The sequence below is a fragment of the Vombatus ursinus genome, unplaced genomic scaffold (genome assembly GCF_900497805.2).
Source record: "Vombatus ursinus unplaced genomic scaffold, bare-nosed wombat genome assembly UNPS02014225.1, whole genome shotgun sequence".
Lineage (NCBI taxonomy): Eukaryota > Metazoa > Chordata > Mammalia > Diprotodontia > Vombatidae > Vombatus > Vombatus ursinus.
In genome coordinates this window covers 695,427-821,020 of record NW_020954003.1, presented here as the reverse complement: position 1 = coordinate 821,020, position 125,594 = coordinate 695,427, and the positions used below count along the sequence as shown (strand labels likewise).

General features: G+C 42.8%; 4 protein-coding genes and 2 long non-coding RNA genes across 20 annotated transcripts; 4 read left to right on the top strand and 2 right to left on the bottom strand.

Annotated features, from left to right (window-relative positions):
- Window positions 1–19,119: 19,119 nt before the first annotated feature.
- CCDC51 (coiled-coil domain containing 51) lies at window positions 19,120–30,709 on the bottom strand. Of its 3 annotated transcripts, none has more exons than XM_027860633.1 (4): window positions 30,538–30,709; window positions 25,433–25,746; window positions 23,979–24,143; window positions 19,120–21,860 (listed from the first exon to the last, which is right to left on the bottom strand). In XM_027860633.1, the coding sequence occupies exons 1-4, from the start codon at window positions 30,635–30,637 to the stop codon at window positions 21,072–21,074; spliced, it is 1,368 nt and encodes a 455-aa protein (XP_027716434.1). In that variant the 5' UTR covers window positions 30,638–30,709; the 3' UTR covers window positions 19,120–21,071. The 3 variants fall into 3 exon arrangements, with proteins under 3 accessions (XP_027716434.1, XP_027716435.1, XP_027716436.1); XM_027860634.1 differs by having other exon boundaries at window positions 25,433–25,716; XM_027860635.1 differs by lacking the exon at window positions 25,433–25,746 and having other exon boundaries at window positions 30,538–30,610.
- LOC114041945 lies at window positions 30,672–38,393 on the top strand. Its single transcript, XR_003568955.1, has 4 exons — window positions 30,672–30,758; window positions 31,218–31,273; window positions 31,698–31,785; window positions 38,201–38,393. It is a non-coding gene; the product is annotated as an uncharacterized LOC114041945 (long non-coding RNA).
- Window positions 38,394–40,847: 2,454 nt separating this feature from the next.
- Window positions 40,848–57,441, top strand: ATRIP (ATR interacting protein). Of its 4 annotated transcripts, none has more exons than XM_027860628.1 (14): window positions 40,848–40,937; window positions 41,320–41,763; window positions 42,636–42,772; window positions 44,044–44,214; window positions 46,219–46,340; window positions 47,626–47,795; window positions 49,189–49,284; window positions 49,761–49,887; window positions 50,197–50,940; window positions 53,377–53,519; window positions 54,111–54,202; window positions 54,879–54,962; window positions 56,475–56,727; window positions 57,272–57,441. In XM_027860628.1, the coding sequence occupies exons 2-14, from the start codon at window positions 41,385–41,387 to the stop codon at window positions 57,337–57,339; spliced, it is 2,586 nt and encodes an 861-aa protein (XP_027716429.1). In that variant the 5' UTR covers window positions 40,848–40,937; window positions 41,320–41,384; the 3' UTR covers window positions 57,340–57,441. The 4 variants fall into 4 exon arrangements, with proteins under 4 accessions (XP_027716429.1, XP_027716432.1, XP_027716433.1 ...); XM_027860629.1 differs by lacking the exon at window positions 40,848–40,937 and adding an exon at window positions 41,008–41,061; XM_027860631.1 differs by lacking the exon at window positions 57,272–57,441 and having other exon boundaries at window positions 54,883–54,962; window positions 56,475–56,562.
- A 1,076-nt stretch (window positions 57,442–58,517) lies between these two features.
- TREX1 (three prime repair exonuclease 1) lies at window positions 58,518–60,703 on the top strand. Its single transcript, XM_027860627.1, has 2 exons — window positions 58,518–58,652; window positions 59,532–60,703. Exon 2 carries the CDS (start codon window positions 59,536–59,538, stop codon window positions 60,511–60,513), a length of 978 nt encoding a protein of 325 aa, XP_027716428.1. The 5' UTR covers window positions 58,518–58,652; window positions 59,532–59,535; the 3' UTR covers window positions 60,514–60,703.
- A 462-nt stretch (window positions 60,704–61,165) lies between these two features.
- Window positions 61,166–103,981, bottom strand: SHISA5 (shisa family member 5). Of its 9 annotated transcripts, none has more exons than XM_027860652.1 (6): window positions 103,897–103,981; window positions 92,687–92,813; window positions 85,753–85,818; window positions 65,341–65,456; window positions 63,290–63,499; window positions 61,166–62,813 (listed from the first exon to the last, which is right to left on the bottom strand). In XM_027860652.1, exons 3-6 carry the CDS (start codon window positions 85,785–85,787, stop codon window positions 62,734–62,736), a joined length of 441 nt encoding a protein of 146 aa, XP_027716453.1. In that variant the 5' UTR covers window positions 85,788–85,818; window positions 92,687–92,813; window positions 103,897–103,981; the 3' UTR covers window positions 61,166–62,733. The 9 variants fall into 9 exon arrangements, with proteins under 9 accessions (XP_027716453.1, XP_027716452.1, XP_027716450.1 ...); XM_027860651.1 differs by lacking the exon at window positions 103,897–103,981 and adding an exon at window positions 103,632–103,793; XM_027860649.1 differs by lacking the exon at window positions 103,897–103,981 and adding an exon at window positions 103,513–103,602 and having other exon boundaries at window positions 61,166–62,810.
- Window positions 103,982–103,983: 2 nt separating this feature from the next.
- Window positions 103,984–122,273, top strand: LOC114041954. Of its 2 annotated transcripts, XR_003568960.1 has the most exons (5): window positions 104,083–104,305; window positions 114,964–115,071; window positions 118,593–118,653; window positions 120,913–120,990; window positions 121,510–122,273. It is a non-coding gene; the product is annotated as an uncharacterized LOC114041954 (long non-coding RNA). The 2 variants fall into 2 exon arrangements; XR_003568959.1 differs by lacking the exons at window positions 118,593–118,653; window positions 120,913–120,990 and having other exon boundaries at window positions 103,984–104,305.
- The last annotated feature ends 3,321 nt before the right edge of the window (window positions 122,274–125,594 follow it).

The window sequence follows — 125,594 nt, the reverse complement described above, 5'->3', positions numbered from 1 at the left end:
CACCCAGGTCCAATCGGCTAACAAGTCTATCTTGATTTCCTTCTCCACAACACCAATTGCATCTATCCCCTTCACTCCATTCATGCCACATCCACACTAGTTCAGGCACTCATCAACTCTCTTATATGAAGACTATTGCAACAGTCTCCCAACTGGTCTTTCTACAACCAGTCTCTCCCCTCTCCAATCCATCCTCCACACAGCTGACAAATTGATAATCTTAAAACACAGGCCCAGCCAGGTCACTCCTCAGCTCAAGAAGCTTAAGTGACTCCCCATTACCTTTCGAATAAAGTAGAAACCTTCTCTGCTGGACATTTAAAGCCTTTCGTAAGCTGGTTGCAACCTATGTTTTCTAGGCTAATTACATACTACTTCCCCAAATGCACACTACGCTCCATCCAAATTGGTCTATTTTATGCCCCTCTTCAGGACATTCCATCTTGCCCCTCCTTGCCCACGAACAGGCTGTTTCCCACATTTGGAATGCTCATTTTCCTCACCCTCACCTCTCAGAATCCCTAACTCCCTTCAAAAGTTCAGCAGCTCTTACACAAGGTCTTTCAGCTGTTAGTGTCTCTTCCCCTCACCCCCCCCAAAAAAATTTGTTTTTATTTTGTATATATCTTATGTTAACTTATCTGTAAACACATTGTTTCTCTCAGTAGGATATAAATTCCTTTTGCTTTTTTTCTCTGTATCATTAGCATCTGGCTCCGGTTCTGGCCCCTAGAAATCACTCAAAATGTTTGTTGAATTGTCTATCAAACAGAAGCAAGGGCCCAGCTGGGGTTATGTGCCATCAATTTGTAGTAGGTGAAATTAGCTTAATTTGACTACTGCCCCTCAGCCCTAAAAGCAGCAGAGAAAATAGACAGTAGGGGTTACCCAGTGATGAGGATTAACAGGTTCAAGACATCAAGGCATGCTACTATAATAAATAGTGAAATATTAAAGGCAGTCCATGGTATGATCTGGGTCTAGAGAAAAATGAAACCAGGATGGTGGAAACAGAACGGGAGAACAGGGATGGGTCAGAAGTACTGGAGGTCATACGTGAAGAAAAATGTTGAGTAATAGGAAAGGAGGTTATTTACTGTCTGGTACTGATCTCTAGTCATCTCCTCAACTGAGGACACATCTTTGTGTCTACTCCAGGGCACTCTGCACAGGATTGCCTATAGAATAGGGGTTCTTATTTATGATGTGGACCCTTTTGGCAGACTGGTAGAACCTTTCTCAGAATCATGTTTTTAAATGTATAAAATAAGACACGGAAGAAACAAATTGTGCTGAAATAGTTATTAAAATATTTTTAAAACAAGTTTAAAGACCCCAGGTTAAGAATCTCTGCCACAGAGGGAGTCTCAATAAAGTTGTGACTAAGGTATTAAGGAACTGAGCTCTGAGGGGGTTGGGGACGTTGCAGGGATTTGGGAGCTGAGTAGAAAAGGAGTGGGGGATGAGGGAGATAATTAGGGGCCTGAGTAAGGGGTGGAGTGCCTGAATCTTCTCAGTCTTCAACTTCCCACTGTTCTGTCTGGCCCCAACAGGTTCATCTCGTGAGTGACTTGGGGTTGGGGAATCTCCCCTGTATGCTGTTGGTGGGCTAGGGGGTCAGTCTGTCTCAGATAGTAAGAATCCAAAGGACCAGCTGCCAAGCCAAAGAGGTTTGTCTGGTGTCCTGGGGAAACCTATTTAGAAAAATTCTTCTGTGTACTCAGACATCTCTGTCTCCCGTATGAGAAAAGGCAAGAGGGCACAGCTCCTGAGACCCCCAGACCGGCTGCCAGTATTAGGAACAATCAGGAGGCAGTGATGACCTTGGCACTCCAGTCTGCGCCCCACTAACCAATCCTCCCTGCCCCCTGACCCAATCAAGTCAGAGAATAGCATTGCAGGGAAGGGTCAGTACACAGAAGAGGCCAGAGGGGAGGGGCTCAGAGCTGGACCCTTAGCCTAGGCCCCAGAAGGAAGGAGCTGGGAAAGAGGGGGTGGGGACCAAGCTGGGTGGGAATGGGGAGGCAGTAGGCCACGGCCCGGCCTGGGCACTGCTCCCAAAATAGCTCGGGGGTTTCCATTTTTAGTGTGAAGAGAACAGGGCAGCTCTGTGGGAGCGGGAACAACACTGCCTTTGTTTATCCGCCCCAGGCGGGTGGGGGGAAGGATGAAGTTGTGGGGGGGAGAATGAGTGGCATGGAAGAGAGGATGTGGGGGTGAGAACTGAGAAGGGAGGATGGAGAGTAGGAGGGCTGGAAAAGGGTGAGTAGGGGCTGCTTGAAACCTTCCCTCTACCCCATACATCTCACTGTGGGAGAATAAGGGAATTTCCTGTGGCCCATGCCACTGACTTGGGTCATTTTCAGAACCAGACGGAGGAAAAGGCAAAGAAGGGATGTCTTCTCTCCCAGGATCCCACAGGCTCCAAAAACTACTCCAAGACACCACTGGCCAGAGAGAACCTAGAGGTCTAAAGTTCCTAGTTTGAAAGGAAGGAAGTCTATGTCTGGATGCGGTGCTTGCTTCTGACTTTCTTTTAAGCCAAAGCACCAGATTCCAGCAGCCTTTATTACAATCTCGGAGGGCAGCAGCCTTAGGAGAGAGATCTTGGCAGAGCCCCACCCCCACACCCTACACCCCCACAGACTTCGGGGATATGCCTACAGCACAGACCTGGTAACAGACAAGCTCAGAAGGTACCTCAAGCTCAAGTGCACCTCTCCCTAACAAAAGGCATGGATGGGGCTTTCCCCAAAGAATGTTAGAATTGGTTCTCTGACTAGTTAATGGGGCCAGAACCTAGGGAAGGGTATTAGATGAACCTAAAGTCATAGAATCCCTTGGGGTGAGATTTCCATTGCCCCCCCAACTAATTTGCTCTTCTGCTCTCTTTAGCACCTTCTTCTCCCACCCTGTGGTCTCCCATTCTGCTCTTGCCCCCCACCTCCCCAGCAGGAAGCAGATAAGAACTCAAGAAGGCTGATCAAATAGATATCACAGGCATCTGGAGCAGATAGGGAGCGTGTTTGTTGGAGGGAGTGGAGGCAGATGCCCACATAAACCATAATAATATAACACAACAGAAGATAATCACCCTGCATCCAGAAATGTTATGAGGGTGCCGGCTGCCATAGCTGCCCAGTTCAAGGAACGGGCAGGAGCTTCCTCAAAGAACTCGCGTCGTGTGCCACAGTGAAAGGCCTGAACTATTACTTCTCTCACTCAGCAGCACTGGGGGGAGAGGGGGCCAGAGGGCCAATGGAAAGGGAATAATTGGGAACCAAAAAGGGTTCCTGAGCAGGGCAGATCCAAAGATCCCATCATCTATGTTCCTCCCTCCTTTCCTCTATTGACCCTGGAAAGCCAATCAGTTCTGTTTTCCCCTCCCAAGGGATTCCCAGGAGCTGTCTGCATGGATGGAGTGACTCTAGGGGAAGAGGGCTGGAGAGGACAGACCAGGCCCGGTCTGTTCTCTATCATCAGCTTCCTCCCAGGACTCATGGCTTGCTTACCCTATATTCCTCTCCCCACTAAAGACAAAAACCAGAATCAGGCAAGAAGAGTCATGGAGACAGAGTGTTGCAGACAAAGAGGGAAAGACTGAAAGAGAAAGAAAATAATATGGAGAGGGTCAGGGAAGAATGAATGAGAATGAAGAGGCATTTATTTAGTGCTTAGTGTGTGCCAAGCACAATAACAGAGAAGAAAGAGGGGAGGACAACACAGGGGTCAAGGGAAGAGACAGAGAGAAGGGCGAAGATCAAGTGGAGGATCTGGGTGACTTCAGAAACAGTTTTACTAATTAGTGACCATGTACTAGAGTCTGTTAATGTGATCTGTACACAAATTAGACTTGGGAGCAGTGCAAGTCCTTCAGTCTCCCCAAACTTTCTTCAAAGCCCCTATTGCCTCCTAATTGACCTACTTATCCCTTGCATCCTAACATTCCAGTTGGGCCCACTAGTATACCATTCCTCCTCCCCAACATACCAGCTAGGAAATCCCTCCTCCAACAATGTCAAAATTGGTACCAGATTATGCCACTCTAGGGCTCCCCACTTCTTCCAGGCCATCTCTCCATCTCATCCACCAGGGGGAGTATGATTTCTTCACCCACCAGTTAGGGAGATATCCAAGAGCTACATCGCCCAGATAGCCGCCCCCCCTCCCCTGGGAGCGCAGGCTTAGCCCTCCTCCTCTCCATTCCCAGGAGACAAGAGGTGAAAGGCTGAGACAGCGGTGCAGAGAGGCTTCCTCTTAGCAAGGGAACTCCCCTCCCCTTCCTCAGAGGCCCAGACCCTGGGTTGGTCCCTGCCCCTCCAGCCCCTCCCTCCCCCAGCCTGTACCCAAGGAGGTGCCCACCACCTGGCTGGCTCCCTGGGTGCCATAATCAAGAGAAACCAGCTTTCACTGGAATGGCCAGGGAAATTGCTTCCTCCCCTTGTCTCTGAGCTGACCAGTTACTCATTAACAGCAGAATGTGAGAGGGCTACACTCTGGTCCGAGCATTTAGAGGCTTGGAGACAGGGAGGTCTCAATTCAGATTATGTATAGGGGGAAAAGAGAGGATCCTAACCCAGGATATGTGTTTTGGTGTTATAGGTGACACAATCCAGTTTGTTGACCGAAGAGTGTCACTCTGCAGGGTGTGTATACTGAAGGCGGAGGGGGAATTGGGAAGGGTGGTCACGTTAGGAATGTCCATATCAGAGGAGTGTCAAAATCAAATCTACTGTATAAGTATTGAAGGAGGAGTCACAATCTAGGGTATGTTCTGAAGGAGGGATGAGGGTCACAATTAAGCTGTATTTTTTTGGGGGGGGGGGTCACAATCCAGAGAGCGTTTGAATTTAGTGGGGTGGAAAAGGCAGAGTTACGATGCAGTCTCCTTAGCCCTCCTCCGACCTAGGCAGGGTGCAGGAGCCCTGAACTTGCTCTCCTGCACATTCCACCCTCCGAGGTGTGGTATACCTCCAGTGTTCCTCAGTACAAGCATCCCGCTCCAACTCCAAGAGGTAAAGACTCTATCTGGTCCTAGAGGGGAGGGAAAGGCTGTTGGCTGGTAAGGATGGAGGTGGGGGAGAGGAGGGGCTGCCCGGGGGCGGAGGGAGGGGGCACTCAGCTCCAGTTCAGGGGGAGTCGATCCCGCCTTCCGCCTCTCCCAATCAAAACTACCCTGAAGTTTTCTTCCACCAGAGAAGTTCGGTCCAAAATCCCCCCAATAAAATAGCCCCCTGCCCAACCGCCAGTCCTCAGATCAAGAGCTCTCCCCTTCCAGGTGGGAGATCCACACAACAGAAAGCCCAAAGCGGCCCAAGTAGTCTGTTCCCCAAGCTATCCTTAGGGATACCGGCTCCCCACCTCAGGAGCCTCGGGGAGTCTTGTCGGGGTGCTTCGATTCCCCGCCTCCCCCCGAGACGCATGGACACACCACTCGAGCCCCAGCTGCAGAAAGAAACAGAGAGAGAGGGAGGCACTCACACCGTTGCACTGCACCCCGTTGGACTGCGCTCGAATCCTCTGCTGCGCGGGGCTGCGAGGGGCTGCGCGGCGCGGGACTGAGCGGAGCTCCGCCGAGCCGAGTGGCGCGGCGCGGAGCTGAGCTGGGCTGAGCCGAGCCCCAGAGCATCGCGGGCCTCCCCTACCCCCGCCCCCGGAGGTGGATCCGGCGAAGCCACAGCTGTTACCCGGAGACCAACGGGCGGAAAACTGCGCCCGCCCATCCCCCACGGCCCGGCGCATTCACCTCCAGGAACAATGGAGACAAAGCCGCGTCCTCCCCCGGGCCCTGCGCCTTCCTTTCCTCCCTCCCTCCAGACCCCGGCTGCCCAGGAACAGAGACACCCTCACCCCCACCCCCACCCCCAAGTCCCTTCCCCAGCCAGCCACCAGGCCGAAAAGTGCTGCAGAATAAAGCATGATGGGCAGCAAAAAGAGGCACCGCGTTTTCTCCGCCAGAGCCTCACCTGCTTGTCCTTTGCCTTCCCACTTCTTCTACCTTTCCTTCCTCTCTCCACTTTCTCCGCCAAACTAGGAAGGAAGGAAGGAAGGACGGAAGGAAAGAGAGAAAAAAGAAAGGAAGGATGGAAGGAAGGAAGAAAGAAAAGCATCCGTAGGGATTGCTCCCATTCTCTTGGGGGACTACTCACACGTGGATATATCAGTAAATATTAAGGAAGCTAGACTAGGGAGTTGGAAGTGGATGTAACACCCGAACTCTTGACTTAAAAAAAAGCGTAGGGTCCTATGAGGTGGAGGTTAAGGAAGGAATACATTCCAGAAATTGGGGGCGGACAGCCTGTGCAAACCGAACAGAGTGGTCAAGTGAAAAGGGATCGGAAGATAAAAGTTCAAAGCCCGGCTCTACTGTGTGACCTCGGACAAGTCATTTAACACCTCCCGACATGTACCAGATCTCAAAAGACCCTTCCTGAATCTAAATGTATGAGAAGAGAAAAGAGATAGCAGAAACAGTTCCTGGAACAGCAAGAAAGCCAATTTTACTCATGTGGAAGGGAGCAAGGTGTAATATCTGGAAATGCAGGTGGAAGCCAAGTTAGTGGATGGCTTTAAATACCAGACTGAAGAGTCTGCATTTTATCCAATAGGCAATAGAAAAGCATTGAAGATTTTTGAATAGAGGATTGACGTGTTCCGACCTGGGGCTGCCCTTCCTTCTCTACCATTTTTCCCAACCACTGCCTTTCCTCTCTTCCCCCCTCACCCCCAACTTCCTCCTCCCCCATGAAGCTTCCCTCCCTCTCTCCTCCTACAATTAAACATAAAGCCCTGGGAAAACATTGGACTGACTAGGCTCTGGGAGAGAGAACATTTAGTTTAAATAAGTCACAGCTCATGTGCTCATAGTTCACTATATAATGGAGGATATGACACAAAGTCACACCAAACCAAATAACATAAGAGTCCATGACAGAGTGCACCCAGGAATATGTGAAATCTGACTGTGATCGCTACCAACTGGGTTATGATAGGGAGTCAGGGAAGCCTTCCAGCAAGTGTGACATTTGAGTTGGAGAACAACATTGTCCAATTCAACTGGAGCTCAGAGAACATGAAAGGGGAGAATTAGTGTGAAATGGAAAGGTGAGAGTGGTACCAGATGTGAAAGCCCTAAATGTTGAACCAAGAACAATAAGAAGTAACCAAAAATTTCTGAGCAAGAAGTAATAGGACAAGATTTATTTATTAGAAAAATTAATCTGGCAATGGTGTCAAGGTTGGGCTGGAGGGGGAAAGACCTGTTAGGCTCTTGAAATAGCTTGGAGGTGGGGGAATGGGTAATGAGAGTTTGTGCTGTGGGGGAGTCATTTGGGACAGAAGGGTATAGATGTGAGAGATGTTACTGAAGTGGAATCAACAGAACTAGATAAGGATTTGGATATGGTAACAGTCCAAGATAACTGTACATTTTCAGACATTGGATACAAGATGAATACATGTAGTACCAGTCACAGAAAGAGTGGAGTCAGAAAGAGGTTTAAAGGTTTAAGACAGTAAGTGAAACCTCCAAATTGCAGATGTTATATGCCCCATAGGTAGTTGGAGATGCAGGTCTGGAGCTCAGAAGAATCAGGGCTAGCAATCTGAGGGCCAATCATAGAATCACTCATTGCAACCATGGGGGTAAATGAGAATGCCAAGTGACTGGATGTAGAGAGGACAGAAGAGAACCAAGAATAAATCCTGATGGTGGGCTCAATTTAAGGGGGTGGGAAATGGATGAAGAGATGGTGAAGAAACAATTAGGTTAAAGAGCCCCTTTCTCCATTTAGGTCTTTTCCAGTCATAAATCTATAATCCTTTGATTTCCATTTTCTTACCATCCCCACCAAAAGGTTCTTGTCAACGTCTGGAATTTTCTGGAGTCTGTGAAGTCTTCCTTTTAGGGTTGGGGGGGACAAAAGATGGCTCAGTAAGAGGAAGTAGTTTGGGGAGGGGACAGGGAGAGATCATAAGATAATAGAGACATTATTTTCCCAAGGTACACAGGGGATGATAAGTAGCAGAACTAGCATTTGAAAACAGGTCCTCTGACTTCAAAGCCAAGATCTTTCCACTAATTTATGCAGCCGTATGGGGAATGAGTGGGGGGGGGGGGCCGGGGGGAATGATGAACGGGACAGTTGAGGTAGGGGAAGTAAAGGGAGAAGTGGAAAGAGCAAAGGCATTCATTAATGTTGGGAGGGCAGTGAGGACTTAGCTGCCAAGCGTAGCCTACATGTTGTCCAGGCAAGGGGAATTTGAGAGGCAGGCCCCAGGAACACACTCTGCCCCTGTTTGGGCCCCTTCCCAGGCAAGAACAGGGATTTACCTTCAAAGCTGGCCTGCCCCACCCTTCCCTAACTCTCCCTGCTTCGTTGGCACCGCCCATGCTCCCCAGAGCCAACCCTCACCCCAGCTCTCTGAACTACTCAATAGTGTCTTTTCTCTTAAGCCCCACCTACCAGGCAAAGCTGGGTAGGACCTCAGGTGTCAGGCAGATGGGGGTCTGGGCTGTGCCTACATCACAGTCCCTCCTCCTCTGCCTTTAGTTTGCACTGACCTAATGAATTTCCCTGGGTCTATCTGGCCAAAGGTGGACAAAAAACTAAAGGCCTAGGTTCAGAAAACCAAAAGGCACCACTGTTCCCCATCCTGGAAAAGAGGGAAAGCATGTGTGGGCATCAGCCATTCTAACAACCAGCCTCAATACTTCACTGCACTGTGATGCTCTGGAATGAATCTCATCTAGAGGTAAAAGATATGGACCTTAGTCTTTGTCCCTCAGTCTAACCAATGCCTGCCTCCTGCCATCCCCACCCTGTCAGGGTCCATTCCAGTCCCCTTGAGAGACCGATAGATTCATCAAACGCATCGACTATTCCCAAGCTCCCAATTGTCAATCAGTTAGCAAACATTTATTAAGTTTCTGCAGTGTGCTAGGCACTGTGCTAATTGCTGAGATACAAGTTGTGTTTGAATCTCAGGATTCAGATTCACAACTATTCAAATTTTCCCTTTCCCTTTCCTTGCTCCATACAGAGTTACCAAGTCTTGTTTCTCCTCCACATCTCTAGAATTCATTCCCTTCTCTCATTATCCTAGCTCAAGCCTTTATCATGGTTTCTTTCGAATTGGTTTCCCTGCCTTCATCCTCTCCCCCTTCTCCAATCCTCCACACAACTGCAAACTGCTAATCAATCATTAAGTATTTCTTAAATGCCTTCTATGTGCCAGGCAGTATTCAAGGCACAAGGGGTACAAATATCTTGCTTGCAGGGTTTCAAGAGGTGGAAGTGAGGAAGGAGTGCATTCCAGTCATGTGCAAAAAACACAAAGGTGAGAGATGAAATGCCAGCCAGTTTGGCTGAAAGGTAGCACGTGAAGGGGGTAATGCATCCTACTTAATAGAATACATTCACATCCTTGCATGGTACTGGATGTCCTCTATTGCGTTAAAAAAGAAGTCCTGTTCCACACTCACAAAATAACCCTAGCTTCATTTCCTCCAATTAAGGTAAGCCAATCTGTGTTTGTCATCCATGACCTAGGGCCCAAGGACTCTGATCTCACATGGATGGCACCTTGACACCATGAGAGTCATTTTCTCTCTTTAGCTCACTGCTTCTACCTGGAGTTCTCCAGGAATATCTTACAATGTAATAATGGTATGGCTCAAGTCTAGGTTTCAGTAAAAGTAGGTAGAAAAGTCCTCAATTCTTATACAGGTACTTAGTGTATAATATGGATATTGGGTATGGGACAGTCTTTATTTCACACACCATAGAAAATGTATAAGCTAGGAAGGGCTCACAGGAGCCCATGAACAAACACAAAAATATAAAACACTCTTACACTCCCACACTAAAGAAACTTTGGAAAGTTGTTTAACAAACACTCCCCATTCACTTTCCACCAGCATTCCTTTCTTCAAGATGCTTTAATGGGTCCCTATTGCCTGGAGGGTAAAATACAAACTCTTCTATTTAGCATTTAAAGCATTTCACAGGCTGACTCCCATCTATCTTTCTAAACTAATTTGACATTTCTCCCTCTCAGAAAATTTGCAATTCTGCCAAACTGTGTGAACTCTAAAATCCTTTCCAGGTCTAAATCTATGATCCTATGATGCTCATAGAAGATATTTCATTCAACCTCTGCATTTGAAAAGTCTACCTCTGTTCCTGGAAGCCTTTCCAATCCCTTTTAATTCTAGTGTCTTCCCTCTCTTAATTATTTCCTATTTATCCTGTATATAGCTTGTTGGTATGTATTTGCTTACTTATTGTCTCCCCCACTGGATTATGAGCTCCACGAGGGCAGGGGCTGTGTTTTGCCTCTTGGCACTTAATAAATGTTTATTGACTTATTGACTGGAATGTTCTCTGAACTTTACTTCTGCCTTGTAGATTTCCTAGCTACTTTAAAGCTCAGCTCTGTCTTCATTCTCTCTATCACCCTCTGTTAAAAGTTCTCCCCAGGGGGCAGCTAGGTGGCACAGTAGGTAGAGCTCTGGCCTTGGAGTCAAGAGGACGTGAGTTCAAATGTGAACTCAGACACATGACACTTACTAGCTGTGTGACCTTGGGCAAGTCACTTAACCTCGATTGCCTCACCAAAAAGAAAAAAAAAGTTCTCCCGAACACCCCACCAGAAATTACTTTGTGTACAATTCATGTTTATTTATCTGGGTACCTGTCATTTCCCCCCAATAAAACATAAGCTGCTTGAGGGCAGGGACTTCCATTTTTGTCATTGTGTCCCTAGTGCCTAGCACTATTTTTTAACCAGATATATTATTTTATCTGTATAGGAAGCTCTTGGTGAAGACCTTCCATCAACGTAGATATGTTCCTTGGCAGCAATTTGCCTGGAGCACCAACAGGTGAGGGGACTTGCTCAGTGTCACAGCCATAGTATGGTGATAGAAGCAGGACATGAAATCAGGTCTTCCAGCCTCCAAGGCCAGCTCTTTATTTTGATGCTTCTCACCTAGGACATCGTGTAATCGAGTTATATACTTATTGAATTTAATTAAATTTTCAATCACTAGTGTCACAGAATTAAAGAATCTGAGAGTTGGAAAGGACCTCAGTGGCCATCTCTCTAGAGGCAGCTGAATAGTGCAGTGAATAGAGCACTGGGCCTAGGGTCAGAAAGACCTGAATTCAAATCCAGCCTCTATGTGACCTTGGGCAAGGTACTTAACTTCTGCCTCTGTTTCCTCAACTGTGAATTGCAAATAATAATAATACTTCCAAGGATGGTTGTTAAGGATCTAACAAATTAATATTTGTAAAGCACTTAGCACAGTGCCTGGCATATAAAAATAGTAGATGTTATTATTATTATTATTTTATTTGAACCTATATAAAAAGGAATACCATCCAGTCTCTGCCTGAAGGCCTTCAAGAAGGGGGAATCCACCACCTCTGGAGGCAAACTATTCCATTTTTGGACAACTCTAATTTTTAGCAAGTTTTTCCTTGTATCAAGTTTAAATTGTTCCTAGTTTTACCAAGTTTTTCCTTATATCAAGTTTAAATTGTTCCTGGTTTTACCAAACAGAACAAGCTTAATCCCCCCTTTTAGATATAACAGCACTTCAAATACTTGATCCCAGCTATCATGTTCCTGCAGAGTCTTCTTTTCTCCAGTCTAAATCTGCCAGATTCTTTCAACTGATCCTCATGAGTCATGACCTCAAGATCCTTCACCATCACCTCATCTGAACATTCTCCAGTTTATTAATGTCCTTCTTCAACTGTGGTGCTCAGAGCTGAACACAACACTGCAGATGAGGTCTGACAAAGGAGTATCAGTAGGCTTATTATCCCCTGTTCTGGGAGCTCTTCCCCTCCTAACACAGCCTAAGATTGCATTGGCTTTTTTTTTTAGCTGCTTTATCAATACCACTTACTCACAATGAGCTTTCAGTCCACTAAAACCACCAGATCCTTCTCAAAATGACTGTTGCCTACCCATGCTCCCCTATATTTTATTTGTGAAGGTGAGGCTTTGTACCCAAGTGTATTGAATTTCATCTCATTAGATTCAGCCCAAAGCTCTAGCCTGACTTTTCAGGCTAATCCCGTCATTCATTGGAGTAGCTACCCCTCCCACTTTTGTGTCACCTGCAAATCTTATGAGCATACCTACCATCAATCAGTCCTCTATCCCAAGGTTATTTGTCTCTTGTCCCTATTGCTTTAACACCCTGCAACTCCTCAGCTCAGGCTCTTATCTGAAAGAATCACTTTTCTATTTAGAATCTTGCCACTCCTTATTCCTCCCCACCCCCCCCACCCCCCCCACCCCCGCCCCGTGCTTCCCTTAACAACCTGAAATTTAACAAATATTTCTAAGAATTTAGGCACCACCTTTTATCTGTCCACCACCTGGTCAACCTACAAAGTCCTTTCCCACCAGCACCCCCAAACTCTCCCTCCCCCCTAATTCCTCTTCTTTGCCTAGGAGGTCCCTTTGAGTGAAACCCCATGAATTTCAGGACTGGCAAACTACAGGTTAGAGAATGAGCTGTGTCTCATTTGCCAGGGCCAAAGCAGTGAATGTGTCTTTGCCTCTGAACTAGATTTTTCTTCTAGAAAACTTGAAAGAGCAAGACTGAACAACACCTCCCCTCCACTGCCATGCATGAGTATCTTAGTCTGTTCAGGAGAATTTCAAAGCCTGGAGCTTGGGAAGGATCCAAATGAGCTCACTTTCTTGGATGGGATTCTGCACAATAGGGGACCAATATATGGGGCTCCCGGATTGGGAAAGCAGCTTAGGGAGTTTTGGGGTTAGGTTCTTTTGTTTTTACCTAGAAAAGTGACATAATTGAAGGAGGAAGAATCCCCTGCTTTGACTTGCTCCTCACATCTCATCAATTATTAATTCCCTGTCAATTTTCCCTATCTCTCTAGATCACCGCAATATCCACCTACGGGTAGGAACTTTCAACATTAAAAAAAAAAAGTCCTAATAATCACCACTGTCAAACAATGGAACAATCTACTTTGAGAGATAGTGAGCTTCTTATCATGAGAAGTGTTCAAATGTAGTCTGGGATATTGTAGAAGGGATTACTGAAAGGTCTGCCTGGCCAGGGGTGGGGAACCTGTGCCTCAAGGCCACATGTGGCCTTCTAGGTCCTCAAGTGTGGCCCTTTGACTGAATCCAAACTTCACAGAACAAATCCCCTTAATAAAAGGATTTGTTCTGTAAAACTTGGACTCAGTCAAAAGGCCGTACCCAAGGACCTAAAAGGCCACATATGGCTTCAAGGCTACAGGTTCCCCACTCATGATCTACTTTCTATATTTCCTCCACCCATAGCACCAGATTAATCTTCCTAAAAGATTTGGGGGACTCACTTCCATGCTAAAAAAAAACCCAAAAAACAAAAAACCTATTGTTTTTCCATTGACTACAAGATAATTTAAGGCCCTCCACCATTTGACTGCCCAATCTACCTTTCTAAGCTGATCTAGCCATATTGATTTGATCATTAACCCCCCCAAAAAAACATTCCCTCATTTTTCTCTTTGCCTTTATTTTTGTTGTTCCTCCTACTTGGAACACTCACCCCCTATCTCTAGCTATCAGAATCCTACTCATTCTTATATGGGTTTATATGGGTCTTTTTTTTTTTTTTTTTTTTTTTGCTTTTTGGTGAGGCAGTCAAAGTTAAATGACTTACTCAGGGTCTCACAGCTAGTAAATATCAACTATCTGAGGCCGGATTTGAACTCAGGTCCTCCTGACTCCAGGCTTGCAGCTCTATCTGCTGTGCCACCTAACTGTCCCTAAGCAATCTCTCTCTTACGTGAATAATTATACCACTTGTTGTCTACAGTTCTTATGCAGAACAAGTTTACATGACTCGGATGAAATAGAAGTCAACAACTCTATTCCTCTGGTGACCTGAAGGACCACCAGGCCTTACCATATGCCCTGTCTTAATGTCCGGAAGTCTCCTGGCACTGTTATCCTATGTAACCTAAGGATCCCTGGGTGTTTCCATTTGCCTTGCAACTGAACTTTTATTTGTCGTCTCCCCCAATTAAAGTGTGAATACCTATAGAACAGGCCCTGTCTCAGTTTTTCTATGGTGCAGTGGATAGCGTAGGGCCTGGAGTCAGGAAGACCTGAGTTCAAATTTGATCTGAGACACATACTAGCTGTGTGACCCTGGGAAAATCACTTAACCTCTGTTTGCCTCAGTTTCCTCATTTGTAAAATAGGGATAATAATAGCACCTGCCTCCCAGGGTTTTTGTGAGGGTCGAATGAGAAAAAAATTTTAAAGCGCTCAGCACAGTGCCTGGCACATAGTAAATACAACAGAAATGTGAGCTATTATTATTATTTATATTCTTATCACTTAATACTTTACTTTGCACATAATAAGCACTTGATAAATACTTTTTTTCATATATTCATATCACTTACATCATATGCACAATTATTTGTGTACCTATCTTCTAATCTGGATTGTAGATTCCTAAAGTTCAGGGATGATGTCATCCATGGGACAGCAGAGGCATTAAACATGCAGCCCACAAAATTGCAACCAGATTAAAATGTAATTGGGAAATGCTAAACAGAATAAATAAAAATAAAAGTCAATATGATGTTAATTTCAGTTTTCTAATGTTTCTATATGAGTTTGACCCACTTGAATAGAGTGCTATACTTGAAGTCTGGAAGATACAGGATCAAATGCTGCCCTTGTCTGATGCTTACCTGATGTATATATAGCCCTGGACAAGTCACTTAACCTCTCTGTGCCTCAGTTTGCTCATCTGCAAAATGGGGATAATATCTGTAAGCACCTACATCAAAAGGCTGTGAAGATCAAATGAGATGATTATAAAGCGCTTTGTAAATATTTCAGTTCTCTGTAAACGCTGGCTTTTATTATATAAACGATGCATCCTCTGCAGAGCCTAAAGTACCCCCTATGCACATGGTACATACATCAAATACTTGTCCAAAGCCAAACTCCATGTTTCCTCCAAAACTTGCAAACTCTCCCCACTATTCTCCCAGTTACCTGGGTTGAATGAAATCATCTTTTGACTTCTCCCAGTAGTCCCATGTCTAGTTAGCCACCAAATCCTGCCAACTCTACCTTTGTTATTATCTCTCACTCTTTTCCCTTCCCACCCTTTCTCTGGGCCCTCATTACCTCTCACATGAACTATTACAAGGACTTCCAGTCTTCCTGCCTCTGGTTTCTTCCCCCTCCAATTCACTGGATGACCATTCAGTGCTTGCTATTTACAATGCACTATGCTGGGCATAAGGGAAAATATTAAGAGAAATAAATAAGATTTATTAAGATACATAAGATTCTTTCCCTCCATCTTATAGTCTAGTAGAGAAATTGAGTCACATATACTACAAAAATAAATATGGGCATAAGAGGTACAATTATACATTCTTACCAACAGCACTTAATATGTATCAGCATTATGTTAGATAATGCAGATAGAAATATAAAAACAAATATGTTCCTGCCCTAAGAAATTTACAAGGGAAAGTAACATAATAACACATAAAGAAATATAAAATATACATAATTTCCTTGTGAGGAGGGCACTAGCAACTTAGGTAGATGAGGACAGACCTTGTGTAGGAGATAGCATTTGAATTTAACCATTAAAGAAGCTAGGGATTCTTTGTGGAAGCTGAAGAGGGAAAGCATTCCAAGTCAGAGCAAGCAGGAAGGAGATGAACTATCCAACACGGAGAGTATGAAGTATGCTAGGCTGGAGTGTTAAGTCCATGAGGTGGAGCGATACGTGACTAATCGGGAAAAATTGGTTGGAGCCAGATTATGAACAACTTCAAACGCTCAGCAGAGGAGATTGTATTTTACCCTAGAGGTAAGAGCGACATGGTCAGACCTGTGCTTTAGGACTATCAATTTGGTAGATGTATGGAAGATGAATCAGAAAGAGGAGAGACAAGGCAGGAAGACCAATTAAGAGGTTGTTGCAATAGTCCAAGCAAGAAACGATGAGCTTGAACTAAGGTGGTGGCCATATGAGTAGAGAGGGGATGGGTACAAGAGATGCTTTGGTAACAGAATCAACAAGACTAGGCAATCGATTGGATATGAGAGGTGAAGGAAAATGAAGAGTCAGAGGGTAACGAGAAGGATGATGGTGGCCTCAAAAGATATCGGGAAGTTAGGTAGAGAAAAGGGTTTGGGGAAAATATAATAATGGTAAGCTAACATTTATAAAGTGCTTACTATATGCCAGGCACTATGCTAAGCACTTGACAAAAAGACTGTTTTGAACATGTTAAATTTGAGCTGCTTAGTGGATATTCAATTATACAATAGATACAATATATAATAGACTATTGGTGATGTGGGCCTTAAGTTATATTCGCAGAGATGTTGAACCTACGGGAGCTGAGATCACCAAGGAAGTAGAGAAGAAAGCCTGGGGTATATAAACACATCATGGCAAATTACAGATGATTAGCTAGCAAAGGACACTGAGAGCAGTCAGACAAGTAGAAAGAGAATCAGGAGAGAGGAAGGGCACAAAAACCCAGAGAAGAGAGAGGATCCAAGAGGAGGTGGGCAAGAATAGCAGATGCTGCAAAGGTCAAGAGGAATGAAGATTGAGGACACACTATTTGAAATAGCAGCATCTGATACTCCTGGAGAGAAGTTTCAGCCGAGTGATGAAGTCGGAAACCAGAATATAAGAGAATGAGAAGTGAGAGGTCAGGAAATGGGAAGAATGAGTATAGATAGGTTTTTGTAGGAGTTCTGTTCTGAAAGCAAGGAGAGATTATAGGGTGATAGTTTGGGGAGATAGATCAAGTGAAGGTTTTATAAGGATGAGGGAAAGAGACACATTTGTAGGACATTTTAATGATGTTGAGATCAAGGGTTTAAATCATATGCGTATGTAACAGATATCGAGTAAAGGTCTTGGTTATGGGACGCAAGGTTGATAACTTGGAGGCCAGTATGTTGAGGGGACATCAACATGTTTTACTGATGTTTCCAAGTATAAGGGCAGGGGCTAGAGTGGAGAAGACTGTAAGTAGAGACAAAGCACATATCCAGGATCTGGATAAGATGCTATTTCTGGATGGTGAAAACCTCAAAGGAGAGGCTAACTGATGGTGGCTGAGAAAGGGTGCCTGGAAGTGGCAGTGGGGAGCAAGGAATCTGCCCCTCTTCCTGGTCCATCATGTCAGAGAGCACAAGAGAAGGTGTATCTGCTACTAGAGATTCCCCTTCGTGGGGAAACCAGGTTTTCTTGAGTGCTGGAACATGAAATGGGTGCAGTAGAAAAAGGTACTAGATGAAGGGAAGTGTGTGTAAACAATGGAAGGGTTCCACAGGGCACAATGATAGGGGAAGGAAAGGGTTGAGGAATATGGGATTGAGAACAGCAGTGGCAACAAGGGAGTGACAGATTTTTCATTTGGCAGCTAGCAGTCCAATATCACTGGGATTAGGATGGAAATCAACTTATTGTGTCTATGGGGATGGATCTTCCTAATATATAGCTGTCACCTGACCCACCCTACCCCGACTCCGCCTCGAAAATCTTTTAATGGTTTCCCATTGCCGGAATAAAGTCTAGACTCCTTAGCCCAGCATTCAAGGCGCTCATCTGCTCCTAACCTACTTATTTAACTTCATTTCACATCACTTGCCCCTTTACTAAACAAATCATATTCCTCAAACATGTTCTAAACTTTCCCAACTGTTGTAACTTTCCTTAACTTAGTTCCTTGTTCTCAGAGTGTCCTTTCCATGTCTGTCTGATCAAAATCTTAATTGTGGTTTAGGGCTCAGCTCAAATGGCAGCTCCTCCATGAAATCTTCCCTTATACTCACAGCCATAAATGACGTCTCCCTCTCATGAATGCCCAGAGTTGCACTTCTCTCATGCAATTAACATTCCACTGTAATCATTTGTGTTCTTATCTCCTCTACTAGACTTAAGCCATCCTCTTGGCCTAGTTCTATTCAACTCTTTTATCAGTGACTTGGATGATGGAGGCATGCTTATCAAATGTGCTTACGATATGAAGCTGGGATAACATTTTGGATAATTGGATCAGGATCCAAAGTGATCTTCTGGATCCCTCATGGGAGCCAGAATGGTGGTCAAACCTAGTAAGAGAGAAATGTGAAGTTGTGTACTTGAGTTAAAAAAAATCAACTATAAGCTGTGTGACCCTGGGTGAGTCACTTAACCCCAATTACCTAAATTAAAAAAAAAAAATTCAACTATACAAATACAGAATGGGAAAGACAGGGAGACGTTCATATAAAAAATATCTGTGAGATCAGTAAACTATAAGATCAGTGTATCAACAGTGAGACAGGGCTCCCCCAAAAGCTAATGCAACCTAAGAGCGTAGTAATAAAAACAGAGCGTCCAGAATGAAAGGTTACAGAATGCTCTGGTCAGACCACATAGGGACTATTAGTTCTGCATTTAGGAGGGCATTTTCAAGCCAGAGTGTGACCAAGATGGTGAAAGAACTAGAGAGCTTTCTATTCAAGGATGATCTGAAACAATCCATGTTTAGCTGAAAATAGTCATCTTCAGGTATTTGAAGGGCTATAATGTGTAAGAGGAACTAGACTTCCTTAGCTTTGCCCAACGGGGCAAAATTAAGAGCAAGGGGAATAGGAGTAATGTTTCTGGGTCAAGATTACAGGAAAACTGACAATTAAGAGTTATCCAACAATGGAATTACCTCAAGAAGTAATGATTCTAAATTACTCGATGTCTTCAAATAAATGCTGGATTGACCACTTGTCAGGGACATTTTAGAACAGTGATGTCAAACTCAAAAAGAAATGGCAGCCATTAATCCACACATAAAGATACCTGTGAGCGCATATTGACAAATTTTAAAACATAATGTTACACTTTATTGCATTTTTATTTTGTTAAATATTTCCCAATTACATCTTAATCTGATTCAGGTAGCACTCAGGAGTGTTGTGAAGGTCAAGTATTTGACACCTGTGTTGGAGAAGGTATTTTTTTTTTTTTTTTTTTTGCTGGGCAATGGGATTAAGTGACTTGCCCAGGGTCACACAACTAGTAAGTGTAATGTGTCCAAGGCCGGATTTGAACTCAGGTCCTCCTGACTCCAGGGCTGGTGCTCTATCCACTGTGCCACCGAGCTGCCCTGGGAGAAGGTATTCTTGCTCAGGTATGTAAGGCTACAAGACATCTAAATGTCCTTCCTCTGAGATTCTGATTTTATGCTAAGGGCAGGAATTCTTCCTCAATTAGTTACATCTTCAGTGCCTAACATACTACATTGTATAGAGGAGGTACTTATTAAACATTTGTTGAACTAATGTGCCTTTAGCCCTTTAGAAAGCTGCCATCCCCCTAGGGACATTCAAATGTACGGTGAGTGTCAGACTCCACTGTAGGGAGAGAACCTATCCAAGAGCTAAGATGCTATGCTGGGAGGAATCTTCCCAGGTTCCAGTTCCAGCTCAACTAATGCACAACTACAATAGGTACATAATTGGAATGAGCCACTGATGGTGCTATCCCTCAATTTTGTTCCCAAGTAGTGGACAATACAGTTTTCTACAAACTTTTCTAAATAAAAAATGATGATAACAATGATAAATGGCCGTAACAGTTGTTATCTTTTATTCAACTGTGAGTTCTTACCTAGCAACACAAAGGAAATGCTGAAATAGAGCAAGCCCATGGTCTGAGGCTTGATAGGGCAAGAAGGGTTTGAAGGAATAGCAGGCAGCCCTCCTGTACTGGAGTAGGCATGTCAGGGTGGGGTTCACTCAGAACTGAATCTGCCACCATCCAACCTGCCTGCCCCCCCTCTCCCCAACCCCTGTCTGACTAGCATGGTGACTTCCACTTCTGGAATTCACCCCACCCAGCTCACTGCTTTTCAGTTCACACTATCAATGGGATACACTTTGCCAGCTCTCCTCCCATCCTGCTTTAGGCAAAATGAGATACTTGCAGAGAGCATCTCCAGGCTGTAGAGAAGGAAAGTTTACACACCCTTTGGTAGTGTCCAAACCTATTTCCCTACAGGCAAATTGTTTGTTTAGCAAGCTCCTTTCTCTATGCTGCCAATCCAACATAATCCATTATCATCAGCCCCACTCCCCCACCTCCACCTTGAAAAATTCTGTTTCAAGTATCAGACATCAATTCTTCCTCCTGCCTGGAGGGAAGGTGAAAAGGGAAAAAAAAAAAGGCAAGGGGAGCTCTTCTCACCTGACAGATGGCACAGAACAGCTAAATCATAAAGGGAAGTAGATTCCCTGGTCAGCCAGTAGACAAGCACCTATCCTGACTCCCAGATTCTAATGACCAGACACCCCATAAATACTTATACACAAGAAGGTCTAGGAAATACAAGTTAGGTCAGGAAAATGAAAACCAAGGTTAGAAATGCAGATAGATAAACACCAAAAATAATTACTCCCAACACAAAGTGACTTGATACTAAAAATGTCATAGAATGCACACAACAGTAGAGAAGAACACTGGGGAGAACCTAGAGAGAAAACAGGGACTATGAAGGTAATAGAACTTCATGGTTTTAAATCCATACTGCTGAACTGCTGTCCCAATCTCTTCAACCAAATTGGCTTGGACTTTCATTACTACATCACATTGTTGTGAGGATCAACTGATAGTGTATATAAAGTGCTCTGTTAACTGTAAAATGTCATGTAAATTTTGGCAGTTACCATAATTTGAAGTTTTAAAATTGTTTTCAATAACATAATTTCAAATATAATCCTTTTCCTTCTGTGGAAAAAATCATGTAAGTGCAAAGCTGGTAAATGAATATAAAATGTGAGCTGGAATTTTAAAAAGGTATATCTTGAAAAAGAAAACCATGTTGCCTAGCTAATTCCCCTTTAAGGAGCCAGGCTCACAAGTTCTGGGTGGCTTCACAACCAGTAACCTCCAAGTGACTTAAACAGACAAAGCAGTAAGGTGCCTGCCAGTTCATTACTAAATGCAACAACTCCTCTTCCTCGCTGAAGCTTCCCTCCAGAGACAGCTAGTTGGTTCTGAAGAAAATGTACAGCACTGGCAGCATAGCAGCAAACATGGTACAAGTTAGCACAGTGCTGTACATAGAGTTCCTGTTGACTTGGGCCTCCAACCTCTGCTCCATGTCTGACAGTTCTAGAATCATGCCCTGGGCAACCAGGGACTGCCTGGGGTCCAGTGAAGAGTCTAGCAAAGCTTGGTTTGCTTGCTCTACAAGCTGAGAACGGGCTGTAGCCTTTACAAGCTGAACCTCTGCAACCATTTGACTGAATTTTTTGTCCAGGTCAGTAAGCTGCTCTTGTAAACTCTGCAGACATGAACGAACCTGCTGAGATTGGCTGAGCTGTTCTTTCAAAGAGGCTGAAAGTACATATGTATCTTTATGAGATATGAGACTCTCTCCAGAAGAAGTGGCATCTTCTTGAGCTCCAGAAGACACCCTGATTCCAGTGTGCACTAAACTCCTAAATTCTTCAATAAGGTCACTAAGATCCTTGCTCTGCATGTTGTGGCTGGAAGTTTGTTCTTTGACGGCCTCCTGCAGACTCACCGGTCCAGTCTGCGATTCTAGAAGCAATGACTTGAGTTCCTGCAACCGTACCCGATTCACATAGGTGGAGCCAGCAACACCAATCAAGGCCCCGAGAACCGAACCAATGAGTGACCAGTTCTTCGTTTTTTCAGCTCTTGTCCGCTCTTTCTCGTGACTTTCCCTCACGGCTGCAGAGAAGAGGGAAAACTTCTCTCGTTCTGACTCTTCTGAGTTAGCGTGGGCTGTTCGGAGTCTCTTCTCTTCCTGCAGAAACAACAAACAATTAAAGCTATAAAGTTTCTGTCAATGGAAACCCAAAGAAGTAGGATATGAATACAGAACTTCATCCCTCACCCCTCCATCAAAGACATAGATGGGGAGGGGGTAGGGAAGACATATGCCCTGATTGTGAACCATGAAGGACTAAGATGGGAGATGCAAATTACCTCATCAAAAATCTGTGAAGTATCTACTATGGGACTAGGCATGGAGAATACAATAATGAAAAACAACACAATTCCAGCCCTCACAAAGTTTATGTTACAGGGGCACAGGCACAACCTTTTGCGCTGTGGGAAAACATGGGTAGTGATCACTTTTGGCAGGAATAGGATCTGGGAAGATTTCATAGACAAAGCGGCACTTGAGTTAGTTTTTAGAAAGGAGGAATGAATACATTGCCAACATGAGAGGTCTTTACAAATATACAGAGGTGGGAAAATCAGGATCAGGATCATCTAATCACAGCTGCAGGCTAAAACGCCTAGAGTACCTGTCTTCCTCATTTCATAAATGGGGTCAGTTAATAGTTTGAATGGAAAATAAAGTACATGAGTGGCACTGTATGAAATAAGACTGAAAAGACAACATGGAGCTGTGTGATGGAGGGCCTTCCATGCCAGGGTAAAGCAATCTGTTTTTTATCCTAAAGGAAGTAAGAACCTCCTCAGTTTTTGAGTTCTTAGGAAGATGATCAGATCAATGCATTAGGAATGTCAGTTCAGCAGCTGTGTGATGGACAGATTTGTGAGGATTAAGCCTTGAAATAGAACAGCAAGGCTACTACAACTGTCCATACCACCACAAATGAAGGCCTGAACTGGGATAGTGGCAATGTGGGTAAAGAAGACAGGACATATATGAACAATACTGTCTAAGTAAAAAATGGCAGGACTTAGCAGCTGACTGGATATGAGAAGTGAGACAAAGGGAAGAATCAAAGATGACCCCAAGATTTGGAATGGGAGAGAATGGGGGAATGGTGGTGCCCCACCAAAAGAAAAAATGAGAAAGTAAGAAGACAGAGACAAGTTTTAGGGGAAAATGATGAGTTCAGTTGTGATCATCTTGAATTTGAGGTGTCAGCAGTATACACGTACTTTATTACCAGGCAGCTAAAGACATAAGATTGGAATTTAGGTGAAAGACTGAGATTGATATATAGATTTAGGAGTTACCTGCAGAAAGATGATAATTGAAGCCATAAAAGTAAATGAGATTGCTAAGGAAAAGATGGCATATGCTACAGAAAAGTCAAGGAAGATTAGGACTGAAAAGCTATAGAGTGCACAATTAGGAAGTCACCAATAACCCTGAAGAGAGCTGTTTCAATGGAGTGGTAGGGATGAAAGTCAGACTACAGAGACAGGTGACAAGAAAGTACAAACTGCAAGTATAGGTTCTTTTTCAGAGTTTAGCAAAGAAGGAGAAGAGCAGGGGTGGGGAATCCTCGGCCTCAAGGCCACATGTGGCCTTCTAGGTCCTTGGGTGTGGCCTTTTGACTGAGTCTAAGTTTTATAAAACAAATCCTTTTATGAAGATAATTTATTCTGTAAAGTTTGGAGTCAAAGGGCCACAGAAGAGTAATATAGCTTGAGGGGTTGACAAGATCAAGACTTGGGTGGGTTGGTTGTTTTTTTGGGGAGATAAGACTAAGTTATGTTTTTAGGCAATTGGGAATGAGCCAGTAGAGGAGAGCAAATAATATTTGAATTTAGCTGGTTAATAAGGAAGTGTTCAAAGCTACCCATCAATATTATTTTATCAACGTTAATATATTAGTGAATGACAATAGGATACTAATAGAGTACTTATTATAACAGTGATTCCTTTCCTGTTCTTCTCTAAGTTCTATCAGTGCTCTTTGAAGACATTAATGACCAAGTCACAAAATAAATTGCTTTTGCAAAGTTTAACCATTCAAACCTAATTTATTTCCAGAAGCAAACACATCTACCATTTCTCCTGAGTGTATAATAACACAGACTTGTTAGGGGATCTGGACTTATATCCCTCACAGGAAGCTCCAGCCTGCACTTCTGTTGGTAAAGAAGTATAATTTCAGTAGCTCCAGCTACCCAGTTACCTCCAGATTCATCCTACCTGCAACAATCTGTGCTCCAGAGTTGCAAGTTCCAAGTACTGCGTATCTTCCCGGGAAACTCGATCCAAACGATCTCGAATCTCTTTGAGTCTGGCCTGGTGAACTTCCAGGTCATCTCTAGCCTTTCGGACAATTCCTCGAGCCACCATGAACTCTTTCTCTGCCTGAAAGAAAAACAGAAATGAAGTCTGTCCCCCTTTCTAAGGTGAACTACTTTCCTAAAATAAGTGAAGTACTGGGAATGGGGGAGGACATAGTTACACACAGGTGGTACATACTAGCACTCTAGCTGCCCTAGTGTAATTCTGCTTTCCTTCTATTTTTATTTTATTCTGGTAGAAGACAGATGTAAAAAAGGACAAAATGTCAAACCTGTTTTTCTTACACTACTATAAGGGAAGGGAATAAGGAAAGGAATAAGCAATTATTAAGTGCCTACTGCATGTCAGGTACTGTGCTAAATGCTTTATAAATTATTATCTTATTTGATCCTCACAACTTTGGAAGGCAGGTGCTGTTATGATCTCCATTTTAGAGAGGAGGAAACTGAGCACACAGAGATTAAGTGACTTGCCCATGGTCACACAGCTAGTAAGTGTCTGAGACTGGATTTGAATTCAGGTCTTCCTGACTCCAGGCTCAGCACTCTGTTGTCAATGTGGACAGAATTATGTCCACAAAAGAGGGAACCTAGGGCTCAGTCTATCCCTAGATCTACCATTTACTCTACTCTCTCCCTATTCCTTATAAGAGGGGAAGGGAAACTTTCTATTTAAAATTTTAATAACTAAGTAACAAAGGTTAAATGAGACTTAAAGATAAAACACTGATGTGGTGTGTGTATACACACACACACATGATATACAATGAAAAGTAGAATATTTACCCAATTCTCCATCTGTGCAGAAAATGCCACAAATTCTAGTGTTTTTGTAAATAAACTATTTTCACTGTTATTGTGGAAAGAGCTGAAACGTGATTACACTGAAGCTATGATGGATTTGACTTTTGTCAGTACAGTTTTAAGCTCTTAAAGCTTAATTGGCATGAAGATTTTTTGGGACACCCTGTATAGGTAGAATGTTTCTCAATTTTTTTCCCTTCACAAATGCTCTTTAATTACAATGCTATAAAATCATTATGAATGCAAACAAACACTACCAATTCAACATCAACAAAGGAATCAGCTATTGGACTTAACTGTATAAAAGGTTATGACCAGAGACTTAGGAGGGGAAAATGGCAGTGGTTTGGTTAAGTGACATGCTAAAACCACATTCAGTATCTCCAACCCAGTGGCACTAAAGAACTGAAGCTTGCTAGTCAGGAAAGAAAAGGCTGGATATGGTTTAAAAAACATTGTTGGGGATGGCATGAGCCAGAAATAACGTATCAGAGCAGGACCCACTACAAAAAGTGATAAGAGCTCTAGATTCTCATCTGTAGTATTTACCTCAGTCACATTCCCCTGGGCCTCTCGAACTTCATTTAGACCAACGAATTCCTCATAACTGTCCCACCAAGTTTTGGCCACAGAAGATATTCTCTGTTGGAAATTCTGTCCCAGGGTTCGACCCATCTCAGTGAGTCTGTGATATAGTCTGATGGCAGTTTTTGCAGAAGTTTTCCCCTTGCGCTGGATAGGACCTGGGCTGTAGAAGGACCTCACACTGAGGAGTTTCATTCTTTGGCTTCTCAGCTCCAATTTCTGGGGTGAACTCATGATGCGCTGCATCGCTAAAATGGTAGTATGCCCCATCATTAGGCCTGAGAATTCATGCAAGGCAGTGAGGAACGTTGGAAAAGGGACACAAAAGACATCTACTCAGAACCAAGAAAAGCATAAAACCAAGCTCAAGCATTTATAACTCTTGAGACAGAACAATGTCTGAACAAAATATTTTCATCTAAATAAGTATTAACTGAACATTTCTTAAGTATGATGGTCTATAGACTATTATTCTCCCTCTACTTGAAGAATGGTTCTCCTCAAAGCTTTCAAGTAAACTGGTTCAATGGAAAGATTTTGTACATTTCTTGAGTTTGATTTTTCCAGACCTATGATTTCACCAATGTGGAAACCCTCCACCTACCCAGACCTGCAACTCACAGTAACTCTTTCTCTTACAGAGTTGCCTGGGACATTGAGGAGATAAATGATTTGCCCATGGTCACACATCTGCCCATGAGTTGGAGGCAGAAATTGAACTCTGTCTTTCTTCCTCTCTCCACAGCCAGCCCAGTAGGCAGTAGGCCAAGTTGCCTCTGTTTGTTTAAAATTTTTATTAATGCCTTTTGTTTTAATCACATGAAGTCCTAAATATATCCCTCCTCCTCTCTTCCCTTCTCAGCAAGCTTTCCCTTGTAACAAAGATTTTAAAAGGGAAAAAGACTAAAAAAAAAATTAACATTTTGATCACTTTGGACAGTATAGATAATAAACCCCACAACTTCTCACTTCTGAAGAAGGATGGTACATTTAATTTTCTAAAAAATGTATTAATGTATTTTGTCTTTTTATCACTACCTGTATTTAATTAGACACAGACAGCAAATAGTATACACTGTCCTCACTTCCACAGCCTATACCTTCCTACAAAAGCTTTGGCTACTCTTCAAGAACAGGTACATCTCTGTTAATGAACTGGATGATTTTTGTGCCTGAGGAAAAGGATACCCAGGCCTGCTCAGACTATAACTCCTATAAAAAAAGATGACAAACTGGAGGGAAACATGGGGACAACAGCTCAGCCAGAGGGAGGCCTAAAAATCCCCTGGGGAAACCTGAGACAGGATTTCAGGAAACATCTAGGATTCAGTCTCATTTCCAAAAAAGCCCAATCAACTACCTCCCTGCCAGAATCCAACCTTCCTTCAAAAAAATCAGGCAGATATTCCATAAGAAACTTCTATGACTACTTAAGTATATAGTTTCAAGGAAAGCAGCTTCTGCCTTTCCCTGAAGGGAGACAATTGTATAAGAAAATCAGGTCTTCACAGAAAATATTTTGTATTTTGTCCCATTTTTTCCTCTTAATTTCATTTAATCACAGGACTCCCAGGCTATTTGATTTCTGCATCTCACATTTCAGTCCTCTAATCTCTCCCTTCCCCCACTACTTCTCTTAGTCAGTGCTCAGTCAGGCTCAACAGATTGATTTTTCCTTAATCTTTCCTTTTTTTTCAGTCTTTTGGATGTTTGTCCTAAGCAAATGGAGAGAAGTTGACGGCTATTCAAACACAGAATCTCCCTCATTATCCAACTCGTAGAGCTCCTTCTTCTACCCCTACCTATCTGGTCCTGTCTTTTCATGTCTATTACAAATCTGCCAAAAGACAGAATTGCTGTTTTGTGTTGGTCAAATTACTGCCCAAATAGAAAATCTGATCACTAAGACAGACTGTTATAGTGACATCTGGTGGCAATCAAAAATAACGGAAGGCCAAAAAGGCAAGAAAGAATACAGTACTGATGAAAAAGGAATAATAGCAGTGATTCACATTTATACACATGCATACACATACAAAATATCCTCCTAGATCCTTTCTCTTTTCAAGAGAAGTGCACGTGGTATTAATTTCCAAATGTCTGATTATCATTCACTTATCTGCAAAGAAGATCATTCTGATTTCCCCACATTTCTACCTATCTTAAGAAATATGCCCTACACCAGCCAAAATACTATTGAGCTACAAGCCTGAGGGAAAAAATATTCCAGAGCACAGCCAGACCTGCAAATGGATGGAGCATTAGTTTTACACTGCCTGATACTCAAAACAGGTGTCCAGAGACCATGGAATGTCTTCGAAGCAAGCTTAAAAGAAATTCATTTGCTAACCTGCACAGTATCACCCATATCCTTTAATCTCCATTCACAATGCCACCATTCTTGTTCAGACCCACCACCTCTAGCCTAGACCATTTTAACAGACCCTTAATTGGGCTCCCTGCTTCCACTCTCTATTCCACCCTGCCAAAATAACCTTCCTAATGTACAGATTTGATCTTGTCACTCCTCTGTTCAAAACCTTTCAGTGACTCCCTATTACCCATACAATAAAATATAAACTCCTACACCCAATAAAATCTGGCTCCAACTTACTTTCCACTCTTATTTCACGATATTTTCTCTTCATGTTCTCTGCTCCAGTCAAATGGACTACCAGGTATTCCCTAAACATGCTATCCTACATGGCTGGTATGAATTCTCTTATCTCTTTCAGAATCTTTCTCTTCAAGCCTGATTCAGGTGTCACTTTCTCCATGAAGTTTTCTCTAATTCCCCCAATTAAGAGTGCTTTTCCCCTCCCCCAGTTTTCCTGTCAATAAATCAACAAGGCTCTATTAAGTATCTACACAGCATCTAGTTTAATTTGTTCTTTCCTTTGCCCTCCTCAAATCCTCCCCTGTATCATACCTGTCTACGTAATCATACCTTTCCCCCCAGTACAATACAGGCTCATTAAATTCAAGCATTGTCATTTCTGGGGAAGCTAAGTGGTACAGCGGATAGAGTGCTGGACCTGGAGTCAGGAAAACTCATCTTCCTGAGTTCAAACGTGGCCTCAGACACTTAACAGCTGTCTGAACTTGGATAAGTCACTTAACCCTGTTTCCCTCAGTTTCCTCATTTCTAAAATGAGCTGAAGAAAATGGCAAACCACTCCAGTAACATTGCCAAGAAAACCTCAAATGGGGTCACAAAGAAGTGGACACGAGAGAAGAACAATTGTCATATTTTATTATTTTGGATCTTTATCTGCCCAACAGTCAGTCAGTTAGCATTTCTAAAGTGCCTGCTATGTACCATGTACTGTGCTAAACACCAGGGATACAAAGAAAGGAAAAAAATAGTCCCTGCCCTCAAGGGAGACAACATGCAAACTATGTACAAAGATACATACAGGATAAATTGGGGGAAGTCTAAGAGGGAAGATACTAAGATTAAAGCGACCAATGAAAAGCTTCTTGCAGAAGGTGGGACTTTAGCTTAGATTTGAAACCAGAAAGTAGAAATGAGAGAGCTCCTGGCATGGGGGCATAGCTAGTGAAAATGCTTGGATCCGGGAGATGGAGTGTCTGGCTCAATGAGGCCAATGTCATTGGACTGAAGAATATGTGGAGAATAAGGTGTAAGGAGACTGGAGAGGTAGGAAGGGACAAAATTATGAAGGGCTTTAAAAGCCAAACAGAAGATTTTACATTTGATCCTGGAGGTGACAGGGAGCTCCTGGAACTTCAAGTAATAGTCAGACATATGCTTTTAGGAAGATCAGTTTGACAGCTTAAGGGAGGATGGACTGGAGTGGGAATATACTTAAGGGCAAGGAGATCAACCAGCAGGCCTACTACTTCAAGAGTCTAGGCCTCAGGTGATGACAGCCTTCACTAGGGTGGACATATATACAAGAGATGCTATGAAGGTAGAAATGACAGAACTTGACAAGTGATTGAATGTGGTGGGTGAAAGTGAGGAGACAATTTCCAGCATGGGCGACTGGATGGTAGCATCCTCTAGAATAGGGAATTTAGGAAGAGAGGAAGGTTTTGGGGAAAAAGATAATGAGTTCAGTTTTGGACATGTTGAGTTTAACAGGACATCCAGTTTGAGATGTCTATTAGACAGTTAAGCACAGAGTAAGTACTTAAACTTTATCAAGCATGTATTGCCACCCTTTTTTGGGGGGGGCAGTGCGGGACAGCTTTGTCTGGACAGAGAACATGAAAAGATAACTCAATTTTATAAAAGTTGCCTGCAGCACTGAGAAGCCAATTACCCATGGTCACACAGGCAAGTATGTTTCAGGGAAAAGAGTTTCGAATCCTGCCGCTGACAATAGGTAATCTTCTAAGTCATTTAAACCTCTTTAGACTTGTTTTCTCATCTACGAGAGTTGCAGAAAATACTATAAAAGATAAAAAATGCGAGCGGGTTAGGCCCTCCACCTGGGTTCAAAAAAGGGTCTGCAGATTCAGGGATGAGGAATAATTAACGCTGGATCCCCTTGTCTCACAAGTTTGCACAGGCTAGACCCTAGTCCAGGCACCGAATCCTTAAGAAAAAGCTCATTCCAAGGGCGAGAGACTCCCCCTCCCCACCTTCTGCTCTTCTTGGGTCGCCCCCCTTCCCCGCCACCGGCCTCAATAGACCTTTCCTGGCCTCCCCCTACTCCCCTCTACCAAGTCCAGAGGGAGGCCCCCTCCCTCCAGGGTCCTGACCGCCCCTCCTCCCGCCCTCTTCCTGGTTTCCTGACCGCCAAGGCCCTCAGGTGGCTTCCCCCACGACAGCCTGGCAGGAGCATAGGAAGGAGGGGGCCTGCCTGGGGCACTCCGGACCCGCCAGGGTGGGAGCCCCCCTGGCCAAGCCTCCGAGCAGGGCCAAGGGCGCTAGCAGCAAACCGGCCGGACAGAGAGTCTCCCTCCCAGCGTGCCCTACCTGACCTTTCAGACCAGCCCGAGGGCCCCCAGACCCTATTCCCCTCTCCGGGGAGCCCTGAGAAGGCGCGTGGGCCGAGCCCCGGGGCTCGGCTGCCCCCGCCTAGCGCCTGCCCCCTCACCTGGCGCGCGCGGGAATCGAACCGGTAACCGCCGCCTCAGAACCACCAGGTCTCCAGCCGGCCACGACCTCTGACCCCAACGCGGAAGTCGTGGCTCCATTTCCAAGCTAGGAACCAATCAGCCTGACGATGGAGGCGGAAGGGGCGATCCGAAGGTTCCGCTTCCGGCAGCGAAGGGGCTCGGGGAAGCTGAGCAGCAGGCACGATGTCCGGTCGCGAGGGTGAGTGACCCAAAGAGCGGGGGGTGGGGGTGGCGTCTGGGTTCTGTATGGCCTGGCCATTCCCGAGAGGGGACGCCGAGACCGCGGGACTACAGGAGGGGGAGCCCAGGGGCCGAGCTCTGCCCCCCAAGTAAGAGGGGCTGATATGGCCGGACCCTTCGGCCTGGACTAGGAGAGGAGAATCCCCTGACCCCTAGATCTCTCCTCAAGGCCGAGGCACGGAGGAGCACAAGAGGAGGCTGAGTCCCAATCCACCTTCCACTGGCCCAAGGGAGGGGCAGACTCCCAGGAAGAAAAGCTTGAGATCTCTGGGTTCCCCCAGGCCTGGGACAGAAGATGGGAAGGAGCCCATAGTCCTCAGTTATCAGCCTTCCATCTCAAGAGGCAGGAAACTCCCCCAGAGTTTTCAGCTCCTGTCTCCCAAATCTTAACAACAGGGCTTCCTAAATCCTTTGACAGGTGGTAAGAAGAAGCCTCTGAAGCAGCCCAAGAAACAAACCAAGGAAATGGATGAGGTGAGGTATCTGGGCTGAGGTGAAAGGGTACCATGTAGGCGAAAATGGGGTATTTGAGGTTTTATATTATATACTTGATCCTGCTCAGACCCCAGTGGGAGGTAAGAGGCAAGGGAATTGTGGTAGTCTTCTTACCTCTGGCTCCATGTAAGATTACACTGTCCCTCAAATATTGGGGCAAGAGAGTGGACTTTACTGGCTTAGGCATAGAAAAGGGGGAGACCTTAGTTGGGAATGAGCACTGAGGGCAGACCCCCCCCTTCCCCCATAGGCCAGGCCTTCCTAGTGCTTATCCAGTATATGACCCAAATCTTTTCAACTCCAACTATCAGCATTCTCAGGGACAAACACCAGCAACTGCTGGTTACAGTCACCCAGCTCAGCTCAGCTGGGGCCTCAATAGTATGTTCCACATTTTCTTTAGGAAGATATAGCTTTCAAACAAAAACAAAAAGAAGAACAGAAAAAACTGGAAGAGTTAAAAGCAAAAGCTGCTGGGAAGGGACCACTTGGTAAGTTTTGTTAAAAAGCCTAGTCCTTTGAATTTCTATAGAAAGTACTCATTAGCAAAGATAAAAAGCACTTTCAGAAATTAAAATTGCTATTCCCATTGCAAAAAAACAACCATAGCACCTCTAAATCTTTATTTTTCTTTTTTAGCTTTAACTAAATTTTAACATGTTGGTTGAAGCACATAATGATAATAGCTGGTAGTGTTACAGTGCTTTTAAGCATTTATCTCCTTTTAATTGTCACAACCAACAACTGTCTGGTAATTAGTGCAAATAGTATGCACAATTTACAAATTAGGAAACCAAAATTCAGAAAAATGAAATGACCTGCCTGGGGACACAACTAGTAAGTGGCAGACCCAGACTTGAAACCCAGATGAATACAAGGACAAAAAAAGCCCATCCTCAAGACCTTGCATTCTACTAGAGAGATACCAAATGTACAAAGAAATTTCAGAAGAAGAAAACCATAAACACATAAAAGACTTCATGTAAGTAGGAACTGAGCTGAGCCTAGAAGAAAGCTAGGGATTCTAAGAGGCAGAAATAAGGAGTGATCATATTTTGGGGGGAGAGCCATTCAAAGATGGAATGTTATGTTTGGAGCACAGTGATTAAACCAGTTTGGCTAAAGTATAATGTTTATGAGGAGGAGTAATCAACCTAGAAAGATAAGCTGGAGCCAGAGTGTGAAGGCCTTTATATGCCACAAAGATGAGTTTGTATTTTGCCCTCGCGGCAATAAAAAGCCACTGAAGATTCTTGAGCATAGAGTGCTTTAGTGAGAATTGTGCTTTAGGAAAATTTTGCCTGATACGTGGAGGATAGATCAGAGAGAAGAATTGGTAGGGACATCACTTAGGAGGCTAATACATTTTGGTGGGGTTGTCCAGTTGGAAGTTCTACATCTTTAAAATAGAGGAATGGAGCACAGGAAATACAGGGCTGGATATGTAGATTTGGGAGTCATCTGCAAAGAAATGATTATTGAATCCATGGGAACTGATAAAATCATGAAGAAAGGGTTTAAAAAAAGAAGAGAAGGCTGCCCAAGACATGAATGATGAAGAGAAGCTATGTCACCAAAAAACTGAGGGAGGCAAGAAGGCCGTCAGCAGTGTTAAAAGCAACAAAGGTCAGGAAGCCCAATAAATGAAAAGCCTATTGGATTTAGCAATTGACAGATTATTGGTGACCAAGGAAAGAGCAGTTCTAGTTGAATAATAGAGTGGAAGTCAGATTACAAGGGTTTGAAACGGGTCAAAGAGGGAAGGAGTGAGAAGTGAAGAAATGAAAAAGTGAAGAAACAAATATAAATCACTGGGTGGGGGTAGTGGGGAGTTTGGCTTTGGAAGGAATGAGTAATATCAGCACATAGCTTGAGGGGACAGCAGGGTCAAGTGAAGGTTTTTTTAAAGATGGCAGAGACCTGAGCATATATGTCAGACACAGAAAAGCCAGTAAGTAGAGAAAATGAGGACAAGAGATTGGGTGGTCAAAGAAGTAAGATCCAAAAGAAGACTTGAGAATGAGATCAAGAGTGCAAATAGAGGGGTGGGCCTTGACAAGAAGAAGGGCTGCCTCTTGTTAGGGACTGGAGCAAATGAGAGAATGGGGAAAGATGAAGAGTATGAGGTATAAAATAAGAATGAAAAAGGAGTTCATTAATATTTCTCATATTCTCATAAAAAATAAATAAAATAATAATTATTCTCAAAAGGAAGAGAGCTCTGCTAAGAGGGAGGGAGCAAAGTTACACATGAGGTCAGAAAAGAAAAGGGAGTGGAAGAGACTGTTGGAAGAATAAAAAGATTGCCATGTAGCAGTACGGATCCAGTTGAGAATAGATGAATGAATGCACATTAAACACTATGAGCCAGACACTGTGTTAAGTGCTTGGGATACAAGTACAAGCAAGCCAGATGGTCCTTGGTCTCAAGGAACTTACATTCTAATAGAGAAAGACAAGAAAACACATATAAAGGAGTAGTAGCCAGGGAGGAGTGTTTTGGAAAAGTGGTAATTAGAATCAAGGGCAAGTGATTGACACTCCTTTTCAACAATGGGGGTGTTGAGTTGATTACTATTCTTAGAGTTAGCACTGGAGTGTAGGAGGAATAGAAACGAAGGAAGTGGGGTAATCCCAAAGTGCCTTGAGATGAAGATGAATGGCAAGTGATGAGGATGGGTCTAGGTCTTGGCTAGACAGTGGTGAATATTCACCAAGGTGAGAGCTTGAGTTGGAGGTGGAGGCTGGAGTGCAGAAGTGTGGCTGAGGAATGGTATGATTTGTCTGGATCTGGGCTAACTACATCAGTTCTCACCATATAGTAAATTTGTAGTTGATTTATTTGCCAGAATTCTGCAACATCCTCCACTTGAGCTCTGTAGCAATGAAGTGGGAATGGAGAAAGTAGTTCATGATGATGCCCCAGAGCTAGAGTTTGGCAAGACATGAGCAACAATAGGGCAAGAGAGGAAGGGAATCAAGGACAGAGGGCAATATAGGTGGACTCCTTAACCATAAGGTCAAGAGCAAAGGGAGAACAGTAAGGCCTGAGAAGGAGACAGAGACTGGGAAAGCAGAGGACATTGGAGTGATTGGAGATGTTAGTGAGGTTTAAGAGAACTGAGGCAAAGGGAAAGATTGAAGAATAAGAGTTTACGGTCAGAGAGAATTTCAGTGTTGTAGACCATAGAGGTAGAACAGTGTGGGTTAACAGTGAGGTCAAGTGAATGGCCATTTCTGTGGCTGAAAGAGTGAAGTTACAGTTAGATTAATGGGAGTAGATTGGGACACCAGGGTGCTTGAGGGGACATCCAAGTTTATATTGAAACTCTCAAGTTTGAGGGCAGGTATTGGCATGGAGAGGAAACCTACAGCTTCTAAACTTCTTGAGAAGAGATGGAGAATTATCTAGAGGACTAATAAATCTGCAACCCAGATCTAGAGGGGGAGATACAGACAGTGGAATAAACCTAAAAGGAAGAGAGGTTGCCAAATGATTGGGGAGGCAGTGCAGAGCCTAAAACAGGCTTGCACAGAGGCCTGAGGGCCAAAGGTTGTGCAGGCCTGGTCTAAAAGTATCATTGAGAAGCAAGGAGTGTGTTTTTCCCAGCTCGTTGTGGTGAGAGGTTATAAAAGAAGGAGCAACCCCAAATTGGATAATGTGGTCAGGGATGTAGAAATGTGGTATATTCTTGGGGGACCAGGTTAATAAAAGTGTTCAAAGATGGAAAGAACATGAAGATATGAGATTTAGGACAGAGGGAAGTTTAACAATAGAACTAGGGGAGTGAGCACATTGGAATTAGAGAGCAGAACAGGATAGGAGCACGGGAAATGTAGAGCTGAGGTAGACAGGATGAGACTAACTGCAATCCTATTGATCTCTGCAGTAAATCACATTTCTTCTCAACATATCTAGATGTTAGCCACTTATTCTTCTTGGCTGGCAATGCATGCAATTTGTAGGTTGCTTTTGTGGCATTTTTTAGCTCAGATTTTCAGAAACTGTTAAGCTGGAGGGGCAATTTAACTGGCACCTGCAATAGTCTGCATTTTGTCAATTGAAAATCCTGATTGTCAGAGGGCATTGTCAAGGGTCCAGAGTCAGAAAGACTTGGTTTTGAAATTTACTTGCTTTGTGACCAGGGGAAGGTCACAAAGAGTCAGATAATTCACTAACACTATAAGTTATATATATATGCAAGTTTTAATAGTGGTTGGAGTTTGCATATGAGTAAATCCTAAATCCTTGGTATGTTAACTTGGCATTGGGGGGGGAGTTAATCAGGGTTAAGTGACTTTCCCAGGGTCATACAGAGTGTATGAGGCTAGATTTGAACTCAGGTCCTCCTTACTCCAGGGCCAGTGTTCTATTCACTTCACCACCTAGTTGCCCAATAACACATTAACTGTTAATCTTGATTTAACAGAAATCTGCCCCTCAGTCTTAATCATTCTACCACCCTTCCTTTAGCCTTTCCCTTGATCTCTAATCTTTAAGGTCATATCCCAAACCAATCTTTGACCATCTCTTGTTTTAAAAAATGCTTTATTTATACACTTTTCTTTCTTTCATATATATATTCTATATATGATTGGTCACTTCTCAATGACTCCCTCCCCTTTAGAACCTTTCCTTGTAACATATAAGTACAGTAAAAGAGAACACATCCACACATAGCTATCCCCTTTTTAACACTTGATAGCTGAGATGGAGAATTTTGCACTGTTTCATTTGATCCTCACAACTAGGTTAGGTGATTTGCCTAAGGTAACACAGCTAGTAGGTGTCTAAGCCTGCATTTGAATCCAGGTCTTCCAACCAAATCCACCACTATTCAGTACATCACACTTCCTTTATAATGCTCTTTCTGTTTTCAACATGTTATTTCTTCTACAATATTAACAATGTTTTTAAAATATAAATCTATATATACTGCAATGGATGTCAGTGTTTCCATTCTCCTATATATTTTTACCCTAAAGTCCACGTCTCACCATTCTGCCTAATTGTTGGCTTAACATTTTGAGTGTGTAAATAAAACTTGTCATGTGAAAAAAATTAAATGATACTTTTCCTAATAAAGATTCATTTTCTTCCTAAATCCTTTTGCCTTTGAGCTTACAGTGCTAACTGTTTATAAGTAATAAATTTTATTTGCCCAAACTCTGTAGCCTAACTTTCAAGTATCCCTCTAGAATATGTCCTAAACCTACTTTCCAAACCTAATTTCCCACTGTTTTTCCATTTAAACCTTCTGTTCTTCAAGTCCCCTCACTGCTCTCTCCACATCCTTGCTTATATTATTCCTTCCATCAAGCCATATCTGAACACCTTAGCCAACAGGGTTCTTACTTACTGCCAGCTCTTAAACCACCTGTGTTCTGTACCACTTATTTGGCATTGCCAGATATGGTCTTCTATTAACTTTTTGTGTGCCTTTTCAAACAAACTGTAAATTTCTTTCAGGAATGGACTAGATCTTACACATCCAGATATTAGACTTGGAGTCTGAGCAAGCTGGGTTCAAATATCATCTGACATTTACTAACTAACTGGGTGGCTCTGAATAAGTCATTTAACTTCCATGAGCCTGTTTCCTTATTAATGTGGGGATGATAGTACATGAACTACATTTTTCATGGATTACTGTGAGGAAAGCATTTTATAAATTGTAAAGTGCTATGTAAATGTGAGCTATTAGATTTCTTTTGTTAAAGGAGATAAATTAAAAGTGATCACATTTCAGAAAGATTCTGTAGGTCAAAGAATCCCAGTAACTAGCCTTTCCTCGTAAGATGTTTTTCCACAATTTTAAATAATTTTTCAGGCCTTTTGTTATCTCCATTTTCCTTTTAAAGTACATTGACTAAAACTAAACTTATGCCAGTATGTAAGATAGTTATTAAAAACATTACAAAACCCTATTAGTGTTGTAAGTGATGTTGTTTAAAAGGTTTAACTTATATTCAGCTTACAAAAGTAAAAGAACACTTTTTAAGGTACCTACTATGTACCTCATACTGAGGATACAAAGTGAGATAGTCCCAGCCTTAGAGCTTATGAATGAACTACCAGTGTGATAACAGTGTTTACAGAGAAGTATAGAATATGTATAAAATAAATACACAGAAACTGGGGGAAGGGGACTCCACTAAGAATTAAGGAAAACAAGAAAGGCCTCTTGATGGCATTGGAACTAAGCCCTGAAGAAGCTGGAGATTTCAAAAAGTGGAATTGAGGAATTACATCATCTCAGTATGGCAAAAGCAAGGAGGCAGGAAGTGGAATGTTCTAAAGAGGAAATATCAAGTTGGCCAATTTGTCAGTAGTGATAGTAATAGAAATAGGGATAGAGTAGGGATAATAATCAGCCTGGAAAGAAAGAAAGGCAGAAACCACAGAGAAGTTTGTACTTTGTCCCAAAAATTAATGGAGAGTTGCTGAATTCTTGTGCAGAGGAGTAACATGGTCATACTGGACTTCAGAGAGATTAATTTGGCAACAGGGTGGCCCAGGGGTGGGGAACCTGCCCCCTTGGCAAAGTTCTGTAAAGTTTGGATTCAAAGGGCTGAACTTGAGGACCTAGAAGGCCACATGTGGCCTGGAGGCCAAAGATTCCCCACCCCTGGATAGCTTATGGAGGAGGGAGGGGAGAGGCTGGGTACAGGGAGACCAAGTAAGCTATAACAATAATCCAGGGAAAGGTTTTGAAGGTCATGTAGTATGAGTAGAGAGAAGGGAGTGGAAGTGAGAACTATTGATTTTTCCTACTTAGTGAGTGGAACATGTAGGATAGAATTGCAATTCTGGCTAAAATCAAGATAAATCTTCAGGGTGTAGTGGCCAGAGATGAGCCCCCAGCATTCTTCCCCTCTCTAGAATAATATTTTCTTCTCTTACAGCCAGTGGTGGGATTAAGAAATCTGGCAAAAAGTAGAAGTTCCTGTGTAGATAAGATGGTGATTCCTGTTGGTTTCTTTCTTGCTTTGTGACATCTGCATTTCCTACTTCAACATCTGTAGCAGCCTGCAGCCAAGATTAAGTATTATCTTAATGAGTCCATTGTACATTGTAATAAACTTTTTTTAAAAATCATGATGGCTCATGTTCTCTTTTCTTTTTCCATGTCAGCTCTTCCTAGTTCAGCTGGGATGAGCTGACCCAGTGTAGAAACTGCCCTCTACCTTACTCTGCTTGAAATGCCTCTGGTTTGAAGAGCAGTGTTTACAAAATTAAACCAGGTGGTTGAATGTACTCTTTTTTCTTTGGTGTTATGTTCATTCTGATCAATTCAACAAATAGGTGCCTAGTATGTAAAAGATACTATGGGCATAGACATAAAAAATGGCTGTTAGGGCCAAAATCTGAAGCTTAGCTAAACCAGCTTTAATGTTTGAAAGTCTCTGGATCCTGAAGAGGGGAAACCAGGGTAGTCTGGGAAGAAGGCCTAGCTGAAACTTTAATGCATTTTGTCCTGAGGTCATTTTACAGTGTTTTAAATTGAACTCAGTTCAAGAAATCTTGGCCTTGATAGTCATTGGGTCAACAAGCATTTATGAAGGAGCCTACTACGAAGAGCCTGGCATTTTGCTAAGCACTAGGAATACAAAGAAAGGCAAAAAGCAGTCACCGCTTTCAAGGAGCTCATAGTCTAACGTGGGAGACAATATACAAACAACTATGTGCAAACAAGGTACAGGATAAATTGGGGCTAGTTTCAGAGGGAAGGCACTTGGGGAGGACTGGAAAAGACATTTTGCAGAACATGGAACTTTATCTGAGACTTCAGGGAAGCCAAGAAATAGAGATGAGGAGGGAGAGAGTTCCCTTATAGGGGAGGGCAAGTGAAAATGCCCTGGAATTAAAGAACTTCAAGGAGGCCAGCATCATTGAAGAGTAAAAAGACTGGAAAGGTACCATCTATGGGTCAGGTCATGAAGGTATTTAAAAGCAAAACAATTTTATATTTGATCCTGGAGGTAATCAGCAAGGAATCTTGGCATTTTTTTGGTGTCATGGATCCCTTTGGCAGTCTGGTGAAACTGATGGACCCCTTCTCAATAAAGATTTTAAATGCATAAAATAAGTCAATAAGCACTTATTAAGTGCTTAATATATGCCAGGCTTTCAGCTAAGTAAAACTAGTTCTTGTCAAGAGCTTGTGTTCTGATGGGGAGAATATGCAAAGAACCATGTGCATGCCAGATAAACATAGTATAGTACATACATGGGCAGTCATCTCAGGGGTGAAGGTATTGGGTGTTGGGGAGGAGACCTGGAAAGACCTACAGAAGATGGGAATTAAAAAAATTTTTTTAAAAAATTCACAGACTGTCTTCTTCCACAACATGACTAATAAGGGGAATGTTTTGCATGATTGCACATGTATAACCTATATCAAATTGCTTACCCTTTAGGGAGGAGTAGGGAAAGGAAGACAGAATTTGTAACTCAATATCTTAAAAAATAAATGTTAAAAATGTTTTTGCATGTAATCGAGAAAAATATTTTTCAAAAAAAAAGTTCACCTACCTCAAGAAATCTTGGTATACTGTTTTATATTATTTGTCATTTATCTCCAACTAGATATAAAGTTCCATATGGGCAAGGGCCTGTCACACCCAGAGACCACCACAGGCAGACATTCAGTATTTGACTTTTTTGGGAAGGGATGAGAGGAAGTTGGGATTTGTAAATCCATCTACTGTATACTGTGGGGAGCTGCCAAAGACTACTCCCTCCTCCGCTGTTCATTCTAGAGTTGCTCTGGGGGCGCTGAAAGGTTAAGTAACTAGATCAGCTAGTGCGGGGGAAGCTGGACTGGAGCTCTGGAGTCTTACGGATGGCCAAAATAGGCCCCTCCCTCCCTCCCTCGGGAGGACAACATCCCAAGAGATCAAAAGCTTTCCTGGAGGACCACGGTCCACGGTGCTTTTCCTCCTATATTAGTCCTCAGTAGGAACTACGAAAGCGTGAATGAATGAATGAATGAATGCAGTTACGGAACTAGTGCTGGCACGCTGGGGACAGTGCCCGAGGCGCCCGGCCCGCTCTCGGAGGCCCTCCCTCGGGCCGCAGTCCCACTCTCCGTACTTGGCGTGGGGATGAGGCTACGTCCAAACGAATGAGGAGGGGCCTTATGGATTTGGAGTCCCCTGGGGGAGATGACGTTTCTGGGAGCACAGCCAGCTCTGTCCTCCACCCCCGCCCTCCACTCCCCGCTGGGTCTCTGGAGACGCTCAAGGACCCGGAAAGAGCAGCATTTGCACCGACTCCACAGTGCTCCGTCGGACTCAGCACCGCCCACCTCTCCCCTCCCCCCGACCCCTAATCCCTTCTATTTCCCACAATCCTTCCCGCCACGGCTTTCGCCGCCATAGCTCCCAAGCTTCCTTCTCCTAGGCACCTCAGGCCAGCCCCGACGCTGCACCCCCTCTCTCAACATTCTTACGTCATCATCGCGCGCTCAGCACACGGCCGCCGGGGACGCTGTTTCGTCAATCGGAGGCGCCTGATCCCCAGGCCTGCCGGGAGCTCAACCTCGCGCCCGGAGCCCGGGGCCTGATTGGTCGATGTGGTTGGGAGGCGGGTCGTGCGCAATGATTGACAAGGGGTGGTAGCGGCGGCTGCAGAACAGAGGTGAGTGGCCGGCTCGAGTCCGAGAGCGGTCTCGTGTACTGGGGTGGGGAGAGGGGTAGGGGAGGAGTGGCCGGAAGGGAGGGATGAGGAGACTACAGGTGGAGAAGGACTGGAGAGAGGGCAGGTGAGGGAAGGGGTGCCTGGGGAGATGGTGAGAGGACTGGTGGGGGAGGGGTGAAGAGAGGACCTGTCGGGGGGAGGAATGGGGGAGGGGAGGTAACGATGGGAGGGCATAGAAAGGTGATGACTGGAAGAATGAGTGACTCTTGTTGAGATGTGACAGAAGGTGGGGTGGCTCCTCTCTTTCCTAAGCCCTAAGATGATCCAACCTCTCTTCTTCCTTTATCTCAACCCATCACATTTATACCACTTTTCCCTCCAGTCAGCCCCACATCTTCCCACCCAGGAATCTTCTGGGTGTCAAGCCATTTCTTCAGAAGAACAACAATGGCAGGGAACTCAGGGACCCGCTTCCTGGGGGGCAAGAAGAGGACCACTGTGCAGTTTCATGGTCTGCACCCACACCATGGCAGAGATAACAGGGAGGACCCTCCAGGGGTTTCTCCACCTAATAAACGGTCCAAGAGCTTTGACGTTACTGATTTCAAGGAGACAGAAGATTGCTTTGGATACAATGAAGAGTTTACAGCAGATGATCTGGAGGAAATTGATATCATTGCATCCCAAGCTTTGACTCAAGATTTAGACTGCAAGGTCCCACTGAACACAAATTCTGCCTCGAGGTCCTCTTCTCCCTCAGCTGCTAGAAAAAGTGTGGGGCATTTGGAGCTCTCCAAAAATGACAGCACAGCGAAATACTCCCTTGGTATGTACATGGAATTTGATGTTGGGGATTGGAAAATCAATAATTCTAATAATAGCTCATTTCTATATAGTTTTTTAAGTTTTCAAGGTGCTATGCATTCATTATATCATTTGGTCCTTTGCAACCCTGTTAGGTAGGTACTACAGGTATTATTCCCATTTCACAGGTGAAGAAGCCTAAGTCCAGAGTGTTTAATTGACTTGCCAGTGGTAACACAGCTAGTAAGTATATCAGAATCTGGATATGAACACAAGTCTCTCTGACTGCTAGTCCACTCTACCTCACTCTCTTTCTGGGACTAGATATGCTTCAATGATATCAGTATTAATGGACAAGCTGAAATGATTCATCCTTTTTCTGATGTGAAAACACTCTTAAATCAGAGTATGGAAAATAGGCAGCACAATAAGTTTGACTTTGGAATAAAGTTAAGCATGTTTCTACAGGTTTACTCACCTTCCTGACCCCCCTCATCTCACACAGGCAGTTTGCAAGTTGGGAATGGGTTGTATTTCAAAAGCTTGTGTTTCAAGTAATCAACAGCTTGCCTCTAAACACTGTCTTAGGTTCTAGGGAGGTGATTAGGTACCACGTCATCTCACCAAAGCCTAATACGTAATAATAATGGTACCATAAAATCAAACCACCATTTGGTTTTATTGGAGCTGGAGCTTCAATGGCACAGACTCCTTGAGACAGCAAAGTGGGAGCTCAGGAAAATAGATGTGGGGTAGGGGAACTTAACATATGGGATCATTTGTAAATTGAATGTTCTCTTAAGCTGGGGGTTGCTGCAGGTTATTCATAGTGACAAATGATTCTCTTCAGCAAATCTGGATTCAGACATAATATAAGTAAATTGTTACTGGCAGGAATCCCTAAGTTTCCTGAACAAGATGGATTGTCCAGAAGTAAAAATCTTTCAGAGAAAAGCAGAGAAAAGATTCCAGCTAAAGATATTTCTGAATTTGAAAAACTGAAAGCACAACATGAAAAACTAAAGGAAAAGGTAAGTGATGCACAATGTTCTTTGCTTCTTAGTAGTGAAGATTGGACCACTCATTCCCCCAACCCCACTCAATAAAATCTAGTGGCTTCTTTAGCCTCTAGGATCAAATATATACACTCATCCATTTAACATGTAAAGCACTTCTCAACCTGGCCCCTTTTTATCTTTTTAGTCTTCATATTTCTCTGACTCTTCAGTCCAGTCTTACTAGCCTGCTTACTGTTCCCCTCCTTGTTCCTTTGACTAGAGTGTATTCTCTACTCACTTCCATACCTTAAAATCCCTGGCTTTCCTTGAGACTCACTTCAACTGCCCCCCCTCGCTTTTTTTTTTGGCTAGGCAGTGGGGTTAAGTGACTTGCCCAGGGTCAGACAGCTAGTAAGTGTCAGAGGCTAGATTTTAACTCAGGTCCTCTTTACTCTAGGGCCGGTACTTTATCCACTGCACCACCTAGCTGCCCCCAAAATGCCACTTCTACAGGAGAGTTTTCCTGGTCCTCTTTGCTGTTAGTGTCTCCCATCTAAATGTACCTCGTAATATGTTTTATATATACCTGTCTATGGACATGCTGTCTCCTCAGTAGAATATAAATTCCTTGAGGAACTGTTTTTGCCATTTCTTTGTATCCCCAGTGTTCAACATAGTACTTGGCACACAGTAAACACAAAAATGCTTTTTGATTTATTTTCTGCCCTGTTCCTGTGAAGCCAATTCAGTAACAATATTAGCTCACATTTGTATATGGTCTTAAGGTTTACAAAATTCTCTCTTCACAAAGACCCTATAGAATAGGTAATGGAAGGATTCTTAATCCCATTTTACAGATGAGGGAACTGAAGCTCTGAAAGATAAAATGATTTGCTTGAGAGCGTATAGTAGACCCTGAGTCTTTTAGCTTCAATTCCAGTACTCTTTTCCATCATGTTATCTTTCTTTGATTTGACTGATGAAAATGGACACAGGCTTATCTGTTAAGCCTGTTCAGAACTTTGTCTTCGTTAAGGGATAAAGTAGACTGAACAATTCACACAGCTAGTGAGTGTCTGAGGCTGAATTTGAACTCAGGTCTTCCTGACTCCAAGCCTACCACTCTCTCCACTGAGCCATCTAGCTGCCTCCTTAGTTTGTGCTAGAATATATATGTAGTTGTATTTTTATATGTTCAACTTCTCTCTCCTTAACCTGAGATCATAATTACATGTAGCTTTTAAGTATATATGTCTCTTTTCCTCTGATGATATTTTCTCATAAGATTAATTTGGGATTTACAGATGAAAGCAATGCAAGAGGAAATCCTCATTAAAAATGGAGAAATTAAAATCTTACGAGACTCATTGCATCACACAGAGTCCAATCTAGAAGAAAAGAAACGGTCACATTTCCTTCTGGAACAGGAAAAAATTCAGGCCCTCAATGACAAAGAAAAAGAATTCTCCAAAAAGGTAATTTGCTGTCTATTACCTTTGTTTCTGACATCAGCTTTACTGTATCAAAACGGCCCTTTTGCTTAAAGTCCTCCCAGAGTTCCGTCATTTTATTGAAGGAGAGAGAGTATTAACATTAAGATCAAGTATGTGTTGTCTTCCCCAATTAGATTGTAAGCTTTTTGAGGGTAGGAACTGTCTTTCTTTTTCTTATTTGTGTCTCCAGAACTTAACATAGTACCAGGCACATAGAGGACACTTAAAAATGTTTACTGAATTAAATTGATGAGAAATTGTTATTCAACAATGGATTTGTTGAATGAAACTGAGACTAGTTTACATCCACATGGAGCCAATGAAATGACTTAGACACACAAGTAGAATCCAAAGGCCTTCTACAGGCATCATCCACATGAACTCAATAATATTTTGACCAAGAAACATCAAACAAATGGCTAAGTCATCCATATTTGTTTATAGAAACAGAGGAGTTTGTGATAGCACTTCAGGATCAGATCATTGCTTACAGAAGTTACAAAAAGAAACCCAGACTTATTATTGATTCAGGTATTACAAGGAGATTGTAGAAACAGTATGACATATCATTGCAGTTTTCAAAAATTTGGTACCTACTGAATACCTGGAAAAATATGACCAAGTGGCCAAAATAATACACCAGAAACTCACTATCACTAACACAACAAATCTTATTACAAACACCAAAATATCCTTGATTATTTAACAAATAAAGTATACTAGGCCCAGAGCATCATTACAGAAAAAACATTGGCCACAAACTCCTGGATGTTACACTAATCCATAAAAATTTAAGAACAATGTTCATTTTTTTCCCTACTATATTAATTAACAAGCATTTATTATTTGCCTTCCTCTCTCCCTCCTTTCTCTCCTCCCTACCCCATCCCCATTAAATAACAACAAAATAAACTTTTGTAGCAAATATGTAGTCACATAAAGCTAATTCATTCACTGACCAAATCCAAAGTATGTCTCATTCTGCATTTTGAGTCTATCATCTCTCCATCGTTATGTCTATTTTACAGATGAGGTTCAGGGAAGCTAAGAGACTTGCCCATGATCACATAGCTAATAAATGTCAGAACCCATATCTCCTGGATCCAAATCTAATATTATTTCCATTCCATGACAGTGCCCTGCTGAACTCGGTTTAAAATCTCTGGTTGCATTCTTGTGGCTGTTTCTGGTCTTCTGTTAAAATCACATTGAGCATATAAAATTTCCGGTTTAGGGCTTCCTGAAGGGGACTTCACACCAGTAAAGTTAACACAGAGGGCTTCCTGATGGAATGATTTCCTACATTTTAGTTGTCCTCTGTACACAGAACTTAGCTGATACACAGACCCTTAGTTTTATCAACAGTTTAAAACTCCTACAATTGCAGTTGAGCTACCCCATTTCATTTAAGCCATCTACAGAACGGACCCATAGCTCTATGCACTGCATGTAGACTCTAGATATTTGGGCTGTACATATCAAGGAGACTTTGGAAATCACTTTTTTATATAAATGAGGTGATCTATAATGTATTAATTCTTGCCCAGATTAAGAAACAAGACTACAATTTGAGATCATTAGATATGGTTAGTTGCCTTACAGCAATTTCTTGTCCTTGTTTGTTTGTTTGTTTGTTTGTTTTTTTGGTTAGGCAATTGAGGTTAAGTGACTTGCCCAGCGTCACACAGCTAGTAAGTGTCAAGTGTTTGGTCTGAGGCCATATTTGAACTCAGGTCCTCCTGATTTCAGGGCTGGTACTCTATCCACTGCGCCACCTAGCTGCCCCCTGTCCTTGTTTTTTATTGGTTTCCCTTTTCTAGTTCAAGATGTGAAATCTTTAGGTTGGTATTAAAAATGGTCTAGACACACGAACCTACTCATCCACAACATGTTTTCATTTATGTCTTTGTGTTCCCTAACATACTGTATTGTACCTAATAGGTGTTTAAAGAATATTTGTTGAATAGAGTGTCTCTTGCCTTCTAGCTCCAGTCGCTGCAGTCAGAACTTCAGTTTAAAGACGCTGAGATGAATGAATTGAGGACCAAACTGCAGAACAGCGGAAAAGCCAGTAAAGCCAACACCACCCTGTCCATCTCCCATGTCAGGTACAGTATGTCCTGCAGAGAGAAAGAAGGTGCCTCTGGCCTTATTTAGGAAAAATCAGCAGGAGAGTCCTAAGTGAAGGTCATTAACAGTCCTTTTTTGGTAAAGACACAGACTTTGGGAAGATTTCCAAACCCCAGGTCATAACTCCTAGTCAGGAGCCTTGATTTCACATTGGAAGGACCTAGCACCTCAGAGGTGTTCAGGTTTCGCCATACTTTGAGTTAGGCATAAAAATTAAATTTGCTTAAAATAAAATGATTTGTTCTTCAAGCATTTTTTGACTGTTTAAACATTTTTTAAATAATAGAAATTCAAGTCTAAGCCAGCAACTCAGACCTAGCTAGTCAGAATATCTATTCTCCATCTGTTGTCTTGTCACTCACTTCTTTCTGACAACCTCCTCCTTTCCTTTTGGTTGTAAGTGCCTGTTTTTCTTTCTTTCTTATTTTCTTATTTTCTTTCTTTATTTTCTAAATTAACCCTGTGTATATAAAAAACTAGGAACTTATCCTGAAAAAATGGGACTCTGTCATCCTTGGAATTTGAATACCACTGCTAAAAGTATTTTTCTGGCATTGGACTTATTGTCCCTGAAGGACATACGTTTGCTCAAATGAGCAAGGTATGAGCACCTTTCTCAATTTGCATCTGAGGAGCACATGGGTAGTTCAAGTGAGAAAGCTGAAAGGCTCAGGGCTTTGTCTCTGCAGCAGGTTCATAACCCTCCTTCCACAAGTTCCTGAAGAGTTGTCATAATCCCTCATTTTCTGACCTAGGAGCTGAAGCTCAGGTTTCTGTGCATTGGGGAAAACAAAGCAAAACTATTCTTGGCCTTAAATTGAGATCTGCAGAAAAACTTCCTAAATTTCCCTTATGCTTCAGGGTAGCAGACACTGTACACATCCTCTCCACATTATCTTTACCTCCTTTTTCTTGAGTCTTGTGTCTCAGTCCTTAAATACTTAAGGTAATGACTTCTCTACAAAGAAAAGATGCTTTGATGAAACTAAGTAATAAATGTGGCTAACATTCTTAATTAACTAGAAGGGCCCAGTCTACTTTCATTTCCAGGTGAATAGGAGATGTCTTGCACTTTGCAAGTGCAAAATTTCAGCTGAAAAGTGGTACAAATATAATAATCAAAACCTTATCCTGAATTTAGCAAAGAGAAAAACATCTTACCATGAAATTTTCTAGCATGACTTTTGAAAATTTTTGTTACTTAATATTTTTAACGGATTTCAGTAGAATCATTATTACTAAATTTGATTTAACTTTTTCTAGTCCTAGGAAAAGTCCTTCCAGAGTTATAAAGCCAGAAGCTTGCTCTCCACAAATGGAAAAATCATCTTTTCCTACAAAGGAATCCTTCAGTGCCAACACATCCCCTTCCCAACACATCCCCTGTCAACCATCAACACAGCCCTGTGTCTTGGCTCTATCCTACAGAGAGGGTAAGCACCCACCAAACATTCTGGAAACACAATTGGTTTTCATTCAATAACCAGTTATTAAGTGCCTACTAGGTTCCAGCTTCTGGAAGAAATATACAAAGATTATTAAAATAGGATCACTGACCTCATGTAGTCTGCATTCCTCATAGGAGGCTACAATATATACACACAATACTGTGCAATAAATGCAAAATAACTAGTACAGAAGTGGATATAGAAGGGTACATGATGCTGTGTGAGGTCAGAGGAAGGAAAAATTTCAGGCTTGAATCTGGAGATGGCTTCTAGAAGTAAGTGACATTTGAACTAGACATTGAAGAATGGCTAAGATTTCAAAAGACAGAGACTGAGAGAAGAGAGGAACAGGGTAAGCAAAGACATGGAGATGAGGCTATGTGTGAGGAAAAAATCCAGTTAAAATTGTAGCATGCATGGAAGAGAGTATTGTGAGATAAGATTAGAAAGGTGTCTCGTTGTGGAATCGTTGAAGGGTTTTAAGTAAAGGAATAATAGTGGATTTGTACATAAGGAAGACTAATTTGACACTCATATAAAGAATGGATTTAAAGGAGGAAGAGTAGAGGTGGGAAGATCTGTTAGCAGACTAGTGCAGTATTCCAGGTGGGTGGTAATGAGGGGCTGTTTTGGGTGGTGGCAGTGGGAGAGGAGAAGTGGGACCAGGTAGCATCAACAGGACTTGGTGACTCATAGGCCATGGCCTGTAAGGGAGAGGGATGATATGCAGCATTTGTTCTGATTCACAAAAGCCACCCTTGTGTTTTGGTTCTCTCAGTCAAGATTTGAAGGGATGCTGCTTTTTTCTTCTGTGGAAACAAACTGGCAGCGTAGGGTTTCATTTTGAGACCACCATCTAGGCTATTTCCTATCAACTCTTTGTGACCAGGAGATGAAGAACTGTGGATTAAATGAAATTTAAGTACATTTTAAAATGTCTTTCTTTCCATTCTCTTAACTTAGTTATGATACAGAATCTTTGTTTTCCTTCTCTACAACATCTTTATCTCTGAAAAGCTTCCTGTGTCCTCATACTTTTGGCACCTAACTCACAAAAAGCAGTTAGCTGCAATTTAGTGTTTATCTATAGTTCAGTTAAAAAGAAAAGACAAATTTTATTTTCTTCTCCATTACATGCAGTGATTTTTCTTTTTTTAATTCTGGAGCTGAAGATATTAAAGTTTTTCTGGAAGGCTTAGTTCTTGTTTCATTCTGGCTTTGGGTTTGCCTACAATGGGATGTCCAGAGTTTAATGGGACTGATTGATTAAGTTGCTTACTCCCTTTCTCCAAGGCAATCACACATGTACATTGAGCCAAGAGTTTCTGGGCTGTCATGTCTTTTGTAAACAGCTTACAACTTGTGCTTCTCGTTTCAGACAATAAAAACCACAATTTGGGAAATGAATCTGTAAAACAGGAGGAGACACAAAGAGATCTTACTTCCAGTTGTATTCAGCGACCAAACACTCAAGGTACTGAAGTTAGTAGTCCCAGACGCTGGACACCTTAGCTAAGACTGCTTTTCGCAGCCCCACAGAAAATTCCATGATGTGCAAAGGGACAGTTCCCTTTTGGTGGAGTAGGGGAAAGGTTGGTGGGGAGGAAGGGCAGCTCACAACAAGATTTTCTTCCTTCTCCAACTTGCCTGGAAACTGAGGTTCAATAGGAAGTGATGATGAGCCACTTAAGGCCGACACTGATCAGTCCTTTAAACCTACTTTATAAAATGAGAAATGAACAGCAAGAGGAGAGGCCTTTTTGGTTAAATATCTCCAAGCAGATGTATACAGGAACCTCGGACATCTAACATACAAGAAACACAGGGCTTTTCAATGTGGGCTTGGTTCACATGGTTGGGGAGTATCTCAAGTGAACTTCAAAGTTTCCTTTGGATGCCCTGGAAAAAGCTTCACATCAAGATCAATTCAACCTCCTTTATCTCCTGCAGGTTCTGTTTTAATAAACTTGCTTCTGAAGCAGCCTCTGACCCCAGGGGCATCCCTAGGTCTCTGTCATCTTCTGAGCAGTCATCCTGAAGCCCCTGCTGGCTTTTTCCAGCCTCAAAGATTGGGCAGGTAAGGGTACAGCTTCTGAGCAATTCTTCTCAGGAAAGGACTGGTGAACATTCTTTCTGGGCAGCTAGAGCTGGCCCTGTCCTTACTGGCCCATGTGTTTTCTGGGTGGGTGGATATGAAAAGTTCGTTAGAGAAAAGTGCTTGGGGCCTCTTGGCTATAGTTTGGCCTGCTTGCAGCACACACTGCCTCCTCCCGGGTTGGGATCATGATGCAGTGCAGTGTCATACACTACTATAGAACAAACACTTACCAAGTGGCAGCTTTATACAGAGCATTAATGGACTGCCCTCTTTTGTGCTTTTCCTTAGTGCTTCATCAGGAACGTCAAGCATCCAGACCACGTGTTCCAGAGAAGGCTCATTCTCTGCCTCATCCCTGAGAGAAGCACAGAGCCTGGCCATCACGGGACTAAACCTAATTGCCAGGGATGAAGGTTCATCTGATGAAGGCCTCACTGAGGGGAAGAGGAGACCCTCTCAGGACACTCAGCTCTGCCAGCTCCCTGGGGCTGTGCACCTTCTCCCCCTTGTGAGGCATTACATTGACCTCTACTGCCAGACTCTGCAGGTTTTGGCCACAGTGAAAAGGAACAGTTCTGCAGACTCATCAGCCTGCTCCTCTCGAGTGAGCACCAGCGTGGAGGCCAACACGGAGGATTCCTTGTCAGCTCTGGAAGGGTTCACTGTGGTGGCACTCGGCATTCTTCAGCACCTGGTGTGTTACAGTGGGGCTGTTGTTCAGACATTACTGTCAGTAGGAGGGAGAAGAGATGCCGCTGATGGAGAGGATCCTACCTTAGGAGAGAACAAGAACGCTGTGTGCAGAAGGAGTCATGGGAAGCCATCAGAAAACCCTATGGTGGAAGAACAACCGGCAGAAGGCCCAGAGGAGACTGTGAATAGCCAGAACCAACATCCATTGTTGAAGATGCTCCTTCACTTGTTGTCTTTCTCCTCTGCTTCAACAGGTCACCTACAAGTTAGAGTCCTGAACCAGTGCCTTAAGGTTTTGGTGAAATTAGCTGAAAACTGTGCATTTGATTTATTGCCCAGGTAAAAAGCAGACAGGAATCAAGTTTCTCTTCAGCCTTCTCCCTGAACTTTTAGCAAATAGTACATACTATCCTTAATTTAATCCATACTTGCTTAGTTATGAAGCATAGTTTTGGAAGTCACAAAGCATTTATGGCATATCATTTGATCCTTGGATCCTACCTGGAGGCTGGTACATGGTGTGATTATTATTATCCCTTTTGCAGATGAGAAAATTGAGCGTCAGAGAAGGAAAGTGGTATGTGATGTGCCCATGGTCACACAGGTATTGAGTGGTAGAATCTGGACTCCAACCTAGCTCTTCTGACTTCAAGGCTAGTGTTCTATTACACTTCCTTATAGGGAATATTCTTATCTGTGAGAGAGTTGGATTAGGTTTGGAGAAGGGAAAGGGGATACCTTTTGTTTAATTCTACCTTTATATGACAGGTAAGATGGGGGCTATACGCCACAGTACACAAAGAGTTGTAGAGGAAAAATCCAATTTGAGACACGAATGTCCATTTCCAGTGTCTTGGCAAAGAGTAACAGTATTTGATACCCTGCATCCATCATAGTATATGAGTCTATGTCTAGATGTAGTTGGTAGGTTGCTGATCCCTAAGCTAGATCATATAAGTTAGTTTACCAGAAGTCCATGTCAAGTTATTGATCCTTGTTCTGTCTGTCCTTCTGGGCACGGTACTGTGTTATGATGAGATTGTGTAATATTTTCCTTTCCAGAACATCTTTATGTATAAAATCTCAGTACAGTTGAATCCAGCTAAAACAAAATATTATTTTACCCATCTGGATTAGTTATAGGTCAGATTATTGTGTGATCTTTGGCAAATGTTAGGATCTCTAGGTTTGAGTTGCCTCATCTGTGAAATGAGGGATTGGATTAGTGATCCTTTGGGTTAGCTATAGCATTTTGAGTTCATATGAGTCTGAGGCACCTCAGTTTAATAGCAATTCAGTAAAGGCTAATGAGAATGTATTGTCACTGGTAGTTTCCTTCCTGTATAATAGTGGTTAGTTCAGTCTCACAGGACCCACTGCAATTCCAGACTTCCAGCAACACAAACTGATCTGTTATGTAAAAGGGAATTGTTCTAACTTACATTCTTTGGGATATAGTTGAATGATTAACAGCCCACTTATGTCTCATTGAAGGTCTCTAAAAACCACTTTCCAAAATCTGTAAGAAAAAGATCTAAAGTAGTACCAGTATTCAGTATAGCAAATTTCACCCTGTCCTACAATGTCAAAGTTGCAAGAGACCTTAGAGATCATCTAGTCAGAGTAAGGGGTTTGTCCTGTGATTTCTATTAACCTAAAATGCCCTAGTCATGAAACTAAAACATTTGTAAGTTGCCACATTGTGACTGCTTAATAAGAAATATCCTGTTATACCACATTCTCTATATTAAAACATACAGTGTATATTCTTATACCACATAAATACTGGAAAGCTCACTACTCCTCTGCCTGCCATGTAGAAGCAGAGATTTGTGCTTGGAGTGAACCTGTTGTCACCACATAGCCTTTGGCCTCACAGGTGCTTTCCTTCCTCATTGAAGCAGCTAAATTCCACCAGCCCACTTTGGACTCATTCTTTTTTCGGCCTGTAGGAAAGCAGAGCTACATATTCAGAACTTAAAACCAAGGAACCCTCCCCCGTGGCTACTTTGGTACCAGGGCCCAGTGGATCTAGAAGTGGACCATCCAAAGTTCTTCCTTAGCTTTGTTTTAACCACTGTGACCTGTACCACACCAGTAATCCCCAAGTCGGCACACTGTCTTTGGGCATGAACCAGGGTGCAGACTCACGTTACTCTTGTTACGAGGAAGAAAAGTCTCTTATACGTGGTTCCTCAAGGGCCTCAATCTGTTGTTAGGTCCACACCTTTCACATGCCTGTGGTCTGGAAGTGGGTCAGGGCATAGGCTAACAATGTTTTGTACAAGCAGGGAAAAAACATCAGGGGGCCCAGGATGGCTAAGGCTGCATCTTTGTGTGCCTGTGCTCATTTCCACAGACAGTCTGGCTTGTCCTTTATTTCACCCTGACCTACAATGTCAAAGTTGCAAGAGACCTTAGAGATCATCTAGTCCAACATTATTTTTAGAGGAGACAGGCCTAGAGAGGGGTTATAGTGACAGAAGTAGGACAAAAACTCCCAAATCCCAGGCTAAAGCTTTTTGTGTTACACCTTGCATCAGGGGATGTGTTCCCCCTCACTGTGGGAATGGAGAGCACAAAGGGCATGGAAACATTTCATTTGCTCTCTAATTTGCACCCTCTGGGTGCTGGAAGGCTGCTGGGGAATAGGCCCTGAGCTGCCTGCATCCTGAGAATCCAGCTGCTCTTTTATTCTCTAGTGAGGAGACTATGGCATGTCCTATAGCACAGAGGTTTTGATTGGTGCAGCATCCTTGGTTGTCTGTTTTCTAGGTTCCAGTGTGTACTGAGCAGCCACGGGTTGCTCCAGTGCCTTTCCTCAACAGCCCATCTGTCAGCTGTCCTCCTGACTGTTCATCTTCTGTCTCTGCTTGGTGACCATGAGAAGTTAGCTCCTCAGCTCTGCTCCCAATCAGGTAAAAATGCAGTTCTGGAAACCAAGGGGCTATCGTGGCAGAAGCAGAGTACTGTGTACTCACGAAGCTGGTAGTTCAGTGTATAGAGCCCTGTACCCGGAGTCAAGAAACTTAAGTTCAAATCTAGCCTCAGACATTTACTGGCTGTGTAGCCCTGGGCAAGTATCTGTTTAACCTCTGTGTGCATTAGTTTCCTCAGCTATCAAATGGGGACAATAATAGCTCTTGTCTGGTAGGGGTGTTGAGAAAGTAATTGTAAAAAGTGCTTAGTACAGTGCCTAGAACATAGCAGGTGTTATATAAATGTTTATTCTTTCCCTCCTTTGTCCCTCCTCTCCTGTCTATCAGAACTACTCTATTCTGTCATTAGAAGGCCCTGAACACCTCAGTGATGAGACTAGGTAGAGTTAGAAAGTTTGTTATCCTCAGGATGAGTGCTGCCTGTCTTAGTAGGAAAGAAGGGGTGCACAAGATGCCAAATTTCACCTGCAGAACTGTCTGAAATCTTCAGCCGTACCTGCGCTGAGCCTGGTCAGGTGAACAAAGGGGTGATTACTTAGTGAAAGAAATGGAAACTTTTTTTTTTTCCAGAAACCTGTCTTCTCCTCTTGCTGTATATGTACATCACGTCAAGGCCAGATAAAGCAGCTGTGGACTCACAATGGTTTCAGCTGGAACAAGAGGTAAACACCAGAACTTGTTGGTTTTTCAGAAGCCACTCAAGAACTTGCTGAAGAGTTCCTAGGGGAGAAAGTCTTTCATTTCAGTCTCAGGGGAAGGAGGCTTTCATTTGTTCAGCCACAAGTGCCCAGCCCTGTTCTAAGCATTGTTGGGGAGTAATCCCTGTCAGAGAGGTCACAGTCTGGTTGGGAGACAGAATCCATTTGCATAAAGCAGTTAAGTAGCAGCCTGAGCCCATACATTCTCAAATGCAGAGCAGACTTTGTTTTGAGTGCTAGTGATGGTCTTTACCTTGGTGGGTATCTCTAAAAGTGGGGTTCCGGAGCAGCTAGGTGGCGCAGTGGATAGAGCACCAGCCCTGAAGTCAGGAGGACCTGAGTTCAAATCCGGCCTCAGACCAAACACTTGACACTACTAGCTATGTGACCCTGGGCAAGTCACTTAACCCCAATTGCCTAAAAGAAAAAAAAAGTGGGGTTCCTTTCTGCTTGGATTGGCTGTACTTCTGAGTACCTACTAGTACTCAGGGAATACCTCCTTTTGTCCAGGTAAGCAGTTGCTGAGTTAGCTGAATCAAAGTGGAGGGCAGTCCAAGAAGCCTGGTTACTCTAGAAGGGTTCTACTCCTGCCTGCAGAGTTTGTGGTAGGACCTTGCGTCCTTGTGCTCTCTTGTCCTAGACAGTGTGGTTCCTGGCCAAGATCATGCAGAGCCCTGACTCTCCTATCTCCATTATAGGATCTGACTGCCAGTGCAACCTGGAGGTAAGTGGCCAGGGAATGAGAGGATGGGTAGGGCAGTATTGGGGCATGTCAGTTCTGCCCCTTGTTTACCATAGCAATCAAAAACCACACTTTGTTCATTGCCCTTCCTAAGCCCTTATTCCTCCTCCAGACCTTGAATAATGCATACTAAATGTTCTGCTGAACCAGCAGCAAGTACTTGTTATGAAGGAAGAAGGCCATCTGAGCCTTCTTCCTCTATGTGCCCGAAAATGGTTTCTTCTACTTTACAGTACAATTCATGTTTGGCTACACTTCAAAGAAGCCCTGCCACCCCTGTAGCAGTTACACAGTGATCTGAATCATGCTATCAACATCGTGACCTCTCCCAAGCAGTGATGCAGTGACCCTCGCCACACATGTGTGTATACATACATACCTCTGGAACTGTGGTTCTCCAAGTGTGGCCCAGGGCCCCTAAGGGGTCCCCAATATACTTTCACGGGATCTGTGAGGTCAAAACTATTTCCATAATAATACTGTGATGCTTTAAATTCTAATATGGTAAATATTGGCTGCTATAACACACATAAACAAAATGTCTTTTGGGGGAAGGGGTTATCAGTGATTCTTAAAAGTATAACAGGGTCCTGAGACCAAAAAGTTTTGAGAACCACTGATACAGAGAAAAATGTTTTTCAGTTTTTCAGATTTTTGCCTTTTTGTGGCCTCAATTCTGAATCTTCATTAACCTCCAGCAAGTAAGAACTTGCCTATTCAGTGTGGCTTAGACCAGGCAGCTGGGTTGAACCATATCCATAAACAGAAGCACCATTCTAACTACCATTGCCATACTCAGTAAACTCCAGTGGCTTCTTATTGCTTCAAGGATCCAATGGAAACTCCTCTGTGGGGCATTTAAAACCTTCACAACTTGACTGCAGCTTACTTTTCTGGCTTTATCATACATTAGTCCCCATCCTGCACCCTTCAGTTGAGCCATACTGCCCTTTTTGCTGTTCTTTGCAGGACACTCCCATCTTCCATTTCTGAGCCTTTATATTGGTTATTCCCATTCCTGGGATGTTCTCCCTCCTCCCCTCGACCTCTTAGAATTTCTTGTTTCCTTTAAAACACTGCTCAAGCACCAACTTTTTCATGAAACCTTTCCTGTGCCCCCTTCAAAAACCAAAAAAATTACCTTATATTTGTATATATTCTGTATCTACATTTTATTTATACATATGTGTATGTGTAATAGTGTTCATATACACATATACATATACATGCATTTCTATGTGTATATCATCCCTCAGAAACTATAAGCTTTTTGAGGTATGAACTGTTTCTTTTTGGTCTTTTGTTTACCTGTCACAGGCGTATGGTACATAGTATCTGTTTAATAAATGCTTGTTGATTGATTCATTTGTTGAAACAGTATTTAAAATGAAATCAGTTACAGGAAGCATTCTCTTCCCCTTCAAAACCAACCCCTAAATAAAAGTCCTCCATTATCCTATACTACTAATGCCTGTTCTTCATTTTGTTTCCCAGGTAGTCAAAGCACTCATAGTGATGTTACACAGACAGTGGCTGACCATTCGAAGGTTGGAAGGCCATATACAGATGGGTCAGAGAAAGCAGATGGTCCGGTGTCTCCGGGACACCTTGTTGTTATTGCACAGTTTGTCCCAGAGAGACACCCTATTCCATGTGCACTGCATGGATGTTCTACACCAATATGACCAGGTGATTCCTGGTATCCAAGCCCTCCTTCGAGGCCTCCCTGACAGGACAAACTATGAAGGTGAGAGAGTGAAGCTGGGTACTGGTCACTTCTGAGAGAGGTTCTCAGTCCTTGGGAGGCCAAAGGAAGGAAAACAGTGACCATATCACCAGCTAGGAAGCTGGGAGACCTCTAGGACAAGAACCTCACTTTTGTGCCCCCAGTAGCAACCCAAGATATGATCTATTATCTCAGTGGCCCTGCAGGTTCCAATCTGTCTTTTGTAAAATGTTGCTTAGCAGCCCAGCCCCTCCTATACCCAAACACTGAGGCCTGTGGGGTTTTCATCCATGTCTACAAATTCCTGAGCCAGCTATCTGGCACTCACATCTGCTGCCTGCCTTCACACCTCGTTCTGACTCAGCACCAAAGCCTGGGGCCAAATATGACCAGATGCTAGGGGTGTTGGGGAAGGGAGGGGAGGAGAATAGAAGGGTCAGTGGGCAGGCAGGCAGTCCCTGAGGTACTGCTGCAGGGGGCAAAACAACTGGCTGGCATCATCAGTTCTCAATCTGATGCTTTGGATCAAGCCAATCACAACTTAATCTTTTTGTTTCTGGTTTAGAAACAGCTCTAGAAGACCTGTGCCGAACAGAACCAGACGTGGATGACCCTGACACAGACCCTAGCTAAACCACAAGGTGGTACTTAGACTACCAGTTTTTCAACTGTAGACATGAATTTTACAGAGTTTTAAAAATTACACCAACTGATTAAAGGTGAATGTCATTGACACATCAAAGAATGTTACTGATCACTATATTTTATCACTTTTAGCTCCTGGGTCCTTCCTAATTCTGCAGTTGGAAGAACCTCTTAAGCTAGATTTATAAATTTTAGAATTGTAAGGAGCTTCAGAGGTAATCTGATCCAACCTCTTTATTCAGAGATCAGGAAACTGTTGTTAGGTCACTTGCTCAAGGTGATACTCCAGCAGTAGCAGAGCTGGGCCCTGAACCTAGGTCTCCTGCCTCCTCACTTATTTCTTCCCATCAAGGCTCACGGTGCTGCAGAAATCTCATCTGATATGTACACATTAAACACAAGGAGCCCCTCCCCCCACAGACACTTAGTGCCCACCTGTTTGCAACTGAGGAGCATCTCCAGGAGACCAAGTTGAGGTTTCCATTTATATTGAAAGTAAAGCAATACCTCCTCCCAGTGTAACCTGCCTCCACTTTGCCCATCCCTGTTTAGAAAGAGCACGCCAGGGCCCCAGAAAAGTTGATGTGCCAGTAAGACACCTGTGTACTCCATGAGTATGTGGAATCACCTTCTTCCTGTGTCCACCACAACCATTCCCCTCCCACCCTACACCCCACATATAAATGCACTGCTCTTTAGAGCTCTGGTAGGAAACTACGTAACTCCCAAGTGGGTCCCACCTTAATTTCCTGGAATCCCCAAGGGGAGCCAGCACTAGGCTGGATGCCATTACTCTGGTGCCCTGGACAGATGCTGGGAACGCTACCAGTTATCACGGTGAGGCACTGCACCAATCTTCTTTCCCCAAGAGAACAACGCTGTGCCTGAGACATCCTGGGGGGTGGGGCTCTTGGCAGGTTCGGGCAGTCAAAGGACCCAGAAGGACCGTCTCATTCTGCCAGGCTCTGGGCCCCAGGGCCTCTGGACAGATCCTGCCATCCCCGAGCCCCCACCTTCTTTCTAAATCGGAGGAAGGCGGCTGACGGAGAAGACCCTGCCGGCCCGGGGCCGCTCTCGCTCTCCCGCTGCCGTGCAGATGACAGACAGCCGTGGATGGGAGGGGGGGCAGGGAGCGTGTCTGCGCCCCTCCCTGGGCGCTGGAAGGCGGAGCGGGGGCGGGGCTCGGTCCTAGCTGGAGGGTGAGCTTTCGTTTCCCCAAAGTCGAGCCTGGAGAACTAGGAGAACTTCCCCGAAGTCCCGACCCTGCCCGTAGCGCCCAACCCGCTCCTCCGATCCGGCCGGTAAGTAGAGCACATCCCGGGGAGGGAAGGGGAACACATTGAGATTGCAGGACTGAAACCTTGCCCACGCCGGCGTGGGGAGGAGGAGCCGGAGCCCGTGCAGACGCTACCGCGACTCTGCTGCACAATCCTGCTATCAGGGAGGGCACGAGCTATCTCCAGAAGGCCCTTCCAGCCCTAGAGCCCCCGGGATGGCTTACCCGGCTTCAGATCCCTGCCCCCCCAAGCTGGCCTCCGGCCCGGCTTGGAGCCGAAACCACACCCAACAATCCGGGCCTTGGGCTGAGTCAGCCTCCCACCCCCGCCCTGGCTCAGGGGCTCCACTGACCCCCTGAGCCCCCGCCCCCCCCGCCCCCGCCCCTGCTCCCCTCTTTTCCGCCCCAGGCCCCCCCCCCCCCCAATCTTCTGCGAAGTCCTCAGACGTAGATTGCTCGGCCTCCTCACCTACACTATGTCGTCCCCCTACCCTCTCCTAAGTCCATGAGCTTCAGGCCCCACAGCCTCCCTCCGCCTGCACTATGTCCCCCTCTCCAAACCCGTGAGCCTTAAACCGTTCTATCTCCACCACCCCCCATGCTAGATCCATGAATTTCAGACCCCAGTGTGGCTCTCCACCTACACTTACTGTTGTAGTGAGTAACCCCCACTCAAAGTCAATGAGCTTCAGACCCCACTGCCTCCCACCACATTCACCATGTTTCTCAAATTCAGGTCTATGTGCTTCATACCGCGCAGCTCCTCGCCCCCCTCTTCCCAGATCCATGAGGAGCATACATATACCTCCATGCCTGCCTCCACCTTTACTCCCCGTGTCCCACGACCCCAGCTCCCTGTTCAAGCCTCTCTATCCCTGTTTCCCTTCACTCACTATCTTCCCAGGTCCATGGGTTTGGAAGCTGCCTCCTCTAGACCCATGGAGACACTTGTCTTCATGGACCTAGAAGCCACAGGACTGCCATTCTCTCAGCCAAAGGTCACGGAGCTGTGCCTGGTGGCCGTCCACAGACACGCCCTGGAGGGGCCCCAACCTGCACCTCCAACAGGGAACCCTTCCCAGGTGCCGCTGCCACCCCGGGTGGCCGACAAGCTCTGCGTGTGTGTGGCACCAGGAAAGGCTTGTAGCTCCGCAGCCAGCAATCTCACTGGCCTGAACACAGCCATGCTGACTGCCTACCGAAGGCGAGGTTTTGACTCTGGTCTTGTTGACCTACTCCAGGCCTTCCTTCAGCGGCAGCCACCCCCTGTCTGTCTTGTGGCCCACAATGGAGACCGCTTTGACTTCCCCCTGTTGCAAGCTGAGCTGAGCTGTGCTGGGCTAGGCACAGATGCCCTAAGTGGTGTTTTCTGTGTGGACAGCATCTCAGCCCTGAGAGCCCTGGACCACTCCAGCCCACCCCGGGAATCTAGCCAAAGGAAGAGCTACAGTTTGGGTAATGTCTACACCCGCCTATATGGCCAAGCCCCACCAGACACCCACACAGCTGAGGGTGATGTCCTTGCTCTGGTCAGCATCTGCCAGGCAAGACCCCAGCCACTGCTACACTGGGTTGACACTCATGCCAGACCCTTCAGTAGCGTGAAACCCATGTATGAAGCAGGAGCTATGACTAAACAGGGAACTGCCTATGATACAAAGACAAAGAGTGAACGCCAGAAGCTACGAGCAGCCACCAACTTGGCCATGTCAGGGGATACCAACCCAGCTGGCAGGAGGAGAAGAGGTAGACCAGAAGCTCCCTCCCACTCTGGGAGCATTCCTAGGACCTCGATTTTGAACACATCCCACCTGCTGGCAGTGTTGGGCCCCCTGGTCATCTTAACTGTGGCAGTAGCTCTGTACTGGGTACCTTGGTCATTCTAACCATGTCATTCACGTTGTCCTGGGTACCCTTGATCTCATCCAGACTTTGGATGGGGGGGTCAGCTGGTATTGTCAGGTCTTCCAAGGGAGGGTCTCTCTCATGGATGTGTTGTAAAACAAACTTATAAATAAAAATTCTAACACTTGGCCTAGACTCCCACCATGGGAACCTAAGGGGCCTGATCCAACAGCTCTTCTGGCCTCTTTGTTGTACCCCCACCTTCAAAAGCCTTTTAGGAGGGGATCACTTCCAGAGTAGGTAGACTTGGAGAATTGTTTTTAGTAAATCTAAAGGGGGAAGTGAGAAGGATCTGGTTACCTACCTTGGGCCAAGACCAAAGCCCTCCCACCACTTGTCATACATAGGGGTCAACATGGGAGACATCAGACAAAGTGGGGAGAAAACCTCTACAACTTAGCCCTAGTCTGAGGGGAGGACATCTGGCTTCAGAGCCCCCAATCTGAAGACAGAAAGAAACTGGCTTTCGAGACCCCCCAGATCTAATCTGACCACAGAGCTACAGTCTGGAAATCCAGAATTATCCCTGAGAGGCCCCCCAATCTAAGCTGACCAACCTAATACCATTCCCAATAACTGGGACCCAGAAGCTCCTTTAAATCCACCACCACCTCCAGAGTTACTGAAGAACAATCATTTTCAAATCCATAGGTTTATTACAAATAAGAGCTTGGCCCAAACAGGAACAGGCCCCTTCACAGAACACACAGAGGCAACTGGTTACAAATGAGAGAGTGAGAGTGACCCAAGGATGAAACCAGAAAAGTCTGTGCTCTGAAACCAAATGCCCATCCCCCTTCTAGACAGGACCCAGCCAACCCACAATCAGCCTTCAGTGCCATTCCACCTAACCCCCTTCCTTTTGGGTTTTGGGAGACGAAGGACAGGATTAACTGAAGAGGAGACCCAAGCTAGGTTATAGGATTCTGAAGCTGGGAGGGACCCTTATCTCAATCCATTTCCCTCCAATTACAGAAGAACAAAGAGGGAATTTGGTTGGCCCCCTCTCCTCTGGGGCATAGTCCCCTCTCCTTTTCTTCCCTATCCATCCTGCACCCCACCCACCATGGGCAAGCCTGAGCATATGCTACTTGCAGCTTAAATGTCATCAAAATCTCTTGCCCCAGGAGACAAACAGGTCCCAATAGCTACCAACCCTGGGATAAGTTTAAAAAAAAATTAAGAGAGAACAAGGGTTGACAAACCTGAGTCTGGATGTCCTTCCTGACAAGGGAATGAATGGGAGAGAGCAGCTCAGCAAACAGAACTGAGACAAGCCTAGCACCCATCTTATCTCCCTTCTCTGACAGAGGAAGGGACAAGATTTCTATCTACCTTCTTCAGCCAAGTGCTGGCCAGATCTGTTTAATGACTACAACAAACAATTCAGACCTCAGATCCAAGAGGATCCTTCCCAAATCCCAGAACACACAGATGCACCCTTCTGGCTGGCTCCAAGTTCCTCTCAGCAGCCAGGAGGGTGAAGTCCCCACCTAATCCTCTTTCCACATGGAGACTGGATGGAGAGGGAGAGCTGGGGCCCTGGCAGGGACCCCGAGACGGGAAGGAGCTGAGGGCCCTAGAAGCAGAGAGTGAATTATGCTGTGGCATCTGACAATGTCTCTTGGCCAGTACAGAGCTGATAAGAATTTTAAAGAAGTACCCTAAAGCTGACATGGTCAGAGAGCCAAAGCCACTGACCACCTGATGTTGCTGCTGTCCTCTCTCTGATCAGCAGGGCACTGTGGAGGACGTGGGTTCTGTGAGGCCTTCAGGAACCAGCACCAGGATGGAGGGCCTCTTCTGGTCTTCAGGTCAAGGTTGGCAACTCATGGCATGGTGAAAAGCCATGTGCTGACATGGGTATTTTCATCTATTCCTTTAACTACCCTTCAAACACTGCCCTAACTAATGCTGGTTTCACAAGCCTCTTCCTTTTTTCCTGTGACTTGGCAAAAATCACACCAACTCATTTTCCAGAATGATCTGAGGAAAGTTTTAGGAAATGTCATTTCACTGTCTCTCATCCCAGCCCATATATTGTGGGGAAACAGAATGTTACAAGTACAACATACAGCTTGCATTTACTTGGGAGAAGAGAAGATGACACAGACACTCATTCCCACACGCTCAAACACACACTGACAGGAAGAGGAGGAAAAGAGAGAGGGGGGTCTTCAGGGGCAGAGCACAGAAGCAACTCAATAGGCAGTCTTTGGAGGCTCCATGTATGCAGGGTTGTATGGAGGTTGGCTGATAGGGTACGGTGCTCCAGCACCTGCTGAGGAATAAACAGACACACCCCCCCCCAGATTAGTCACAATCACATCCCCCAAGTCCAGATTCCTCCATCAGAGCCAGTCTGAATTTTTAAAAAATCAGATATGTCTCTTAAGAAATATTGGTTTATTATTTCCCATTACCCATGTGCAATTAGCAAAGGGCTAATTAGTACAGGTGTGTCAGGGACCAGAGGGACAGTGACACTGATCAGGGTCTTGGAATAAAAGGGGAAGTAATGCCAAGGTAGTGTCCCCAAACAAAGCCCCTGAACTTCAAAGGGAACAACGCTTAAAAAAGAAAAAAAGGCAGGGGGAATAGAGTGGGGTAGTAGAGAATGATTCCTATAAATAGGATCCCAGAGGTCAAAAAATGCCACTTGAGAAAGTCACTGTGGCTAAAAGGGTCCGGGCTCCGAAATGGAGGGGAGGGAAAATGTGGAAGGATAAGGTGCACCCTTATCCTGGCTGTACTCACCAGACGGAGTCTCATGGTAGGCAGGAGGTCCAGTAGGCTGGGCAGGGTAGGGTGGCGGGTACTGGGTTGGATAAGGCGCAACTGGCATCCCAGGCTGGACAGGCATAGGTTGGTAGCCTTGATACATGGCCCCAGGGTAACCAGGTGGCACACCTTGCTGCTGTGGGTATGCAGAGTGGACCACAGTAGTCGAAGTGGTTGTCACCACAGCTGCAAAGAGAACACAGAGTAAGGCTCCTTCTCTCTTGGATCAGCAAAAGCCTAAGTCTCCCAAGACCTTCCCTATCTGTTTTAAGGTCTTCTTGAAAGAGCCCATTTTTTTTAGGGCAGGGCCTTAGCCTGACTCTTATACATTCCCCCAACACACACACACTCCCCCAACACACACACACACACACACACACACACACACACACACACACACCAGTCTCAAATATGCATACAAACTGTTATCCCTGGGATGAACAAGAAACTATATGCAGAGATAAACAAACCCACATACAAACCCGGGCCCACAGACACCCGACGTCCTCATGGGACATACAGAATTGCTCCTCTCTTTCAACCCTATCCCGGGGCTGCTGGAAAAACTGAGTGATTCCCAGTGATTCTTGAAAGTCAAGCTACAGGCCTCAGAAAATGTCAAGCTTCCTAGTTCTGTTCCACAACCAGATGCTGAAAAGGCTAATGTTGTTTGTCATAAATTAAATCATGGGGTGGAGTAAGAAAGCACTGTAAGAAAGAGTGGGAGGCAGAAGAGGACACAGTGGGGCCCTGAACAGAGGACAGGGACAGGCACCAGCCCAGAGATGGGCAAGGAAATACTGATGAGCACAGAATGCCTCAGAGGAGGCCAAAGCTCAGGACAAAGAACTGGGCACAAGAAGGGAACAGAGCAAGGCAAAGAGATAGGCCAACAGATGGACACAGAGGTGGGTAGAACACAACAGAGAGTGACATAAGACATAGAAGGGAATACAGAAACAGATAAGCACGGGGTAGGGCATACACAGGTATACACAGTGTACTAATCTAAGTCATCCAGGGGTATGAGAAGTCTGGGTAGCTAGATGCTGAAGTGGATAGACGGCTGGGCCTGGAATCAGAAAGGACCTGAGTTCAAATCTGGCCTCAAACACTCACTACCTGTGTGACCCAGGGCAAGTCACCTAACCCTGTTTGCCTCAGTTTCCTCATCTGTAAAATGAGAAGGAAATGACAAACCACTCCAGTATCTTTGCCAAGAAAACTCCAAATGCAGTCATGAAGAGTCAAGACACCACATGGCCATAACCAGGTATCAGAGTGCCCAATAGGCTATCTAACATACACACGAGCACGCATGCAACACACACACCCAATGAATCTTTTGGCTAATGTTAGGCCACAGGGTAAAGGAAAGAGGAATGTTGAATGGAAATAGGGAAAGGAAAATAAAGAAAGGAATGGATCCAGGAAAACAGATAATGAAACTAGTTTGCCTATTCTTAACAGATGCCTAGATCATAATGCTGTACACACAGTCAGATGTGGTTCCTGTATAAGGACTGTGTTATTATTTAACTGTTTTTTTTGTTATTATCATTGTAAACAGGAAAGGGTTCAGTTTGATTGGAGAAACACATTTACACAAATAATTATAATGTAAAAACAAAAAAACTTTTTTTTTTTTTAAGAGGAAGGGATGGGGAAATGAGATGGAGTTAGGAGTAGAGAGAATTGATGCAGTGGGGAAGAGGTAGGCAGGTAGAAATGGTAAAAGGTAGAAAGAGGTAAGGGAGAAATTAAAGTATGGGGGACATGAATGGAGTTGGAGGTAGGGAAAATGGTTGGGGTGGAAAACATAATGGTCTGGTGGAAAGTATACGGGACAAGGACATGAATGGGAAAAGAGAATGGATGATAGAAATAGAGGTTGGACAAGGGATAGGAATCAGGACTGGGAAGGGACACACTGGGGGATGGGGAAGGAATGGAATTCCGAAAGAGTGAATCTATAGGGATAAGAAGAAGGTGAAAGAAAAGGGATGAGGGACTAAGGCTAAACTCACGTCTGGGCCTTCGGCACATCTTGTACAAACAGCAGCAGGAACACGTTAAACAGAGGATGATGGTGACCACAATGAGCACAAAGATGGTTGCTCCAATGCCCACGAATGTCCCGAAACTGGGGGGGAAAATCAAAAGGAAGACTAGCTTATGCACTTAATCTCTTAGGACTTGAAATTACCCTATGCATAGGTACCCCCAAACATCCGATCATGACCCAATGATACCCAGTACAGAGAATATTTACAATATTGGGGTCCACAAGATTTATTAGGTAGCAAGTATACCCACACTGCAGTAACCAGCTATGCCTCTTCCCTCCATTCGTTCCACCATTTCTGACCCACGGAAACCTGTTTTCTCTGCTTTCCAACAGCCTTTACAATAGGTACCACTAATCTAATACCTGCACAAATTGCTCCACCTTCTCCTACAGACTGTTAGCTCCCTGAAGGCAGGGACTGGGGCTGATCCTCCCATAGAGGGAGGGGTGAGCGCTATATTTAGTCCAGAGAAAAAAGTTCAGGAGGGTTAAGTCCAGAATAAAATTATTTTAGCCTGTGGAATGTCATAAATGAAAGTAGAGTTGGAGGTGGGGTTTCCCCAAATAACAGGGCTAAAGAAAGCATTTTACCCAGATGTCAAAAATGTAAGAGGCTAAGGGAGGAAAGACAAGAACACAAATAACTGATACAAGGAAGAATGTGATAAGGGCAAAAAGGATATTCAGGTCAAATGCTCTAAGAAATCTGTAGAAGATACTGTTCAGCTGGGAGCTAGGACTCAGGAAGGCTCCCCCCAAATTATGATATGTATATTATATCTTTCAAAACAATATAGGCTTGAGGGCATGGGCTTTTCTTTTTTTTCTTTTCAGCACCAAGCAAAGTCCTGGCATATAATAGGTGCTTAATAAGTGCTAATTGAGGGATAGAATCTGTCCCACTCCCTCCCAAGGTGGAGTTAAGTGTCTCAGTCTCTGTGTCTCTGTCTGTCTCTGTCTCTCTGGCCCCCCCACCCCCACTCTATCAAGGCTTCAGACTCCAAATCCAGGACAGGCCATGTTAATGGCCCATTTCTTCAATTTGACACCATGGTACTAGACCTTCGAGGTGCTAGCAGAGCTGAGCCTTGGAGAAGGGGTGGAGACTCAACAGGTGATGGGAGAAGGGAGCAGCAGCCATTGTAGGCATCCGAATGAGCCAACACACTGAGATTAAAAAAAAAAAATTATCCACTGAGCCATCTAGCTGCCCTTGAGTCAGAAGGAAGACCTGAGTTCAAATGTAGCCTCAGACACTAGCTGTGTAACCCTGGGCAATTCTCAGTCTGCCTCAGTTTCTTCAAATGAAAAACAGGCATCAGAACAGCATCTACCTCACAGCATTTTAAAATAATTTTTTTTCCAATATTCATTTTTATAAGATTTTGAGTTCCAAATTGTTCTCCCTCCCTCCCCCTGTCCCCAAGACTGCAAGCAATCTGATACAGATTATACATGTGCAATCATGTTAAACATATTTCCACATTAGTCATGTTGTGAAAGAAACAGAATAAAAGGGGGAAAACCATGAGAAAGAAAAAAAAAGTAAAAATAGTATGCTTCGGTCTGCATTCAGACTCCATAGTTCTTTCTCTGGATGTACATATCATTTTCCATCATAAGCCTTTTGGAATTGTCCAGGGTCACACAGCTAGTTAAGTGTCCAAGGCTGGGATTGAACTCAGGTCCTCCTGACTCCAGGTCCAGTGCTCTAGCCACTGAGCCACCTGTCTCTGGGTGGCCTGGCAGCTAGTAGGTGTTTAATAAATGTTTATTCCCTTTGCTTCCCCTTTCCCTAGAATGAAAATGGACAATTTGGCTGGGCTGCGGCCAAACCAGTGAGGAGCTTTGAAAACCAAAATGAGAAGTTTGTATTTTAACAAGAAGGAGCCTCTGAAAGTTTCTGATTATGTTAGGAAAATGACTTGGGTAAGTGACATGCAGGGCAAGTCATCTGGAAAGGAGGGAAGATGAAGTCAGGGAGACCAATTAGGAGGCTAGTATAATAGTCCAGGGGAGAGGTTAAGAGGTCCTCAACCAGGGGGTGGCAATGTGAGAAGAAAAAGGACCTGTTTCCAGAGATAATGTGGAGATAGAATTGACAGGACTTGGCGACAGACTGGATGGGGGAGGAGGGCTGTTAAAGGAGAAAGTGATTCCAAGATTAGGAGACAAAGTGACCGCAAAGGCATTAGCACCATTAACAGAGACAGAGAAGTCAGGGGCCAGGGAATAAAGAAACACCAGGAGTGAAAAAGAACCGTACTATAGATTCCTATTATAAGAAGAGTGAAGATCAAGACAGAAATTCTGAAGAGGACAACACTGTCATCAAACCCACATCTGCAACATCAAAAGGGAATATGAATTGGTCTGAAGCCCAAAAGCCTTCTTAGAAGAACTCAAGAAGGATTTTAGAAGTCAAATGAGAGAGGTAGAGGAGCCCTTTAAAAGTTCAATTGGCCAAGTACACTGGAGAAGTCAGGGGGAAGATGAGTTCACTTTGAGGAATGTTGGACTTGAGGTTGCTGGTGGAGCCAGGATCAGGACCAGGGACAAGCACTAAGAATAGAGGAGAGGATATAACTCAACAGATAGGGAATTTTCTGCATAAAAGTGACTACAAAAACCACAGGGGTGGACACTATCAACAAGGGAAAAGAGTGCAGCAAAAGAGGATGTGCTTGCTAAAGGCCTTGAGAATGGTCTCCAAAGTGGGGTGTGCAAGGCAATCAATCCATCAGGTTATGGGATGAAAAATTAAAACTTGTTTACATTTATTTTCATTCTAAAAACAAGAAACGAATTAAGCTTTACTAAAATTGAATATGTGAGCTGATGCTGGCATCATCATTAGGCGCTCTCTCTCTCTCTCACACACACACACACACACACACACACACACACAAAACCACCTGCCCCGCAGAGTCTGCAGGACATCCTAAGGAAACCACAGACTGTGGCATGCTCATTCATCCCACTCATTCATCCAGTGGAAGCTCATACTAATACTGTGAGCACACACTGACAAAAGGGAACACAGCAAAGCGGACACATCTTACCAGCCTCTTATCAGCCACAAGGACGATCTAATCATCTCCCACAAGATCAGCCAAAAGAAATTTCTAAGTATCAAGAAGCTTATTTGAAAGATGGATTTCTATACACTATCATTAATGATGAACCCCCCCCAAGTATATGTTGTACCATGAGACATTCGTTTATGATAGCATGAAGGCACTGACCTAACAAGACATTTAAAGTCAGCTTTTACTGCAGAAAACAGTATCTGTGTCCCCTAGAAAAACTCCTATGTCCCTACTTAGAAAACTTAAGTTTTCTTAGGGGAACATAATTTTCTAATCTGTTTAACAATCTTCAGCGTTTCAATAGGTTTTGAACCCATTTATTAAAAATCTAAAAATGCAACACTTTCTATCAGTTTGCAAGAACTGATCGATACTTATGCCCACAACCTTTAAAACATAGCTTTCTCCATATGTTTACTCTGTTAATATAACCTCTTTTGCCCTCCCACTTGATGCAGAACCTCTAGATACACTCCCTTAAACTCTTAAGACATACATCCTATTCTATATATTCTTCCCAACCCTTTCCTGGCCCAACTGTTAAAAAAGCTGTCTCAGGGGCAACTAGGTGGCGCAGTGGATAGAGCACCGGCCCTGAAGTAAGGAGGACCTGAGTTCAAATCCGACCTCAGACCAAACACTTGACACTTACTAGCTGTGTGACCCTGGACAAGTCACTTAACCCCAATTGCCTTTACCAAAAAAAAAAAAGCCATCTCAACCTGTTGGCCTCTTTTTCCTCGCCTCTCACTCATTTCTCAAGCCTCTGCAATCTTGCCTTATGACCTCATAACTCAAAAACCAGTTTTTACACTTGGCAATTATTAGACTGTTCTCTCCAATGTTACCAATCATCTTTCGGTGGCCAAATCCACAAACCAGTTTCTCAGTTGGTCTTACTCTTGACCTCTCTGCAGCATTTGATACTGTGGACCACTGCCTCACTCCCAGAAATCCTCCCCTTTCTCTGGGTTTTCGTGACATTGCTTTCTCCTAATTCTCCTCCTTCCTAGAAGACTCCTCTGCAGGATAATCATCCTTATAAGAGGTTTAACTGTGAACCTACTGTAGGTTCAACTATTATAATAATAATGATAGCATTATTATTACATAGCACACTAACATTTATAAAGGCACTGTGCTATGTGCTTTACAATTATTAGCTCATTTGATCTTCAGAACAACCCTAGGAGGTAGGTGCTATTATTAATCCTATTCTACAGTTGAGGAAACTGAGGTAAACAGGTAAAATGACTTGCTCAGGGTCATCCAGTTGGAAAGTGCCCCAGGCTGGATTTGAACTTGGGTCTTCCCAATTCTAGACCTAGCACTCTATCCACTGTGGCACCTAGCCACCCCCACATTTCCAGCTCCAAGTGTGTCTCTTGAACTCTAGTCCCACACATCATTGATGGGGTACTTGTGCTTGACCCCCAATTTCTCCCTAGCCTCAGAAACCCTGTCTCTGGAAGTTTTACTCCCAGCCCAAGGACAGTGTGCCTAGCTTCGTAAGTGGGCCCCAGCAAGACACTACACTTATCTCTTTCCCCGGTGCAGTTACAAACAGCACCTGAAGGAATTCTCAGTTTGAACTGGCTTTGCACTGGGTCATAAAGATATTCTTATCCACTGGACTATCTATACTACTGCCCTACTTCGTTATCTACTTCCTGAACTACTCATTATCTGTATTCTAGACCTAAAATATACGTATACTCCCTATATCTAGCTTGTCAAACGAGACATTGACTGGTGGCAGACTGGACAACTCTCAGTTACCCCTGACCTCTAGTTAACTTAGTGACACAGTAGGCCTAAAATCACACCTCCACGTGGCCCACCCAGTAGGCTTTTCCCAGTGAACTCTGGGTAAAACACCTGGGCAGTAGAGACAAAAAGTGCATGTTCCTTTAAGAATTGACCACTCCTTAACCACTCCCTAATCCCGCCCTGAATCACCTAGTTAGCATATTTGGCACCTGTTTTATTATATTTTATCCTATATAAACTGTAACTGAACCCCTCTGAGGTCACAGATTCCTTAAGAATCCTTGCCCGCTATATAGCGTAACAATAAATCTTCGCCAACTTGATTCAAAGAATGCTTAAGTCTGTGAATTTATTCCAGAGGACCCCATCCTGTACTCCAGTCTTTGAGGGGTCTCAACATCACCAACTACCTACTGTACAATTTCTACCCGGATACCCCATAGTCATCTCAAACTCAAACATGTCCAAATCAGAACTCATCATCTTTCCCCCCCAAGTATCTGTTACCAGTGTCACCATCCTCCCAGGCACCTACGAGCACAATTTCACAATCATCCTTCACCCCTCAGTCTCTCCCTCCCATATCCAATCAGGTGAAAAATCTTGTCAATTCCACCTCCAAAGCACCTCCTGCACCTGTTCCCTCCTTCCTCCTCATGCCAGAACCATGTTGGTGGAAGCCCTCATTGCAATACCCTCCTAACTTGTCTCTTTGCCTCCAGCCTTTCCCCTGTCCAATCATCCTCAGCAGAGCTGCCAAAAATAATCTAATGAACAGGTCTGACCATGTTCAGTCCTCTACTCTAAAACCTTCAGTGGCTCCCTCTTGTCTCTAAGATAAAATGTAAACTCGTTTGGTCCTCCACAATCTGGCACTGGTCTGCCTCTGCAGGCTTATGGCACAGCAATGGCTTTGCACAGAGTAAATTCTTCAATTCTTGCTGACTTGACCTCATTCTCCTTCATGAGATCTTCCTGCCAACCAACCTCCCAACCAGACCTGCTCTATCCCTGAGGCTGTGCCGATTGGTGAGAGCTTGCTAGCTCTGGCCAATCCTAGCCACCCCACCAGATCTCCCTCCCACCTTCCATGCTGCTGCCCCTCCCCACCTCCCCAGGGGAAATCCATGAACACAGTCCACATCCTCCCAGAACCCTGCTTCCCTAGCCATAGCCCATATCCCATACAAGGATCCTTCAGATGCAGCCTATGATACACTATCTGTCTACCTAGCATCCTGCAGCTGCAATAGGCCTGTCCCAGACTCCAGCTAGGAATGTTGGGGTCCTCAAAGTGAGGGTCCAGTCCATCAACTTATTTCACAAGTCCTGCCCTGCAGAGCTTCTGCTCTTCTGTTTACTACCTGGTGACCTACAGCATAACAGGGCTAGAGGATATGGGTATGGGTATGGGAGAATTTATGGGGTTAAGATGGGATGCCTTCTAATCAAGTTCTTTTCTTTCTGAAAAAATTTTAAATAAAATGAAACAAAATTAATTTTAAAAAATTAACCCCAATCTGCCTTTTCTCTCTATTTCTTTCCTCTCCCCACTGAAAAAGAAAGAAAAACAAAAGCCCTTGTAACAAATAAATATAGTCAAGCAAAAGTAACTCCTACACTGGTCATGGCCTAATATAATATAATGTAGCATACACATGTGTATATGTATATATATGTAATATGTGTATTCTTAAAAATTATTTCTCTTGATAATCTGTCCTGGAGACTCAAGAGTTCCACCCTGCCAGCCTTCTGTCCAAAGTTGTTCAGAAGGACATCTCTGGATAATGAGATAGCATCGAATCTTCTTATTTTGGTCAAACTCCAACCCAGGACTGAATTGATTTTATCCTATTAAGGTTTGGGTGGAGATAGACTTCCAAGACTGGGGGTGGTATTTCAGCCATATTGGCCCCTGTGGACTGTGATCTAAGGCAGATACTCAAGACCTTCCTTCTTTCCAGGGTGGAAATATAAACTTCTTCAGAATAGAGATTATCTCATTCTGGCCTACATATTCCCAGGGCCTAATAGAGTACTTGGCATATAACAGGTGCTAAATAAGTGCTAGTTGAATGGCCAATCCAGAAATATTTTGCAGGACTTCATGGCTACTGGGTATTGTATTTCTTGCCTTCTCAATGGGTGGGGGAGGGGTGGAGAGGAAAGAATTCAGAAATAAAACTAAAATAAACAAATAAGTGCTCCAACTGGTGAATTGTGCCTGAATACGACTGACTCTATACTAGAAAGAGGTTTATTTCCAAAGAATCATAATTTTCTTAGTTTTGACTTTACCTACTTCCCCATCCCAATCTCTACCCTATCAGTGCTTTTCTCAGATTTGTGTTTACCCAGAATCATGAGGTCATCCCAGTTTTATTAATTGTGGGAAGCTCTCCCTCAGAGAACTCATAAACATAAACAGAACAGAACAGAACAAAACAAAAATTCTGACCGCCCTAGGCTTAGCCATCATTAGGATTTGGAGTTTTGAGGACCTAGATTGAAATCCTAGCTCCATTGCCCTGGACACATCCTCTCCCCGGTGCCTCAGCTGCCACATCTGTAACGTGGAGGAAGAGCAGTCTATCTAGATGACATTCTATGTCTCTGTTTTCTCAACTTTAAAATGAGGAGGTTTGATTAGAACATCTCTAAATCTATGATGCTCTTATGTTTCATTTTTCCATCTCTTGATACTATGAACTCAGAATCCCTTAGTTGCTTATGAACTTAGAATACCTGCCATTTCTGCATTTCTCTTTTGTAAAATAATAAATTTTATAGATAGCTTGGGTTTTTACATTACTTTAATTTCCGCTTCCCCAGCAATGGAAGCGAGAACCCAAAATACCACTGTGGGTCCCCTTGGTTTGTGTCAGGCACAGGAAGGCCCAAAGGAACTACGTACTGCTTTAAAAAAAAAGCATGTGAACAGGCTGAATTTGGGGGGTGGCGGTTTCAACCTGCAGCTGATAAGGTGAAAGGTAGGACTAGCTGGTGCAATCCTCTCTTTTGTGGTTTGAAGTTTTGCTGTTATAAAATCTGGATTAAAGAAAAACAAACTCCGAACTGGCTTTGTCTTTAGTTTTGGGGGGTACTGAGTGGGATAATTTGTTGTCAATCCCTTTTAGGATTGGTTTTTATTGATCTTTTTCAATTGGTTTGTTGCTAAGAAGTAAGATAGAAAGATCATTGGCTTTGGAATCAGAGTTCCTGAGTTCAAATCCTGACTCTCTCACTTACTACCAGCATAGCCTTGGGCAAATCACTTAATCCTCAATTTGCTCATCTTTAAAATGAGGGTGTAACACCAGAAGGCCTTTAAGGTCCCTTTCAGCTTTAAATCTATGATCCTATAATCAATCCCCTGTAGCAAAGAATAAAAAAGAGGAAAAGCTCAGGAAAACTAATCATTATGTTAAAATCCTGATTTAAACAGAGGGCTCTACACCGCTAGTCCCCTACCTCTGCAAAGAAGCAGGGCAGTGGGGGGAGGGTGGTCCCCTCCCGTATATACCTCTTCTTTGGGGCCAAGCCCTTCCGCTGCTGCTAGTCATCTCATCTGAGCTTACTCCTTTCTCCATGTTATGAAACATATAGTCTCCTCTTCATTCTTAACAGTGAAAAGACCTAAGTTTGAGACCCACCCATGGGCCTCCAGCATCTGTCTTCACAGGCCCATGGGAACACGGGGTCCCAAGACTGAACTTGCCTACCTCAACTCATTCGGATTCTGTTCCAGTTGGTACTTAAGAAAAATGCCTTTTATACTCAGTGCAAACCTCAAACGTCAGCCTCAGAAAGGGCGGGCCTGAGCTTGAAGTCGAGTCTAAATCACCAAAAGAACAAAACTGAGGTTTCCAGTTAGCCCTGCCTCTGAGAAGCCAGGCCAAGATGCTGGGCTCCACTTGGCCTCCAACTCTATTTCAGCCGCGGTACCGGAGCTCACACTTTCCCTGGGGTTAGAGAATCAGGGAAGGCCTTTTCCCTCCACCCTTTCCCAAGGCCTCTTCTCCAAACTGCTTAGAACCAAACAGAGCAGGCTCCTATCACCTCCGGCTAGATGGGTACCAGCGATCTCTAGGGTAAAACAGAATCCAGGGGGCAGCTAGGTGGTGCAGTCGATAGAGACCCGAGTTCAAGTTTGACCTCAGACACTTAGTAGCCGTGTGACCACGAGCAAGTTATTTAACTCCATTGCCTAGCAAAAAACAAAAAAACGAAAAACCAGAATCCAACCTTGAAGCCCAGCCTCCAACATCCTCATCCCCACAGGTCCTGAGGGACCCTTTAGAGCTGAGACATACCTGCTCATGACTTTCCACACTGTGGTCCTCACAGGCCCTGAAGAATCCCGTCAGTGGCTTTGTTCAGTTTCCAAAGCTCTGTAAACAACTCCAACCCCAACTTTGACTGTTCCACTCCCTGTCTGGCCCCTCCGGGTTAGTCACTACAGTCTGCTGATTGTCAATGGCCCCCCTTCTACCACATCCTTTCTCACTTCCTCACCATTCAGCAAAGCCCAGCAGTGACTACCTGCTTACCACAAGAGACCTGTCCTAATAAAGGTGGGTCTGTGATATGTTACTGGGGCAGTATGATTTTTTTTCTCTGTTTTCTCCTCCTGCTAACCCTTCCTAAAGGGTCAGGGTCCAGTCAGGAAGTGTCCAGTCACTGAAACAAGTTTGGCACTGGACCTGTCTGTCACTGGGACACTCGTCTGGGACACTGGGGCACTCTTCTCACTGAACAGATGCCTCCCGGCTGGATTGTTCCTCAACAAAAACGACTGGGGGAACACTTTCAGAAACCCCAAATCTCTTCTTCATGCTTTTAGCTTCCCTGTCTTTACCTCTCCCATTGTAAAAAATGAAGTATTAGACTAGGTGGCCTCCAAGATACCTTCCAGATAGATGAATGCTCTATGAGCCTGAGTTCCAGGCTTTCCCTAGCTGCCCCAATTCAACCAAATCCAACCTTTTTTTTTTTAACCACACTGATAGAATAAGGTTCTAGGCCTCTCCTGAGTGACCTACCTTCCCTTAGCAGAACCTCCTCTGGAGCTAGAAACCTGGATTGCTCAGAACCTCATTCACATCCCACCCAGCTCCATTAGGGAAGGGGAAGGTATTTTCTTCCCTCTCCTTCTTTCCACACTCAAAGACCAGCCTCAATCTGGCCTAGTCCACAGGACACACATGGAACGATACCTTTGGTAGACAGAGGCCCTGGTTACGCTTTCAATCTTAAGATAAAAGATTCCTCTAGTCACCTCACAATATATTCCTGTTTCCCTACAGAAGGAACCGATCTGTTTCTTTTTTAAATTTACATTTGTTTAAATGGGAAAAAAAATCCATTTTCTCTCTCCCAACTCACCTTGAATAAAAGGGGGGGGGGGTGATGAGGAGAATGTGGTCTATTTAAAAGAAGCTTCAAACTAAAAGATTTTTGACCCTGAACAGAATAATCAAAATCCAAGGGAATTAGGTAGATAGAGGGTTATTCTACACCTTGCAAAATCTCCCTCTCCCTACCATTATCCCTAAGACACCCCCCCCAACTCCCCATCCCTGGGTGTGTCAGTAGCAGACTGTGCTATCTCTCCCACAGTGCCATACCAGAGTATCTATCCTGCGCCCTTTCTCCCCAGGCGGTAAGTACCAGAAAAAAGCAGTTACTTTTAGAGGGAAGCAGCGCTAATTCACCAATGTCTCTCCACTTATTTATATGGAAAGCAACATTTGCCCAGGCCATTGCCACCATAACAACACTCTGATTCAAAGGGATGGTCCTTTAAATGAAGCAGGGAGAAATTAACCCTTGGGCACGGGGGGGGGGGGGGGGGGGGCTCTTCCACTGACAATTTTAAGCTGAGCATTCCAGCCAAGGGTGTGGGGAGATTTTGTTTGCTTAATTATTCCTGCATGTCTCAGTCCATTGAACAGAGCTAAAGGACACCCTGAGGGGCACTATCAGCTACATTCCTATACACGCCCAGGGTGAGACATCCCAAGAAACACGCATAAACACTGAGACATACAAGGACAGCCAGAGGCAAGGCACACCAAGACACTCCGCTGGGAATACACGCACACAGAACACAGATACCCATGCTCCCCAAACTTACCCCATCTTTGTCCCCACTACATGCTGAAGCACTTCCTATAATCCTCCCCTTGACCAGCTGGCACCGTGTCCCCTCTCCTCCCCTTTTGGGGAAAACGAAAGTAAACACGTGCGCCCGCAGTTCCTAAAGCTGCCTCAATTTAGCCCTCTGACGGAAGCCGGAGGAAAATACCCAGAGTGAGTCTCAGCTCTCAGCACACCTGGGCATGCTCGAGGAGCCCCAAACTGGCACATGCGCCTTCCTTTCCTCCCCCAGGAAGGCAGCGCAGAAGGACAATGCATTCATTAAGTCCCCTTTCCAGGAAAAGCCATCGTTTCTGACGCGGGCTGTGTTCTAACTTACCCCAAAGCACTATCTCAACCTTTCCTTGTAAGACTCTGCTCCCTGGCTCCTTGTAGTTATGGGGATCCCGGTCTCCACCTAGCCTAGCCCTGTTTTGGCCCAGGGGCCAGAGCCTAGAGCCCTGGCTTAGTCCAAAGCCTAAAGCCTAAAGCCCAGATACAGCCCCAATCCTGGGCTCAGAACCCAGCCCTAAAAAAGTGCCTAGGGTCCAACCCAAATCCCAGAACCCCCAACCCAATGCCTATAAGTCTAGAACCCAGACAAGGTCCCAAAATCCAGCCCAAGACCCAGATCCAAGCTCAGAACCTCAGCCTAGATCATAAAAGCCAGAGCCTAGACCTGGCCAGCAAGACAAACCCTAAACCCCAAAATCCAGCCCAGCCAGAGAATTTTTTACATAGGCATATCTTATTTCCCTAATTAGTGAGGTCTCCCCTGTGAAGGCCTTGATCCAAATATTTCTCTATCTCCTTCAAGAAGGTAAACTCAACCGTGGATCTTAGTGCCCCAATATTCGGGGTTAGGTGGGATGTCGGAGATTATATAAATCTACTGCCTAATTTTACAGATGAGAAAACTGAGGCCCAGAGAGAGGAAAGCACTAATAATATGATAATCATATTAATAATGATATATCATTACATATAACAATATAAAATATATAAGGATTACTCTCAATTTCCAATTCTTTGCTAAAGGAGCTGCTATAAATATTTTTGTACAAATAGGTCCTTTTCCCTTTTCTTTGCTCTCTTTAGCATACAGACCTAGTAGTTCACTTGTTAGGTCAAAGGGTATGCAGTTTTATAGACCTTTGGGCATAGGTTCAAATCATTCCCCAGAGTAGTTGGACCAGTTCACAGTTCCACAGACAGGGCACTAGTGTACCTATTTTTCCACATCCCCTCCAGCATTTGTCATTTTCCTTTTCTGTCATGTTAGTTAATCTAATAAGTATGAGGTAGTAGTATTTCAGAGTCGTTTTAATTTGCATTTCTCTAATCAATGGTGATTTAGAGCAATTTTTCTTGTGACTATTAATAGTTTTGATTTTTTTCTTCTGAAAATGGCCTGTTCGTATCCTTTGTTTATCAATTGGGGAATAGCTTGTATTTTTATAAATTTAGCTCAGCTCCTTATATATTTATTTATTTTTTTTGGTGAGGTAATTGGTATTAAGTGACTTTCCCAGAGTCACATTGCTAGTAAGTGTTATGTGTCTGGAGCCGCATTTGAACTCAGGTCCTCCTGACTCCAGGGCTGGTGCTCCATCCACTGTGCCACCTAGCTGCCCCACTCCTTACATATTTGAAAAATGAGGCCTTTATCAAAGAAACTTGCTGTAAATTGTTTTCCCCAGTTTCCTGCTTTCCTTCTAATTTTGACTTCATTAGTTTTGTTTGTGCAAAAGTTTTTTTTTTTAATTTTACGTAATCAAAATTATCCATTTTACCACTCATGATCCTCTCTATCTCTTGTTTGGTCATAAACTCTTCCCTTATCTATACGGATCTGACAGACAAATTTTTCCATACCCCTCTCCCCAGTTTACTGATGATATTACCCCTTATGTCTAAATCATCTATGCACTCTGACCACATCTTGGTACATAGTGTGAGATGCTGGTCTATGCTTAATTTCTGCCAAACTGCTTTCTGGTTTTCCCAGCAATTTTTGCCTTCTCAGGGGGTGGGAAGAGAGGCAGGGGGGAGGAAGAGAATTTGGAACTCAAAAATTGTTTAAAAATGAATATTAAAAAATTTTAAACATAATTGGGAAATACTTAATATAATAAAATATATTAAAAATAAAAATAAATGAAAGCCATATAGGATGCAGATTCGTAATTTTATATATAATCCTCAGGTTCTTCTCTGTATGGAAATTATTGATTTTTTAAAAAATTTAAATCAGAATAAAATTTTTAAAATAAATATTGAAAAAAAAAGAGGAACTGCTTGTTCTTACAAACACAATTTATGCCAATAACCAGAAATATGGGGTGATGGCTAGAGACTGGTAATTTTAATAGGATATGCAAAAGATAGGAGGAACGTAAAGCTATAGAACAAATACATAAGTTTAGCATAGACTAAAGTGAGGCTAAAACCCAAAATGAGCTGATGCTTAGGCAACATTTTAGGATAACAAAAAAGGATACAGGCTTTTTGCATGCTTTTTTTTTTTTCCCCTCAAAGCTTTGGAGGAAGTAAGAGAGGACCATTACTTGAAACAGACAGCACACTCTTAACAGATTGCAGGGTAGTGAACTAACTTTTCCCCAGATAAGAAGAGCGGCCTTTAAACTGGGAGAGACAAAAGAGGAAACTATAGCCTTAGATGAAGAACAATCAAAAGCTCTCCGAGCCTGAGTTCAAGTCTCCAGTAGTAACAGGGATGAATGAAAAGAGAGGCTGAGAAAGAAAATAATGAACAAAAATAAGATGGGGGGAGGGGAATTAAAAACAGTAATTATAATTTTGAACGTGAAAGAGATGTTCACAGCAGCTCCCTTTGTGGTGGCAAAGAACAGAAAATTATGGGGATACCCATGAATAGAAGAATGGTTTTACATGAAATGATGAAAAGTGAAAATGAGTGGAACCAAGAGAACATTGTGTACAGTAACAGCAATATTGTTTTAAAAACAATTTTGAGTAACTAAGTCCTTTTGACTATTATAAATACATAAATTAAAACTAAAGGACTATCTGCATCCAGAGAAAGAACTAATAAACAGAAGAACGCATAGAATAATTTTACACATATATACCTATTTGAGTCTAATGATAGCCATCTCTAAGAGGGGAAGGGAGGAAAAAAAAGAAAAAGAAATTTACATGATCACCTAGATGAATTATACCTCAATGTGCTAAAAACCATTATAGTTGATGCGGTTTTGGGGTTCAAGGACCCTGGGGCCCCAAAATCACAAAACGAGGGTCCTGCCCGAAAGAATTCGACCCAAGCTTTCTTTCAGCCAAAGACAAGGTTTATTAGAACATCAACATCATACTGGGCAGACTCTTAAGGAGTCTGAACATTAGTAAACTATTGGCTAGAATTTTAGGCATCTGAGCAGTGGCTAGATTATAAGAATCTGAGCTCTTAATGGAGACAAGATGGACCTTATATACAGAAAGGCTGTGGGAGGGATCTAGGAGTGGCCAACTAGTTTGGGGGTGACTGGAGGAGGGATCTAAGGAGATCTGGATGGGCCTAGCTAGGATTAAATATGGGAAATTGCCAGGGGCCATAGGGAGGTAAAACAATGGAAGGGAGATTGGGTGTAGCCACAATGAAAGGCCAGTTGATGGTGACCGCCAGAGATTTGGGAAAGTTCAGGGTTTTTCCTTTCTAGGGCCCAGATCCCAACCCCATCAACAGTGACCTTCAAGGGGTCATAGAGAATTTGGATGACACCAGAAGACCACAGATGAGAAAAATATCTTAATTTTCTAAAAGGTCAATTTTAGAAACTATATCATTCTTGACATAAATCCCCAGCAAAATACTGAATGGATTATTAAATGTGTGATTTGTGAGCCTTTAGAATGAGAAGCAGTGATTACTAGTAGCCAGCATTGGTTCACAAAAAAGTTATGTCAGGCATAACATAATTTACCTTTTTTTTTTTTTTACAGATTAATTTCACTAGATTGGTAGACCAGGTGAATGCAGTGAGTAGGATATCAGGATCAGGCATCTGATCAAGTTTCTCCTAATATACTAGTAAACAATATGGAGAACAATATATGGGACAAGAGTGCAACTGCACATACGGATTAAGAACTGGTGGAAGAGCCAAAGCCAGAGAATGTTGAATAAAGGATGGAAGCCATCCTGGAAGCATGTTTCTACAAACTGCAGAGGTGGAATGTACAGGGTTTATTTAGCACTAGGCAGACCACAAGGGTGCAGGAGACAGGCAGTGTCAAGGTGGGAAGGAAGAAAAGTCAGATGTAATTCTTGACTGTTTCCTCACAAACACAATTATGTATTGTGGCTGATTTTTTAAAGTTTGTTTTGCATTTTTCATCACTCCCACCATCCCCCTTCCTATACTCCAGCAAATGAGCAGGTTTTAGTCCCCACCCATCTACTAAACCTCTAAAGTCATCAATTATTTCTTAAATGTTAAGTCTCAAGGTTTCTTCCTCAGTTATTATCTTCTTGATCTTTCTAAGGTTTTCCAGACTGTTTACACTTCTTAATACTCTCTTCTCCTTTGGTTTTTGTGGCACTGGCCTATTCTGATTCTCCTCTGATATTTCAGATAAATCTTTCAGGTTCCTTTCACTGGTTTATCACCCTCTCCCCATACCCAAAACCAAGAAGCCTTTCCCAAAGCTCTTGACTTACCTCTGAGATTATCTTGTAGCTACAAAGTTGTTTACATGTTATCTCCCCCATTAAATTGTGAGCTCCTAGAGAGTAGGGACTGTTTTGTTGTGTTTTGTTTTGGTTTTTCCGCCTTTTTTTTTTTGTATCCACTGTGCCTGGCACATAGTAGGCACTTAAGAAATGCTAGTTGACTGATTAAATCTAGGCATTCCTCAAGGCTCTGTCTGTGGCCCTCTTTTCTTCTCTCTCTTTCTGTGGTATCATTTATTCTCATAGTTTCAAGACTCTGTCCTTCACCTTTTTTTCCCTTCTCTTTCCCTTAGTAATATAATTTATTCTCATAAGTTTCAATTATTCCCTTTCTGCAGATCACACACACACACACACACACACACACCCCTCACACCCTCACACCCCTGATGGCTCTGAGACACACGGTGTCCCACCATATGTCTACAACTGAACTCATCTCCTTAAAAATATTTCTTTCCTTTTAGTTTTCCTGTTTCTGCCAGGGCCCCAAGTTTGTCCTCATCTTTGACTCTTCCCCCTTCCCCACCTTACTGCATCCAATCAAACACCAAGTCTTGAGTTAACCTTGACATATAAACCATCCATCCTCTCTCCACTGCGTGACCACCCTAATTCAGCATCTCATTACCTTTCTCCTAGACTATTATCATGCTCGCCTACCTAACTCATCTTCCTTAGCCTAGAAGCTCTCCATAGCAGCCCAAATAATCTTCTTAATGCACAAATCAGACCTCTGCTCAAAAACTTTCTGGGGCTGCCTACCACCCAAAAGATAAAATATAGATGTCTTAAGTTGGCATTGAATAATTTCTATAATCTGGCCCCAACCTACCTTTCAATGCCTACCTCACTTTTCTCAGTGGTGACCCCAATTCTGGCCCTCATCACCCCCACCCACTCACAAGTCTCTCCCCACTCCAATCTATCCTCCACTCAGCAAAGTGATTTACCTAAAAACAGGTCTGACCATGTCACAAACACCCTGCTCCCCTACTCAAGAAACTCTAGTGGCTTCCTGTCACCCCCAGGATCAAATATAAAATCCTGTTAAGCATTAAAAGCCCTTCATAACAGACCCCCTACTTTCCAGTTTTGTTATATCTTATATTGACACTGCCTCCTTCAAACAAGATACTCCATCTTTTGGCTCTGGGCATTTTCCCTGGCTGTTCCTCATGCACAGAATACTCTCCCTCCTCAACTTAGCCTCCTGGCTTCCCTGGTTTCCTTCAAGTCCCAGTTAAAATCCCACTTTGTATAAGAAGCCTTTCCCAGTCCTTCTTAATTCCAGTGCCATCCCTTGGTGATTATTTCCTATTTATCCTGTATGTGGCTTGTAGACACATAGTTATTTTCATGTCGTTCCCTCCATCAGACTGTGAACTCCCAGAGGGCAAGGGATGCCTTTTGCTTTTCTTTGGATCTATCAATGACATTTAACACAATTATCTGACATAGCAAGTGCTTAATAAATGTTTAAAACATTTATTACCATTTTATGCTCTCTGTGTAAAAGCCAAACTACTACAAGCTGTTCCCTGATGTCAACCTGCACTCTCTGGCCTCCATGCCTGTGCACAGGTCATGTCTATGCCCAAAATATCCTCCAACATGACGTTGGAAGTCGCCTCCTCCTCCAACCTCTTTTCAGGTGCTACGTTCTCCATAAAGCTTTCCCTCATCTATGTCCCCTCCCCACCCCAGGTGAAACTGATTGCTCTCCTCTTAAATCTCTTACAGTACTTCGTCTCCATCTGTCCTTCTCACTGCTCACATTCTACCTGGTATCACACCTACACATCTATATATCACAGTCCATTCCCAACTCCCACTAGATTGCAAACTCATTCCACAAAAAGCTACAGTTCCAAACACCAAGCAGAGGTTTAGCACAGGCAGGGCACAGGGCATAAAGTGCTGGGATGCACTCACTGAGCACACAGGGTAGCTTCACGCAGGGACTCCAGGATTGCTCCACTTGCACCTCACTCAGGGGTGCTTTACAAAGGACAAAGTACAAGGACTCTGACTGGGATGTGCCCGTGTAAAACAAACAGCTGGGAACAGGAAACTTAAAATCCAGCATACCAGAGCACCTCCTGGTCAGAAACTCAGACCTAAGCATGGCAACAGCACCAACTTGCATGTCCCACCACTAAGCAGTGATCAGTCAACCAAGCATTTATTAAGAACCCACACTATGTACCTGGCACTGTGCTAACCACTGGGGAAAAAAAGAAAGACAAAAGACTGTCCGTGCTTTCAAGGCGAGCTTAACTGAAGTGGTAGGAAGTCAAGGGGTTAACAGGCAGGCAGGAGGGGCCCTGGGATCATGGAAAGATGCTCTCAGCAAGGTAAGCTGGAGCCTGGGTCCCAATACAACAGCATTTTTCATATAATAACAAACTGGATATAAGAGAACAATTCTAATACAATGCTACCACCATGAATGCCCAGAGAAAACAACCTACATGACTCAAAAACAGGATGTACAGACCACCAAGCTCACAAGGTTTCAGTTACAGGGGAAGAAAACCCAACACCTCCTTCAGTGAAATCTTTAGCCCTTTAAGCTCAGTGATTCTGCATCCTTGGCTACTGATGTACAACCCTAGTCACTATCCCCGACTCCTAGGTTCCTCAACCCTAACCCCTCATTGCCCCATTCCAGACACCACTCCCTAGCCACCCCTTTCAGTACTGACTATACTTTCTCTCTTACTTCGCAGATTCACCCGTCCTGGTGGAAGAATAAGACTACCCCTTGCTCCTCTTAGCTCCTTCCAGACTGTGCTTTCACCACCATCTCAGAACAACCTTTCCTCCTCCAAGTTTCACATAATCCAAATCTGTCACCCAAGCCAGATCCATCTGTTGAACCCTTGAACATTCTCCTTTGTCAATGAATTTGGTACCTGGTTCACAGTCTTTTTTTCCATCTCAATTCCTGCCATCATACTAGGTGAATGCAATAAACATATTTATCCTCCCTAAAATATGCTAATTTCCCAGTTTCTCAGTCTATGCCAGGGGTCAGCAAACTGTGGTACCCAGGTCAAATCCAGGCTGCAGACCCTATGAGCTAAGAATGGTTTTTACGTTTTTAAATAAAGCTTTACAAATTTAAAAATGTAAAAACTATTCTTAGCTGGCCAGTTGTACCAAAACAAGTGAGAGGCCAGATTCACTAACCAGTGATCTATATAATAGCTCCTCAACCTCAAACAGAAATGGTCATACCCTTAATTTTGTCATACCCACAAGTGTTCCACTTCACAAACATCATAAACTCTGAAATTCTTTTAGCTGATCATAATTTTTCATCACTCTATCTTTCCCTGCACCTTACAACCCCTGACCCTACCCTTCATCCTCAACCATAACCTTCCTTTACCTCTACTCCTCGGTTCTTTCCCAAGTCATCACCCTTGTACTAGATATACTATTTTCCCTTTCCTATCCTGACCCCTTCCTTGGTGAACCAGTTCAACTTTATACCAGCCTCTATTCTTGAATCCATTTCCCCTCTGTCCCATCCACAACCACTCTCTGCCAAACCTTAACTCTGAATTACTTCTACTTCCTTCATTTCCATTCATGTGCTCCATGGAGCATGAAGATGAAGAAAATCATGAAACCATGTTGAGTGGATCCATCACAAATTAATGCCTTTCTTTTTAACTCTAGAATTCAACATATTACCTGGCGCATAGTAAACACTTAATAAATACTTGTTAACCAATGTGATTCTCCCAGGGAATACTCTCAACACAAAAACATGCACACGCACACATATACGTAGACATACACTTCAAACAACACAGGTGCAGTCCTACAGAGAATCCCTTCCCAGGTACATGAACACACAGGTACACACAGACTCACAAATATACAGATACTCATGCATAGACATAGACAGACATCACACAAGTCTCCACTGTGATGCTTAAAGACAAACTCACGGAGATGAATACCTAAACACCAATGGCGATCTCCAGTAAAAACCAACTTGCACATGAACATTCTGTACAGGACTAGTGAGCCCTTCAGGCCTCACCTTCCCAAGCCCATAATCATCCCATATAGTTCACATATAGCACCTCACTCTGATCCATTCCCATGAATTATATCCTATCTCCTACCAAGCTGGACATGAAATCACAGCTCACTGAGTCATAAATTAAAAAGATAGGAAGGGAAGGGAGAAAAGCCTTTGGGTTCATTACTTGAGACAAACGATTCATAAGAGCAAACGTGCAGGGGTCCCTAGAACAGGCAGGTGGTACAGGGTGGAATGAGATGCTGCCTATCACACGGTTCCCCTAGAGATAGTCAGCTATCATACCCCTCAGTTTACCCAGGTGCAATTACCTCGGAACTTGCTAATGACCTGCCTCTAGGACTCGGTGTGCCAATCTATCTCCCTGCCCAGTCTTTACCTCATGCTCATTAACATCTCTCCAACTGACCATCTTCGACTTTCTATGCTCATTTACACATTTCTTGACCACCGTGAGAATCCAGGCCCCTAAGTCGACACTTACCTTTTTCTACTTGTCCAATGAGGCCATCTATAGTTCCCACTCCTGTCTACAAACCCTACCCCCCCAGAGACGGCAGATGAATGTTCACAAAGCAAAAGGGAAGAATTTACCCTGGTGGGGGGCTATGGTCAAAGTCAAACGTCATTTTCTTGTCTTTTTCTTCCCACTTTATTGATCTGAAAAGAAAACACAATAGGAACACAATGAAGAAGGAAAACATACAAGAAGCAAAATCCAAAATCTTATGCCTCATTAGGATGAATTAGCAGAAGCTCCAGTCCCCAAGGATCAGCACAGCCTACTAGGCTGAACTCTTTTAAAAACAACAGTAATTTTGCCATTACTAATCAAAAACTGAGGACAGCTAGGTGGTACAGAGGATAGAGCATTGGCCCTGGAGTCAGGATAACCTGAGTTCTAATCTGGCCACAGACACTTACTCGCTCTGTGATCCTAGGCAAGTCACTTAACCCTGTTTGCCTTAGTTTCCTCCTCTGTAAAATGAGCTGAAGAAGGAAAGGGCAAACACTCCAGTACCTTTGCCAAGTAAACCCCAAATTCAGTCACAAAGAGTCAGACACGACTGAAACAACTGAACAATTACGACAATCAAAAAATGATCACAGGATTTAGAGTTAAAGAAACCTCAGAGATCATCTGGTCTAGGGGTTCTAATGGGATCTGTAAACTTGGTTATTTACAATATTTTGATAACTATATTTCAAAAGAAGTGGTTTCCTTTGTAAAGTTTTGCATTTTGCTTTAGCCACTTAAAACCATCATTCTGAGGAGGAGACCAGTGGCTTGCCCAGAATGCCTGAGGGGTCCCTGACATGAGAACAACTCTTTCTTTTTCACAGATTCCATCCTGGCTCTTAGCTGTGACTCCTGGCAAGTTGCCCTCTTTGAACTTGAGCCTTTCCTATAAAATGGAGGTAATATTGGTAGTATCTCTGGATTCATGGATCCCACTTTTGGTCATATTTTCCAAGGAGAGCAAATTCCAACAAAAAAAAAAGAGAGATCTCATATATACCAAAATATTCATACCAGTGCTTTTTGTGATAGGAAAAACAAAACCCAGCCAACCAAAAAAACCTGAAAATAAAGCAGGCTCCCATGGATTGGGGAATGGCTGAACATAAATCATCAATATAACAGAATTTATTATGCCACATGAAATGACAAACATGAAGAGCTCAGAGCACTTTGGAACAACACATAAACTGATCCAAAGAAAAAAGCAGAACCAGGAGAACAATATACCCAATGACTACAATAATCTAAGTGTAAATAACACTAAAAAGGCAGCAGAATTCAAATGAAATATGGGAATTCTCACATAAGGAAACATCCCTAGCAGTGCAGATCAGCAGAAAAAGTTGCCAAAAGCACCCTAAAGAGGTTAAGTGATTTGCCGAGGGTCACACAGTCAGTATATCAGAGGCAGGATTGGAAACCAGGTTTTCTTGGCTTTCAAGGTTAGTTCTCTACCCAACACCAAACCAGCTCTTCCAAACATGAGATCATAAAAAAATCAACAGGGATTTGGATGACTAAATGGATCCTCCTTTGCAGTTTCTCTAGAAATAAGAAATACTGTGTACTTTTCAGACTTCCTCTATTTTTTTTTTAACTTTTGCAGACTTGCCCTCTTAGGAAGCTAAGTTCTTGTTAGAACAAATAACTTTCTTAAGAAAATTAATTAAGGGTGAAAACCACGAAGAATACATCTCTAGTTAAGACCTTTGCCTTACTACTCCCCAGAAGGACAGTAGGAATTGTTCTCTTTTCCATTCGGAAGGTACAGGGAGATACTGATCACAAGAAGGGGGCCTTCCTTACTTGGGGGGAGGAATCCAGGAAAGACTTGAGCAGGTCCAGTGGTTCTGGAAAGTTAACCCCAAACTGTCTTTTGACACATTATAATCTTTTCTCTATTCAAGATTTCTGTAAATGTTACCTCATATTGTCTTGGGGCAGAGCCATGTCCAAGGGCATGGGGGAACTATGCCAGTTTGGACATATTTCCCTCTAATCTAGAAATGTTTAGAATAAAAGCTTTTAAATTATAAACTGTTTCTGGAAGACTGGTGCCTAAAACACATGGTATAGAACTAATATTTTTTCTTTGACAGCTGTGTGACCCTGGGTACGTCACTTAATCTTTGTCCATCTTAGTTTCCTCATCTGTAAAATGGGGATAATAAAAGCATCCAATTCCCAAGGTGGTTGTGAAAATCGAATGAGATATTTGTTAAGCACTTTTCGAACCTTAAAATGCTATATCAACATCAGCTCTAGTTATTGTTGTTAGAGAAAAGTAGCAGATGGACTGTTCAACTACTGCCCTGGTAATCCCAAAATATCTGGAAAGAGCCCCAGGTGTGTTGGACACATTTTATGGAGGATTTAAAGAAAGATGTGGGGGGCAGCTAGGTGGCTCAGTGGATAGAGCACCGGCCCTAGAGTCTGGAAGACCTGAGTTCAAATCCAGCCTCAGACACATAACACTCAATAGCTATGTGACTCTGGGCAAGTCACTTAACCCCAACTGCCTCACCAAAAAGAAAAAAAAAAAGAAAGAAAGAAAGATGTGAATACCAATTATGCAGAATGAGAAGGGAGGCATAGCTTTCCATCTTTATCAGTAAATAAGCCATATCAAAAAATCATGGACCCATCAAATTACAGAATTAATTTATGACTTGCCTTATTTCTTCCTCTTAGATTTGGCCTCTAAGCAACCAATTTCCAGCTTTCATCATTTTCATAACTGCAAATACTCAATGGTCTCACTTAAATTCTCTAACTTAGGAGTAAAGCTGTCAGCAGTTATTTTCTGATGACCTTCTAACCTTTGCATTTGTTCTCTCCTCTTTAATTTCAGATTTTAAGAAGTTATATCTTATATCTTCCTCCTTTTAAAATTTGTGTTTACAGCGGTACTTGACATTCCTTTCACTGTCCCTCTTGGCCTACCCAGACTACTTAATATTCCTTTCATTATTGAACCTGGTCCACCCCAGACTACTTACCACTCCTTAATCCCATCCTGATCCTTTTTCGTCCCTTTTTGTATATAAGTGTCAGTCTCACACCCATTAAGTTGAATATTCCCTAAGAATCTCACCAGCTTCTATTGGCATTACAATAAACCTTGTCATTTGACATGGGGGAAAAAATACAATCTATTTTCTCGTTACATTTTTTTTTTGGTTAGATAATGGGGTTAAGTGACTTGCCCAGGTTCGTACAGCTAGTAAGTGTTATGTGTCTGAGGCCACATTTGAACTCAGGTCCTCCTGAATCCAGAGCCGGTGTTCTATCCACTGAGCCACCTAGCTGCCCCTTATTTTCTTTTTCATCAGAATATTCAAGTCACTTAATGTTATAAATGTTAAATCTGATTTATCTTCTGACATGTACATTTTTCCTATTTTTGTTCTTAACGTTGTCTGGAAAGAACAGTCTATTTTTCTGCACCTATTTCTACTACTACAACTAATTCATGAGTCGAATGAAATATTTGTTTTTTAAACTAGCGTCTACTTATGATTACTGAAGCCCTGAGACAGCCTTTGAAAATGGGAATTTTCCTTCGGCCAACTCCTTTCCTGCCCCTCCCACCCTCCCTTCTTTTGGTGATTGTTTCTCTACATTTTAGATTCTTTTTCAAACCTTTTAAATGCCACAAGTGTGAAAAACAGTGGGTAGAGTTAATGCAAATCGTTCCCTGACTTCTAAGAGGTGCTGTAGAACAGCAAGAAGAGAATCTATCAGGAGTCACAAGACCTGGATTCCATCCTCACTCTGCCACTTAATAACAAAATATTTCAATAGGATAATACAGTTCTTTACCAATATCCTCCTGCCCTCCTAACAAGGTTCTCCTTCCCCCATGGGGATGGCTACAATGCCCCAGGTCAGGTTGGGAATCTGCTTTACAGGGACTCAGAGGAGAAAGAGAAGAGGATAAATCTCTCAAAAGAGATCTAAGACATGATATAATAATAAAAACAACAACGCTAACAATAGCCGGCATGTAGATATGTTGTGCTTTACATCTTACAGGGCATTTTACATCTATTATCTTCATTTAAGCCTCACAGCTTTGTAACTGATGACCCCTGGCTTATGCCTGGGCCCTCGGCCCCACACTGGGAGACAGCAGGGTTCAGACGGAAGAGTGTTAGATTTGGAGTTAGAGGACCTGGCTTGGAGTCCTGGCTGTTGCTATCATGTAACAGCATCCTTAAGAGGGAATCAACATTTGAGATAAGTAAAGAAAATAGTAAGAGGACATCTAACTGCCCTTGATGAGTTCAAGTCACCTAGGTTGCCCAGAAGATTCAATGTGATCACTGAAGTACCATGAGTGAGCTTCAAAAATGGAGAATTTGAGAAGGGTAAATTGCTCTAATTTTTTAAAAAGAGAAAGAGGATGGAATCAGCAAACTCTAAGCCAATGATTTTGACTTTGATTCTTAGCAAAGTTCTAGAATTTATTATTAAAGAATAATAGTGAATGTCTAAAAATGGAAGTGATCCCAAAAAGGCAGCATGGCTTAATTAAGCCTAGGTTAAGTTAAACAAAGGCTGCTAGTGACGCCAAAAGTGCATAAAGCGCCAGGCTTGGAGTCAGAAAGACTCGTCTTCCTGAATTCAAATCCTGCCTAAGACACATACTAGCTGTGTGACCCTGGACAAGTCCCTTAACCCTATTTGCTTCAGTTTCCTCATCTGTAAAACGAATTAGAGAAATGGCAAAGCATGCCAGTATCTTTGACAAGAAAACCCCAAATGGGGTAATGAAGAGTCAGACATAAAAATATGTCAAACAACCTTATTTCCTTTTTAGACAAGGCAACTAAATGGAAAAGTCAAGGGAATTCTACAGATATAGTTTACCTTAATTTTAGAAAATAATTTAACAAATTCTCTCATGCTATTCTTGCAGAAATGTTAGAGCTCTGTGGAGCTTCTGCCACCAGTATTAATAGGGCAGAGTTAAGCCTGATTGAATGACTAGGCCCAAAGAGTCATCACTATTGGTTCCATGCTTGTTGTGAAAGGAGATCTCCAAGCATCCCTAGTTTGTTTTTTTGTTTTGTTTTGTTTTTGTTTTTGATTTTTTTTGTTTTTTTGGCTAGGCAATGGGGGTTAAGTGACTTGCCTAGGGTCACACAGCTAGTAAGTGTTATGTGTCTGAGGCCAGATTTGAACTCAAGTACTCCTGAATCCAGGGCCAGTGCTCTATCCACTGTGCCACCTAGCTGCCCCCCCCAAAGGAGATCCCTTATGGAGAGCCCTAGGTATCTACGTTCAGTTCTGTGCTGTTGAACATTTTATTAGTAAAAACAGAGAGAGTTTTGATTTTCTCTGTTTCCAGCCTCAGCCACATCACTCCTCCTTAGACAACCTGGTGTTCCTTCTCTCCCAGAGGGTCACCATACTGATGCCAAATGTAGAATGAATTCCAGATCAGCATAGCCCACTGTAGCTTAGAATTCCTGGGTTCAAGAGATTCAACAACCTCAGACTCCTTGGTAGCTGGAATTGTAGGTGTATGCAGATCAACACTCCCACTAATAAGATGAAATATAGTAGGAATAAATGTAAAATCTGGGTTTAAAAAATCAATTTTGCACATACAAGATGAGGAAAGTATGGCTGGAGGGCAGTTCACATGAAAAAATGATATGAGGATTTTAGTGGACTATAAAAGCTCAATGTAAGTCAACAGTGTGATATGGAAGCCAAGAAAGCTAATACCTTCTTGGGCTAGATTAAGAATGGCACAGTACATGCGGGCAGCTAGGTGGCGCAGTGGATAGAGCACCAGCCCTGAAGTCAGGAGGACCTGAGTTCAAATCCGGCTTCAGACCAAACACTTCACACTTACTAGCTGTGTGACCCTGGGCAAGTCACTTAACCGCAATTACCTAAAAAAAAAAAAAAAAGAAAAAAAAAAGAATGGCACAGTATACAGGACTATGGATGTGATGGTGCCATTCTGCTCTGCTCAAACCTCTGCTGTACTGTGCTCAATTCTAGATGCCACTTGTTAAGGAGGATATTGGTAAACTAGAGAGTGTCCAGAGGAGGGAAACCAAGGTGATGAAGGGCCTTGAGTTTCTATTATATCTAGGATTAGCCTTTTTTTTTTTTTACTAAAGGGGCCATCCCTTGACTCACTTTTTCAACAGACCTATTCATTGAATGGGTGTTGCCTCACTCAAAAGTCTCCCACAGCATCTGATCTATATCTGGCCACTGGATCCAGATGGCTCTGGAAGAGAAAATGAGGCTAGTGACTTTGCACAGCCCTCCCTCACTCAAATCCAGTTCAACGTAAGCCATGTCATCATCTCCCTGATGTCACTGTCTTCTTCACAACCACAGAGAAGAGACGAATGGAGTCATGACAAAAGTATCTGAAGGATAGTCACACAGAAATAGGAACAGACTTCTGCCTAATATCAGTAGGCAAGACAGGGAACAATAGCTGGAAGTTGTAAAAAGACAAAATTCACAACATGATTCAAAATTTCATGTAAGGAAAACATTCTTTATGAGTAGTGCTATTCAAGAGTAGAATGTTCTTTTTCTAGACACAATGGCTTTCCTGTCACTAGAGATCTTCAAGTGAAGGCCGGGCGATCATTCCTCGAAGGTGCGTAGAAGAGATTCCTCTAAGTGACCCTGGGTTTGGAGTACATGACCTCTGAACTCTCAACTCTGAAATTCCGTATTTGTGATCGGTAAAATGCAGTGGCCTTAGACCTAGGATCCTATGACATAGAACAATTTATTCTGCTAAGGAGCCCTTTTGGATTTTGGCACTTCATGCATTCATGGGTTTTATGTCTTTGTAAAACTAATCACACCTAAAGAAAATCTGGGTCATCAAGGCTACAGTAGCAAGCATACACATCTGGAGCATGCTTCAAGAGTCTGCCCAGCCCTGGCTCCTGTCTGAAAAGTCCCTATCTGCAGAGCTCTGAGGCAGGAGGCTCCCTCCCACCTTCCCACGACACATACTTGTCACCAGAGCACAGAATGTCGTCATCAATCTTCTTTAGCTCATCTGAGCAACAGTATTTGAAGATGCAGTTCCCACAACAGAACGCTGAACAGGATTCAAAGAACCCACACCTCTCACCTTCAGCTGGAAACAAAAAAAAACCCTCAAGTCAGGTCAGGTGAGGTCAGGTCAGACTCTTGAGCTGACTTTCCTTAGTTTCTCTCTCAGCATAACTAGGCCTGGATGGGGCTTCACAGAGTGGAGGTTTGGGAAATCTTTGATGAATAGCTTCTGGCAGAAAGCTGTAGCCCAGGGTCTACGGAAGCTTCCTCCTTTCAAGCATCCCTGACTTTCTCCATCCTCACACCCCACGTCTATCCCATCAGTACCATTCTCCCCTCCTCCAAGTCATACTATTCACAGCTGCCAAAGTCATCTTCCTAACATAGAGCTCTGACCATGCTGTTTCTCTGCTCAAGAAGAGCTTTCACTTCTCAGCAAGTCCAAACTCCATTACTTGGCACTATCGCTCAGAAGACAACAGTGAAAATCTGAAAACAGTGGCAGAAATTAGGCACAGACTAGTATCTTACACCATTTACCAAGATAAAATTAAAATGGATACATGACTTAGATACAGAGACATTACAAAAACATTTGAAGAACATGGTATATATTACTTATCAGACTTATGGATAGGTGAATAATTTATGAATAAATAAGAAATAGAGCAGGGTGAAGTATAAAATGGAGAATTTTGATTCTATTCAATTAAAAAGGTTTTGTACAAATAAAACAAATGTAGCCAAGAGCAGAAGGAAAGCAAAAAACTGGGGAGGGGTGGAAGAATTTATAGACAAATTCTCAGATAAAGGTCTCATATCTAAAATATATAAAGAATTTTGTCAAATCTATAAGAATACGTCATTCCCCAACTGATAGTCAAAGGCTACGAACAGGTAGTTTTCTGATGAAATCAGAACAATGCACAGTCATATGAAAAAATGCTCCAAATCATTATTGATTAGAGAAATGCAAATTAAAACAACCTTGAGATATCATTTTATACCTATCATAGTGGCTAAAATGGGTGAAGCTGGATAAGTGACAAATGTTGGAGGGGATGTGGAAAAATTGTGACACTAAAAATTGGTAGAACTGTGAACTGATCCAACCATTTTGGAGAGCAATCTAGAATCAGCTCAAAGAGTTATTAAACTGCCTATATACCCTTTAACCTAGCAATACCACTACTAGGTCCATTTCCCAAGATGACAAAGGAAAAAGGAAAAGAACCTATATGTTCTAAATATTTATAGCAGTTCTCTTTGTAGTGGCAAAGAACTGGAAATTGTAGAAAAACCCATCAATTGAGAAATAGCTGAACAAGTTGTGGTATATGATTGTGATGGAATACTACTGCTGTAAGAAACAATGAGCTCAGTGATCTTAGAAAAACATGGAAAGACTTGCACAAAATAATGAAAGTGAAATGAGCTGAACCAAGAGAATGTTGTATACAGTGACAATATTGTTTTAAGAATAACTTTGAGTGAATCAGTCATTTTGACTATTATAAACATCCAAATTAACTACAAAGGACCTAGGAAGGACTACGCTAATCTGCATCTAGAGAAAGAACTGATAACCAGATGTATAGAATGGTTTTACTTATACACACACAAACACACACAAACACACAAACACACACACATTTAATGCCTAATGGTAGCCATTTCTAGGGTGGGGGGGAGGGGGGAAAAGAAAGTTACATGATAAACTTTATTATATATTTCAAAGGAATAGCAAGTTCTACATGATAGATTTGCAGTTTCATGTACAAACACCTTTACTTTTTCCTATTCTACTATGTTATGGAAATGCATGTTCTGTTTAAGTTCAGAATAAAATAAATCAAATTTTTTTTAAAAAGACAATGAAAAATCATTTTCTCTTAAGGCCCAGTGACTAGAAGGGAGGAAAAAAATCAGCCAAAGACTGCACATAAGTAATGAGTCTGATTGTGAAATGCTTAAAAAACTAGAGGAGATGATCATTTATTCTAGAGGCAATAGTGAGTCACTGGAGTTTTTGGAGGAGGGGAATGACGTGGTCAGATCTGTGTTTAAGGGCAATTACTTGGCATTAGTGTGGAAAGATGAGTCAGGGAGGAAGCTGTTGCAACAGTCTAAGAGAGAAGTAATGGATGATAAGCCTGAACTAAGGCTATATGAGTGGAAAGCAATGGTTGGATGTGAGAGTTGTAGAAAAAGAAAAGTAAAGATTTGGCAACTGAGTAGATCTGTGTAGTGAGGGAGAGATATACCAGCATTATTAACTTGGGAGACTGGAAGAATGGTGGTACCTTCAAAAGAAAAAGGGAAGGACGGAAGAATAGGAATAGGGTTGGGAGGTGGGTAGAAATCATGAGTTTCTGTCTTGCACATAATGAAGTTAGGAGCAACAGCTCAACATTTTGCATGGCAGAGCTAGGATCTAAAAATGTCCTGACAATTTAGGATGATGGAATGCATCTAGAGTGAAATTTAACAGAGATAAATGCATAGTCCTACACTTAGGATCAAAAAACCAATTACCTCAGTACAAGATGAAGAGACCGAAGACCACGTGAAAAAGATTTTGGAGCAAGGGGTGTTACTAGTGATAATAGGAGCCAACAACGTGATGTGGCAGTCAAAATAAAAAAAGCATCATTACAAAAAGCAGGGTCTTGCTGTACTCTGCCCTGGTCAGTCCATAAGTGGATTATTTTTTTTTCTGTTCTGAGTGTCACATTTTAGGAAGGAAAGCTGATCAGGATGATGAGGTAACTTGATCTCACTTCCCATCTGGCTATGCTCCAATGGACCTCAATATACCCCAGGAATCTCTTTACTCCGCAAGATCATTTCAGCCCTGGAACTCCCACTTGTCAGTACCCTCTGCACCGAACCCTTCTCTCCCTCTGATTGGAGGGTGGCAAGAAGAGAGCTTCTCCCAGAACCTCAACTTGAGGAGGGCCTCCAGACCATCCATTTCATTTTCCATCTGGCTGAACTCAGGACTTTATCGTGCACCACCCCACCCCCTTAGTATCTTCCCTCCCCACACCCTTTAGGGCTTCCTTTTGTATTTTGTCTTTCCTCCTTAGATTGCAAGCTCCTTGAAGGCATGAACTCTTTCTTTGGCTTTCTTTGTATCCTCAGTACTTAATACTGAGTACTCAGTACTTAGTACTATGTGCCTGACACCTAGTAGGTGATTAATAAATATTTACTGACCATCCAGAGACCCATATCACATACAATTCAATGTATAATTCATATAATTTTATTCCATTTACTAAGTCCTGCCCCTTCTTCCTCTACAATATCTTTCACATTTATCAATCCAACAACTATTCTTTAAACATCTACATAAAAAGGAGCTGGAGATGTCTAGAGTGAAAAGAAAAGTTGGGGGGATGGTAGCTGTGTTCAGGGCAACGGTAGTGTAGACTGGTAGAGAGATTCGGGAAAACTTTTATCAGAATTCTGCCTGAGACATTAGGTGACTTTAGACTAAGTTATTTAAGCTATCTCAGCCTCAGTTTTCTCATCTGTAAAATGGAGATAATGATATATGTAGCTCTTACCTCAAAGAATGGTCAGGAGGATCAAAAGAAATAGTCTATGTTGGCTATATGTGTGAACTCTTCAAGTAATTGAAGAGTTATCCTGGAGAACTGGAATTCAACATTATACTTACCTGATTCTTCTTCTTTTACAACATGACCGACGTGGAAATATGTTTAATATTATTATACATGTATAACTTATATCAGATTGTTTGCCATCTTAGGGATGGGGGAGGGGAGGGAGAAAAAAATTTAGAACTCAAAATTTTATGAAAGTGAATGTTGAAAACTATCTCTACATGTAACTGGAAAAAAAAAACTACTATTAAGTTGGGAGTGGGGAATGACATTATACTTAGACTCAGAAGATAGAACTAGGAGCAACAAGGGAGACAGATGTGGGTTCCTTACCAGGAAAAACTCTTAAATAATACAGTGGTGTAAGAATGGAATAAGTTACTTTTGCCTTGGAAGTTGGTAAGCTCCCACTCCTAAAATGTGTTCCAGCAGAGGCTGAATTCAATCAAAAGTGAAGAGTATTTATCAATTACCTAGGTAGCCATGGTGGTGCAGGTGCAGGAAAAACAAAGACAAAGCCAAGAACAGTCCCTCCTTTTAAGGAGCTTATAACCTACTGGCTGACCACTGTCAAGAATGTTGGAAAGCTGATTCCTTATCGGGGTGGAAGGTTAGACTAAATGATTTCTCAAATCCCTCCCACCTCTAGTTCATTGACTGATATTTTTCCTCAATTAAAACAAACATGAAAACTGATTTATAATCTACTTGACCCTAAAACACAACAAATATTAAAATATACATTTAAACTTGAAATGATCCTAGCTGGAGGTGAGGGACGACCGGATGCTCATGGAACAATAGAATGAAATAACCAATAGAAGAGAGGGAAAAAGGGAAGGAGAGAGAAACCAGGAAGATCCAGAGATCCAGAAAAATACAAAAGTTGAGACATAGAGAGAGGAAGATGAAAAGAGAAACAAGGGAGAAATTCAGACTCACAAAGACATAGGCAAAGAAAAAGAAAAACTATTAAGAGAGCAGAGAAAAATTCTGAAAAAGATTATTAAAGGTAAAAGATTAAATTATGTGAACTGTGCCTTTTAGAAGTAATATAATGAAGTAAAAAGTGCTGGATCTAGAAACTAGAGACTAGAATCCAATTTCCTTCTTTATTAACTAAGTGCCACAAGCAAGTTGTTTATCTCTCCCAGGTTGTTTCCTCATTTGTGAAATGAGGATAATAGTAACTGCCCAGCCCATTTCACAGAGCTGTTATAGGCACTTTGAAAATCTGAGTTGCTACCAAATGAGATAACATATGTAAAGCACTTTTCAAACCTCAAAGTCTATAAAAATCTAGCTATTATCACCTCACCTACCATTAAAGATACTCTTAAGTTTATACAAAAAAAGTTAGTACAAGTAATTTTAACCCTTTTCTGTTTAAAATTCAACACCACAGGACCTCAGCATCAAAAAGGACCTGAGGACTCATCTAATCCAACCTCCTACTCCATGCTGGAATTTCCTCAAAAGCATCTTTGACATGGAATTATTTAGCTAGCCTCTTCCAGAGATTTGTAGTCCAAAAAAGAGTCCATATGTACAAAAATAGGGCAGATAGGTGGTGCAATGGATAGAGTGCCCAGCTTGCAGTCAGGAAGACTCCTCTTAAAAAAAAAAAAAAAAGTAAAAGGGGCAGTTAGGTGGCACAGTGGATAGAGCACCGGTCCTGAAGTCAGGAGGACCTGAGTTCAAATCTGGCCTCAGAATAAACACTTGACACTTACTAGCTGTGTGACCCTGGGCAAGTCACTTAACCCCAATTGCCTAAAAAAAAAAAGAAGAAGAAGAAGATTCCTCTTTGTGAGTTCAAATTCAGCTTCGGACACTTACAAGCTGTGTGACCCTGGTGTGCTGCACAGTGGCCTCAGTTCCTCATCTGCAAAAATGAAATGGATAAGGAAATGGCAAACCACTCCTGAACTTTTGCCAAGAAAACCCCGAATGGGGTCACAAAGGGTCGGACACAATTAAAAAACGACTCGAGGTACACAAATATTTATAGCAGCTTTTTGTGTGTGTATGATAGCAAAGGCTTGGAAACTAAGGGGTGCTCAACAATTGGAAAATGTCTAAACAAGTTATGGTATATGAATATGACGGTATACTACTGTGCTATAAAAAATGATGAACGGTGGGACAGGTAGGTGGCCCAGTGGATAGAGCTCTGACCTTGGAGTCAGGAGGACCTGAGTTCAAATTCAACCTCAGACATATTGACACTTACTAGCTGTGTGACCCTGGGCAAGTCACTTAACCCCTACTGCCTCACCAAAAAGCAAAAAAAATGATGAAGGGGGAATTTTCAGAAAAACCTGGGAAGACTTATGTGAACTGATGCTAAGTGAAGTGAGCAGAACCATGAGAACACTTTATATAATAACAACAATACTGTAAAGAACAATCAACTCAGAAAAAATGAGCAACTCTGATAAACACAAGGACCAACTACAATCCCAAAGGGCTGCTAATGAAACACGCTGTCCATCTCCAGAGGGAGGAGTGATGGAATCAGAGTATAGATGGAAACAGATGTTCTTTTACTTCTTCCTTTTTTTTTTTTAACGTGGCTAACACGGGAATTTATTCTGCATGACTATAAACATGTGTGACAGACTTTGTTTTTCTTGCCATTCTCAATGGGTGGGAAAGGGAGAGGAGGAGGGCAAAGAGGGAGAAAGACGATTTGAACCTGAAAATAGAATAAAATTAAAAAAAAAAGAAAGAAACAGGGAGCTCACTACCTCAAGCATATGCTCTAGTGAAGAGGCTTAACATTTTTTCTCTGCTTAAAGCAAATTAGGAAAAAAACTAAATTGCAAACACACCCGTGCTTGCTAACTTTAGGCAGAAATTAAAGCATTTTTATAACAAAGTCTGGCAACATAAATCCATTTTTTAAATCAATAAGATTTTTACTTTTCAAAGAAATAAATACTGATCAGGGTAGGCACTGGCAAGGGCAGCTGTGGATCCCTGATCAACAACTGGGATATTTGCATGAAAAGGAAGCTATTTTTTTTTTTTGGAGGTTTCCTGTGAAGTGAAATGAAACAACAAAAGATAAAATAATTACTCTGATTCCTGAAGAAGAGAAACACCCTCTTTTCCTTTGTACTTTGATGATAAAGATTCCTGTAGAGAATCCTTTGAGGTGGAGGTGACTACCTTCTCTGGTCTCCTCAGGATATACTTTCTGGGGCATCAACATCCAGGGATGAAACTGACAGCCCAGAATGCCCTGAGGAAACTGGGGTACTAAGTACCTCCCTCCCAGCCCCCAATTTCAAAGCCCTTTGCTTTATCAATGGATCAGTTCCACCAGTCATGGGGGAAATCTTTCAAAGACATCTCTTAAGAAGGAGAAAACCTTCTGGCATCATCCTAGGACCCCCCAAAACAATGAAATCTTCAGAACAGCATCTTCTTGGCCTACCCCCTTGGTCTGACATCATGGAGCACCTCCAAATGAACTCCTTGGTCCATTCTCCAATCCCAAGTTCACTCTCAGCCAATCAGGAAGTCCTGAGTTTCCACCTCTCTAATGAAGCAATCACTCAGCTATCTTTCAATCCTTACACGATAGAACTGCCTAAAGTGCTTCAAGTTTATCTAACCAGCCTCACAAACACAAAACACAACCTATACAAAGACCACCCCTTCAACTTCAGAAAAACCTGGAAAGACTTCTATGGACTGATGCAGAGTGAAGTGAGCAGAACGAGAAGAACGTTGTACAACGACTAACTTTATTAGACTTAGTTCTTCTCAGCAATGCAAGGATCTAAGACATCTCCAAAAGTCTCATTATGGAAAATGCTATCCACATCCAGAGAAAGAACTATAGAGTTTGAATGCAGATGGAAGCACACCATTTGCTCTTTTTTTCTTCAGTTTTGTTTTGTTTCCTCTTTCTTGTAGTTCCTCCTATTGGTTTTAATTCTTTACAACATGACTAATGTGAAAATATGTTTAACAGGAATTTATATGTATAGCTTATATCAGACTGCATGCTGTCTTGGGGAGGGAGATGGGGAAAGAGGGGGAGAAAATTTATAACTCAAAAGCTTATGAAAGTGATTATTGAAAACTAAAAATAAATAATTTATTTTAAAAAAAAGACCACCCTCCTCAAATATGCCCCCTCTAAACCAGAGAATCACTATTATATGCAAGTTAGAACAATGTGGCAACCATTAAACATTGAATTCAACATTTATTAAACTCCAACTAGGTACCAGGCATTGAATTAGGCACTGGGGAGATACACAGACAAAAATCAAAACATAACTAACTTCAAAAAGCCTCATTAACTGTTTCTCCAGGTTCTTAAAAAGTCCCCATCTGGTCTTCTAACCCCCATTCTTCCTTCATGAACTAAGGCAAGTTACTGATTTTTCTCAGCAAGGCACATGGGCTCTGAGCCCTGTTGCTAGCAAAAGAAAGGAGCTATACTGAATTAACTGTATTCTCTCACTCAGTCTCCATCATGACCAACAATATAAAATGGTGAAATAACTGCCCATGATCAGAGTTCCTCCTCAAGGCTGAGATTAGGGCTCTGTTTTGTTCAGGCTCAGGGCCCATTCTGTATCAGAGATCAGGTTTGGACTGGCATTTAATAAGTAGGGGCTTAGTCAGTGGCCAGTGCCAAGACTTAGTGTGGGGCTGAGGTCAGGGTTCAGACTCTGATGATGGCTCAAGGCTCAGTCTGGACTGATCCAGGGCTCATAGCACCAGTTCTCGAAAGTGCACTCCTGGGTTGAGACCAGATAGTAAATGCCTATGTTCAATTTAGCAATCTGTGGCTGTTTGTTTACTGAGCTCAATAAGGAACCAACCATCCCACCCTAAAGCTTTTCCCCTTTTATTCCTGCATGAGGCTGAAAACTAATCTCCCAACTATATTTTAGATATCACACACATAATTCCCTTCTGTGTTGTATATCATACATATACACAGTAACCCTCTGTGCTGTATATTGAATATGTATACACAATTCCTGTTGTATACCATGTGCACATACACAATTCCCTTCTGTACTCTCTCTCTCTCTCTCATTCTCACACACACACGTACATGTATTAGAGATATATATACAATTTCTCTGGGAACTGTGTATCACATAATTACACAAATGCCGCATGCTGTGTAACATAGACACATAGCTTCCCTCTAGGTTGTAAATGACAGACATACACAATTTCCTTTTGCACTGGTATCACTCACACACATATATACACTACCCCCTTCTGCACTATGTATCATGTACATGCAAACACACAATTCACCTCTGTCCTACCCACATTTTCAGAGGAATTGTGTTTACTTCCTCTAGAATATTTCTGGGTGTGTCACCCCTCCCCCTCCTCCCAGGACCATGGGAACACGATAAGGAGCCGCATGGATATCTGGTCTTGCCATGCGCTGACAGATCACATTCTGAGTAAAAAAAAAAAATATCTCGTTTGAGCTCCCATTTAACACACTAGACATAAGGGTGAGCTCATACATTCTTCCTCTCTAGCTCAGACTAGCTAGGGCCACCAAGTCTGTTGTTTCACCAGGGGGCCAGGAAACTTTCTGAGTCCCAGATGGATTGATGAAGGAAGGACAATGAGAAACATTGTCCCCAGCCCAGACTCACTACCCTGCACCCCAGCAATCCTCCCTAACCAAACCAATACAAACCCCAGAATCCCTACTGGAGTCGCTATCTGCCTAAGGTTTAACCAGGTGAAAATATGGCAGCTTCCCTGAGAAACGAAAGATTCTGCCACACTCCGCCACATGTTACCTGGAAAACAGACTGTGTTGTTGCTTGAGCACAGATTACAACAGTACTCAAAACAGTGCCATCGGTAGATGGAAAATAGGCTAGCCTTTTTCCTAGCCCTTGACCTGGCAAATCCCTGTATGAACCTGGACCAAGTCTTTTCCTTTCTCAGTCTCAGTTTCCCCCTACTTAAAATAAGAGCCCTGCCAGCTCTGTCTTCAGGCTCCTCTCTTATGCAAGATAGTGAGTGGGTTTAATGTACCAACCAGCCTGTGCTTTTCAAGTACTCCTTCAGTCATTTCTGTCTTGTCCGACTCTTCATTACATCAACTGGGGTTTTCTTGGCAAAAAGGCTGGAGTGGTTTGCTACTTCCTTCTCCAGCTCATTTTACAAATGAGGAAACTGAGTTAAACAAGGTTAAGCGACTTACCCTGGGTCACACTGCTGCTACTTGTCCAAAGCCAGATTTGAACTCTGGAAGATAGATCTTTCTGACTCTAGGCCTGGTGCTCTATCCACTGCCCCACTCAAGGCCACATGAGAAGTCCTACACTCTGGGCTTACTCCAGCCCTGAAGTATGTCACTGCTATACAATAAAATAACAGCAACCTACGTATCTTTTCAAAGTCATTCTCTCATTTGACTCTCTTAGTTGGGGAAGCCAAGGCAGGATTATCCCCATTTTACACATGAGGAAACTTAAGGCCCAGAAAAGTTAATGTCATATCATCTCATTCCTTCCTTCTGAATATCTAGGGGCAAGGGGGTTTGATAGGCAGTCTGGCACACAGTGGGCCAAATTCAAGACCCCTGGCAGCAAAGGTCTAGTCCAGGGAGGTACGGGGAGGGGCGAGGTTAGAAATTTTCTCCCCAGTCCTGGGATTAGAGTAAAGTTGGGGTTAGTAAATAAAGGGTCCGATAGGGGTCATGGAGGTCACAGTGACCCTGAAGGGAGGTTACTTAGGCACTCGGTGGAGGTTGGCAACCTAACATCCTCAAATGGGAGAGTGAGTTGGAGTGGGAGGCAAGGTTGGGAGGTGGACTGGGCTTTGCCTAGACTTGTCCCCCCCACCACCCCCACTGGGAAAAGAACTTCTTCGAATGTTGGGATAAGGAGTCAAAAGTCTGGGCTACAGGTCTAGGACCCCCAGCCCTTCCGTCTAGGCCAGGGTGCGGAGGAGGATAGCGCTCGCTCCAACGTGGACTCCGTGGCTCAGTGGAAGCCGCCACCGCGTCCAAGAAGGACGCCCCCCCAACTCCCGCCCTCGGCCCAGGTGGAACCCCCCCTCCCCAGCCCTGCCCCCATCCCTCCCCCTCTCTTCCCGGTTGGGGCATCCCGTGGCTTCTCCCAGTACGGCACTCACCGCCCAGCGGTGAAGGTAATAGCAGCAAGAAAAGGAAAAAGCGTCCGGAGGAGGACGAAGCCGCCATGGAAGGACCTTGGGACGCACCAGTGGGCAGATGGACGGACGGACGGACTTACTGGGCGCTCGGTCCCCTTCGTGGGAGCAGGGTCAGGACCGCAGCTGGAGCCAGCGCCGGGGCCGGTGGCAGCCTAGAGCATCTCCCGTCGGAATTGTGGGGGCAAGCGGGACGGGAACAGAGACCCTCCTTCCTTCTAGCCCCGGTCCCGGCCCCGCCCCGTCCTGTTCCCGGAATCCCCCCTCCCCCTCCTCCCGTTCCGTCCTCTTCCCACCCCCTCCCCGCCCCGAGGCTGCCCTGAGGTCTAGGAGCTACACCCCACGAACCTGGAGGGGCGATGCCCCCGACCCATTCACGCGCCCCTAAAATTTATCGCGAGTTCGCTTCTCAGCCCCGGAACCGAGGGGCAGGACGCCAGGGCAGCTCCACCCATCAGTTCTCATTTGAATTTGAACCATGCTTCCTAACTTTATCCTGGAAACATCTAAGAACACCCCGGTCCAACCCACAAGAACGGAAATATTTATAACACCAGTTTTGTTGTAGCGAAGACCCCGAAACAATGTGGGCGCTCAAAGATTGAGGCCAGCAAATTCTGGTATATGAATGTAATGGACTGTTATTGTGCCATAAGAAATTGAATTTCCAAGCAACTTACTTGGTAAGACTTGAATCAACTCAGATGTGGAGCAAAAGCTGCCCCAAGAGAACACAGAATGCAAAGACCGTAGTAAGGTAAAGAAAAAACAATTTCGTAAGACTTTAGATCTCTTAGCAAAGCAACGACTAATCATGGCTTGAAAAGATTGATTTTGAGAATTGAAAAAACTCCGGCTTTGAGAGACAGGTGATGCATAGCCATCGTGTTGATTTATTTTGTTTGAACTATCCTTGTTTGTTGCAAGGAAGGAGTTACGTTTATTGTGGAGGAATGGGTGATTAGGTAGTAGTTTGATATAAATGCAAAAAAAAAAAAGAATTTTTAAAAAATAGAATACAGAAAATGCCCGGGAAAAAATTAAGAAAGGCACATAAAAATGACAATTTTTATTACTGCCAAATTAAATTAAAGCAATAAAGGTACAGACAATGGGTGAGGACGAAGCAAAAGAGACTCAGAATATTGGCGAGACATGTAGAAGGTAAACCGGGAAAGAGCAGAGTCATGCCTAAAAGGAAGAAATTTTATGTAGTAAGGAAGTCACAACTGCCACGTTTGTGTGCCTTACATTAACATGTAACTTAATGTACACTTAACTGTACATAACATAAATTCAGTTTCACATCCCTTCCTCCTTTTTTTTGTTTTTTGAACATGTTCTTTTTTGTTCATTGCTAATCACCTTACAAATATTTCATTAAATCCTTACAACAATCCTGGGAGATAGATGCTGTTATTATCCCCGTTTTACAGCTGAGGAAACAGAGACAGACCAATTAAGTAACTTGCCTTGGGTTATACAGCTACTAAATGTCTGAGGCTGAATTTGAATTCATCTTCCTGACTCCAGACCCATGGTCTGTTTACTGTATCACCTAGCAAGCTGCCTCTATAAAAAAAAAAAAATGGAACTTTATAAACTTCATAACTTCATAAATTGAAAAAAGAAAATTGGTACAACTATTCTGGGGGAAAAAATGGGAATTATGCTAAAAATTACTAAAATGTTACCTTTTTCACCCAGAGACCCCATTGGTAGGCATTCACCCCAAGATCAAATGCAGAAAGAAACATGCCATAAATACCAAAATATTTATAGTAATCCTTTCTGTGATAGTAACAAACTGGAAACAAAGTAGATTTCCATCAGTTAAGGAATGGCTAAACAAACTGGTACATGAATGTATGAATATTGGAGTAAATTCAAAGAATTCAAAGAAGCATATGAAGACATATGAAATAATGCAAAGCAAAGTAGGCAAACCAAGAAAGCCGTATACATAATAAATACAAACTATAAAGGAAAGAACAATAAACCTGATTTGACATGTATTGTAAAGGTAAAATGGACGAGATGGTAATGGCGCATGAAATGAGCAGAACCAGGAGAAAGTTGTATATGGTAATAGCAAAATTGTTCTAAGAGCAACTGTGAATGACCAAGTCATTTTGAGTATTATAAATACTCAAATCAGCTGCAAAGGACCTATGAAAGAAGATGCTATCCACCTCCAGAGAAAGAACTGGTAAATAAAAGTATATATAGTATGGTTTTACATACACACACACAAACACTGTGTGTAATGGTGGCCTTTTATAGTTCAGTTTGGAAATGGCTGGAGGAAAAAACTTTAAAATGCACAGCAGAGAACAAAAGAAAACTCAGAAGCACAGAAAGACAGGGTAGCTTTAAAAACAATGTGTAGTATTTATTATATTTTTTTTAAAGTTAACAGTGAAATGGAGATTGATAGTTTCATATTGAATCCTTCTTTTGTACTACGCTTTGCATGTGAACATTTTTTCTTTTTGTATTTAAGTTCAAAATGGACATTTTTTTTAAAAAGGGGGAAAATGGTAATAGAATGGGTTTGGGGAGTCAGAAAAAAGGAAGAGTAAAAATGACAGGTTTTGACTGGGTGATCATATGTCCTCGACAAAAATATCAAAGTTAAGTGTAGGGGCAGATTTATAGGGGAAGATAGAGTTTCATTTTGGACATTTGAGTTTGAAATGTTTATAGGATAACCAGGTGGAGAAATCCAGTAGGCAGCTGATGTATGATTAGAGTTCAGTGGAGAGATGTACAGATTTGGGAGTCATTGGCACTAAGATGATACTTGACCCTATGGAAACTCCAAGAGAACACATCTAAATAGAAAAGACAGTGCAGGACTGAGCCTTAGAGAAAACAAAGTGACAGAAGATGGATGATGCTCCAGCAAAAGAGACTGAATATTGGTGAGATATTTAGAAGGAAAACTAGGAAAGAGTAGCATCATGCCTAAAAGGAAGGGAAAAAAATTGCCACGAGGAAGAGATAATGAACAATATTAAAAGTTGCAGAGAACAAGGATCCCATCAAATTTTCAGCAGTTAAGAGATTGTTGATCACAGAGAGAACATTTTCAGTTGAGTATTGGTGCTAGAAAAGGTATCAAAAGGCAATGAGAAGTGACTGGAGAAGAGGAAGGGAGTATTGGAAATTCTTTGTAGGATTTTGGCAGGGAAATGGAGGAGAGATACGAAAGGATACCTTGAGTGGGATGGCAGGGTCAAGTGAGAGTTTTTCAAGGTTAAAGTAAATGAGAGCATGTTTGAAGGCAATAGGGAAAGGGCTAGTAGATAGATACAGAAAGATTTAAAAAGATGAGACCAAGAAAAGGAATGGTCAACCAAATTCCTGAAAGAGACAGGCAGGGTAGGATATAGAACAGAAGGAGAAGAATTGATTTTGGTAAGAGGAGACTTTCTTTTTCTTGGAGACAAATATAAAGGATGGGTGAAAATGTAGAAGGGCTTAAAATGATCAAGTTAGGTAGGAAGGGGAGCTCACAGCATAGGAAATTTTCTCAGTAAAGCTGAGAGGGGGAGTCGAGGAGACATCACAGTGCTTGAGGGACAGAAGAAATTTGAAACAACCTGTGAGGAAATATGCTAGAGTAACTAAAGGAAAAAGAAAGGTTTATCGCTCCTACAATGCGCTTAGATAATGGTGAGCTTATAATGGACCCTTTGGGCACAATGATATGTTTTTCTCCAGTATCATTCAGTAGCTGGAAAGATTCAGTGGTAGAGAGGTTTGAGGAGTAAGATGGTAAGACAACAAGTGAAAGTTTACTTGGTTAACTATAGGATCGAGACTCCAAGGGAGGGGGAAGTGAAGCCTGAGCAGTGATGATGGGTTGGGGGTACAGGAAAGGATAGAGGAAGTAGTGGTTGTGGTGAGAGTAAAGAATAGGCTTCGAAGAGGCAGCCTGACTTAATAGAGAGCTAACCTTGAAGTCAAAAAGGCCTGGGTTCAAGCCCCACCTTTAATATATACTTACTTCATGGGCCCTGAACTAGTGATTTAACATCTCATTGTCCAAGCATCTCTCAGCACTGTAAGTTGCAGAGTAGGTACCCATCTGCATTGGCAGAGAGGGTTTGCTCATCAAGAGTTCCCTATACTAATAAAATTACAGATCTGGTCCCTCAAAAATAGATTTATGAGAAATGAGGCAGAGGGAGAAATGGAAGGAAAGAAAAATATGATTAGAGGTTTAATTCAATTCAACAAGTTTTTATTCAATTCAACTCTAGCCTCAGATATTTACTAGCAGAGTGACCCTGAGTAAGTCACTTAATCTCTGTTTGCCTCAGTTTCCTTATCTGTAAAATGAGGATACTAATAGCAGCTACTACACAGGATTGTTGTGAAGATCAAATGAGGTCATATTTGTAAACTGCTTGACACATGCCTGGAACATAGTAGATGCTATGTAAGTGTTAGCTAGCATCATTTTTATTATTATTAAGCACATATAACAATATGCACCAGACACTGAGGATACATAGGAGGAAATGAAAATTGGCTCTCCTGTCAAGGACGCTGACATCTAACTGGTGTAATGAGTTAAAAAATCAAGAAAGTGGCATAGCTATGAATAATGGTGAGATTCAGGGCGAGACCAGGGTACCTGTGGTATGATGAACTGGGAAGCCGGGCAGATAACAAGGACCTGAACCTATTGACATTGATTGAAAAAGTGAACCTTTTCAAAGGAGAAGGGGTTTCTGGGTGATGGTGGTAGAGGTATAGGTGGTAGCAAAGTCGAGAAGCTGGGAACAAGAAGGATGCCAATTCTTCCTGATCTAGTGTGTTGGGGGACATAACAAAAGGAACAACCATCACTGGAGATAGTGGCCAGCCATGCAAGGTCATGTGGCCAGAGCTTGGTTTCCATAAACATAAAAAAGAAATGTGTGAAGAGGTCAAGGAGGAAGGAATATACACTCCCATACCGAAAACCCTCTACAATCTGGCTTCAACTTCTTTTCCAGCTTTTCCACACTATTCTCCACAGACTCTACTCTCCATCTGCCCCTCATCCTGCCCTCTGTGCCCTTTGCTGAAACCGTTCCAATAACAAACTCCTTATCTTATTACTCTGTCTCTTCCTTCCGAAGTTCTCTTCCTTTAAGGTCCAACTTGGTTGTTTCTGCCTTCATGAAGCCTTCCCCAATATCCCCTTAGCTGAAAGTGATACATTTCTTCTGCTCAGGTTTTCACAGCACTTTGCCTGGACTTCTCTCTGTACATAAGTTCTGCTTATACCTGTTATTTGTTTACATGGCATGTCCAGATTAGACTATAATAAACTTCCTTCAGGGTAATATCTACATTTTATCTATCTTTGTATCTTCCTCTAGTACTGAGCATAATTCCTTGAATGTAGAACATGCTAAATAAATGTTTGCTGGTTTGTCAGTTAGGAAACAAGCTTTTATTAAGCTTTCTATGTGCCAGCCACTGTACCAAACAATGGAAATACAAAAAGAAAGACAATCCCTGTCCTCAAGAAGCAGATGTTCTAATGGAGTGAGATGACACAGAAAAGGAAGCAGGGACAGGACTTAGGGGCATAATGAAGAATTCTGGAGCGCTGCCTGCTGAGAAATGGCTGGGAGCTCTCTTTCAATGGAGATTCTGGGAGGAACCATACAATCAGATCTGAAGTGTGAATTGCATAACTGGAGTGCACCCTGGTGAACACACAGACACACAGACACACACACACCCCTGGTCTCTGCAGCCAAGTTAACTTTTTTTTTTTTTAAACTGAGACATTCACGGTGAAAAGGCGACAGTCAAATAAATGTTGTTGTTGTTTGTCCCTCGTTCTCGAAGAGGACCTGGACATCAGGGAGGTGATGCCGTGACATACAAGTGAATTGGATTCAAGTGAGGGAGGGCTGTGCAGTCACCAGCCTCACTTTCTCCTCCAAAGCCATCTGGGTCCAATGCAAAGTATAGATCAGGATGGCCCAGGAAGCATTGGGGGACCTTGGCCTTTTCAAGCTAAGGTATTCAACAGGTATCAGTTTGAAGCAAAGCCCATTCAGTGATTAAGGCTTAATAAGAAATGAGACAGAGAATGGCCGCTTTACCTCTTAAAAAAAAAATCGGTGTGGGAGGGGAAGACCCTCAAAGTTTCTGGCCCAAACAGAAACAATTGCTGTTTACATTCATTCTGAGCCAATCAGGGCCCAAACAGTGACCAAGTAGGTCTTGGCCTGGGACCTATTGTTAGCCAATCAATAAGAGCCAGAGTAATTTGGGGCTAAAAAAAAAGTTTCAGAGATTAAAATTTACATTCCCTTTGGACAGAGTATCCAAAGGTAAGGCTCTGATACCCTCTGTGGACAGAGAGAAGGGAAAGAAGAACGAAGGAAAGAATGAAGGAAGGAAGGCCAGTTCCAGTTTGGTCCGCAATGGGCAGCTCCTTTTTTACTCACAGAGGCCTAAAAAGCCTAAAAAGCTCTGGATTTACTCATACTATTTCCCCACCCAGAATTTCCCCAGGAAATATCTTTTAGGGATGGGGAGAGGGGAAACGTAGGAGAAAAACATAGGATTCCATTTGTGAAGGAGTCCCCTGTACTTATCTTTTTGAGTTGCCATATTTTCCAGAAACACTGGACCCAGAGCATGCAGGAGGCCCTAAATGTGTCAAGGACGAAGCCCTCCCTGAGCTGACATAATTTGTTGTTGCACCCCAAGTGTGCACCACCCCAAGGTGCACACTCCCAGTGTGTCCTTGGGAGACAAGTCAGGTGCCCATCAGTCTGTGCCAGGCTGGGATAATACTTGTGCCGCTAGGGTCCCTTGCAGATAAACCGACCCTCTTATCTAGTAGCAGGTCCCAACGGAAAAGAACAAGGCTTTTTGCCATCACCTTGCTCCTCCCTGTGGGGACTGGTCTTGCCTTTTTTCCCACCTTTGCTGCCCTGTTCCCCCTCCCCTGTCACGCCCCTTCCTGGTATCCCCTCCTCCCTTTGTCCTGCAGTTACAAAAAAGTAGACTTTGGTAAAGATTGGGAACCCTCTGGGTTCCACATGCACGTTCATTTCTCTTGTAATAAACCTGGTTTTCACATAAGTCTCGTGACATTGTGATTGCCTGTTGACATCTTCCACCCCCACAAAAGGGAAGAGACCAGAAGGAAGGTCAGACAAGCAGGGCACCTTCAAATGTTACACGCTGAATTTGTTTTATTTAAAAAGAAAAGCAAATTCTAGATAGAGATCCAGAATTTCAAAAACAATCCTCTTCTGTTCTACCATGTGTATAGAAATGCTCATGATATTTGGCATTTGTTCAGGACAAAAAAGAAGAAATGAGCACAAAATTTAAATAAATATTATAACCTTGGGTGGAAAAAGAAACAGCTGAAAGGAAGAGTTGCAGCACCTGGGCAGACACAGTGAAACAGCTGAGAGGGAGGTAGACCAGAACCAGCAGTCAAAAGAGTTCAGGAGGAACTGAGAGGCTCGGAGTTCAAACGGGGAAGGAAATCTGTGAGCCGAGTTTTTGTCGTTCAGTCGTTTCAGTCATGTTCAGCTCTTTGAGAGAACCTTTTGGGGTTTTCTTGGCAAAGATGCTGGAATGTTTTGCCCTTTCCTTCTCCAGCTCATTTTACAGATGAAGAAATGGAGGCAAACAGGGTTAAGTGACTTGCGTAGGGTCATACTGCTAGTAAGGGTCTGGGGCCAAATTTGAACTCAGGTCCTTCCTGACTCCAGGCCTTTCTCTATATCCACTGGGCAACATAGGTCTTGAACTTACTGAAGGAGAAGAAAAAGGAGCTGGAGATCCACAGATGACATAACAAGGACTTGGAAGGAGGGAATGAATTTTAAAGGTGAGGTGGGTGCTGAGTGACAGTGGTAAAGAGAGCCTGAAAGTGGTGATGAAGGAATGAAGGAATATGCCAACCCCTCCTCTTGGCCCTGAGAGTCAGGGACTATAAGAAGAACAGCTAACCTTGAAGAAAGTATCAACAGATGGATGTCTTCAGGAGGATGAGATCTGACACAGAGGATTCCAGAGGACACAGTAGAAAGGGAAGTTAGAAGAGAGGAGCTGGTAGAAGGCTAAGTCTAAGATTAGGGCTAGAGCTTTACAGGGAGCGACAAGTGTGGTGCCTGCTGACTCCCCTGCAAATCCTGCCCAGTCTATGTGCTATATGTCCCTACACCAAGCCTTGTACTGGATGCAGTCTGCCCTCATGGGATGGCAGGCCCCAGTGTCAGAACATGATGGCCACAAGACCCTGGCCAGTGCTAGCCTGGGGACTAGGTAAGAGAGGGCTACATGTCCAACCAATGTTCTTCTGGGGGAAAAAAGTGAGTCCCCTGGAGACTGGCATCTGATTATAAAGTCCTAGCTACCCCATGCTTCTAGCTTCATCTGGGAAGCTAAGAATTTGGATTGTTTTGTACTGCCTAGGGTTTCCCCTGAAAACATATAGCTTGTCTCTAGGTCTCTACAGAGATGGGTAGAAGGGGTCCTCAGCTCCTATGTAGGCACTGGCATGGACCATATATCTTGAATAAAGAACAGCCTTTATTTTACCCCTCTATTTCAGACAAAATATAAAACAAAGGATTTTCTGGAGCCCACAAATAATCCAAGCAATTCCTCCCCAGGGACTCTTCTAGTCCTTTTAACTCATAGTACCACTCTATGTTTGAGACTTCCCTAGATGCACCTTAGAGAGATGGCTGCTTGGTCCTATGCTAACCTAGGGGCATATATAGTCCTTCAAACTTGTACTACCACCCTAAGTTTTAGGGCTCCCCCTCCGAGGGAATTTTGCACTTGAGTTTCCCATTGGACCTGGATAATCCATAGAACTCAGTGGAGGATGATGTCTGGATTTGCTTCCTTACTTCCTCACTTCCATAATGACTCACTTACATTCTACTTCTCCGGCTCTAGGGCCTGTGCTTGCTTCCTCTTCTCGCTAGAAAGCTAGGATCAGGAATTCTGGGAGAACTTCTCTGTTGAAATCCAGGTCCAGATTTTCAAATAAGACTTCTTGGGAGTCTAGATCCAGGAATTTTCACTACTCCATTGCTACTATCTCTGGGGCTGGGGACCAAAAAGTCCCCTCAGGCAGGATTAATTTAGCTTCTATGTCATTGCCTCTTCCTAACTTCATCTCTGGGATAGAGGGATTCTACCACTACTATCTTTGGGGTCAAGGAGTTCCCTGGGGGCCTGTGTTAATGCAGCAGGCTCCACCTTTCAGGAACTTGGTTCCTTTCTGAAATAGTACCTTTCTCTTTTTTTTTCAGGCTCACTTCTAGTCCTGGGAACGCTGTGCTAGATCTGTCCCTTTTATGGGCCTTGGTCTAAGGATAAAGCTCAGATCTACAATAACCCTGATCCAATCATCTTTAGTGAAGTATAAATGGGTCAAGTGCCCCTCAAAACATCATAAATCATCTCATTATGGTATTCATGGGACTCTCTGAATCCTCTATAAGGAGATGTCTTCAAAGACAGAGCAAAGGCCTTATTCAACTTCTAGTTACCCAATCTCTCTCTCTCTCTCTCTCTCTCTCTCTCTCTCTCTCTCTTTCTTTCTCTTTCTCTCTATTTTTCCACCCAAGGTATTTTAAGAAGCTTTTTTTTTTTAAAGCTCACATTTATATAGAACTTCAAAGTTATAACAAGGACTATATACATACATGATCTCATTTGATGCTCAAAGCAACCCCATAAGGCAGGTGCAATTATTGTCACCATATTACATGTGAGGAAGCCTTAGAGAGGTCAGGTGACTGGTCCATGTTCACACAACTAACTAATAAGAATCAGAGACAGTACTGGAACTCAGGTCTCTCTTTACTTTAAGTCTACAGTGATGATAAATGCTACACACCTCCTGACAGAGAGGTGATGGACTAAGTCTGCAGGAGATAATTTTTGGACACGGCCAATGTGGGGATTTGCTTTGCTTGACTATGTTTGTTACAAGAGCTTTCTTTTTCTTTTTTTCAGGGGGAGAGGTGGAGGAGGTAAGAGGGAGAAAAAAATCAATGCTTCATAATTGAAAAAAAATTAATTCTAAATCCATTTTGTAGGCTCAGATTCTGCATCATATTATATATAGTTTTCCACAGTTGGTTACTGTGTTGCCTTTTATAACTGATTTGTATACCCTTTAGAAAGTTCTATACTGTATAATGCATAGATATAGCATTTGTAGCTGATTAAATATGGCATTTATGATAATTTCCAGAAAAATCTGGGCACTAGGCCCTGGGTCAAGGGTGTAACCATTTACTATAGCACTGTTTCTTTTAAAAATGTATTTATTTTTTAAAAGTTTTTTTTCCATGCTATTTTTACATCCTAGTCATTTCCTGATAGCCCATCTATAACACCCCCACACCCAAAAACAGTTTAAAAAAAAAGGCAATGTGGCAAAATGTATTAGCTCTGGATTCAGAAGACCTGGGCTGAAATCCCACTTGTGAAAATTATTCTGTAGGACCTTGGGCAAAGCACTTATGGGAGATACCTCAGAGGCTTTGTTGTCTAACACTTTTATTTTGTTGTTCAGTCACGTCCAACTCTTCCTGGCCCCATTTGGGGTTTTCTTGGCAGAGATACTGGAATGGTTTGCCATTTCCTTCTGCAGCTCATTTTACAGATGAGGAAACTGAGGCAAACAGGGTTAAGTGACTTGCCCAGGGTCCCACAGCTAGGAAGTGTCTGAGACCCTGTCTGAACTCAAGCCTTCCTAGCTCCAGGACTAGCACTCTATGCACTGTGTCATCTAGGGGCCCACAGAGAGAAGTACCTTCTTTCTTACTCAGAAGAGATTAAGATATTGATCTGGAGAGAAAGACATCCTTTCAATCTTTCGTGTGGAGCGGTCAAAGAAGGAATTGAATATTGTTCTATTTGTAGAAATATAATGTTAACCTCAAACTGTATTTTGGCACAAAGGGACATTTTCCTTGTCCGTGAGCCCATATACATGTTATTACCTTAAATAATCTTGGGGTAGAGAGCTGTCCAAAGGCATGGGAGGGATTATACCAGTTTGGCCATTTCTCTCTAGGCTAGAAATTCTTGGATTTAGAATAATAACAAATTAATAAAAATGGTTTCTGGTAGACTGGTGTCTAAGATGCAGGGTATATTATGAAAGCTTTTTTTCTTTGACAGTATCTTAACTGATCATTCTTTTGGCCCATGACTGAGACCATCAGATAGTTATTGCTGAATCTTCCTCCTCCGATGGATATGGTAGCATTGATTACAAGCTTTGGAAGGTATATGGGAAATTTTTCCTTTCTGCCTCCAAAAAGGGTTTTGATTTCCATCCTTTTTTCTCTTTCCTACTGAAGAATATACCATCTAACCCATTCCCTACTCTCTCCCTTTTAGGGTCACACTAACATGGTTCCTTCCAAGGTTGGAAAAACCTCACCCAATCCCTCAGAATCATACCCTTTGTGCCTGAGGAGACCACTCATGTCATCTCATCTTTGCCTGGTAAGTCCCCCAAAGGTCACCTAATCTGGGTCTGGGAAACCCCCAATACAACCAAGTTTGCATCATATGTTTTTGAAGAGTCCCAACAGGCCACTCTCATGCTATGCTATAGGTTTCTAGATAGTTCCCCTAACTCTTAGGGCAGGGGCCCCCACGAAGCCTCGCAGACATCCCCTCTTCACTCATTGGCTTATATTTGATGTATAGGAGGACTGCTAAGGGAGAAAAAGCATTAGATCTGAATTCAGAAGTTCAAAACTTGGGTCTGCTATTCATGTTGGCTCTGCTACTTAGAGTCAGCTAGGTAGCATAGTGGATGGAGTCCTGGACTTGGAGGCAAGAGGAGCTGAGTTCAGATGTTTGCTGGCCATGTGACACTGGGCAAATCACTTTACCTCTGTAAGCCAGAGTTTTCTCATCTATAAAATGAGGGGGTTGGACCTGATGGTCTTTAAGGCCCCTTCTAGCTCAGATTCTATGATCTTCTACTTATTATCCAAGTGACCTTGGGTAGTCACTTAACCTCTCAGGGCCTCAATTACCTTGTCAATAAAATGAGAGAGTTGGACTAGATGATATCTAAGGTCACTTCCAACTCGAATTCTGTGCTCTTGGATTTTTTTTTTTCCTTTAAGACTCTAGTTCTGACTGAATATAGACCTAGAGGATCCCTCACCTAGTTCTAGATCAGGAAATGGGATAAACCCCAGGATTAGGTCCCTTTTCTTACATAAATTCAACAAACCTTCTTCAAAGTAGACTTATCATGGGCAGTCTTTCCTTGAGAATCATTGGCCAGAAAAATTCCACTGTTAGGTTTATCAAGGGGTAGATCAAATTTTCAAGATATCCTTGGCTTCAACCCAACTCCTACCTAGGAAATGCCATTACTGACCTTTTCAGTGAGCACTCCTGAATATTTTGCTAATTTGATTCCTTGCCCTATATCCTGCTCTGTGTCCAGGCTAAATCCTATCCAAAATATCATGCTGCCTCTCACTGAAGCCTACAACACCTGGTATTACCAGGCAGTCTTGAATCCAGCTCTAATAAGGCTGGACCCTGATTAATTCTCAAAACAAACAAAATCAGGTATGTTCAGGATATGATGACCACAAATTCTGTGGATCTGCATGCCTAAAACCTTCATACATGAGCCCCCACCAATGTGCTTATCTTTGATAGTCATAGGACATAATCACTTCAAAGCAAAGACATTTAATTAAGTGGTAACTTAAGAAAAGTAGCAACAAAATAAAACATTTTCTAACCAAAGGATAATCTCCCATGAAGGGCCTTAGTGGAAAGAATTGACATGCATAGGGGTCTTCATATATAAGTCTTCATGTAGGGGATATATGTGTACACATAGAGAGACAACTCATGCCTCTGAGGCTGCTGGACTGCTTAATGACTTCTGGCGATGTCATCATGCTGCTTCCACTAGGCTTGCTTGAAGTATCTCTTGAACTGACTTCATAATCTCTTCTGAACCCAGCTCATCTGGACATGTAGTATCTGAGAAAACAGTCTCTGCTGGTCACTGCACTACTATAGCCTCTGTTAGATACTCCTCAGTCTTGGCCACTTCTAGCATCTGACTCAGCTGAAATCTTTGGCAATCTTTCTCAGGGGAGAGTGGGTGCTACTATTCTTTCTTAGCTTAAAGCCTATAGACTTTCCCTTACTCTTTTAGAAAAATATAGGAATCCTTGGAACTAGCAAAAAGCCTCCTCTGTCTTGGTCACTCAGATACCTGCCCAGTGAAACCTCTTATCTTCCCTACAAAAGGTCACACACCCCAAATGCCATGCTTTTTAAAACAAAGAGCTGGGCTCTTTGAAATAGTTAATGTTCTCAGGTTTAATCTTTTCTTTGGTCTCTTACTGGTAAGAGATTTGAGTCCCTCTATCAGACACTTCAGGTAGGTAGGTGATGAGTGGACAGAGTACCTGGCCTGAAGTTCAAATCGGGCTGTAAGAGTCTGATTTTGGTAGACTAGGCCCCACAACCATTACCAACTAGAAAGTGCATTGGACATAGAGTTGTCCTGACTAAGATCTGGTCTTACGACCTTGAACAAATCAGTTCATCTTTTGGGGCCTCTCAATTTTATAAGCTGTAAAATAAGAGTTTGAACTAGAGACTAGAATCAGGGGTATGGATCACTTTGTAACCCTTTGACTGAATCCAAACCTCACAGAACAAATCCCCTTAATAGAAGGATTTGTTCTATAAAACTTGGACTCTGTCAAAAGGCCATACCCAGAAAACTAGAAGGCCACAAGTGGCCTCAAGGCTGCAGGTTCCTCACACCTGGTAGATGATCTCAGAGGTCCCTTTCAGCTCTACAGACTGGCTGTCAACCCAGGGCACTGCCTAACACCAGGCCACCTCCCCCCTAACCCCACCATCCCTACTTAATGAAGTATAAATCACAGTACACCACAATTTCTGGAGGATCAAAAATGTTAGGTAAGGTAAATCAAACAGTGATGAGAAGGTGCATGGTGGATGAAAGCAGGCTACAGCGTATTATTGATGTTGATTTCAGCATGTGAAATGTCCTAAAAGGTATTATTCCCAAAGACATACATGACTGAAGAAAGAGGGGAGGTTGGTTACATAGAGAGACAGAACATTAACATTTATTATTACCTGAACGTTGCACTGGTGTCCATTAGATGTTTAAGGAAGGACATCAGATGAAGAGTCTGTGAAAAATTTGTCGAAGGATATGGATAAGAACCACATAGGATGTGAAAGCCTGGAAGGATTGTGATCTTCATGTGTACTAGGCATGCTTCAGAACTGTAAGTGGTAGGTAGTGACCAAGGCTTTACTTGAGGGAGCTAACAATCTCAGGAGATGCATGTTTACTTCCTGGACAGCAGCTCATTTCCTTTCTGTGGTAACCATCATCGCCGAGTTTTATTTTGCAATCTTTTGCCAGCTGCACGACCATTTCCAGCATTCTGCCACTGTGCCATCCTCCTCCTAGGGGCCTCTCTTCCCCTCTGCAACAAGCTATTCTCTCTCCCAGCACATCTAAATTTGTGTTCAAACTATCCTCTATACTATCATTATTAAACAGCTACCCCTCCCCAATCACTCTACCCTCCCCACAATTGAATTTGCCTCAGGCACCAGAATTCCTAGTTATTGCTCTGGAGTTCATACTTTGAAGAGGTCACAGATTTAGGAAAGCTTCAGAATGAACCACTAAGAAAGTGTAGAGGCAGCTAGGTAGCACAATGGATACAGCTCCAGCCTTAAAGTCAGGAGGACCTGAGTTTAAATCTGACCTCAGACACTTGACACTTACTAGCTGCGTGACTCTGGGCAAGTCACTTAACCCCAATTGCCTCAGCAAAAAAAAAAAAAAAAAAAAGTATAGCAAGTCCTGGAGAGGATAAGCTAGGGGGAGTCTGAAAAAGAGAACCAAGTAGGACAGCATGAGACTATATTTCACTTCACTTCACCTCTCTGAAGTAAATGTTTCGAAATTCGTTACACCGCAGTCAAGGTTGTTGATGCATTGGGACAAATTGAGCATTCTACACAAAGCAGAGACAAAGTAAGGTAAGGAAAGGACTTCCAAAGCTGAGAAAGTGGGGGAAATGCCATGAATCCAAGGTAGGACATTTCCTTTTTTACTTCCTGGGAATTAGTACAAAAAAGATCCTAGCAAACAGCTAAGAATCCCCCTACCCTTCAGGTGGTGGTGGTGGGGGGAGTTGGAAGAAGAGACCCTGACATATTGCCCTATGTTCAGGAAGAGAGAGTCCCCAGGATTCTAGAGACCACTGCTAGGGAAGCAACTGTCTTAGGTGGACCATGATGTGGCCAGGTCAGGGAAGAGTTCACTGACCCTATGGCCTGTGTGTGGGGGATGAGGTGAGGGAGTCATCTGTAGAGAGATAATTCACTCCCACTGCTATCAGGTGCTATTTTAATTAATTATTCATGCTAATGAGATGCTATAGTCAGTTGTTTCCATGTCACTAAAGGAGGGTAAACACTGTCAACCCCCTTTAACTTTTGGTACCCTGGAACAAAGCCTCTCATACCCCACACTAGTAATGGCTCTGAGACACAGAAAGGATTGAGGGATGAATTGTGACTCAATTATAAAGATGGAAAAGCCAATAACAACATAGATGTGACTGAGAGCTATGGCCTAGAAATAAAATCAATGTAGGAAAAACCATCATTAATTATAAATTTCGATGATGTAATTGCTGATATATAAACCCAACTCATCCACAGAGATGTTCATAACTTTTGATTCAATGATCCCATTGACAAGATTATACCCTAAGGAGTTTATGGAGAGGGTGGGAGAGCCTATCTTAAAAAAAAATATTCCTAGCAGAACTCTTTGGTTTTTTGAAATATATTTTATTGATGTCTTTTGTTTTTATATCACCTACATTTCCTATTATATTCTACCCCCAAATACACTTTGCAGAGAGTCATCGTTTATAATAAAGAAGAAAACAAGAGAAAACAAGTTCAGCAAAACTAACCAACATAGAAAAAATCTGACATTCAATGTAGTGTCCTAAACCCATGCCCTGACCCCCTCTACAAAGAAGTACATGGGGGAAGAGGGGTCTTCTCTTGCCTTTTCTTTGGGGCCAAGCTTGATCATTATAATTTCTCAGCATTCAAGTTTCAATTGTTGTTCTTTACATTTCCATTGCATTAGTCATTGTATATATATTTTCCCCAGTTCTGCTTAATTCACTTTGCATCAGTTCATACATGTCTTTTCATGCTTCTTTGTATTCCTCATACTCATTTTTTTTCTTACAATGCAGTAATATTCCCTGACATTCATACTCCACAAGATGCCCCAATCTATGGGCATCTGCTTTGTTTCCAATTCTTTGCTACTGTAAAGTCTTAGCAGTATATCTTGCAACAGCAAAAAACTGGAAACAAATAAACTATGTGTCCATTTCTTGGGGATCTGATGAACATATTATGGAGGAGAGACAGTGAGGCATAGGGGCAAGAATTCTGGACTTGGAATCAAGAGAGACCTGGCTTTGAATCTTGTCCCCAGCATTTAATACCTGTGTGATTGTAAGGAATACTGTGTGACCTGTGTGACAGTTTCCATGCCCCAAAATGGGGATAATATTTGTACCAAATACTTCATGGGATTTTTGTCACAAGAATCAAATGTACTTGTTGTTTTAGTCATGTCCAACCTTTGTGACCCTATTTGGAGTTTTCTTAACAAAGAAACTGGAGTGGTTTGCCATTTCCTTTTCCAGCACATTTTCCAGATGAGGAAACTGAAGCCAATAGGGTTAAGTGATTTGCCTAGGGTCTCCTAGCTATTAAGTATCTGAGGCCAGATTTGAACTCCTGTAGAGGAGTCTTCCTGACTCCACTCCCAGTACTCTATCCACTTCACCACCTAACTTCCCTGTTAAATCTTTGCAAGCCATAAAACATTATCTAAATGTCAGGTATTATTATAATATATGAACTAAGTAGAATATTACTGTACCATAAGAATAGATGAGGGGCAGTTAGGTGGTGCAGTGGATAGAAAGTTGGCCTTGGAGTCAGGAGGACCTGAGTTCAAATCCAGCCTCAGACATTTGACACTAGCTGTGTGACCCTGGGCAAGTCACTTAACCCCATTGCCTAGCAAAAAAAGAAAAGAAAAAAAAATAGATGAGTTTGATGAAATTAAAGAATTATGGGAAGACTTAAATGGAGTGACATTCTGTTTGAAGTCTTAAAAGGGACACTGGCTTAGTAATCAGCAGTTAGGGTTCTAATCCTGACTCTGCCACTCACTAACTAGCTTTCTTTTTTTAGGCCTCCATTTCCTCATTTGTCAATGAGCTCTCAAATCACTTCCTGGTCTGAATCCTCTGATCCTATCTATGTTGCTAGGTAAGGAAAGTTGAACCAAAACAATAGGAAATTCACTGACCGAAACAATGTAATTAGAAGACTAATAATAACAACAATGAAACCTAGTCAAAGAAGCCGGAAGTTTAAAAGGGGCAACAGAAGAAGAGGGAAAGACTTTTGTTAAAGTAAAAACACATCTGGTGTTTTGTCATGATTAATGATCTACAAGTAACAAAAGTTTAAGGTTAGCTTTACAATGACTTTTTTAGTTTAGTTTTTGTCTTTCTTCTTGATATACCTTTTCATATTTGTACGCATTGCTGGAAATTAAAATGACGTTCATTTTGAAAAAGCCATCTACACTCATTTCATCTACTTCCTCTTCTCTCACCCATTTTTCAGCCCTTTGCAATCTGACTTCCAACCTCATCACCCAAATGAAATCGCTGTCTCTAGTTCCAAATTGCCAAGTCTTCCTTACCTCTCTCTATAACCTCTGAGGCTGTGGAATGCTTTCTCTTTCAGGACACTCTTTGTTTTCTGCCCCTTCTCTTTCAGGGTTCTCCTCCCACCGCTCTGACTGGTCCTTCTCAGCCTGCTTTTCGGGATGGTCATTCAGGTCCTGTCACCTTCACCATGGACGTAATTCAAGGAACTGGCCTGAATTCTATTATCTTCTCTCTCTACCATCTCTCCCTTGGTGATCTCATCAGCTTCTGCCGGTTCACTTATCATCTCAACAAAGAGGTCTGAGGGTGCTGGGGCCTGAGAATGCCAAGGCAGAGTCGCCTGGAATGAATTCACACACTCAAGCCATCTTTCAGTCAAGAGGCATATTCTAACGTCAATAGTAGCGGGTAGAGTTCCTTTTGAGAACTTGCAACCTAAGCTCTAGTGAATCTAGAGTTTATATAGAAAAGAGGCATGGGAAAGGAATGCCAGGAATGCTAATTAGGTACTCTAAGGGTCAAGACTCCTCAGTTCCACCTCCCCAACATAGCTCTGTTCTCCCCACTCACCACATCCAACCGAGTTCAGCCCCTCACAATTCTTCTCACCTGGACTACTGCAGGAAGCTCCTAATTGGTTTCTGTGCCCTCCCCCCGCCCCTATTCATCTGTCATCCATTCTCCACACAGCCTCCTGAAGTGCAGGTCTGACCATGCTGCCTGCTTTTGAGCAACTCTAGTGGTCCGTTGTTACTTAGAGCAAAGCTTCTTAAACTTTTTCCACTCTTGTCTGCTTTCCACCCAAGAAATTTTTACGAGACCCTGGGTATATAGGTATACAAAAAGGTATACAAATCAAACATTTACTGATAACAAGTCATAAAGAAATTTATTTTAAAACAATTCTTTAGTATACATATAATTTTACCATTTATTAACAATGAAAACAAATTTGCATACTAATGAGACGGATATGCTTGTTTATGTTTACACAAAGAATTAAATCTTGGTGGAATATTTGATACTGCAGGATGCAGAGAATGTTCAATGGTTTTCAGAGTTGATCAATATTTTGATTTTATAATCATCAATGCTGAGACTGCAACTTCACATAAATACGTACTACAAAATGGCAGAAGTATGTTTTGGCCCATTTCAGAAATTGTTGGAAATTCTGTCCTAATCCCGAGCCAAAATTCATTTAACAATATTTTAGGAAACTCAAGTTTTAAAGCTGTGTCACTTGATAACTTGGCAAATTCTTCTTGAACTTTTAATGGCAGATGACTGATATTTTTTATTTCAATTGAGTATGCCTTATGAACACAACTTGATTTTTTAGAATCAAAATTTGAAGAGAAGTATTTCTCAAACTGTCTCCAGGCACTTCAGATGATCAATTATAACACTTACAATTAAATCTTTGGGAAGGTTATTTTCAATTATAAAATAATCTGTAGCTATAAACATTTCTGAAGAACTATTTTCTACCCTATTCTTCTATATGTTAACTTTAGTAAAACTTTCAATTTTATCTTTTAACATAAATCTGTTAGAATTTTTTTCCTTGAAGTGACATGTTTAAATCATTGAGTTTTTCGAAAATATCTGACAAATAACACAGTTTTGAAAACCATAAGCATTATGAAAAAATGAACAAAATCAGATTTCTGCTCAGTCAAAAATATAACAACTTCATCTTTCAATTTCAATAATCTGTTTAAACCTTACCCTCTTGAGAGCCACCTTACCTCGTAATAATAAACTTTTATAACTGGAGTCCATGTCTTTCCAAAGCTTTCAAAACAATCCATTGTTTAGGGCACGATTTTTAATGAAATTAATGATTTTGGTAGTATCGTGAAGTACAACATCTAACTCTGGTGATATTTTTTTGCCTATGACTGCTTCCCAATGGATAATGCAGTGAGTAAAAGTGATATGTTCATTGCTACCAGCTTTAACTTTTGCTACAAATCCAACATTGCCCATCATTGCTCCAGCACCATCTGTGCAGACTCCAAAGGAATTTTTCCACTGTAAACCTTAATTTGTAAAACATTCATCGACTTTAAGATATGTATCTTCTCCTCTTGTGTGCCCTTCCAAAGGGTGACAAAACAATAATTCCTCATGTATACTTCCTTCATAAACATATCTTACATAAAGTAACAACTGTGCCATGTTAGAAATATCCGTTGTTTCATCTAACTGAGTTGCAAACTTTGGGCTGCCCTTAAGGCTAGTAATAAGCTGTTGGACTTGGTCATTACTAATTTCAGAAATTCTTTTTGAAACAGTATCATTCAGGGGTAGCTAGGTGGCACAATGGATAGAGCACTGGCCCTGAAGTCAGGAGGACCTGAGTTCAAATCCGGCCTCAGACCAAACACTTGACACTTACTAGCTGTGTGACCTTGGGCAAGTCACTTAATCCCAATTGCCTAAAAAAAAAAAGAAAAAAGAAGAAACAGTATCATTCAATAAAGGAATTTTACAAATTCCATTCCTATGAACTATTTCTGACATTTTAATAGCAGCAGGCAACACTAGATCTTCTATCACATAGGGCTTTTTAGTTTTTGCAATTAAATAATTGCAAGTTTCATAAGATGCAAGGAAATACTTTTTGTTGACAGTAACTAATTTCTCAAAACATTGTTTTTCTTTATTTGAAGATTTAAAAAGTCATTCAAAATATTCCTTTGGTTTGTTGCAGTATGCTGCATGCTTGGTATTAAGATGTCATTTTAGTTTGGCTGGTTTCATGCTCTCTGCAGCCAAAACTTTATTACAAATTAAGCAAAGAGGTTTTGCCACACCATCATCATTATTAGAAATAAATCCACATTGCAAAAATGATTCGACATATTTTCTTTTTCTTGTCAATTTAGGTGTACTACAACCTGGTAGCAAAGACTCTGATGGATTGTCATCAGTATTTTTACCTCTTCTGTCTAAATTTAGCCACTTAACCATAACTGAAAAATATTTTTGTCATAAAATATTGCTAATAATTTCTCGAGTAAATACTAGTTTTAGCTTATGAAACTACATTTATTTGTGCTTAATTAAAAAAATTGATGTTCACACTTAACACATACAGTGGTGATGGTGGAGAAATATTATTAAAGGGCTTTTGTCTTTACTTGCTGCAAGTAAACACCTATATTTCTATAAAAGAAGGGGATAACAGCAATTTTTAAAATCAAACATTCTAACACAATACAATCCAAAGATACACTAATTTGATACTTACATGCTGAGGAATGATGGTAAGAAAATATTAAAAGTCTTTATTTTCTGTAATTAAACTATTATGTTTCTGTAAGAGCAGAAAACTTTGTATATACAGTAAAAACACAGCAATTCATAACATGCAATAGTCTCAAATCTGAGCCCAGGTGTTTCTGGCAGTGTCCGTTGACATTGCATGGCATGATGGCATGTGCTGAGAAAAGTGCACATGTTGTGTGTTCAGAACCAAGGCTATGGTGAAGTCACGTGATGTAACACAGGGAAGTGCTGCCAGAAACACCTCAGATTCATTACACATTTGATTTTGAATTAATTTTTGGTTGTTAAGCATTCAGAAACCTTTTACTGTTGCCAAAATTTTCACAACCTCCACATTCAGTTATGTGACCCCATATGTGACCCACAGTTTAAGAAGTACTGACTCAGAGAACAAAATACAAATCACCCTGACACTTAAAACCATTTGCAATTTGGCTTCTGCCTTTCTAGACTTATTACATGCCTATTCCTCTTAACTTTGGTTCAGCCCAACATTTTTACTTGCTGTTCTTCCTATACAGAGTTCATCTCATCTCTGTCTTTCCACAGAGTGCCTGGAACTCACCTTCCTCCTCACCTTTACCTCTTAGAAACCCTAGATTCCTTCAAAACTCAGCTCAAAGCTGGGTGGTAGAATGACTAGAGCAGTGAACCTGGAGTCAGGAAGATGTGTATTCAAATACAACTTCAGATACTTAGTAGTTGTGTGACTCTGGGCAAGTTACTTAATGTCTGTTTGTCTCAGTTTCCTCACCTGTAAAATGGGGATAATAATGGCACCTACCTCCCAGGGTTGTTCTGAAGATAAAATGAAATAATAATCGTAAAATGCTTATCCTAGTGGCTGACACATAGTAAACACTCTTTAGATGTTAGCTTCTATTATTATTACTTACT

Excerpts from the sequence above, each read along its gene's own strand:
- ATRIP (XM_027860628.1), top strand. The coding sequence starts at position 41,385 with ATGGCAGGGAACTCAGGGACCCGCTTCCTGGGGGGCAAGAAGAGGACC. Across the intron at positions 50,941-53,376 it reads GCATTTGATTTATTGCCCAG|GTTCCAGTGTGTACTGAGCA; the intron begins GTAAAAAGCAGA and ends TCTGTTTTCTAG. Across the intron at positions 56,728-57,271 it reads TGACAGGACAAACTATGAAG|AAACAGCTCTAGAAGACCTG; the intron begins GTGAGAGAGTGA and ends TTTCTGGTTTAG.
- TREX1 (XM_027860627.1), top strand. The coding sequence starts at position 59,536 with ATGGGTTTGGAAGCTGCCTCCTCTAGACCCATGGAGACACTTGTCTTC.
- CCDC51 (XM_027860633.1), bottom strand. The coding sequence starts at position 30,637 with ATGGAGCCACGACTTCCGCGTTGGGGTCAGAGGTCGTGGCCGGCTGGA. Across the intron at positions 24,144-25,432 it reads CCCAGGGGAATGTGACTGAG|GCAGAGAAAGAGTTCATGGT; the intron begins GTAAATACTACA and ends TTTTTCTTTCAG. Across the intron at positions 21,861-23,978 it reads TGGAGCACAGATTGTTGCAG|GAAGAGAAGAGACTCCGAAC; the intron begins GTAGGATGAATC and ends TTGTTTCTGCAG.
- SHISA5 (XM_027860648.1), bottom strand. The coding sequence starts at position 103,579 with ATGGCGGCTTCGTCCTCCTCCGGACGCTTTTTCCTTTTCTTGCTGCTA. Across the intron at positions 65,457-85,752 it reads GACCATAGCCCCCCACCAGG|TTTCGGGACATTCGTGGGCA; the intron begins GTAAATTCTTCC and ends TTTCCCCCCCAG. Across the intron at positions 62,814-63,289 it reads CTACCATGAGACTCCGTCTG|CAGGTGCTGGAGCACCGTAC; the intron begins GTGAGTACAGCC and ends TTTATTCCTCAG.